General features: G+C 38.7%; 10 protein-coding genes, 1 long non-coding RNA gene and 1 pseudogene across 30 annotated transcripts; 7 read left to right on the top strand and 5 right to left on the bottom strand.

The window, feature by feature from the left end:
* The first annotated feature begins 4,580 nt into the window (after positions 1–4,580).
* On the top strand, positions 4,581–5,335 carry LOC116255937 (inositol polyphosphate multikinase beta-like; annotated as a pseudogene).
* A 19,105-nt stretch (positions 5,336–24,440) lies between these two features.
* On the top strand, positions 24,441–33,160 carry LOC116255420 (homeobox-leucine zipper protein GLABRA 2). 2 transcript variants are annotated; one of them, XM_031631224.2, is made up of 11 exons: positions 24,441–24,650; positions 24,756–24,973; positions 26,945–27,062; positions 29,554–29,748; positions 29,890–30,267; positions 30,621–30,725; positions 31,013–31,213; positions 31,381–31,555; positions 31,853–32,124; positions 32,413–32,578; positions 32,715–32,857. In XM_031631224.2, exons 1-11 carry the CDS (start codon positions 24,585–24,587, stop codon positions 32,720–32,722), a joined length of 1,902 nt encoding a protein of 633 aa, XP_031487084.1. In that variant the 5' UTR covers positions 24,441–24,584; the 3' UTR covers positions 32,723–32,857. The 2 variants fall into 2 exon arrangements, with proteins under 2 accessions (XP_031487084.1, XP_031487083.1); XM_031631223.2 differs by having other exon boundaries at positions 24,442–24,650; positions 32,413–32,499; positions 32,715–33,160.
* A 2,134-nt stretch (positions 33,161–35,294) lies between these two features.
* Positions 35,295–36,367, bottom strand: LOC116255936 (GDP-fucose transporter 1-like). The gene has a single exon (XM_031632028.1). It carries the CDS (start codon positions 36,357–36,359, stop codon positions 35,295–35,297), a length of 1,065 nt encoding a protein of 354 aa, XP_031487888.1. The 5' UTR covers positions 36,360–36,367.
* A 9,101-nt stretch (positions 36,368–45,468) lies between these two features.
* LOC116256931 (tetraspanin-19-like) lies at positions 45,469–50,371 on the top strand. 3 transcript variants are annotated; one of them, XR_007573760.1, is made up of 6 exons: positions 45,469–45,874; positions 48,064–48,163; positions 48,659–48,736; positions 48,822–48,926; positions 49,211–49,480; positions 49,548–50,371. XR_007573760.1 is itself a non-coding variant. In XM_031633511.2 (5 exons), exons 1-5 carry the CDS (start codon positions 45,708–45,710, stop codon positions 49,415–49,417), a joined length of 657 nt encoding a protein of 218 aa, XP_031489371.1. In that variant the 5' UTR covers positions 45,469–45,707; the 3' UTR covers positions 49,418–50,371. The 3 variants fall into 3 exon arrangements, 1 of the variants encoding a protein (XP_031489371.1); XR_007573759.1 differs by having other exon boundaries at positions 45,470–45,874; positions 49,561–50,371; XM_031633511.2 differs by having other exon boundaries at positions 49,211–50,371.
* Positions 50,372–56,774: 6,403 nt separating this feature from the next.
* Positions 56,775–64,544, top strand: LOC116255635 (aspartate aminotransferase, cytoplasmic-like). The gene is made up of 12 exons (XM_031631509.2): positions 56,775–57,142; positions 59,302–59,373; positions 59,564–59,625; positions 59,713–59,796; positions 59,911–60,010; positions 60,086–60,206; positions 60,759–60,922; positions 61,328–61,465; positions 61,998–62,119; positions 62,194–62,288; positions 63,377–63,497; positions 64,127–64,544. The coding sequence occupies exons 1-12, from the start codon at positions 56,912–56,914 to the stop codon at positions 64,212–64,214; spliced, it is 1,398 nt and encodes a 465-aa protein (XP_031487369.1). The 5' UTR covers positions 56,775–56,911; the 3' UTR covers positions 64,215–64,544.
* Positions 64,545–65,876: 1,332 nt separating this feature from the next.
* On the top strand, positions 65,877–67,553 carry LOC116255636 (photosystem I reaction center subunit VI, chloroplastic-like). The gene is made up of 3 exons (XM_031631510.2): positions 65,877–66,069; positions 66,473–66,605; positions 67,220–67,553. Exons 1-3 carry the CDS (start codon positions 65,942–65,944, stop codon positions 67,397–67,399), a joined length of 441 nt encoding a protein of 146 aa, XP_031487370.1. The 5' UTR covers positions 65,877–65,941; the 3' UTR covers positions 67,400–67,553.
* Positions 67,554–70,818: 3,265 nt separating this feature from the next.
* On the top strand, positions 70,819–76,656 carry LOC116256730 (uncharacterized). Of its 17 annotated transcripts, none has more exons than XR_007573632.1 (5): positions 70,819–70,976; positions 71,686–73,521; positions 73,607–75,153; positions 76,078–76,190; positions 76,259–76,656. It is a non-coding gene; the product is annotated as an uncharacterized LOC116256730 (long non-coding RNA). The 17 variants fall into 17 exon arrangements; XR_007573640.1 differs by lacking the exons at positions 76,078–76,190; positions 76,259–76,656 and having other exon boundaries at positions 73,607–73,753; positions 73,846–73,896; positions 75,001–75,184; XR_007573642.1 differs by lacking the exons at positions 76,078–76,190; positions 76,259–76,656 and having other exon boundaries at positions 73,607–73,753; positions 73,846–73,896; positions 74,967–75,184.
* A 1,132-nt stretch (positions 76,657–77,788) lies between these two features.
* Positions 77,789–82,282, bottom strand: LOC116256262 (rho guanine nucleotide exchange factor 8-like). Its single transcript, XM_031632572.2, has 7 exons — positions 81,696–82,282; positions 81,383–81,499; positions 81,112–81,266; positions 79,904–79,978; positions 79,528–79,800; positions 79,060–79,380; positions 77,789–78,677 (listed from the first exon to the last, which is right to left on the bottom strand). The coding sequence occupies exons 1-7, from the start codon at positions 81,922–81,924 to the stop codon at positions 78,267–78,269; spliced, it is 1,581 nt and encodes a 526-aa protein (XP_031488432.1). The 5' UTR covers positions 81,925–82,282; the 3' UTR covers positions 77,789–78,266.
* An 8,605-nt stretch (positions 82,283–90,887) lies between these two features.
* On the top strand, positions 90,888–96,073 carry LOC116255633 (uncharacterized). Its single transcript, XM_031631507.2, has 3 exons — positions 90,888–93,383; positions 93,851–93,989; positions 95,208–96,073. Exons 1-3 carry the CDS (start codon positions 92,175–92,177, stop codon positions 95,858–95,860), a joined length of 2,001 nt encoding a protein of 666 aa, XP_031487367.1. The 5' UTR covers positions 90,888–92,174; the 3' UTR covers positions 95,861–96,073.
* Positions 96,074–100,576: 4,503 nt separating this feature from the next.
* On the bottom strand, positions 100,577–101,797 carry LOC116256365 (dynein light chain 1, cytoplasmic-like). The gene is made up of 2 exons (XM_031632718.2): positions 101,071–101,797; positions 100,577–100,950 (listed from the first exon to the last, which is right to left on the bottom strand). The coding sequence occupies exons 1-2, from the start codon at positions 101,206–101,208 to the stop codon at positions 100,807–100,809; spliced, it is 282 nt and encodes a 93-aa protein (XP_031488578.1). The 5' UTR covers positions 101,209–101,797; the 3' UTR covers positions 100,577–100,806.
* A 3,639-nt stretch (positions 101,798–105,436) lies between these two features.
* On the bottom strand, positions 105,437–113,721 carry LOC116256358 (V-type proton ATPase subunit B 2). The gene is made up of 15 exons (XM_031632709.2): positions 113,564–113,721; positions 112,727–112,799; positions 112,155–112,210; positions 111,927–112,025; positions 111,018–111,077; positions 110,304–110,415; positions 109,985–110,193; positions 109,513–109,641; positions 109,229–109,366; positions 107,539–107,689; positions 107,368–107,450; positions 107,125–107,172; positions 106,322–106,375; positions 106,161–106,244; positions 105,437–105,894 (listed from the first exon to the last, which is right to left on the bottom strand). The coding sequence occupies exons 2-15, from the start codon at positions 112,782–112,784 to the stop codon at positions 105,709–105,711; spliced, it is 1,467 nt and encodes a 488-aa protein (XP_031488569.1). The 5' UTR covers positions 112,785–112,799; positions 113,564–113,721; the 3' UTR covers positions 105,437–105,708.
* A 4,657-nt stretch (positions 113,722–118,378) lies between these two features.
* LOC116256700 (sulfite exporter TauE/SafE family protein 3-like) lies at positions 118,379–123,827 on the bottom strand. Its single transcript, XM_031633117.2, has 12 exons — positions 122,985–123,827; positions 122,350–122,509; positions 121,597–121,797; positions 121,409–121,473; positions 121,242–121,266; positions 120,881–120,954; positions 120,708–120,794; positions 120,561–120,611; positions 120,269–120,490; positions 119,800–119,893; positions 119,569–119,709; positions 118,379–118,734 (listed from the first exon to the last, which is right to left on the bottom strand). Exons 1-12 carry the CDS (start codon positions 123,201–123,203, stop codon positions 118,655–118,657), a joined length of 1,419 nt encoding a protein of 472 aa, XP_031488977.1. The 5' UTR covers positions 123,204–123,827; the 3' UTR covers positions 118,379–118,654.
* Between the last annotated feature and the right edge of the window lie 18,179 nt (positions 123,828–142,006).

Raw genomic sequence — 142,006 nt, 5'->3', positions numbered from 1 at the left:
GAAGTTCTAATAAGAAGAGCGAATACTTGTTCATCCTTTGACTGGAGAACTTTTATCTTATGCTTGGTAGACTGGAAAAAAAATTGACTATGGATTCTCAAAATGCTGAAATTGTGGCTGACATGCTTCTAGCACTTGAAAAACTTGCTTCGAAGTCATCAGTTCTCCTTTCTGACCAGGTGAGCAACCAGTTGAGCTGCATTATTTTTTACACTAGTATGTGAAACTAGGCTATGGTTGACTAATTATTTCTTTTGCTTGTATCGTTATGTTGTCCTTTTAGACAAGTAGTTGCTTCTATTTATGCTGGCTATTGTGGTTATCAATATTGACAGGTGGATACTTTTGGTTTTTCTTAAAGTGCTTCTTATAGTGCTATTGCTGGCTTTTACCAGACACTTTTTTTGGTCATTAGAGCATTCATATGCCACTAGTATTCTACTGCTTGAGTTTGGTGGATTTTCTTTTAGGTGCTTTGTTGTTGTCATAAAAAAAATTCCTTTTTTCTGGCATTAATTTGTGCTCTTCTTTACCTTGGCCTCAGATGGATTTGCTCCTTTCATTTCTGAGGATTGATCTGCCATCCGATTCACATATAACAGCATTGAAATGTTTTTGGCTTCTTTCACCAAAAGCAATTTCATGTATTCCTGTTCATGAGAATGCATTGAGAGCTCTTCTTGGACTTTTAGAGAAGTCTGATAGTCCTGTGAATTTGCGATGTGAGGCCATGAGAGTTTTGCGCAAGGTTACTCTCTCCCCTCCTCCTGAGCTCCATCTGTCTGTGTGTATGCATGTTCAGCTCACTCACTCTCATACCTTCCTTACATACACATTAGGAGAAAAAAATAATAATTATCCTTTCGCTATATACTGAAAATTTCATTGTTACTTGACAGATTTTCCGCTTTTCTCTACCATCTCTGGATCAGTCTATTGTGGTTGATTTGATAAAGGTTGTAGAAATTGCTGCTCGTTCTCATAATCTGGCAGTCAAACATGTTGCTTTTGGCCTACTTAGCTTTCTGCGTTAGGAAGATTACCCCAGAAACTTGGCGTGATAAATTTGATGAATGCTTGATCATGTCCAAGTGCTATCAAACTAATCCACAAAGCACAAGCCCCTTGTCTGGTGAAAATGATCTACAAATTCTCCCATGTAGTCTGACACTGTTGAGAATGGATGAAATTACTTTGCTTTGTGAGAAGGGGGCTGCTGAGATCAAGTCAGAAGTAGCCATATGTGGATCAAAGGATGAATTGTATGGGGAGCTAGAGCAAGAATTGCAACATTTACTTGGACTTGTTAGGGTTCTCATGAAGGAGTATACTATGGTATCTCACCTAGCACTTTGCAGGGTCAAAGGCTTGGTAGAAACCTTGGTTGGTGCTCAGGGAAAATTAAATGGTGATTCTGTTGTCATTTCCAAAGAAATGAGAAAAGGCTACGATAATGAAGAAAATTCTCACTCATCTAGTGGTCAAGTCCCTACAATTCAAGGAAGGATGCTGGATTCATCAATTGCAAGTCTGTTGTTTTCTTTATGCAGATTTTCTTGCACGTCTTGATTTTCTTGATGCAGCCGATACTATTGATGCTAATATTAGCGATACCGTTAGTTTGCTTATGGAATGTGTCTGGAAAGATAACTTCAGTCATAATTCTGGGATGTATATGATCGTTTCATTCTTTCTGCATTTTCATGTAAAGCTCAATTTATTGAAAAAACCAAATCAGAGTTCGATCTTCAGCAGGCATGAATGTCTGAAACAAAATTCTCAGAATAGTGCCTCTTATTCGGTGGGGGCAATTTATGAATATGACCAAGTTGATGGTCGATAACAAGTTCGAAGTTCAAGAGGGACATCTCTTGGCACGAGGTTGAAGGTGGGTGTACTCTCCGGTAGGCAGGAGGGACCTGAAGGTTTTAATTAACCAGTGAGCTGCCAATGTCTGGTCCGTGATGGTGGAAAAAGGACTGGTGGCCTGACAGAAACTAATCATGAAAATGATTGCCTGAAAAACTAGCATGATTCTTTCTGAGTTAAACATGAAAGCTTCACTTTGGATTTTGCAAAAAAAATGACGGAATAATTTTGGATAGTCTACAAGATTAGTAAATATGCTGCTATTCAAGGTGCTTGGTTTGCAACTTCATTCATATTCAGCCAGTTGCTTTGTCTTGGAGGAGTGCAATCAGATTCTTGTTATTGTTGGTTGCGATCAGTTTCAGGTTTTGCCTGTGCTGAAAATGAACTCCACAGCCTCTTTTTTGATGAAAAAACCATCCAATTTCTTGACTGGGTAAAGATAAATGACGACAGGAAATTTAGCAGGATTTTTGCAATGGAAGCCACTGACTTTTGCTCCAAAATACCCTACATGCAAGAATGTGGAATTAAAGTTGCAGAAGTGCACAGAAAAATTTGTCTTGCAGAGGTAATGTTATCTACTGCTACTACATTAGAACCTACTTTTTATTTTCAGAGATGGTTTTTGAAGCTAAGAGCAAAGACCCTTGAATATTTGTCGGACATGTTAGGCATGTTGGAACTTTTCACTTGTGATAAAAGGAGCGTCAGAAATGAAGAACCTGCTGAAAAGAATGTCAGGATGAGCTTTCCCAAACAATGCGCAAATTTTGGATGCACTGACATATCAGCTCACGTGTCATTTCAGTTCAGAAGTTTAGCCAAAGAGTTTGATCTTCTAGCCATGTCATTCATGGACATCGAAATGGAAAGCTTTAGATATATCTCGATTCTTGCACTTAATTGTTCCTTATTAGCCTTCTCTGCTGCCTTTGTTGTCTTTTTTCCTGAACTGCCAGATAATGAATTTGATGTGTTGAGCTCTTGGAGTTCAAGAAAGCAGCTTCATGCAAAGCTGGTACAAGATCTAGCTGAGTGATTGTGGCATGCAGATACGGAGATCAGTGAAGAACTGTTTTGTTCTCAAGAACTTTTGGGAACGTATTCTTCTTGCCATCTGGAACACAGTTTTTTAGCTATGACTATGTCTTGGAGGGATCACTCGAAATTTGCAGGTTTGCTATACCACGGGTGCTTAGGTTGCAAAAGTGTGCAGTTGGGGAAAACAGTAACATTGACCGAGTCGATCTAGTGATGACTGGGGTGGTTCATCTGTCAGAAGTATTGGGAAGATGGATTCACCTGCCTTTCTGTATCCCAGGCTTTTTTTTCCGAACAAGGTACCTTCTCACATACAATAAATGCTTTTGAACCTTACCTGTATTGGATATTGATGTCGCATCATGGTATAGAAGCAACAACTTCTTCATGTAATTTGAATGCTGCTGAGCATAAGTGCTGCTCATCGTGCTCTGTTTTAGGTTGGTATAAAGGATGCCGTAGCACTTGAAAACTTCGTCCACTTCATGAGCTCCAGGACCCTTGAGTTAAATCTTCTCCTACAATAGTTTCTTCCTTTTTCTGTATTTTTGAGAAATAATTTCCAACCTCTTGTGGCATTCTTCTGCATTACTTGCAAAAAGGTGCTACAAGAGAGTCATATGGGTATGCGTTTTACATCATAGTTTTACATCACGTACTACGAGAACTTCATTTCCATGTAGGATAAGCTAGCTGTTTATTTCGATCTTATGTGTTAAACTGCTGTCGCCAATCCTTTTGTTGTATAAATGAGATTGCCATTGCTTTTGAGGTATTTGTCAATCTTTACTAATCAAACTTGTTCTTGGTTGTGTTGTCGGCGTTGTATTGGTGCAGAGATCTTTTCAAATTCGGGAAGCAAGGATTGTGTACAGTCGACTGCTCAAGGCTGTTGGTTTCATCTTAATCTCTGCGTTCAAATGAAAAATCTACCACCTAAGCTGCATACTGGCATTATGAAGATGTACTGCATTGTTGCAGCTAGACCATCTGATTGTCTGGTAGATGCTGAGGATGTGAAACAAGTGAGTGTAGGTTTTCGAGCTTGGGAGACTGAAGAAATGATGAACTTAAATGAAAAATTACTGCAGTATATCAAGGGTGAGGCTTCTGGCAGGACAGCTGAAACGGTTGAAGGGCTTGAAAAGTCAGGTTTCGTGAAGTCATTTGCAAGTTCACGGCCTAACCAGAACATGCAGGGTTTCTCAACATGCATGCTTGATGTTTCCGCGTTCCCCGTGGGCACTTATCAGTGCGGTTGGCACTCATGTTGTGTTGACAGTAATGGTCGTTGTTGGAGCCTCTTGCCTCTAAATTCCGGACCCATTTTTACAGTAAGAAAGACGTAGCATTATGTTTCACGTTGCTTTCCTTATGCAAATGGGCCAACTTCGCCCTCACTACTAGCACTTAGCCGCTGCCACCTTCCCATTACCAACAGCTACCATACTGCTGCTGCCTCTGCCATTCCCATCGCTTAATTCATTATCCTACCAAGTACCAGGTCAAATTATCATTATTGGTACTGCTTGACAATCACCAAAAAACTCCACCATTGAAGTTGTGGTTACTGCAGTCTTGTCACCACTATTCTACTGTGTAGCTATTGCTATCGGCTGCCCCAGTTGCTGCTGACTAAAGAATTATCGCAATCTCCAAAAGTTGTAATGACTGCCATCATTAAATTGAGTTACATGAAGTCATGTAGAACAGAAATTTTGAGAACGTGAAGTCATGTAGAAATTTTGAGAACGTGAAGTCATGTCTGGGATTAAGAACAAAATGTAGGTTCGGGTCTCTGGGAGCACCTTCTCATCAACGACGTCGTCTCATCCCTTTATCGTCCCTCTGTAATTGACATCAAAATCGGTCCTTCGGGCCTGGAAGCGTCGGATGAGTACGTGGACAAATGAGTGGAAAAGGATAGAACTTCCACCAGTTTGAAACTGGGGTTTAGGATTTCTGGGTTGCGGGTGTACCAGACTGAAGAACTGGGTTTATGGAAGCCTGGGAGGCGTTGGGTGAAGGCCATTCTCAGTGCTGATAAAGTTAGATCGGTCCTGAGGGCGTTTGTTTCATCAAACACTTCTTCAAGCTCGCCGGATTGCGCGCATGCACCCACCATCTTTGGCGGTCCGACCGGAGTTCTGGCGCAGTTGCTGGAATTGAAGCAGTGGTTCGAGAAGCAGACGTTCTACCACTTCTACTTGACTTCGGTGCTGTTGATGTATGGCCGGGACCGGTGGCGGCTTCTGTGAAGCTTGTGGATTTCGCGCATGTTGTGGATGGAGAAAGAGTGATTGATCAAAACTTCTTGGGAGGATTGTGTTAGTTGATAAAGTTTGTGGAGGATATACTTGAGAGTGTTGATGGTAGTGTGGCTTGGACTAGCAAACTTGGGTATATACTCAAACGCAGTTAGAATCTGCATTTTAGTGTGATGACAGACTCTTGCTTTAAGTGGTTACATGCTGTCTTTTGAATATTAATATGTAGGAAGCAATTCGGGAAGGGTGGTTATTATAATCTTCGTGATCTTCAAGTTTTCTATTCACTAGTTGCAACAATGAGAGAGAAAAAAGTGGCATTTGTCAGATGCGCAGTCATAGTTTTCCTCTCATTGGTGTGTCCATTACTCCTTGCACCATCTGAAACTGTTTGGTGTACTTCCAATGAAAATTGAAGGGAGGAAGTAAGCCCCTTACTTTTATGCCAACAAAAGCTATTTACAAGAAGAACTAGGATGCTCAAATCCGGTAAAAAAACACAAACTACTTGGACATAGTCGCTCACAACAATAAGGCTTACTCTCGAACACAGCTACAGAATCAATCAACAGACCGCTAGCCAATCTGACAAAGTCCCGTCCGTGTCTCTGCATAATAGCATCAGCTTTCCATCTCTAACTGGGTCCCTCCCATTCTTTAGTTCCAATACGTTGCTCCTCTGCGCTATCAGCTGTTTTTTAGATGGTCATTTTTCCAAGTTGTACCATTTATTCTCCTTATCCATCCTCGGTTGTTCGAGTTGATAACTAAAGCTTATTCTCCCTCAACAAGCTTGAACGCATTTCGACCTCATCTTCTCCCTCTACAAGCGTAGACCAGCGACGCATTAGATGTCATCAATCTCACATGCCACAGATGTCACGCTGCAGTAGCATTATCTTTAAGACCATCACTTTCACATGAATGAAGATTTGTCGAGAAGCAACACAGTGTTGCATGGCAGAGCTACCCCTGTTAAACTGCACGCCATAAAAGCAACACCACAACCTTGAAAGCTGAAGGACATGTAGAAAATAAGAGAGCAGAACCTGTTTTGAAGCACTGGGATACAGAACAATGTTCAATACTTCCAACCATCACAAAATGCATATTCTGATGCAAGTACATAGCAAGCTTAGCAATTGGTTATGTTCCAAGTACCAAGTTGAAACTTAAACCTCAATTTGACAAAAAGCATATTCTCATGCAATGACTTGACAACCATTGTATGTCCAAGCACATAAGGTGAAGCTTAAAACCTCATGCTGCTTGTGTGTTAAATAATGAAATTACTTCTATTTTGGCTTTGTCAATTGCCATATCAATACCGTGATTTTTACACAAACGTAAGCTCATTTTTACTTTTGTTAAAGTAGCATAACGGCTACTTATAGCTGCCAAGCAAATCAGAGTCATCTATATCACGTTAAAGAAAATATCAAACATGTAATCCCTGTAAAACCTGAAAATAGAAATTAATAGCAGAAGATTGTTGAATCCAGTAAAAAGTGAAATATCAAGAGGGCAAGATCAGAATCTCGCACGTGTGGCAGAATTTTTGCACATTCTGCCATTGTGGACAATTCTTGCCTCTGCAATGCAGCGTCACATCTTACAAGCAATCTATTCACAAGTTCTTCAACGAAAAGTGCAATCATATCTTAAATGCACAAACAAGAAGGATTAAGAACGTCAGTTACTTCATCCTACACCATTGCAGTAATCCTGAAGATTTGCAAGCATTTGCAGCACCAAGAGATGTTGCAGCCATAGCATGTCGCCCAATATCTTCTTCAGCAAATGCACTTATATGATGACATGAATACTTATGGATGGCTAATTAAATAACCGAAAAATGCAAGGTAAACAAGACAAAGATGGTTGCTTTCAGACTAAGAATAGAAGACGCCAGAAGGTGATGAACTCAACATGTCAAAATTCTACACCAATTTGAGGTACCAAATCTGCAAGAGAGGGCTCTTCTTCTCTTCATTACCCACAGATTCAAACCCTCTTTGTTGGACATTCATATTTATACTCATAAGAAATACCCACATGCATGCCTCATTCAAAACCCATGCTTCAGTTGCTACTTTCATCCAAATAGTTTTGAGCAGGTAACTATTAAGAAAATTTAATTTTTCTCTTTCTTAACGAAAATCCATGTCATGGCCCTTTCCCTCACATCACTTTCTTTAGAAAATCAACCTTTGGCCTCTATTCAGGCAGCTTGACAAGTAGTTACCAAGATAAAGAAATGAATTCAGGAACCGTAAGCGGGGAAGCAGACGTCAAATTTTTCCAGGGAGCAGGTAGCAAGATTGTTCAGTATATATAGAACAATTATATAAGCAAAAAGAGTATATATGATATAACAATACTTTAAATCAATAAAACACACGAAAGTAAGTAGTCAGTTCAAGAAAAATTAATTCTGTATTTACTGCAACATAATATCGTATACATTAATGTAAAAAGTACAAAGTAAACTAAAAAAGAAAAAGGATAAGACAATGAACAAAATGCAAGTGATGCAGTGGGGAAGAGGATTTCTACTCTAACTCACAATCAACTGATAAATGTTAGGTCGACTAATGAAGAAGCAATGAAAGTAATGAAATAATCGAGAACAAAGAACAATAGTTTTCTCCAAAATCATCAACTAGCCCCAAGAAAGGAACGTATGGTCCCTTTATACCACGCCAACACATACTAAATGGATATATGGATCTAGTAAATGGGTCCAATCTAAATGAAATAAAAAAAAGTCGAAATATATCCAATATAAATAAAACTATAGGACTATCCGAAATCCAACCGAGTCCTTTACGACTATGAATGAGGCTGTACAACAGGCCGGCCCAACTCGAGTGCAACTCGAATTTGCTAGTTTAAACTCGATTAGTCTGTAAATGAGTTGAGCTCCAATTCAAATAAAAACTTGAGCTTACAAACCAGTCAAGTTCGAGTTGCATAAACTCGACTTGATTAAACTTGAGTAAACTCGTTTAATTTAGGTAATCATTGTTGTTTATAATTTTCAAACTAAAAATTAACCAAGTCAAATGAAGAGTTGCTAAACGAGCTTAAATGAGTCAAGCTTGAGCTAGGACTTGCTCTATTGAGTCGAGCTCAAGCTGATCTTGTACAGTTCAAGTAAAGCTCAACCTGAAAAATATGAGTCTAGTTGAGCTGACCGGCTTGAATTCGACTCGACTCGTGTACAACCCCAAGAACTGAACCAGCAACTCATCTGCACTTTCGTCCCACGTGAGGACCATCTCACCTGTACTTCAACCTGTCCTCAGTCATGATGCACACATGGATCCAACGGCACTCCTATGGGGAAGTGAGTTCCTGGATATATCTGGCAGATCCAGATTTACAGGGTTCTTTCGGTCCCGCTCTGCATCATAAAATAAAAGAATAGACAATGAAGTGAAAATAAATTATTTGAGATGTGCTTCCTGCAAGTGAGAACCAAGCTTCTCCAAGTTTTCGCCTCTCCAAGGAATTGTCAAGTTCCCGGATTCCGAAACAAGCTTCTTGAGAGGTGAGATTCCCTCGTAGATAGAAGTGTGCAGTAACTATGGCTGCCACAGAGTGGAGCTAGCAGAAAATCAGCAGATGGCTTTGCCACCATCCCACGGTTTTAGGCAACATGCAATCTGAAAATGCCTAAAACATTGCCTAGATAGCCTAAGGTTTTCTCATTGACAACATGAGTTTTTGCCTTTGTCTTTCAATTTTATATTTTCTTCTTCTGAGACAGATTTTCTTTCTTGTTCCATTTTTTGTGCAGTTTTATTTTTACTTTGTTTTTTGTAGTATGTGATTTTGCATTAAAAGTAAGTGTGTGCATGTGAATCGCACTTATAGTTACAACTACAATTGATAGACTATTAAAAATTTTTGTATCATTTTAAGTTTTTTACTCGCATTGTATGTGTATCATCTTCGTAATAATTTTTCTTGTTTACTAGAATTATGATGAAGGAAAATTTTGTGGCAACGAGCAAGCATGGTCATGTCTATATATATATAACACACACACACACATGCATATACACTAACACTAATGGAAACCCAAACGTATAATGAATTTTTGGAGCATGACAACAACTAGGAGATTTGAACGTCGGATCACTGAGTGTGAGCAGCCTTGCCACCCAATTGCACTATGCCCCTTGAAATGATCTTATAATGAAATGAAATTGGTTTAACTCATTCCTTGTACATCTATATTCAAAGAGCATGTTGTTTTGATCACTATAAGTTAAAATCTAATGAATGAAAAGTCCCCTTTTAGATTTTTAAGTAATCTAAATTTATTACATGTAAAACTTCTTGAGAAACACCATATTTAGAGAAAAATGGAGCCGACATATTTTTCTGTGTTCAGTGGTGGGTTTGAAATTGCAGTAATGTACACACTGCTGGCTTTGTTCTGAATTGTTCAATCAAGCAGGAGGTGGGGAAGGTTGGTCCAACGGGATGCGTAGGAGCTGGCAGGCGACCAGCCTCCGCTTTGATTTCTAGAGAGCCAACTCTTGGGTATGCAATCAAGGGGCCACCGACATACAAGTTGAAGCGTAGCAGGAGCATCATGAGCCATCGATGCAGCTATATATCTTGGGAGATGAGGAGTTGGGTGGATGCTTCGGCTTTCTTTCAAAAAGTAGCTCGAACTCTGCTCACCCGAAACCAGGAGGTGCCGAGGAGGCTTGAGTATTTCAGCTTGACGTCCAAGAGTGGAGCTGCTCTCTTGAGGGTAGAAAGGGAAATGGTTCAAAATCTTTTGGAAGAGGATCCAGCTTTAATTTAACTGGATGTTGTCAGGGGCGGAGGCAGTGTAGGCAATTGCCCACACAGACCCACAAAAATTGTTTACTTTCACATTGACACATCAAAGTAATTTTTCTGACTCACATATTGCAAGCCTTTAAAAATTTAAAATTTTATTACTAATGCCTCTTAGGCTTAGCCAAAAAAATTTCTACCTTCAACCTGCTGGAGTTGTTCTTCACATATTCACATATTGCATCAAGGGACATATAAATGAATCCGATAAATACAACTACGGATCCAATTTTCAATGGCCGTAGTCGGACCTGATAAATTCCATCACTGATCAGATTCAGTATACAGTTTCTAAACCAAATTAGAATCTGAATCTGACTTCTACTTTTATCTTCATAAAGATCTGATACAGTTCCACATAAACGTCAGGTCTTACGACAGCCGGAGCTGAATTTGTTTCTGAAAAGGACCAGCATCCGAATTTTGTTATATAGAATCTGAATAAGTTAAAATATGGTAGAGATTGGATTGAACCTGAATCCGAACTGTTTAAGTCCCTACTAAAATAATTTATTGTGGTTTTGAGAGGTTGCTTGAGGTGCTTTCTGGACAACAAGGAAGGCACCTCTAGTTAGTACCATTTACTATGGATTTATTTAGTTCAGCTGTTTGTTTGAATGTGGGGATGTAAACAATTCAAATTTAGTTATATCTAAGCTTTACCCAATTTGACCTAGTCCGTTCTGGGTAAATAGAAAGAGTATTTCATCCTATCTCATACAAGAGGCCCGAAGTTTTTACCAATCTCTTGTTTCTGTAGGATATAAGGTTGTCTTTTGGTGCCTCAGCAATTTGAACGTCAGTGGCTTCCTTTTGCAGCACAAGGGAGTTGATGTCCTAGGATTCAAAATAGTAATTGGCTGCTTACCAGCCCCCTCCATGACTGTTGCACTAACCCCTCGGCGATTTTATGTAGTCAGACTCAAATTTGGATCTGTTATTTACAATTGATTTTAGATCTTGCTAACATAAGATTTAACATTTATGTGTAAAGAGCCCACTAACTTGGATTTTGACTTCAATTATGAATCTTCACATTGAATTTGAATCTGATTAGGAATTAGATCAAGTTTTTGCATATCATTGTTTTTGAGATTTTTTTCTTGCTTATGCACCATAGAGTGGACAATTAAGGGTCATCATACCATGCCTATGACAATGCAAAGAAAGAGGAGGAGGGTATTTGACAAGGCCCTTTCCTTTAAAAAAAGAAAAGAAAAGAAAGGAAAAGAAAAGAAAAATTTTTTATGCAGGAATGACGCTTAGACCCGATCACTGGGTTTTAGTGGTCGACCCCTCAAAAAAGGCCACATGATTTGCGAGGGACATTTTCCACCTTTTTTTTAATGTTTATTTAAGGGAAACATAGCGTCAAATTGTCAAAGTCATACTCTTGTACCTCTAAGGTTTTGACTTGCTTCAGAGAGCCTGGTGAATATATGGTATATTTTTAACTTGGGTGTCATGCTTATCATTATTTGCAGTCAAGAAAAGTAACACACTAAAACGTGACAGTGACCACATGATTTAAACATCAAACACCTTAAATGTAACCTGTTTTTGTCTGTCGAATTGCACTGCACTCCTTGAGACATATTTTTCTACCTTTTAGTTTCTTGTTTTCACTATTTTTTAAGGGCATTTTTATCATTTTATCACTTGGAAACCCATCCGAGTACTCAAAGTCGGTATTTAATTCGATGCCAATTTATGGTTGCACCTTTGTACGTATGTGACTCGTTTCGGTACTAGTAATCGTAAACCTAGTAAGAATTGGCAGACAAGAATTCTAATTCTAATGTATAAAGTATCTAATGAATTATGACTTCAGTATTTCTTGCTCGAGGCTAATAGTTTTTTCGGTCTACTATAATAATGGGAAAGAGTGTCATGTATCAGTTTTTAGCTGTTTTTCTAAAAACAATTTAATTTAATTTTACTTTTACTTAATTTTTCCTCACTTGAAAAAATGATTTAGAAAATTATATTTTTAGCTAATTCACAAAAGTCGATTAGAGTCAGCTGTATACATCCCCGAATCGGTCGGTGTTTGGTGCAAACGGATATTTAAGACACACAGACTTAGTGCTTAAAAAAAGGAGGATGGGATGAGGAAGAAGACCGATGAATCCAGATTTCGAAGAAAGAGAAAAGGAAAAAGTAAATGCGAGAGAATAATGGGTTGTCGACATCTACATCATTACTGGTTGGAAGAAAGTGGCTGCTATCTGCCCTTCTTCTTCAACTGCCATTCTTTCTCTTCTACTACACAATTAAGCGTCGCAAGCTCCTCTCACGTGATGAAGCGTGATCCTCGGGCAAAAATACAGTTGTTTTTGTTTTTGGGACAAAAATTAGACCCATTAAAATTAAGTACTAAAGTTTTTTTTTTTTTTTGCGATCTACAAAATTCTTATAGATATACATGATCTTAAGAATAATTTGGGGAGGAACATATATTAAATTAGATTTAAAAAAAAAATTAATGATGCGCTTTTAAGGAAAAAAAATAAATGTCTTTTATAACATCAAAATTTTGTTGGTAGATGCATTAATTTTTTCACAAAAGAAACTTGGAATTAAAACATGATTTATATTAAATTAATGTTTATAGACGTATTAAGAATTCACATTTTGTTTAAAACACGTTTTAACACAAATTTAAGAGATCTCATATATATATAAGAAAAAATGGATACCTAAAAAGGATCTGACAAAATATAATTGATCATGTTTTAACACAAATTTAAGAGATCCCATATATATATATATATATATATATATATATATATATATATATATATATATATATATATATATATATATATATATATATATATATATATAAAAAAGAAAAAATGGATATGAAAATGCAGCTCCTAAAAAGGATCTGACAAAATATAATTGATCATGTCAAAATCATAGCTGTCAAGCTCGTAATTAAAATAAATGCGAACAATGGGGAGGATTAAAAAATTGTGAAAAATAAAAGCAATTAAAAAAGTGGTATAATGTGGGGAGTAGGATGTGTTGAAGGCTGCAGGAAGGGAAAGCCTAGAACAAAAGAGAGAGAGTTTTTATATAAAAAACAAATTTTGAGTTTAGAGAAAGCAGGCAATAGCAATAGAAGCACAATTAAAAGGCAAAATAAATTGATAAGAAAATGAAATTAATTTTGCAGCGAGATTGCTGCTGCAAATAAATTCACAAATGGATTTTCATGCAACGTTGCATGCCAACAAAATCTGGAAGGATATCGATGGTGCCAAAACAAAAGGATATGGATCATTGTAACATATGTAAAAGCTCATTTATAAGGAATTTTTAGAAACAGTTGTAAAAGCCATTGTATTGAGCACTATAGACTCTAAAGTCGATGAATGCCATGTATTGCCTTTCTTCTTATTTCTGCTTCATGTTTAATTTTCAACAGAAATGCAGTTCACTGCTTCATGTTTAATTTTCAACAGAAATGCAGTTCAGAATATGACAGTAAGAAGCCTCTGAGAAGACGACGCAGAAAAGCCAGTTGGAAAATTAAAAAGCATGGATTGACCTGACAAAAATATGGAACTCTAGCTATCTATCAGCAGCAGTAGCTGCTTCTGTCGCTAACACTGCTTGCTGTCAATTTAACTGGATGTTGCCATGTTTCTTCCTTTTTTGATGAAGCAGACCCTACCATCTGCCATCTGAATTATGTGACGGAAGCGTTAAGAAGCGAATGTTAATCCAATGCCTTAAAAAGCAAACGCCCATAATGCAGAAGAGTTTATGTGACACATATGAACCATATACTGACCTAATTAATTCCATAAACAGTTCATTAGCATGTGACATATAGTTACTAAGAAAATAGTGGTTCATCTTGCTTGGAATAATAGATATCTTCATGATTGCTACATAAAGCAGCCATGTCAGTAGCTATGTCACACCAGCATGGCCCTATCTGCTACAGATTGAACTTCAAATAATAATAATAATGATAGATGAATATTGATAAAGTTTGCTCTCGAGAGTTCATTGATAAAGAAACATTATGTGTGCAAAGAGAAAATTTGAATTTTAGTGTTTGGAGAGTTCATTGGAGAAAGACCCATTTGGAGCAAGGAAAACTAACCATGCATCTGAAGTGTACAAGTTCCCTGCTTGATCACACTGTGAATATTTGATCTTCTTGTAATGACATAAATGAAGATAAATACTTTAATTATATGCGAGGACAACATTTTCCAGACAACCAATCCGATAATATCTACAACTTGCTAAAGTGATGACCCCAAGAACACGCACTACCTGTTCATGGGACCGAACTTGCTTGGAGTTTCACAGGGCAAATAAACGACCATAAAACGTCCTTTTAATTATATACATAAATGGACACAGGCAATCATCAGTTCAAATGACAGTTCGTTACCAATTTATTAGTGGCAGCTTCTCTAGTGACGATCATGTAGGGCCGTCGGAAGGTTATTAGTGACACTGAAAGCATATTAGTGAACATAATCCAAATTTAAATATCTCAAACAAATCCTAACCTTTCAATTGCATCATAACAAGCCAATGGGTCTGTGTGGGCGATGTAAATCGACCACTGGTTAAAGGGTGGGCGGATGCAAACTGGGTCGAAGCAGTCCTTCTCAACAAAGGCCAAGCAACATGTGGTCTTAGTGCGGCCGGGACAGAGCTAAAAATTTTTCATTAAAAAACTGAATTATTATTCTTATTATTTTTTGATTTTTTTTTTGTAACAGGTGAAAGATACCTTTCAAATTCTTCACACGACCTAAACTAAAAAATATAAGATCTATGTATTTATTTTTCTTCAAAATCTCAAGGGGAGCCATGGCCTTTACCTGCCCTTGGCTCCGCCCTAGCTTGTGGGGGCAGTTCTTTATATAGACCCAAATAATTTGATTTTATCACATAATGGTTCCCCTCAAAATTGGACTATTATGTTTTAACAACCTTCAGTAGAAAAGAATCTGGTTATGAATTTTTATTTATTTTATGTCATACAAAAACCATTACAAAAGTTGCATTAGCCACAGTTTTTGTTTGGCCATGGGTTTTCAACACATTTACTAACAAGTTTAAGTGTTTTTAACACTGAAAAATAAAAAATCAATCTGAAAGTAGAGCTCCCCATTATATATATATATATATATATATATATATATATATATATATATATATATATATAGAGAGAGAGAGAGAGAGAGAGAGAGAGAGAGAGGACAGAACAAAAATTCATGAACAAAATTGAGTGATGACTGGTCACAAATAACATCAAAAGGTTAGCAAAAACGAAGAGAGAGGAAGAGAATAAAAAGGTAATCAGTAGCAGAACACAATCTCTGACCTAAAACCTACTATTAATGAGAATCAAACTGATGATAGGTAGGAGTGAAAATAAGAATTTTTTATCGTGAGGCTGGGACTATAGTTTCAAAATCTTAGTAGGAGCTGAAAACATAATTTTTTAAATTTTTTTTGTAGGCTAAAATTATAGAATTAGATGTATCTTTCTTAAAAAAAAAAAAATTGATAGGAAGCCATGGCCCATGCCCCGATGGTTCTGCTCCGATGACAAAGTAAGCGACCCCATCAATCCGAGTGTCCGACCAGCTACACTAAAGCCCTTGAAAGAGAGAAAGAGATTGATCGATTGATTGATTGATTCGTGATAACACGTGGTATCTGGTTTAGAAATGTCGGACTTTCTCATGAGAATATGACCACATATCTACCATTCTACAACTACCAACAACTTTTTGAGAAGAAGATCAACCGGAGAGGAGATGAGAAGCAAAGTGAGGCGCAACTAATTTTACTGGTAATGAGAGCCTAGAGTGAATGAATGCACAGAAATTTATAAGGCCGTCCGGACTGCATTGAATTTAATAGCGGGTGTTGGCCATTATTAAGTAATGAGGCCGCTTGAGCTATTGCTCATTATTGATGGCCTCCCATGACTCGGATTTGTCACTCTTTAATAAATTTAACTCCAACAACTGTCTCGCGCCTATCGGAGACACTGTAGTTAAGTAAGAAGCAGTAATCACGAGTGAGCAGAATTTATGAGGCGGCGCTCGATGAGCATATTTTGCTGACGAAATGAATGCGAGCCACGAATCTATTTTGCCAGTTTAGAGTTACAATTGATGACAGTGACTATACGGTGTCATCAACATATAATCATTTGAGTTTCATCAACTTATATATATATATATATATATATGGGTAGATACCAGACTACTTGCGCAAGAAATTAAAACCAAGATTCTTAACTTCTTGTTTACAACATATTTTAAACAAAATATGAACCTTCTAATGTGTTTGTAGATACTAATTTAATATAAAACATGTTTTAGTTTAAGTCATTTTTGTAAAAGCGAAAATTGATCTTCTACAGCAATTTGGTCTCTGATTTGGAGACAAATATTTATGTACTCAGCTGTCCTGAATATGCACGTACTTAGTAATTGAGATCAGGTCATTGTGCATGAGAAAGAATGCGCCGACCAACCCTCTCAAACATGGAGGCCTTGACTGTGTATACTGACATGCCGACCAATTGATTGAATGTTGAAAACAAGACCAAATTCAGATCCAAATCACGTTTGGGTGTGGATTTTTTTTTTCCATATTTGAGTCTCATTCAGATATATATGAACCAAATGTGCACCCAATCTGGAAGCCTAATATTCAAATCTGTATGATTAAAGTTGATATTGATATTGCTAAGTTCCGATCTAATTAAATCTCTCTACACATTAGATCAATTGTAGACATGCTGATTCTGAAAATGAATCTTGCCAAATTAGTAACATCATGAGGGAGAACCATTAGAGTGAAAAGAATAAGATTGAGGTACTTGGCATCAGAGGCGGAACCAGAAATTGTTCATAAGGCGTGTCAAATTAAAGTTTTTAAATTTTGACTGGGACCCAAATATCATTTTTCAAAATTTTTATACAGAACAATTGTTTTTTTAAAAAAAACTTACATGTTAATTTTTGTTTTTTAAATTTTGAGGTGGGGACAGGATCCAAACGAGCCCTACTTTGGCTCTACCCCTGGTTGGTATAGTGTTACAGGGAAAAAAGGAGAAATATGTTTCCAAGGACCATTTTGTTTATTCATATCAAATACAAAAGAGGGAAATGTTTTTAATTAAAGAAAATGATTCAAAGTTACCTTTAATTAGAAAAATGCATTTTTTTTTCTAAAAGGGGACTTAAAGCAGCTCCATGGGTGGGGAAGGCAATGCTCCCTTTCTACTTCTTTTCTAAAGTAATATGATTCCTCCCTTTTCCTTGGTAAGCAAGGAAGGGGAATATACCCTTATAGTTACCTCATTTAATACTTCTTAAGTTTAATAGAGATCAATATCTTTGCGTATGACTTGAGTTCTTGAGTTGTTGAAGAAGTTCAGTACCTCATATATGATGAATCTTAGCATAAATGGGTAGGCCTCTGCCTAACTCAAGCTTGTGTAATAAAATGAAACACATATCCTTTGTGGGCTGATTACCTTGAGAATTAGACTGCCCCTACTGTTAGGACTTAGTTGTCTTGGACATTTAAAGGTGAAAGGTTTGAAATCATTGGCTTTGCCACTTCCCCTCCAGCATAATTAGCAAGGAATAGGGAAAAATGAAAAATGGAAAAGGATACGCCCAACATTGCACAAACTTTTTGACAGACAAAGAACTATTTAAAGCTTTGAAAATTTGAATATATGAGAGAGAGAGAGCCGTAAAATGAGAATGCATACTAAAATTTGGATACAGTAAGTCCCCTAGATACAAAAACAAACCGCAAAAACAAAATAGAGTAATAAAATATACAAGACAACAAAGAGGGCCTAACACAACTAAAGAAGGCCTTGGCTGGTGAGGTTGAGTTCCGTGCACGCCTTTGTGCATGCAACCAATACACACTGTAAAAGGGAAGAAAGGAGGTGGAAGCATTTTAGAATTTTTTTACAAAGGTATGTACATTTTAGTATGTTAATATTTTTATAATTCCCTTTTATCCTTTTAAAAGTTTCTCGTTTTTAATTTAATAGAGTATTTTAGTCATTACACACTCCTATTTATGCACAACGGTGTGCACGCAACCAACTTCGTTGGCTGGTAGGCCGGAGAATAAGTTGTGTCTGCCATTCGGTGCACGCACACACGTACACCAAAAAAGAAAACAAAAGGTAGGGAGTGAGGGTATTTTGAAAATTATTTAAAAAGAGTGTCCTTGTTAGTCTTTTAACTTTCTTCATTTTTTTTTGTCCTTACAAAAATTTTACTTTGCTTTATTAACTAGGGCATTTTTGTCATTAACCATATTCCGTGCACAAATTTTACTTTGCTTTATTAACTAGGGTATTTTTGTCATTAACCATACTCGCGTACAAAGTATTTAAGGTCAGGCTCCTTCCCTCCCTCTCATCCCCAACTAGTCCTACCTTAAACCCATGGTTTTTAACATGTAACATCAATTTAAAATCGATGTTACCAAGATCTTCATCTTTGGGAAGCGCAAGAATCAGATGAACATCAATTTAAAATCGATGTTACCAAGATCTTCATCTTTGGGAAGCGCAAGAATCAGATGAAGCGCAAGAATCTTGCCATGCAGCTTTGGATCCAAGATCAAAGCTATCAAACACAATTAAAACACAACGTTAATGTCAACCAGAATAAGGCTCGGAATTTGCCGGCCATCTTGCCAAATAATTCCAGGGCAAAAGTGATCTGAAGATCTTCTCCCATATGCAATCCCAACAGCATATCCTTCCATTTCAGGTTTCTACCAGATAGGACTAAAGATGCATGTGCATAAGCAGAGGCGAATTGCCTTGAGAGCATGATCAGTCCATTTCAATTACAGAATATTCTCAACGCAAGCATTCCACGTCTCCCTCAAGGTATAACAGAACTTAAATGGGAAAAGTTATTCAGAAAGAAGCATGTAGAATTTCATGTCAAGGTCATTCTCGAGCTGTTCCTCTTCTGCCTAATGCAGAAAAAAGTGTCATGATCAGGTGTCCATCAGCTGGGCAGGGAAGATAGGTCGAGAGCTGTCTCCTCTACAGGTGAGGTCCATGACGATACTCCTGGCATCCCAAATGACCCACCAGAAGGTAAACAGTCATGGAACTTCCATTTCTTGCTGTCTCTCAGTTGGAAAAGACCACCGAATAAGATCAAGAAACATCGATTCAGGCCTGAAGCGGACTGATCTGGACGTGCCCGAGTAAGACCAGTTGCTGTGTCACACGACAGGTGGTGGGTCGATTCTTCTGCTGAGTGACAAATAGTAAATCTTTGCTTGAGGTCAAAACCAAGAGATCACCACGACTGTAAGGAACTTGAATGGTAGGTGGATGGCTCTCTTTGAAGTTTGAACTCTATTTACACCTTTCCATCTCCACAGTAACCTTTCCTCTCTGTCACTCACCTCGATGAGGCTCACGACATGCTCAATCCAGGGAGATGCCACCATCCTCTGCAGCCACCCAGCATAGTGGGCTTCTTTCTTTCTCCTTTTTAACTTTAGATTGCATACCATGGACAGAGAGCAGGAAAAATCTGATGGTACAAGTTAAACCAGCACTACCAAGTCTGTCGGAATGCTTCATTAAAGACAACTTAAGTTTCTTTCCTGTTAAACTAAGTATTCCTTGTCGCTAGGGCCAGACAGAATTCTCCATGGCAGCCATGACGTTAAGAGGAGCATCTTACTTATTATGAACAGTGAACAATGGTGGATCAGCATGTGGGCATGTGTTGGGAAGTTCCATAATGAATCCACGTGCTTTCGTGTGTTACTTGTTGGTGCCCTTCAAAATATATATATATATATATATATATATATAGTGCCTATGACAAAGAAATTCCTGGCTGCCTAGAGATTGTGAATGTTACTATTCCCAAAAGGGTTACTAAAGGGAGGGCAGGGGGTTGATAGACGGTTAGTTTTTATTTTAAATTTTGATAGTGTCAATTTTATGTGTTGCAAAAGAAAGGACATCAATATGTAAATTGAAACATAACGAGAGCATCAACTCGAACTCGAGACACTGAAAGCAACCCTAAAATGAAATGTGAGGGGAAGAGAGAAAGGGGTAATCCTTTAATCGAGCAGTGAGATTAGTCTTCCATTCAATCGATGTCTTATCATGTTCTTAACCATGATCACCGAAGGCCAAGTTCTTGGGATTGCAAATATTGCATAGTTTTCATGAATTCACACATGCCATATTTGAGCCAAAAAACTATTCAAAAGATTGGACTCATAGCTAGAGTTCATTCTCTCTCTCTCTCACTCATGCGTGTGGAGATTTACATACCTAAAATGTGCAATTTATATGGGTTTGTATGGGCAATTGCCCATACAAGTCCACATGTACCTCTGCCACTGAAAATGGAAATTTGTTTTTATTAGCATTACTTAATAGTTCTATGTTCAATAATTTGATAGTTTTATATACGCTAGCAAACAAGAGGTTAACAATAAAAAAATCCCGATTGTGGGCCGGCCTAAGACCATGCATGAGGCATACCTATTGGCACAATCTAATGGGAACCCGTGCACGTCCCATGGGAGCTAGTAGAGAACAAGAAAACGCATGCATGCATTGGAAACATATTGCTTGTCCAGGACGGGGGCCATGAACCAGCATAGGCACCAGATATTGTGGAATGTGCACGTTTCACACCGTCCAAATTCCATCAGTTGTTGTACATGAATGAACGGGACGAACGGGACAAACAGTCTTTGGTAGACCCAAACACATAAACCTGATTATTGGGCTTGTGATGTGCAGGCAAGGGCAGAGTTAGGACAGTTTGGCTGCTATAGTTTTAAAATCATACCAAAAAGTTGAAATACAATTTTTTTATATAAATTAAATTAATTTTTTTAAAATTTACATATAAAATTTTGAATTTTTAAAAATATAAGAAGTGGGACCAACTGCCGGACAAGGCACCGGGCATTGACTAGGCCAGCCCATTATCCGACCTGTAAAGGGCCGACAAGCTCACGAGAGCCCAAACAGAGTTCGTGATTGACCTGATAACAAGCTGCCTGGGGCAAGGCCCTCCTACCTCTCGTCATTTCAATTCAAATATTAATATTGGATATGATCAAAATTAACTCACCAAAAAATGTGTTTATATATAAATAACTTTATTTATACAAAAAATGCATTTATGCATTGAGCTAGTTTTGTTTTGTAATTTGTATGTGTAGACACTAACGTGTCACGTGACTTTTTTTTGTACACATAACTAAAGAGTTTTAGGAGCAAAAAAAACATTTAGCACATCGACTTTAAAATCTTATTTGAACATTTCAATGTATTATTTTTCTAAAACTATAATTTCTAAACGTAAAAATGACATTCATAAAGTAGATACTAGTTATTGATCTGATTAAAAATAAAGATATTGATCTGAATATATATATATATATATATATATATATATATATATATATATATATATATATATATATATATATATATATAGGGAAATGCAGGTGTTTGTAGGAAAATCAAGTACATGCCGCCGTGACGTCCTCCTTGGTGACATTTACCTATCAGTCTGCCCTTATCTTCTACATACGACCGGTCCTTCGTTTTTGGACGTAGGACAAACAATTATCTTTTATTTTATTTTAGCGTGACGTGAACAAGCATGATTGTATATGGAGATGTGTTGAATGTTATTTACTGCTTGACGATCAGCAATGAGGTGGGTCGTTTTGGGGGATTTTTTTTTACTTTTTAATAACTGCATTCATCCGCTGGGAATTAATGGAGATTGGAACTACGCTCTAGGCCCACACCAGCCCACAAATCTTATTTTATTTATGTATAATAATTTCCTCTACAACAGGTAGTTTGTTATAGTATTCTACCTGCGACGATAAAATATGCAAAGAACTTAACGATAAGTGGCAAAGTTAATTATCTTTTTCTTCATTTAAAGCTACAGAAATTACTCTCAATTCTCATTGCTTGCATATGTGATAGGAAGTGATTAATATCGGAAAGGTCTGACAATGTATGTCATCAAATTTTCACTTAATGTCGAAAAGTTCTTTAAGAACTCAATGAACTTTCATGACAAGAGAGAATTGACCTTCAAGAACTTAAGGGAGGGCATTCCTCAGTTGCTCTTTCGTTCATTTTCTTAATTTTTAACTAGAAGAGTGGATATCACATAATATGATATTAGAGACAGTCACAGTTATACATGCAAGCCAGTTACCTAAGCCATATTTACTTCAACCCCATAAAAGCTTTTCACCAGACCCTTATATACCAGACTTCATAGGATTGATCAGATTTTAAGGAAATTGAAAGGTTGAGATTAAGTTGAAGAAAGTAGAAGTCATATTGTATGTTCCGGAGACAAACATATTCTTTCAAGGAGGCAAGAAGTCTCCATTCAGGAAACTCATTTGTTTTCCTTTTTTATAAGGTACTTAGATATCTAGAAAATAGAAACTATATTAAAAAATACAACTTAATCTCCACCATGTTCTTTAAAATTGATGGTTCAATGATTCCCATCAGTCTAGCATATGAGGGTCATGTATATATATATATATATGTCAGATAGTCACTCAGTCATCTAATCAAGATCGTCCATGCAGATATATAGTAGATATATAGTTAGAGAACAACAAGAAAAAAAAAATATGTTATCACCTTTTTCTCCTTAATTTTCTTTCATGTTGGATTGAATAATGCAAATTAAATAGCTGGGTGTCGCATAATGTAATATATATGTCCAAGATTGGCCCAACCCAAATATCCAATCTGATTGCTTTCAATTTATCCTTGAATGCTTCATTGTTATACCCACAAACAAAGGTGAAAACAGAATAATCAAACTAAGTATGTAAAATTTTTCAACTCAAGATTATTTTCCTCTGCATGTGCAATGTCGCAATCTAGAGTTTGAGTGTATTGAACGTGACTTGGTAAACGAAGTGAGAAAGAGACAATAACTGGGTTTCATACATAACCTCAAACATGCTCTTCCTTCCGTAGAGGTTTTTCAGGTTAGGACAAGCGCATGCCTGCTCTATTTTGGCTTTTTCCAACCGATCGAGACTCAGAATATTTGGTTCTGATATTACCCAATTCACCGCGCCAAAACTAATCCGTCTCTCATGTTTGACAAACGCCTGATGATAAATGAAAGATATATAGTCAATGGATATGCAGACTAAATGCGTGTCATTACATTACATGCATTCTGTGTCAGCCTCATCTGCATAGAAGTTACAAGTAATAAATCAGTGTCGGTAACACAGCTTTTGTCATTATTCACTTCTTTAATGCTATATACATACATGTGGCGTGTATATATATATATATATATATATGACAACCACTAGATCAACGACGTAAACCCAACTTAAATTGCAAAGATTATGGTGTTTTTTTTTTTCGATCTCGCCTTAAAGATATGATCTCAAGAATAAGTTGATGGGAAACCTACATTAAATACACCATTTTTTGAATTTAATCATATTTTTACAACAAATAAAACTGAACTGTTCATATAACATAAAAAAAAAATATTATAGAGAAATCCCCATATTTCATGAAAACAACTTAAAGTGAAGTATAATTTGATCAAGTTAGTTTTTGTAAACATATAGAAAAAAGTGTGGATTAATAATGTATGATAAATTGAACTATCCTAATTACTCATCACATTTTTACTTTTTATTTAACTGTTTTCCATGATAAATTGAACTATCCTAATTAGATAGGTGGATGATTATAAAATGCTAGTCATCATTGCTCAAGCCAAGACATACATTTGGCGTTGGGTGACTTGAGTGAGTTGAGTTTACTCATCTTTTATATATATATCAGTCATCTAATCTACATCATTTGATATAACAAGATGGATACTTAAAAAAAATAATGAAAAAAAGTGATAAACATTTTCATTTTTTTAATTATATATATATATATATATATATATTATTTTTCTATCAATCGGTGAATTTAAATGATCGATCGATATATTGGTCCTCATGTGTCATTTTGGTCTCGAGAGAGGGCATTTATGTCTTCTAATAGCATAAAAACCCCATGAAGGTTTCTAAACTTCATCGCCATTCTCATCCATGGCGTGCACGGTGGTGGCTCCTGCGTGGCGAGGGCGTTTTGGACATTTCCTCCTCGTCGATTCGGTTTCTGACCATGAATCCTCTCGTCAGTCTCCCTTCGCTGCGCCTGAAAGTACCAGTTTTTTCCCATTTTGCCCCTGTCTGTTCCATCTACCATTCTACACCTACTAGCCAAGCTTCTGCACGTTCTCCCTCTCTCTCTCTACTTCTCTCTCGCATCATTCTCCTACCAGCATAACGCTTCAATCTCTTTGTTTTATTCCCTTAATTTTACGAGACCCCACTCTCATTCATCCTCCTCCAAACCTTCTCTCTCTCTCTCTCTCTCCCTCTCTCTCTCTTTGGGGGTCGAGTTTTCCGGCGCACATTCGACGACGGATGGCGGATTCAGAGATGGCGCGGACCAAGGATTTCTTCGCGGCGCCGGCGCTATCGCTCTCCTTGGTAGGATTTGTATTTTATTGAAGAAGCGCGCGGCGGAACGGAGACACGAGTCCTCCGGCCGCGCGTTTTACGTGGTGATGACTAATTTCGAGTTTGGTGCTGCAGGCCGGGGTCTTCCGGAACGGCGTGGCGGAGGCGCCCACGGAGGACAGCGTGGAAGAGAACAGCGGCGGCCTCGGCGGCGACGAGGCGGAGATGAGCAGCGAGAACGCCGGCGCCGACCGCTCCAACGACGACGAAGATGCCGACGGCGAAGGCGGCGCGAAGAAGAAGAGAAAGAAGTATCATAGGCACACGGCCGAGCAGATTAGAGAGATGGAAGCGTAAGTACTCTCTCTCTCTCTCTCTCTCTCCTGTCCGTAACTGAAAGGTCCTGGGCTCGAATCTGACGGGATTGTCTGTCGTAGGGGAAAATAATCTGAAAAGAAGAGAGGAATGATCGTGAATTTTTTTCAGCACTTTAACTAGTTTTTTTGCCAGTCATTTGTCTGCAAGAAAAGTTTTGTACCACCAAAAATTTATGATGGTAGTTGTGTTCTCCTTTCAGTTTCACATCAAGCAATTCATACACACAGATACGAATATATATAGATGCATATACATATGTATATATGTATATACATACACAAATTATGAAAAAGATGAGCCTAAAATTAGATATATCTGCATGAGTTTCAACCTTAGGTCTTTAGGAAATTACATTCACGAAGCTGCTTAAAGGGCTATCATGCGACTACGAGCTTAAGATTTCCGGTAAACAAAAGAGATGTTTGACTGCATAACTTTTGGTGTAACTTGGTTCCTGATATATATGAATCATTTTATCATCGTTCTAGGGATAAGAAATCGATGGTCTAAGATCTTTTCCTAAAGCCAAACAAGTACAACTCAAGTTTTTTTAGTTGAAGGTGTGCTCCAACTACCACGTCTTAGGCCAAAACAAGACCAAAGAAAACCTACTCAAACGACAAAATGGAAGAATTAGGACCTCATTTAGGGTCATCTACTTGGCACTCTCTACGTTATCTCCTTATCTCTAGCTCCCCAAGTACGGCTCAAATGTGTTAGTCAAATTTGGCAGTGCTTGCTAGAATGTGAAGAAAAGGATATGGTTTTTACTAGTTTGTATCGTACAGTCGATAGATGATTGATACTCTTCTGCAACATCTCAGCCGTCCTAGCCAACTTCTCAGTCAGTTTGGCCTTCTTGGTGATCTTTGCTTGTAGGTAGAACATGTGTCCTTTTGTCTTTCTATAGAATAAAAGTTGCATTACCGATCAGTAAAAGGTCCGATTCAGTTCGCACTTTGGAAAAAAAAGGGGGATGCTTAACTTTTGTCAAATGGTGAAGCAAGAAAATAGAAAAGGGAGGGAGAAATTAGCTTTAGAATTTCACTTTTTCTGTGAAAACACTGTGAATCAACACTTTTATGCCATGTTCTTCTTTGTTTCTTTCTTTTTTCTTCATCTTCTTTTGATTCATCTCTGGTAAATCCAGACTTTCTAGCTTCTTGTTAATAAGTCTCACTATTATCATTATTATTTTATTTTTCCTTATTTTTATGTCCTTTCACTGTAGAATTTTGACAAGATTCCTACGTAACAAGTTTTGAAACTGATCTTTAAGGGTTGTTTGGCAATGAAAACAGTTTGTAACTGTTCCATAAATATGTATTAAACATTAAAACGGATTCATGGAACACTTTTTAAATGTTTTATGAATCTATCTCAATCTCCATGGCATGGCAGATTTAACTATTTTCTTTGCCAAACAACCCTAAAAGCTCTTTTGACAACAGTAACACATTTGTTACTGTCCAATGAATTTGCTCCAATAAATGAGGTGAGGTAGATTCATGCAGCTTGTGTTTTAGTGTGTCATACAGAGATTCATAAGATAGTAACACGTCGAAACGGCCCTTAATGGACTACAGTTTATGTTGATTTATTTAGTACGAGAAAGATACTTATCTAAAAGTATATTAGTATAGGTAGGTGAGAACGTGCCTGCAGAGGTTAGATGAGACTACTCCGCTACGTTGGCATTTAGATGACAGATGGGCAGGTTCTCATGGAGGATCTAACTACTTGGTCCATTTCCTTTTCATTTATTTCATTTTTTTAAGAATTTAATTAAATATTTATTTACTTTAATCTGATTTGATTCAATGCTACCTTTATCTTATGTATGATCGTATCTTTTTCTTTTCTCTTTTGGATGGACATGGTGTCATCGTCCCTTTATCACCGCTCTGATATTCTCTCATGCAAGTACTGCCGGCTTTGGTTTTCAGGCTTTTCAAGGAATCTCCCCACCCGGATGAGAAGCAGAGGCAGCAGCTCAGCAAGCAGCTTGGACTCTCGGCTCGCCAAGTCAAGTTCTGGTTTCAAAATCGGCGTACACAAATTAAGGTACCTCGACTAACTTTTCCAATTCATTGCCATACACCGTCTGGGAGTTGTAGACAGAAGCCACATGTGGGCTTGTGTGGGCAGTTGCCCACATGATTCCATGAAATTTCTTTATTTATATTGGTGCTCTCAAATATTTGCTCATCTTTACACATTGGTGCATGCTCCTAAGCGTTTAAACTTTCCTGCATTAGTGCCCCTCAGTCTAAGATATTTGGCTCCGCCACGGCTTTTAGAGAGCTTTTGATAAGTAAATCATATATATGCTTTTAGAATACATGATCTTAAAAGACAGAAAGTTTTGTTTCATGAAGCATAGTATGGTTATGGATATTGTTTATAGATCTAATAATTAGAAGAAGAACACTAATAGGGTAAATTTCGTGAAACAAGAAACATAGTGTTTTAGAAACTTGTAGTTTTCATAAGACTATATTTTTCATAACAAATGCCCTCTTAATTTCTGTTTGTCCATCATGGGTGGAGCCAGAAAATTCAGTAGAATGTTTTAAAAATAGAAAATTCCGGTAGAAAGTTTTAAATTTCTAACGGAAACCAATATATAAATGAGAAAAATTGCTCAAATATATCGACATAAAACTAAGAAGTTTTTTAGGGTTTGTGTGGTAAACGCCCCACAGATAGCCCCACACACGTAGCTCACACCTACCTCTGCCCGTGCTGCCCATGAAATTAGACTAGGTAGCTTGATTATACATAAGAAAGGATCATATGTAGGATTTGTATGATAATAAAAGATAAATCCAAATCGAAATCAAATGGGTTCACAAACACAGGCTTAGAAAGTTTTTCTCAGGGAGCTGGAAAGATGATTCTCTCGTTGCAAGGCTAAAACCAGTTTAGGCCAGGGGCCAAAGCCAAGCACCGGATTCAAGTGGATCCAAACGAAAACTATTTAGATCTGACCTGGACCCGACCCGCCTAGCTGCTCTAATGAAGGTGGAGGCAGCATGGAGAGGGCAGGGTTTTCTGGTTGTCATATGAGAACAGAGGTGTCATCCGTATGACAGAGAAAAGATGATTACGCCTGGTTGTCAAATTGTACCTCCCCTTTTTTTATTGTGGGGCCCGCTCAAAGCGGTCTGGGGCGCCCTCCCTCTGGCCCCACCTTATCCGCGGACCAGAAAATGAAGCTCAATCTTTTTCTTGCCGTTAGGTGGTGCACCCCCGGAATGACAGTTATCACCGGCATTCTTGGTTGTAAAAAAAAAAAAGATTTATAACTTCACCCTCTTCTTTCATATATATATATATATATATATATATATCAAAGAAGAAAATCCTCCAACCATCTAAATCTCCGTCTTAATCACGGTCACCGGATACATGAAGCAGACAGTGTGCTTTAAAAGGTTGCAGAACTCTTTCATCCAGACTTGAACACAGGATTTCTTCTTTGGAAGCAATGTTTTAAGATGTCGACCTTCTCAAATACTCCGTTTGAGAAGCTGCATAGTGCATCCGGTCAAACCCTCTTCCTCTCAAATGTGCAGGAATTTGCCTTTGTTTCTTGTTTTGCAAATTTTGTAAAGTTTCTATGAAAAAGTTTTACTGTGGTAGGTGTGTTGTAAAGTAACCCTCAATATGGTAAAATTGGTTGTAAAGGGCCCTTAGTTGTGTTTGGTGTTGGCCGACTAAAGGAAGTCAGTTCCATAGGAAGTTAATCACATAGAAAGAAAACACAAGGCAATAAATATCCATTGATTTTTTCACTTTTCGAAGATCCTTGGAAGCTTTCACCTGGTGAAGTTGGTTATATGCACAGGCTTATTTACCTTTGCATTGTGCATAGGACCACACTACAGGTCCATGTACATGACAGTACCTTTAGAGCTTTCACGCTAATAAACCATAAGAATGTTGCAGTGTGGCTTTGCTTTTTGTCGCCGAATGAAATGGACCACTTAGTTGGTGTTGTCGTGGTAGAGTACACTAAAAACTAGATGAAGAGTTCCTATGGTTAACTTAGTAGGATGATCTTTACTTGGACCAGGTCTCACACCTTAAGTGGCTTCTCTACTGATCAAAAGGGAAAAAAAAGAAAAAGAAAAGGAAAAGTAGGCAAGAAGCAAGACGGCTTTGATCAGAGGAAGATAATATTCGTATTCTTAGAATGTAAATTTTTAAAATGTATGTCTTGTTTTAGAAAATACAATACGATTATGACAAGCATTTTGATTTTTATATTTAAAAGCAAGTTACATAATCACATTATGTTGTCTAAAACAAGAACATGAAGAATATATGTTTCTAAGAGACAATACTTTTATCGTGAAATGTTCTCTAAAAAGCTAAACAGGTAAAGTAACATCTACCCGATACATCAAGCATGACATGGATTGCGCTTTTTCTTGGTGTTTGATAGCCAAATGAAAGCAATTGGAAGATGGAACCCAAACACCAGCCGCTCATGCATGAACACACAGTGGTTGACAATCAATAATGCCATAATTTTCTATTTGCTTCGCAGGCGATTCAGGAGCGCCATGAGAACTCGGTGTTGAAGACAGAGATGGAGAAGCTCAGAGAGGAGAACCAGTCGATGAGGGAGGGCATGAAGAAGGCTGCGTGCCCTAACTGCGGATACGCGGCCGGGTTGAGAGATGCTCCCATCAACACTGAAGAACAGCAGCTGCGTATTGAGAATGCAAGGCTCAAGGCCGAGGTATACGTTGTGCCACAGTGGAGCTATAGCCAGCCATATATGAGTTATAGTCTCTCAGTTTTCTTGATTCATAGATAGAGACTTCGAGCTTTGTTCGATGTCTGTTCTGCTCTTCAGCTTTGTACTATGATCTATATGCAGATCGAGAAACTTCGAGCAGCAGGTGGAAACCTTCCCGGCCGCGCTGCCTCCCCGACGTCGTCATGCTCCGGCGGCGCTGATCAGGACAACAGAGGAGCCATAGATTATTGCACCGGCTTCTTTGGCCTGGAGAAGGCGAAGGTGGTGGAGTTGGTGCATGTGGCAATGGAAGAGCTTGTGAAGATGGCGACTGCTGGTGAGCCGCTGTGGGTCCGAAGTGTCGAGACTGGGAGGGACATACTAAACTACGATGAGTATGTCCGGCAGTTCTCACCGGAAACGGCAAATGACGGTCCCCGGCGGTCAGTGGAAGCATCTAGAGAGTCTGGCGTCGTTTTCATGGACGCACCCAAGCTAGTTCAGGCCTTCATGGATGTGGTACGCACATTTATATGCTCGTCATATTCTTATACACGAACCCTTTATGCTATGAAGATGCCATTTGGGCAGGTGTCCTAATGGTGTCATTTTTAATAGTTTTAAGCGTTTTTTAAAGTGTTCAATTGATTGCAATTTAATTTCATAAATTTATATACTTATAAACATCGGTTTCATTAAAAATTATATGAACCCTTCCCCTTTACTTCTTAAAGGTTTTGAATTGCTTAGCGAAACCTGGACGTCAAACCGGCATCAACTGTAGATCTTATATCGTTGCGTGCATGATGAGAGTGAAGGAGATCATTCCCATCTGACAACTCGAACTAACGCTACTTCCTCTTCTTTCATAGAATCAATGGAAGGAGTTATTCCCATGCATGGTTGCCAAAGCAGCCACAGTTGAGGTCATCGCCGACGGAGACGATGGTGGTACAAAGAATGGCGCCGTACAATTGGTAAGGTCATATTCACACACACTATATATATATATATATATATATATATATATATATATATATATATATATATATATATATATATATATATATAGAGAGAGAGAGAGAGAGAGAGAGAGAGAGAGAGAGATTAAAAATATTGTTATGTATTGCGTGCATTAAGTGTAGTTTTATTTATAGTGAGCGTGAAAGTCAAGGTACAACGGATTCAGTATATAAGAGTTGAAAGGATGACTTACTTTTTCTTTGTGAAGGCTTGAGCTGATCAATTAATGGGTTAAGTACAGATGTTTGCAGAGCTACAAATGCTTACACCAATGGTGCCAACTCGGGAAGTATACTTTGTGCGTTGCTGTAAGCAGCAGGCAGCGGATAGCTGGGCCATTGTTGATGTGTCCATAGATCGAGCCAATGACAATGCCGATGTCAAATGCCGAAAACGGCCTTCAGGCTGCCTCATTCAGGACAAGGCTAACGGCCATTCCAAGGTCAGTTTAATGCACCAAAATTATATTTTATATATATATATATATATATATATATATATATATATATATATATATATATATATATATATATATATATATATATATATATATATGTTCTTTTTTAATTGGTGGTTGCATTTGTTTTATGTTCGTTATGTTTTTCATAGATAACATGGGTTGAACATCTGGAGGTGAAGAAGATGGCAGTTCATAGCATGTACAGGACCATCATTAACAGTGGGCTGGCCTTCGGTGCAAAGCATTGGATGGCAACCTTACAACTTCAATGTGAGAGGCTTGTTTTCTTCATGGCAACTAACGTTCCAACCAAGGACTCCAACGGTGAGTTGCTTCGTCAAGATTGATCTTCTCTTTGCCCTGCATCTAAATCAAAATGCACATCAAACTGAACAAATGTTGGCCGTAACACTGCTTTTCGAAGCTTACAGTTGACATTAAGATATGAAATTAGGAGATTGATCTTTATAAATCCGGAAACAAATAGTTTGGAAATGGTTTTGAGATTTTGATCTTTTGGTTGCATGGAATTCTAGAGAATGCAAGTTTTGGGCACAGATGGAAAGAGAGAGTGTTTCCTTTAACTGGAGTGATGAATATTATTTCGTCCAACTATTGTAGGGGTGGCGACACTAGCAGGAAGGAAGAGCACACTGAGGCTGGCGCAGAGGATGAGCAACAGCTTCTACAAGGCGGTGGGAGCTTCCACCTACCACACTTGGACCAAAGTCACGACCAAGACGGGCGAGGACGTCAGAGTGAGCTCCAGGAAGAACATCAGCGACCCGGCCGAGCCCGTCGGCGTTATCGTCTGCGCCGTCTCCTCCGTCTGGCTCCCCGTCTCCCCACTCGCGTTGCTCGAGTTCTTAAGGGACGACACACGAAGAAACGAGGTAATTAATCCATCCATTTCTTCCCAAACTTCACCAACTACCAGTTTCACGATCTCTCTCTCTCATCCATTACCTCCCGAGCTTCACCATCTACCAAGGCCATCTACCAGTTTCTTGATCTCTCTCTCTCTCTCTCTCTCTCTCTCTCTCTCTCTCTCTCTCTCTCACACACACACACACACACACACACACACACACACACACACACACACACATAATCGTTTGAGATCAGTATGAGATCTTTCACATTTAATGGAAGGTGATCATTGAGTGTTTTCCATGGCGCAGTGGGATATAATCTCGAACGGAGGGTCAGTGCAGACCATAGCCAACATAGCGAAGGGGCAAGATCGCGGGAACTCGGTGACACTTCATGTACGCTCTTGCATCAATCAAAACATGACCAAGTTCATGAAATTTCATCCGTATTTCTATTATGTGCATCACATCAGAGGTGAACAATTTCATGATCTTGGTCGCATGAATCATGCATCATATGTCTTAGGTTGATAACCAGCAGGAACTTACAGTAATCTAGATTCTGCTCATTTGGGTTCTAATATTTGTTCTGATTCTCTGCGTGCTCGCAGGCAACTAAATCTAACGATACCACCATGTGGATACTCCAAGACACTTGCACCAATGCTTATGAATCGATGATCGTCTATGCTCCTGTGGACATCACGGGCATGCAATCGGTGATGAACGGCTGCGATTCGAGCAGCTTGGCCATAATGCCATCTGGGTTCTCCATCTTACCCGATGGGCTCGAGAGCAGGGCCCTGGTGATCACGTCTAAGCGTAACGAGAAGGCAAGCGAAGGAGGGTCGCTGCTGACCATGGCCTTCCAGATACTTGCTAACACTTCGCCTACCGCCAAGCTCACCATGGAGTCCATGGAAACTGTAAATACCCTAATTTCTTGCACTATTCAAAAGATAAGGACGAGCCTTCATTGTGAGGATGCATGACATAAAAATTCGAAAGTATGTAGTCATTAATTGTTTTTATTAGTGATGCAAGTTATTTATCATCATTTGCCTCGTAGGAGAAATGTTTATAAAGGTTGGCATATTGTGCTCTAGGGGTTCTTTTATTCAAGACAAAATCTTTTGTCATAAGAAAAACTTTGGAATGTGGAAATTTTTTCTAGTCAAAATATATGTCTAGCAAAAGTTTTGCAAGGTTTGGTTGAATAGGAAAAGAATATATATATATATATATCATGTTTGGCTGAATGAGCAAGTCTTACAAGATAAGGTGGTGATCCAGTTTAGAAAGGGTCTTTTCGTCTTCACGAGGGGAAAAAGTTTGACTGAGTTAAAAGGGTGGGTAAATGGCAAAATTTTGCTGGACAGAAGTTTGCCTTGTTAGATAAAAGTAAGGGAAGTAGACGAGAAGCCGCCATTTTTGGCAAAAGTTCTGCAGGAAACAAAAGCTTTACAAAGTTATAGATGTGCCTGGAATCATGGACGGTATGGATGAGCAAAGCAGCAGTCGCAGTTGGTTCAACTTTCATATGAATCATTCCCCGTTCTATAGGTTTGGTGATTCGATGACAGGTGAAGATTACCTTGCCTTCTTCCTCCTGTTCTCGGGGTTCTTCAAAACTTATGTGGGAAGTCATACACCAATCAACTGTAATATAAGATATCCACCATTTGCAGTACAGAAAAATAACGCCCACAACAATCAAACTGACAATCTAGCTCCCACGGACCACCACCTCAACTAAATATGCTACACCCCTTGGTGCCGTTCTTTAGGATTTGAAAGCTACAACGGATGTCATAGAACAAGCCACATCTCATGGTCATTTAGCTGCTTCCAAAGAAGGGTCAATTAAGAGAGAGAGAGAGGGAGAGGGAGAGAGAGAGAAATCAAACAAGTCTCGAGCACTGCAATTTATAAAATCAATGTGGGTGAGCCTGGGCTCAACTACTTGATGGGACTCATCTGCACATTGTTCTACTACCATATATGGAAGAGGGACCTTAATGGTCAGTTCGATTACTGTAATCACGCTCTCTCGATGGCTGTCCCTTTTAGAACTTTAATTTGGTTTCCCAGTTTCGTCTTATTAATTGTTGAAGAAAACAGGAAATTCATACCTGCTGGTTTTGTTTCATACACAAGATAGATATGGCTAGGATGGCCGCCACACAACACGTTCTTTCATTAGATGAAGAAAGGAAAAGGAACAACTAGCAGTCCCCCAAGGCACATCACTTACCTCCTTGTCTCGTCATATATAGCGAACCATGCGCACAATGAAGAGCCACTAGGCCCACTACCCAACATGGCATTAACCCCTCACCGCTACACCATCTACATACACCATGCCTTTGGATGTCCACATGCGTCATATTTTTTCTGTCATTATATCTGTTCAATTAGAGTCTGCCAACGTCTGCCGTCATTATATGATCTTGTTCTATATGCTTGATCTAATGAACACAACTGCTCGGAGGGTAAGCTGAACACTAGAAAAATCGGAGAGTGAGCAGGCATTCTTCAGAATCTCAGAGTGCCTGATAAGAATTCGAATATTTGTTTTAGGCTAAGACTTCTCTTTCTTTCTTTTTTTTCTTTTCATAATGTGGAGTATTTGCTTTAATTGTCTATGAAAAGATGTCCTTTTGATGTGGTCTCCGCGGTGTGGTACTTAAGTTCAATTGAGCCACGTTACGTGAATAATTAGGATAAAAGGAAACTCAATTGTGCGGTTACTAATTTTTCATAGCTGTTTCTAAACTTCATTTGTCAGTGATCTATACGATACTGACTCCCCAGTTCGGTTCTTTTGAAGTCATTTCTCTGTTACTAACAATAATCTTTGTAGCTATATGTCAATTTAACCATTTACTTCTATGAACATATCTGTCAACTGATTAAGGAAAACAGAGCGTTGAAAGTATTATTCCACTAACAAGCAGAACAGAGTTAATGGCGAGTAGTTCCGGGAAAAAAAAAACATGAAAACGAACCGTTACAAACAGGTCATTTCACTCCCTGAATTTTTGAACTTGCTACTGTGTTAACCATAGATATAAATTGCTGTTGGTGCTTACAAATTCTTGAGAAGTGAGAACAAGCTGTACCACTTTCCTGATATCAAACAAAGAGAAAGATATCCTGGTGAGAGATCGTAGCATCTGCAGAACAATGTCCTATTTCACAAAATTTTTCGTAGATTCTTCTTTGAAGTCTTGATGGCCATCCATCAGCCCTTCTATTTCCTCTCTGTGATCTTCTGTTGCTTTTTCTACGTCACTTTTATGTTCTGGCTTTGGTAATGGCTTCCTCACCGACTGCTGATACATCGCTCCTCCCCCAATTGTCACCAGCAAAAAACCCAGCCCAGAAGGGGTGGCATGTTTGTCCCAAACTGCCACATTGATCAACACGGTGAGCAACTTGTTCACCACTCCAGTTACAGTAAATGCTGTAGCAGAAATAGCCTTCCTTGCTGCGAACCCGAAGAAGCTTATTGAGAGCCCAAAGACACATGATGCAGCGACTGCTATTGCTGTGATCATGGTGTTCGAATCTGAATCTCCTTCAGCAAGCTTTTTGGGATTCAAGAGGGCCAAAATTTCCTGGAATTCTCCGGTCATTAACCAGAAAACCGGCGCAATCATCAAAGAAATCAGATTGTTGTAGTAAACAAAACCCCAGGTACTCAATCCGAGATTCATAACCAGATGCTTTATGTAGACCATCTCTGTGGTTATGACCACCAGATACGCGAAAGCCCATGAATAAGCAGTTAGTGTGAACGTTGAATCACAAGAGACATACCCAACTGCACCAGCAAGAATCACTACCAAGGATGCAAATGTAGCTCTTGATGGCCAAGGTTGCTTTCTGAAAACTGTATCAGAAACAGCGACCAGAAGAGGTGTTAGGGATCTGAAAACAATGAATGTGTCTACGTTTGCGTTCTTAAGGAGGTTGGTGTTGGTGAAAACGGCGAGGTAGAAGATGGTAGCTGCAGGGAGAAATTTGCGGGCCATGTCATATGTGAAGGGATCGTGTTGAAGGAGGCCAAGCATAGAAAATGACCGAACGCCGACGACGGAAGTCAGGTACTGCAGTGCGGTGAGGATGGCTGGAAAAGAGAACATGGTGACTGCGAATTTGTTGATAATGGCAAGTAAGGCTGAGGACAGAGCATATCCGGCTACAATGGCTGGTACGTAGTACCTGTTAGAAGCGTCCATGCCTTTCATCATCTCTACAATTCTTGGGATTTCCTGGAGCTTCTTTCTCTCTATATCTCTATCTGAAAAAGATGAGTTAACAATCTATTTGAAGTAAACTCCATGTACACCTTTGATTACCAATGAAGCATCTGCTCAAGCTGCGTAAAAAATGATCATGGCGGTTGACATTAGGCTTATTCCATAAGATGATAAAATGGTATCTGTATTTTATTTCGAACATCTGTTTCAAACCGTCGGATCTAAGCTTTTGGCAAGAATCATCATGGGTAATTCCACGCTTGCCTGTTTCTTCAAGCAACTCAAGACTGAGAATCTGAGATCCAGAAAATCCTCAATTACTTACGCGGTTGCTTTCGAATCAACGCTGGTTTACGGCTTGTTAATCTTAATACCATAATAAAGTTTAAAGTTAAACAAATGGCTTTCTGACGCAGGAGCTAGTCTATCTAGTTTAGATCTTAGGATGGATCCATATTTATCTGTTTCATTTAAATTCTTTCATCTACTTCATTGAAGTATCGTGTTTGGCCCTCTCCTTTCATTTTAGGTTTGGATGCAAAGAGCCAACATGCATAAGAAGTCCTATCTAAGGGTTTTGTTCTTTTGACAGTTAATGAAGATTTATTGTTTGAGTTTGCCTTAATCTCCTTTGTTGATTCTTGTTTTATTTCTGTTTCATTTTTATTTACTTTTCTTGTAATTCTACTTTTTCTTCCCTACCATTAGAGTGGGCTGCATCACTTTCTTAATTATTAGGCTGGTTTACTCCTACTTTACCAGTTGGCTTTACTGAAATTTCCTATAATTTTTTGTTTGTCAAGAAGATAAATGGGTTCGATCATGTGTCTTAATTTGTCTCAACAATGCCTTTAGGAGACGTTTGTTTACATTGACTATGAGATCTGAGGTGATCTAAGAACATTAGAGGATCTCTGTTCTAAGGATATAATTGTTGGACCCCTTTCCACCGGACATGAAATCTCAGGTCTTTGCAGTATATTGAGGACAGAGGTGGAGCCATCATTTTTCATCAGTGGGGTACTTGTGTAGGTGACATAACTTTGATGTGGGCATTATATATAAATTTAAAGTCATAACAGTGTAAAGTTAACACATTATATGAAATTTTCGATAGGCTGGCATGGGCACCAGCCAACGAATAGCTTCACTACTGATTGAGGATTTCAAATCTTCTTTCTTTACATAGCAGTAACATCCAATTTACTTACTTTGTGAGTCCCACATAAAAGAGATTTCAGGTCAACTTCAGATTTAAGATGTGAAGCTATCAAACACAACCTTATCAAACACAACCTTAGTGTGTTAACGCACAAAGAAGGCTGCTCATGTGGTTTTTTGAAGCTGGTTACATGCACAGGGTGGCGATGACCAAAATACTTCAATTAAAAAAAAAAAAAACTTTTTAAAAGGGGTAGAAAAACACTGTGAAAAATGAGAAGAGTTTAAAATATTCATTTCCTTTATAAAAACACTTCAAAAATGCCTCCTCCCCCTTTGGTGCATGCTTGTTGCATGCACACCCTTGTACACGCAACCCAATCTGGTGGTTTTTAGTTATTTAATTTGGCGTAACATTCCATAAAGAGATTTTGACCAAGTGAGCCTATAGAAAACGTTTGCTTTTCAACAAACAAAAGCTTTTGTACAATGTTCAAAGCTGTGCATCTGTTCACAGACGTAAACAAAGACCAGTGAGTCAACTTCTCTCTCTCTCTGGAAAATGAAGTATCCTCATTCCTTAACTCTAACACATCATGGATATGTCACCATACTTGGAGAATGATAATAGAAGGGGAGTTTCAATGTTGGTGTTGAGCTAAACATTAGCGGCCGAGCTGGGCATGTGCGGGCAGTTGCCCACACGGTCTTGCAATTTTCTTTTATTTATATATGGGCAATCAATCTCCAACCATTTACTTATTCATATATTGGGTCCCCTCCTTAATTTGCTCAATACCCTTCTCAATCATTTTATGTTATATACTTGAAGGCTCTATGCATTTTTGAATAGGTTGACCATGCACATGCACTGCCCACATGAATCTGGATTCAATTGGATGGGTCTGGTAAGAACAGGATCCGGTCACCTTGGCTTAGTACGTGGCCTGGGGTGACTGGAATTTGTAATTGAACCAGAGATTCAACTCCCATTTATTCGACTTAAGGTAAAGTCTATTTAATTAAATTGTGTGCTGCTGGGATGACTTCAATTGTAATAAGAAAAGTTTGACCCAATTCCTATATTGCTATTGGGCACATGGAGCTGTGTTAAATCAACCTAAATTGGCCAGCCGATTTAATTTTGGATCAAGATTCTCAATGGTCAACTTTAACTATATTTTAAAATAGTTTAAGGAATAATTTGTTTGTGTTTGTATATTTCTATTTACTCTTTTTCCAAAATGAGTTTTGAGTACTTTGGCTGATTCATAACTGCAGATTTTGTTCGTTGATAGCATCGATCTTTGCAACACTGATATAGAGATAAGTGGATTAGCTCCGCCCAGACTATTCAACTGATAGTTTTAAGTAGATTCGCTGTTTTATTCACACAATGTCAAAGATAGATATCTTATAGTCGCAAATAACGACTCGGAGTTTTAAACGGCGAGGTTTTTTTCGAATAAAATATGGTGAGCTTAAAAAAACAGAAAAAATACGATAACTTTTAAAAAAAAATCAAAAGCTAAAAATCGAGGAAAAATAAAATAAGTGAAAAATAAATAACTCAAACATCGAATAGATTTGCAGCAAATAAAAAATGAAAATGAAAAAAAATACTGCTTGGTATTAAAAAAAACTGAAAAAAATGAAAACAGTGAAAAAACGAGAAAAAAACATGTTAAAAATGCTTTAAAAACACGTTTTTTCGTTTTAATTTTTTTTTTAAATGTGTTTTTTTGAAAAGGTTACAAACGTAATTTACATCCAGAGCCCTATTTTTCTCATCTTGTAAAAAACATTGTGCGGCTGGTGGGACTCTTGGATAGTTTCTCTTCTGTTCTTGCTACCTTTCTCCTCTAAATAAATTCTGTGGGCGCGAGTCAAGTGGTTCATCTTTCTCCATCAAACACTAAACTGCTCCTCTGGATACAGCTTCTCCACAATTTCTGTATAAAAATATGGTGATTTTTTTCAATTTTTCTTGAACAGACACTAAACTGCTTGTCTGGATGCAACTTCACCTGTTTCTGTGTAAAAGTATGGTGATTTTGTTCCTTTTTCTTGAACGGTAGAGAATTTCCTTCGCCCTGCATCGATCACCAAAAGAGCACCACTCTTTCATCTGAACCTTCTTCAAAATAAAGTCCTTCACCATTTCATCTTTACCGACCAGTTGAGTTGAGACTTAATTATTTCATCTTAACATCCTTAAAAGATACTACACACACACACATATATATATATATTTCAATGAAAATCATCTAAGTCGTTAACTTCATGCAGTGATGAATCTGGGGTTTTTTAGCTGAAGAGCACTTGAGTCATCAGTCTGGTGTGCACACAACATATAATTTTTGAATTATCATAGTGTAATTTCAAGTTCTTCTATATAAATTTTTGATGAGCTGGTGTTAGTGCCCCATAGCAGCTTCGATATATCTCCACCTATGATTCTAAGAAGATTAGATAATAGAGATTAACTTACAAATATAAAAGTTAAGTTGTTGTTTTTTTTTTCAGACCTTGAAATACCCCAATAAGGAAACAAAAGCTCCCATGTAAGGAAACTCATTTAGTTTTCTCTTATCATCTCCTCCTCTAAAAGGTACTTCGGACTCTTGAAAAGATAGCTTAACCTCCATATTTGCAATTTAATCTCTATCTTTAATTTTCTTGGAATTGATGGTCCAGATGATTTTTGAAATATACAATCTGCTAACTACATGCTTACATATATATGTGTATGTGTGTGTGTGTGCATGTGTGTGAGAGAGAGGAGAGGAAGGAACATGAGCTGGTCTACTTGGCTTCATAATGGCACTCTATAAAAATCTAACTCCACCCAACTAACTGGTTGTTGCGCTACTCATCACTTGGAAAAAGAGAGAAAGAGAGACTCAATGAGCAATGGGCGTGAGGCAGTACATGCCTCCCTTAATTTTATATCTATAAGAAAGGAATCATCACATGGTTACATAGAGCACGGCCTCGTCCTCTCTATATATTCATTACTGCTTGTCTTGTTGTCTTTTTCAGAAGAACCCGTAGATCATGCCATGAAAAATCTTTTAGAGCAGACAACTTTAACAATGAGCCCCACATAAGGGAAAAAGGAAAAGCAATCATCTGCATTATGGACTGAGGTGAGGTGAGGTGAGGTAGGTGATCATGTGATGAGAAACGAGAATACGGGCTCCATCTAACGCTTCAGTTGACAAATCTTTTTATTGCTCTACACTGCCAGTTTTGAAACATAAAATGGTCCCATGCGCCATGCTTACAAGAATTAAAAAAAATATATATATTCGGGTTGCCTTTGATAATCCTAAGATTCGATACTCCATTAAAAGTTGTGATTTTGCCATGGTCACAAATTAGTCTATGAGTTTTAAATGGTGAGGTTTTTCTCGAATATAATACAACGAGCTTGAAAAAAATGAGAAAATACGATATTTAAAATTTTTAAAAAACTAAAATTAAGAAAAAATAAGATAAGTGAGAAACTATTAACACAAACATCACAAGATAAGTAGATTTGCAACAAATAAAAAATAGAAAATAAAAAAAAAAACTGAAAAGGGTGAGAAAACACATTTTTTCGTTTTTTACATTTAAAAGAACACGTCCTTTTTAAGTTTTAAATGGTCATTTAACTTATTGCTTTTTTTTTTATTTTTTCAAAAAAAAATGTGTTGAGATTTTAGGGATTCTAAGTCAGATTTTGGGGAGTTCGACCTTAAATCCGCAGATCTGTGGATGAAACAAACACAATTTGAAGATTTGAAGTCAAACATTTTTAAACATGATTCAGAGTGATTATCTTGGGGACATAGTAGTAATAGAAACAGTTTGTGACTGAAATTTACTTCAAAAATTGAGATAGATTAACAAAACATCCGTTTCATAAATCTAAACCCCAATCATGGAACGGTAACAAACAGTGGCAAAGCCAGATATTGGCCGATAAGCAGTGGTCCACACTAGCTCGAAACAATTTTATTATCTGCGTATAGGCGTTTTTAAATATTTGTTTATTTATATACACTAGTTTCCCCTAAAAATATAGATTCTTGAAATAATGTTCAACTAACAAAAATTTCTGGCTCCACCACTAAGTACAAACTGTCGCAACACCCATCGTTTGGAGACATTTTTTAAGCAAATCTACTTGGCATGAAACATCAGGAAGCGGATCCACATATTTAGATCTACCTTGTGAGACTGGAAGATTTTCATTCATAAATGCCCACGTGCCCAATTGCATTAAAGTGACGTTATTTTGTTAATTATATATTATTTTTTAATGTGTTTATTACAAAGTGGAATAAAAATATGCATTGTTATTAATATGGCAATAATGTCCCTTAAGTAGTTGTTGCCACGCTGTTTGTTATTAAGGTTGGAAGAGTAGTAAGTCAAACCAGGGTGGCCGATTGTGCTACCTTTACGATTTTTTAAATGATAGATTAGTTTTACTTATTTTAATAATACAAAAAAAACAATTCAGGCCATAGTGATTGAGATTCATATTATTGGCTTAACATTAATGTAAAGAGAATACCAGAGACGGTTTTCATATATGCCACCAATTTAGTTAGCAAGATTAAGCTTTAATAAATCATTTTTATTGTTAAAATATGTGGCTTGTAATGAACATTCAATTTTATATGACTGGAAAGTTAGCAATATTAAATATTAGAGTTTACAATAAGGAAAATAATGTGATAATCAACGTTTGCAAGTCCAATCAGGCCTAGTGAAGATGAACATTACTTCATTTACATGCACAAGTGCTTAAGTTTTTTTAAGCAGGGACAGTCTCCTATAAAGGAAAAGAATGTAAAAGAGAATATTTAAATAGGGGTTGATAGGCGGCTAATTCTCATTTTGAATTCTTATAGCAGTAATTCTTTATGTTGAAAAATGAAGCACTGATATGTAAGTTGAAGTAAAGTAAAATGTCACCCCGAAGCACCAAAAGCAATCATAACCTTAAAAAGACACGGGAAAAGAGAGCCTTGAGCCTTCACTTGGACAATGGCATTTCTTCCTTGTCAACTAGAAAAGAAAAAAAAAGTTTCTCTTTGATAAATTAATGAGAATATTTATTTGATTTTTCGAGGCAGATTCATGAGACAGTAACAACGTATTACATATATCAAACATCCCCTTACAAACATTTTTCTGATAAAAATTTAACCTTATTCAATTTTTAGTTAAAAAACTTTCATCTTCATCTTCATAAGTTGACTAAAATTTTACTTATGACAAAAATAATTATGTGAACAACGCCAGCATGTTATGTAGGTCGAGAGTTGTGTCCAAGCTTGAGAGTGGTGCCTTCCATTCAATGTCATGTCTCACCTTATAAGACCCAAGAGAAAAGCGTCCATGAAAAATAGAACTATCAACCTACAGTTTTCAAGCCCGCTAGCTAGACCAGCTATGCCCCTTCGGACAAAAAGGCATAGATGAGGATATTGACTTCATGCCATGCTGCTTTGCTTGTTTAAAGTTTAAAGCATGTAAATAATGCACCCCAACAGTAAAAAAATGTCAGACAATTAAGAAGAATCCCACTTGTGGAAATCATAAAATTAAAAAAATTAAAATTTAATAAAAACTTACTATTGAAAAGCATGAATAAAAAATCCTAGCTGTTCAAATATGGGGGTTCCGGTCTCCGGTTCGCTGCTGCCCGGCTCAACGCACCTGAGATTCTGGCCGGCTTTCTCCATTCATCATTAGTAAGGGCGAGGGAGACTAAATCTCTTAGAGTTTAACTCCTTTCTCATCCCAGAGCCCGAAACTCCTTTCTCAACTCATGACTAATATGAGCCCCAACCTTCCTTCATAACTCTCAAAACGCCCACATTTTTTTTTAATTCACGTTTTAGATCTAAGTCCACCCGTTATTTAATGTGCATTAAATTCAATGACAATTTTGCCCTTTTTGATATAGGCATTCTCTGGAAGGAGAACAACATGATATCTCCCTTATTATTAGAAAACGACATGTTGGATAGGCCTTTTACCTTCATTAATCACACAAAAAGCAATATAAAAAATTTTAAAAAATCAGTGAACAAAATTTCCAATCAGCCTTCAGATGTGGAAGCAATAAAACTCTAAGGCAACATCCACAGATAGCCAAACATGACAAACAACAATCAAGGGGATACAACGCTGTAAAGCACAGAACTGGGCCTCCTTATGACAGTTTGATTTTTGTGGGTGTTATTCTTTTGGGATCGTAAAGGGTGGAATTGCTGCGCTCCTTAAAGGATGCCAATGGTTATATCGTGTTCTACGTAAGGCCCAAACGCAGCATAGGATTCTCTCTCGTAAGGGGAATGGGAAGTCTTCTACACTCTATATTTGTATTGTTAGCATCCTGCTCACACAAGGATGATTTAACTGCCAAGGAGTCACGTGAGTCTGTCCACCATCAAATCTAACGCCAAACGCCGGAATCCTTTTGTCGCTATGACATCTATAAATGATTTGGATGAAAAGCTCCCTTTGACAGGCCATCTTCCAGAGATAAAAACCAAGTTCGGCTTTCAAGCAGATCTTCTGGTTTATCCTTGAGCAGAAACAGGAAACATTCCACACATCCTCCCCAAATTCCCTTGATCTCTTCGGCCAGATTCTTCATACAACCTTAATCTCGCTCAAGTCTCTGGATTCAAGGCTTCCAATATCTTTACCATCAAGCAAAAGAATCACTAACCGCTCAGGCCAAGGACGCGTATACCAAGTCTCACCAGTAAATTTTTAAACTCTGGCTCCAAAATCAAGTCATTGGGACATCTGCTACCTAGAAAGATAGCTCTTACTCAAAGACAGCAAATTCTCTCACTGACAGAACTGAATGGAGGCAACAGGAATCCCATCGATCACGCAAATTTAACCTGACCTGCACCTATTTTCCAAGACACCGGAACATTTCTTGCCAGATTTGAAAGTCTACAAACTAAAAAACCTGAAGTACTTTCTGTTTACAAGCCTTGTCCATGAAGATTGATGCAGATCAGAACAGCCATGTTAGTTAAATGCGCCACAGCGCCAGGCTCATATCCCTATTTCTGAGACCAATCCCACGCTCATAAATCGATCTGCACATGTGCTTCCAAGCAATGGGAGGCACAAATTTGTTGGAAGAATGACCGCTCCATATAAAACAGGATGTTGCTGAGTTTAATTTCTTGACAATGTCAGCTACCCACCAAAACACATAACACCAAAAAGGAAAAAACAAAATCACCTGAAAGTATAACATGGTTAACTAAAAGAATTAGCTGCCACAGCTCTTATGGTCGATTGCTTGGTTTTCAGAAGATCTTGATTGCTTGTCCTGTTGCTGGGGAGGCCTGGCAATGTCCTGTAGCTGGAAGTATATTTTACTTTGACGGTATGGATTCCAATAGTTGATGCTGTTGCTGATAGATTGTCTGTGTCATGTGTACATAGACAGTAAATATTTGGTACTATCTTAATGATGTGTTGTGTCGATAAAGTGTTGTATTATGTTACTTGGTAGGATGATTCTTTTCCCGAATGATTGTGCACTATTTGTGTTATCTTTCTGATAGATGTGATTGGGATTTGTTTCCCTTGTAATTGTAAAAAAAAAAATTAAATAAAAAGCATACTTTTTTCGTAAAAACTGTCTGAAAATGTTTGATCTTTAAATTATATTTATTAGCCTCAAGAGGTATAGTGCAATCAGGTGGTAAGACTGCACAAGCTGACAAGGGTATAACCTTGATGGTTTTACAATGAAGATGAATTCTCCTAACTGAACTGTAAATAAAAACTTAAAACAATAAAAGAAAAGCAAAGCATTAAAAATGTAATTGAATGATAGAAGGTCGTAAAATATTAGCAATAAACAATGTTCTCTTAAAAGTGACATTCATGCGAAAGGCGCAATCCAAGAATCTCGTTTTTTCCCTTTATCGTAGGCAAGTGGTAGCCGGAAAGCAAAAAATTTCACACGGACTTTCGAGCCGGCAGGTCTATTGCTCGGGGAGGCCTAGTAAGGTTGGGAAACTTGGAAGGGGCCTTCAAGATCAAAGCGAGTGCTAGAGGAGCACTATTCTCGTGGATATAAGCAGCTCTATCGAGGTCGAAGGAGGCCTAAGAACCGAAACATCTGCAGTTGCTCCCATGGTGAACCGCTCTAGACGCTGCGTTCATTATGCTCTCAGGATTGTGAACATGACCATCAATTTTATTGGGGTTCTGATGATCATCTATTCTCTGTGGGCGCTGAAGAAGTGGAAGGCCATTGAGGTCAACGAAGGCAGCTCTGAATATGGTTTGCTTTATCCGTGGTAAATCTCATGTACCCATTTGTCTACTTCTTCAACAAACATAAATGGGAACTTGTGATTCCTTTTCCGTCCTCTTGTTCGATTGTTTTTAGTTTTTGCTGAGACGCGTTATACATCGGAGTCAAATTGCGCCTATAGGCTGTTCTAGAGAAGGTGCTGCTCTTGGTTTTTGCAATGTGTAGTCAGCTCCACGGTGTAAATTTCGTGTACCCACTTTCGTTTTCTTCTCCATGCGGCTGTGGACAGATGCGCTCGCCTTTGGTTCTTGCTCTTTCATGAGTCTTTACTTGTTTCTTCCTTTTTAGAGAGGCCGTTTTTGTTCTACACGTTGAAGTATTCGTAGCCTTGTAGTTCTATGTTGTTTCTGGAGATTGTGGTGGGTTGGTTATTCCTGTTTATGATCGATCCTGCGGTGTTCTTGGTTTAAAGGTGCTCTTATCGATGTCCTTGGTTTGAAAGGGCGAGTGAACTCAATATTGCTGGCGAAGAAGCGTTACTCTCAATTTTTGAACTGTCCAGTAGATTCCTCTGTTTTGGGCTTATGCTTTTTTCAGTATTTTGACAAAATATTGCGAATTTGATAGAGCAAACTTGCATGTTCATTCTTGGACTAAAGAGAAGATACCCACCTAGCAAGGAAGGATACTTCGTTTGGTGTTGATTTCTTCATTTAAACGTCTAAATGAAACTACTGGCTGATTAGGAAGAAAGAGAAGTTAGCGTAACGCTATTTTTTGTTGATTCTGAACTTTATACTAGCTGAAAAAGTATATGATCATTTGGATGAATCGATACATGTTTGACCTGGCGTCTGCCTGCATGCCGTTTTTGAGCTGCATCCACCCATTTATTCTCATTTGGTAGCCCTGCGATAGTCTGCTCGTCAAAAAATGATCGAAGACAAAAACCAGGAGCGAAAACATCATTTCCAAGTCTTAGCCTTAAAAGAAGATCACCATATAAAGTTCAGATGTTGCAAGGCTCTAATAAATATTAGAACACGTTTTCACAGAGTGCAGCCATGCCTTTGAATGTTATGGCACCACACAGTGTAGCTGCCCTGCATCTCTTCCCTTTTCTGTTTCGTGTTACTAAAATATGAAAATTCTTAATATGTTTGCAACTAAGTGAACGTCATCATTGTGTAGTGTTTTGGAAAAGGTTGCAGCATATTTATGATAGATTTGTGTTTCTTTTCTGCCTTTATTTTCTTCCATTCTTCAGCATTTTGACAGTGTTTTTTTATGTGAGTGGAATATATTACAGTCCTTTGACTTGCACTTTCCCGTAAAAGGAGTGCTTGAAGATCTATGTACAGATTTGCACTAAAGCTTCGTATGTTATTTAAAACTAATTTTGTTGAATGCCATTTGCAGCTTAAACCACTATAACGTGACAACCTAAGCAACTCGTTTACTGCTTATAGCACATTAGTTTAATTTCTTAATAAGTAGTCTAATTTATCTCTGGTCCTTTTTAACTTTCTTCAATGAAGTTATTGTGATAGTTTTGTCATATATGTAGATGGTACTTCAATAAGCTCTCTTTGCTCAACTGCCTCATTGTTTCAATGTGCCAGCCGCCCAATAGATCATGTTCCCATGGTTGTGAAGGTAGTTGCTAAGCAGCATGGTTGAGTTGTAGTTAACTGTCACAAGTCTCAGTGAAGTACTAATCAAATGCAGCTTCCACACTTCCTTATGGTCTATGGCTTCTGGCTTCCTTTTTCGGTACTCATGGTTTTCTGATTGGGCATTTCTCTGTCTGTCGAAATGTTGGTTGGAATGACTTGGAACTCCAGCCTGTTTTTAATCCTGCCGTCCTATGTATCTTTTCTCTTGAATGTTTTTCCCTTGCAACTGATCCTTAGACCTTTCTTCCATATCAATCTCAAAGTTTCCATTTAATGGTGTCCAATTTATTGAGCCTTGGCCATTGTAGATTCTTTGGATTAGGTGCTTCAGTGTCGATATTTATAAAGCTGCTCCAAGATGTCATAATGACCATTTCATTGATGTGATAGTTATGCAATATGTTGTGTGTTTTCCTGCGTGAATCCCGTCTGACTATGCTGTATAATATTTTCTTTATACGCCTTATTGGATGTTTTCATGAGTAATTTTTGCATTTCTAAGCATCTTTTCTTAGTCTTTTTTGTTCTAAATGAAGATCTATTGAACTTTTTGCAGGTTCATTTTTACATTTCTTGCTATTGGGATCGTTGTATGCTTCTGCACGCTCTGTGGGCATGTAGTAGCCAACAGCATCAACGTGTTTCTTCTTACTTTCGTATCCTTTATTGCTGATATAGAAAAGTTGGCAAAATTCTGTGCTTTTTTCTCTGTTCCCGCTTAGAGCAGATCAAGCATCATAGGGAGTATCTGCATATAACATCTATTACAGTTGGCATGTGTTTCTCAAAGGCACTTATTTGGAAGCATCTCGTGGTTTCACTTGATTGTTGCTCGTAATAGCTACCAAGGAGATTCCCCAAGTGTATTTCCCTTCTAGATGCTATTCATTATACAACACTCTGGTTACAGGGATGCATTTGAAAGGAGCCATATGTGCACAGGTGGGATCTGAAACTGTATTGGTCTTCGGGTTTGTTTCTACAACTATTTGAACAAAATATGTCAATGACAAATTGTTGATTTGTTGCCTTTTAGGACTCTAACCTGTATATCATGGATAATGATAAAAAGTTCGCTTCTAATGTTGTTTTTAGTTTACATTTGTGTGCGAAACTCATAAAGATATGAGGTTATCCTCAACCTCCTTAAGTACATAGTATTCATCTGCAGCATTCTTTTTCTTCAAGTGGGAGTGGTCATATTCGTCTTTTTCAAGGATTGGGTAGCAGTAAGTCTATGATAAATTGTTCATATTTGTTTCATGAGATGCATATCAAATTATCTAACGTCATATGTGATATTTGGTACCACAGGAAATTAATGAAGACTACACTGGACAGTACACTGAATTTGAGGAATTTGTTACATTTCATTTAACACTGTGCCGGTCTATTGTAATTGTGATAGTATTACTCCAGGTGCATGCTCTCTCTCTCTTTTTGTGTCTCTCTCCAGTTTAAAGAAATCCCATGGGAACTATCCCTTGGGTTGTGCATCACCAAAAAATGAGGAAACAAGTTTTGCAGTTGGATTTTTGTGTTTTGGCTTTAAAATGGTTGCATATTTATATTCTTTCATTTCAAATTTGAATTTTCCATTGCCTTTATTGTATGAGTATTCCTTAAAGAAGGCAGTTTACGTCACATGCAACTGAATCTGCATCCCTGATGTTCTGATATAGCTAGGACTATTTTTTTTCCAGGCTGTTGGTTTTTTGCTTGCTGTCATGCTTTGGGCCTGGCGGCCTGAACCAAGTACCTGGCTTGATGACTCCTGTGATGGTGAAACATCTAGATCTAGTCTAAAGCAGTCATTTCTGATATGTAATGACACTCAGCAATCACTTCCTTCACCATTGACAAGCAATGCTAATAACGAAAGGAGAACTCTAGTGGAGGAGATTGGCTGACATGCCGTGGCTTCCCTGACTTTCATTGACATTATGAGGCTATCTGAAATTAAGGATGGCCAGGTAATACCATTTTGGTTTTGCGTGTTATTAGCTTGTGACCACTAACTTGATCAATTTTTTTAATCAGCATAATGTTACAGGTTCATTTGCAATTTGCAATAGTGAGTTCAGCAGAAACAATAATAACACTTTGCTTTGCCAGTGCTTTGATCTCGAGCAACTTTACAAAGTATTCCCAAGTACCCCCCTGGCCTATGATAGGCAAGAATATCCTATGAGATTTGAGGATCTTTCTCCAGATTTTGAGTATTAAGGTCCTCTCCATCCAGATTGGATTTGAAAGACAGTGTGAATCGAGGCTTAGAGGGCCCAGTGGGGCATTGGATAACAGTGGCTTTCGAGATAGAGAACTAGGAAGAACAGGGAGAGGCCCCATTCGTTTTCCATTAAGAAATAGATATAGACTTAAAGTGACACTCGAGAGAAAACTCCTATCATGTGGTTTAGTTCTAAAAAGGAGTAATACCACAGGTTACGGTTAGAATGATCTCTTGGAAAAGGGCATTTCCTTAAGATTCACACTGACATCATGAATGTCTGGCATATGGATGATCATCCAGTGTTAATGCCTTCTCGGAATTCAAGCTAAATTTATTTGTCACTTGCGTGTACACAAGCCTTGGGTCTCTTATCTCAGTGCATCTTGTGGACACTGGCCCATAGTGAGCGTGTAATTCAGTTCTAATGGCCTTGTTTATGCAGTTCGTGGTATGCTCAACAGCTATATTATCAGACAATTTGTTCATTAGTTGTAATGTTATACTTGTCTTTCGGTTCTTTCTTTTGTTTTCTTCTTTTATGGTTTCTGTTAGGGGGCGTTTGATACGCCATAAATATACTGTAGCAACGGAAAAAAAATTCAAATCTTAAAAATTTTTCTGGTTTATCAAACGCGGAAAAATAAAATCGACCGTTACGGTCGATTTCGGATATTTTTTTCTGGAAAAAATTTTCTACCCGGAGGGGTGGAAATTTATTTCCAGAAAAATTTTTTTGCCCGTTAGGGCACTCTCGTTTCCTCTCGCCCGCGTCGCCCGTGTCTTTCTCTCGCCCGCTCCCCGCAGCCTCCTCTTCCTCTCGCTCTCTCTCGCTCTCCCCTTCTTCAAGTTTCGGCGGCGGCGCCTGGTGATGTCGGCCCCCGACGGCCGGCCTTCAAGCTCCACGAGAGGCGGCAGGGCTTAAGGAACCTCGATATCAAGCTCAGCATCGCGGTGCTCCGGCCGCCCCACCCTTCCCCTCTATCTCAGCAGCTCCTTCTCTCCCCCACCACCGCCTTCTCCAACCTCTCCCTCTCTGGCAGCGAGTCATCGTCGCCGCCAGGGCCCAACACAGAGGTAACGGAACGGAAGAGGAGAAGGCCATCGTGGAAAGAGGAAGAAAGAAGGGGAAAGAGAAGAAAGGGGAAAGAGGAAGAAGGGAAGAAAGGGGAAAGAGGAAGAAAGAAGGGGAAAGGGAAGAAAAGGGAAAGAGGAAGAAAGAAGGAAAAGGGAAGAAAGGGGAAAGAGGAAGAAAGAAGGGGAAAGGGAAGAAAGGGAAAAGAGGAAGAAAGAAGGAAAGGGCATCGTCCTCACCGAGCACCTCTCCTCAGGCACATAGTCGTCATCTTCCTCTCCTCAGGCACACAGTCGTCCTTTGCCTCTCCTCAGGCACAGAACCGTCCTCGTCTTCCTCTTCCTTCTTTTCCAATTTTTTTTCATCAAACAAAGAAAATTTTTTTCAGAAAAATAATTCCTGTGTAACAAACAGAAGGTGGTTTTGGACATTGAAATTTTATTTCCTATTCATCATTTCCAGAATTTTTTTTCTGGAAATTTTTTTCCATTTCTAAATTTCCTGCCATCAAACGGCCCCTTAGGAAAAGCAACATCCTCGACCTACATTGATCTAGGGATCACAAACAAAAAACGATAAAGATAAAGAACAAAGAGATTTGCATGGTTTGGAGAAAATCTTTTTAAATCCATAGCCACATGAGATTCTCTTTCATCTTATTTTTGTGAAACAAACTACCACAACCACATTTTGTATTTTGGGAAATTTATGTTTCATTTTTTTTTCTATTAAAAGGAATTGGTACGCCACTTCTTTAATAATTATTTATGAACTCAAGCTATCCTGCTTTGTCAACATAGTAACATGTTTTTCAAATTGGGCCTTTTTAAGCGGTAGGGGCCTTCCATCCAACAATGTTTGAATAAAATGATATCTCATCTGAACATGCTTTGTCCTTCTATAAAAGGCTTTGCTTTTTCAACATAGTAGCATGATTTTGAATTCGATATGTGTTTTTATGAGATAGTGCCCCCTTATCCAACAATGTTTGATTGAAGTGGTACATCAACTGATTATGGTTTGCCCTCCAGTAAAAGACTGGATATTTGCCAAGAAATTGCACTTTGATTATTACAAAAAGGAATACTAGTTTCTTGTTTTTTTTTGCCCAACATGTTAACTCTTCAACCAAATTAACTCCTTTATTATTTGCTTTTGTAGTAGCAAGGCATTCGTCCTCTTGCATAGAAAGCATTACAATCTTTTCCAATTAGCATACTAGACTCATGGTAGTACCTGCTAATTTGAAAACATACTTCACAGTGCTTTTCATATTGTTTGCATATTCGCCCAAATATGCTTCTACAAATCCCTGCAGAGATAAATTGCCTCCAATACATCAAATGCGAATATTCAGTATCATACTGACTTCTTCGGCAGTGGTGACAGTAAAAACAGGGCATGAACTTTATCTTCAAGCTTAATTTACGCCAAACTCAATTAACTCGTGATGATAAGCTTATTAATGTGTTGCACCATCTGCAAGTAAAAAAATATACATCAGATACACTTTATTGGAGGTGGATGTCTTTTCATATGTATTTGATGATGCGTTCTATCTAGGCGTTGTCGTCTTGTTCAAGGCATTGAAAGTTATGTTTCTAGATAATCTTCTTCTTTTAATATAGATAATCTTCCATGTGCATTTTCTAGAGACCAAAGTAGTCTCCATCGAACTTTTCTATCTTGATCTTTCTTTCATTTCTCGTCGTTGCTTTCACTTTCTGTTTTCAAATTTAACTCTCATACCAGGTCAATAAATGACCCTGATCTACACTGATTAGGGAGCACAAGCAACAAACAATAGAAACGAAGAACAAAGTCAGAAAAAATCATTTGGTTTGATTTAGACCCTCCGCCATACACGGCCGTACCAGATTCTCTTTTGTTTTTGCGGAGCTAGTTAGAGAACAGCTTCATGTTTTGATGAACATGGAAAACTTGAATTCGACTTCACACTTCAACAGCTTTCTGTCTTGCTTGGACCAAACTCAAGAATGACTTAATGGGTACTTACGGCTGTTGTTGTTTTTTCCTTCTACTGTGGGGAAGAAGTGAAAACTTGTTTTATTATGTAAGAGTCATTTTGATCATGATTGAACTTGCACATACATATGCTCTAAATTATGAAAATCATCTTTGAGTTTGTTTCTCACCTTGGCATCCTAAACTGAACCCCAAACCTGATCAGTGTGATGTTCCCCGTTCTGCCCAAAAATTAAAGGGCCTTTCTAAACTTAACCAACCTTCTTTCTGATAAGATTTGAAATGCATATTTAGAAAATAAACTTTCACTAGAAACAAGCCTAAGTTTTGATGTATCCGTGAGCAACGCCGTTCTTTAGAAAACAACAGTTTGGCATCTAATGAGAAAGCTAAATTTCAAAAGAGATGCCAACCTTATCTCAAACGCTTACTTTGATTAGAGTTTAGAAACGTAAAACTGCCATACTATATATAGGAGTTCCCTTACAATTAGTGCTAGAATTTAATGTTTTGGAAATCTTACAAAAAGTTAGGCTTCTCCTTTTGTTTTTCAGTTACACTCCCCCAAGGCCTATGCCTGCATCTGTTTGTACAAATGGTTAATGCTCAAGAGCATGAGAGTAATGACTAGCTTCATACCATTTGCTGTCCCAACCAACCATGCCAAGCTCATTGGGCCTAGACTTGTCTTCTAAATGCTTTTGATAACATTTGAGAAAACTTGAGCATATGTTGAAATCCTTTTAATAACAATTTTGAATGCAAAGCTTTGTTCGTAGCTTATTTTAGGTACGCTTGTTTGGATCTACACATATGTGCAACATGCAATATTATTAGCTTTTTCCTTTTTATTTTCTAGTAAATCATGACTAAGTTTGGGCACCGGGCTAGGCCAATTCTCATATGAACCCAACAGTTTTGGTTAGATAATTGTTAGGCCCGTTGCGGGGTCGATCTAGGGTTCATTGGGTACCGAGCCAAATCTACTCTCAGTACTGGCCTTACTTTAAGTTATTGTTACTATTATTTTTTACCCTGCTTTACATGTAAGTGGGCACAGGGTGAAAATTTTTGCTACGCTTGAAACATTTTTTCATAAACGGATTCCTCTCCTCAAACTGTTATATGGGACTAAATGAGTTTGTACTTTTTTTACAATTTTTTTTTATCACTCTTCTCAAAATTCCACGACTTAGCACTTTAAGCGATGCACATTAACTTTACTTTGTGTTGAGGATAGTTATAAAAAAGGGTTCGGGTTCTGGAAGTGGGGTCAATTTTTTTTTTTTTTTTTGGCTTGGGTCTTGTCGTGGCTCTACGTGACGCCAGGCCAAAACATTATCTTTTCGGGTTAAGTGAGGCTCAACTCTTTTGGCACATTCGACCCCAAAATGGTTAATCATGGTAGTTTTTTTCTTTTTCTTTCTGTTTTGTCAGCGAACCTGTCAGCAGAGCTACTATGCCCACTTTAATTTCTGAAATCTTATATTGTGATTAAACTGAACTTAAGTTCAATTAGGTCCAGCCACGAGTGGTTTCCATACCAGACTTGAGTCAGTGCCTTACAATCATTCATTCTCTTAAGCAAGAGATGGGTTAGTGCCCCTCCATCAAAATTAAAATTAGATAATTTGAGGGTGTTCTAAATTTTCAAAGGGCTTGAGTGTCATCCCAATCCCATGTATAGAGGATTGTCAAATCTAATTCTGCAAACGTTATCGCTTGCCATCTCCATCCCACATCTCTCTCTCTCTCTCTCTCTCTCTCTCTATATATATATATATATATATATATATATATATATATATATATATATATATATATAGAGAGAGAGAGAGAGGGGTTGCCCTTCCATTGCAAGGACGATGGGCCGAGCTGACGATTCACCCATTCAACTGAATTGCTTGTGAATTGGAAAAACATATTTAAAAACAAGCTGCAAGGGTTGCTGAGGGCTAGAAATGGCTTCAAAAGTCTGCCGATGAAAAGTTCTTTAGAGCACAACGATTTTTCAAGAACTTCAAAGATAAGAAAGATGTGAGAATGAGTTTAGACAATGAAATAAGATCTATAAGTTCTGATGCTGAGAAGTATTCAACAAACTATTTTGAAAAACGTTGGTTAGCTGGGATGCATCCTATGGTTTGGAGCATGTTCGGAGGAGTGTTAATGGAGATCATACGTTTCAAAATAGTATCTAAAGTCAGAAGCAAAAGGCCATGGATGTGCAGCTTGCTGAGACAGACAAAGTGACTAAGACCCTATGTGCAAAAGGGTCATCTAAGAGGGCAAGGGCCTTGGTGTTATAATGGCTCAAGAAGCAAATATGTCGTGATACTCAAAAGTCATTACTGGTTGATACCATATCTTAGAAATTTGATGGTTAGTTTTCATCTGATATGTTCTAGTTAAATGTCGGCACAATAAAAAAACAATCAATGATATCGTGTAGAATCTTTACGTAGAGACTGCCATAAGTCAGCCAGTGGACAAGGCAAACCCACGATGATTCATGCGAACCAACAGGAAGCAATGAAGACGATGGTCACATATTTTCTCTAAGCAACTAGTCGATGAGGATGTTGACGATTTAGCTGTGGAAGAATGTTGTGGACTGATTATGTTTGGACCAGCCAAATGAGCAGGACGAGATGGTCGTATGGCCAACTTTGGCATTGCTCGGAAAGCAAGTTGGATTCAATTGGATGTTGCCTTAAGGAGAGAACATTGCATGTTGGATGTGCAGTGGAGGATGAAACATATCAGTATAGCACGGTCGACAGTCCTTTGAAAGATGTTGTCTTGTTAGTAAGTTCATATGCATAGAGTTAGGTTGTGCACGAGGTTGCATGTGGACTAATGCTAATTCTCTGGTAGACTCCAGGATTCCTCCACAACCGTGTATGTCAATGAGGGGTCGCACAAGTGAATGTTTGGCATTGAATAAGGTGATGGTTAGCTATTTTGCTTAATGACATATAGTCGACAACTGATTTTAACTGAAACTTTCTCTCAAAGAGTTTCTCACCTAAATTTTGTATGGATTAGATATGCACTTGGAGGAATGATAATGTGTTAATAGGGTTTCATATCTACGGCTTGTTGATGACCTACTATATGACAAATCTTGAGTGATGGTTTTGTCGAATGTCTAGCATTCATCATCTAGTCTACGACCCGAAAAAATAAAGAATGCTTCCATTACTTTAAAGGTTAAGTCAGGCTAGTTGAGAGCTTATGACAACCCCCGGCATCAGGCGAGCTAGAGATGTTTCCAAAAGTCGTCTATGATAGATGTAGACCAAATTAAAATTTTTGATTTTGATTTATCATGTCCCATCAATTAAGATGCGTAACGTTTGCGCCCACAGAAATCAAACTATATATACTTCCCTCCTTACGCACCCTTAGCCGGACAAGCCACACTATATATATATATCCATTGAGCTGAGCAAGATTTTCCAACCATTCAATCTATTTTCTTGTTGGGAAGCACGCCTTTAAATGTGACGTGGTAGGATTGAGGTGTGAGTTGGTGCTCCCATCTTCCCATCTCCATTTCAACTCAACTATTGAACTCACCACTACCTGCCAACCCCTAAGCATTGTAGCCAATTACGACACGGCAGCCCATCTGGATCTCCCCATGACCCGATAATACCAAGCTCTATATCTAAACCCAAACCACATCTGATATCCATATCTGGATTTACTTGTAAATGATCTCATCCCGAGCAAGGTCGACCCAAATGGATAACTATCAAAACCAGATCCCAACCCGACCCGTTCATGCCAGTGGGACCCAGAGTTTCCCAGATGCGTCACGGCGCGGACGACTAACCGCATCTCTGGCTTCTTTTTCTTCGTCTGGGGCCCACCGCTGTCTACTCCGTCGGCCGCCACGTCATCAACGGGGGGCCCCACGTTGGGAGAACCACCTGGTACATAAAGGCAGGTGACACCCAGCACTAACTCTTCACTCCTCTCTCCGCTGCTTCCATCGTGCAGTGCACCTACCTGCTCCTTTCTTCCGTGTTAAAAAAAAGGAATTTAATTATTTGGCGAAAAAGAAAATCCGGCGATTCCTTGAAGAAGGGGTCGGGGAGAGAACAAATGGGCGAGGCGCCCACGGTTTCGACATTTGACTCGCCTCTCGTCGCTCCCGCGCACCGTCGTCTGGGCGCGATCGCAGGCCATCTGAGAGATTCCCCTCCTCCGCCTCGTCTTCCCGCCGATCGCCGTCGTCGTTCCACCTCCTCCGTCGAAATGGCTGCTGCTTCCGGTTTCGATGGCCTTTCCTCCTTCGAGAGCATCGCCATGGCTCCTGAAGATCCGATCCTCGGGGTGAGGCCTTCTTTTTATTGGTCTTAGATCGGTTTCTGTGTTGATCCCGCGGTTTTTTGCGCTCGTTTCTTGATTGTTTGATGTTGTTCTTGGTTGACTGTTCGTAGATCGTCGGTTCCGGTGTCTTGTTTCACTTTCGTTTCCGTGTGTTTGAGGATCACTTGATCTGCTTTTGTTTTATGCTGTAACTTGGATGATCCCGGGTTCTATGAACGTTGAGTGAGAGCTCTCACAGGAATTTGTTGTCATGTATGTTAAAGATGTCTTACGAATTATTTTGTTCGGCGGTTTTTTTTTTTTTCTCTCTTTCCTGGGAAGGGATGGTATTGAATTCCTAGCCTCGTTGTTTTCCATGTATCTTCTCTCGCTAGTTCGTTGCGTCGTCCATAGTGTCTACGAGCGACTCAGAGTCTTAAGTCCTCTCTCATTCTCATTTGTTTAGTTATTTTTGCGTTTAGGAATACTGACTTGTTGAGTTTTCTCTCCTCTATTACTTTCATTCTTTTGTTTGTTTATGACAGTGTTGAGTAGACGTGTGGATTTCGTCTACTATTCTGTTTTTTCACTTTTATCTTTTAAAGTTTTTGTTTGCCTCTGACGGGGTTTGCGGGTTAAGTGAAAAGATGTTTTTCATTTTGTCATAAATTTTTTTGTCATCGATAACCGTGGATATTTTTCTCGTCCATCTGCCGTTAGTTTGGCTTGGAGATTTCTGACTGATGTCCACATTCGCGAGCAATGTCTCTTATCTGATTTAAAAAGTCTTTTTTTTTGTTTAATCTGGACGTCCCAAGTGAGACAACGATTATGACATATTTTTTATTTTTCTCCACTATAACATTGTGAAATAGAATCTATCCAATTGGATATTTTTCATTTCCAGCTTGTGACGCTTCCGACGCTGACTTCCGTTTTCCTTGAGTAATCTAAGATGGCCACCGACATATACCTTCGAACTTTGTAGCTCTACCTCTTGAAGCATTTTTTTTTTCATGTTGAATTGCGCAAGAAATATGCCATGTCTTCTCAGTTCAGTTAATTACTCAGGAGTTTCGGGAAAGCAGAGTCCCAGTTTTGGCTTCTGGTTACTACTGGTTGCTAGTTCTGGAGCTTGTGTTTCATCTTAATGGTGACTAGTCGCTTCATTCCATGGAAGTTACTAGATGGGAAGACTCATTTATGACTTGACTGAGATGGCTTGCCGTTTCTTAACCTGTGTGATTTTATCACAATAATAGATCTGTCAGCGCAGACATTTTGAACAAAGGATTGAGAGATCCTATAGCTTAGATTGTTTTGCTGTTATTTTTCTGTTGGCTGCAAAATAGTCTGTGATTGATTGCAAGGATAAAAGGAAATGACCTCACGTTGCTCTAAAAAACTTAAAAACAAAAATTTGTCCAGGGTAAGTCACGAGGGGGCACACTTTTAAGTCTTTCGTATTTTAAGATTTTATATATTTTACTCCCATCCACGGCCAACAGTTCTTGGCTTTAGTAGGGCCAGCTGTTATAATGCCTCTTATATCACATCTTGATTTGTAAAGTTCATATGGGATTATTTAGATCCAATTACTCGTAAGTAATTATGAGAGGAGAACTTAGACGAGATATCTCTGTACCAGTAGTTATTTCAATTGTAAACCCAGGTAGATTCCAAATCTGCCAAATAATAGTTGTCACAGTGATACAAGTTCCTCAGAACCAGTATTAGCATGGTATGGATCGGGCGGGAGCTAGAAATTTTTCCTTGGGAGGGCCAAACAGTATTTTCAAAATTTATGTCGGGGCCAAACAATATTTTTTAACATTTTTACCAGGTTTATTTTTTTTATATTTTTTATTTTAAGAGGAATGTTTGTTTTTCTCAAACTCTAAGGAAGCTCTGCCGTTGGTACGGATAAACTCCTAATGCTTCGTTAATATGCAGCACAAGATGCTGAAGTGATTTGCTGCATTTGGTAGAACTTGAAGCGTCTCTTTAAAATGAAATATAATGCAGTAAAGATTATCTTGATCTTCTCTTCTCATCATGTGCATGTGCATCTTTCAATAGTCTGACGATGGATTATGAAGCATTTATGCTTGTGCATACCTCTGTTTTCCTTTTCATCCTGTCCTCTCTCCAACTGAAATTGTTTTACCTCTGAATTTGTCCAGGTTACTGTTGCTTACAATAAGGACACCAGTCCCCTGAAACTAAATTTAGGGGTTGGTGCTTACCGAACAGAGGTATGGAATTTATCTTAGCTTTTGAGATTGATGGTTCTCTTGCTTCTCTTTCTGGGTAGGATAGAATTCGTACAGTCTGATGCTTCTTTTTCTGTTTTGGACTCAAAGCAATTGATATGGAAAGTTTGTTTTAATGTGCTTTTATATTCATGTACTTCATTTATAATGCCAATTTTTCATCTAAAACTAGGAAGGAAAGCCGCTTGTTCTAAATGTTGTGAGGCAAGCGGAGCAACTTTTGGTGAATGATAGGTGAGGAACTTTATTACTTGAAAGCTTGTGTTTTATGCATTGGTTATTTGCTGCTTTGCTTGCTAACATCAGGTTTTATGGTGTCAGTTCTCGCGTTAAAGAGTATCTTCCAATTACTGGTTTGGCAGCATTCAATAAATTAAGTGCTAAGCTCATTCTTGGCTCTGATAGGTGAATGCCTTTCCAGTTAAAAGAAAGAGTTGTTCCTCTGATTGTATAATTGAATTGTTGTTCCTCTTGTTATTGATGAGAAAACATTTTAAACTTTTTCTCTCCCAAAAACAGCCCAGCAATTCAGGAGGGGAGGGTAGCAACTGTGCAATGTCTATCTGGCACTGGTTCATTGCGAGTTGGTGGTGAATTTCTTGCAAAACATTATCACCAGGTATTTATTTGTAGAAAAAACTTTTATGAAGCAAGTAAATAGAAAATTTGACAGTTAAATATGTGCTTTCTGCAGCGCACCATTTACATTCCACTACCAACATGGGGAAATCATCCAAAAGTCTTCAATATGGCAGGTTTATCAGTAAAAACTTACCGGTATTATGATGCTTCTACTCGTGGGCTAGACTTTCAAGGTAAAATGCTATTTTTCCTCTTTAGGCTCTGATCCTGTCTCACTTTTTTGTTAGATTTCTGGGGCATGGATAATTGACCATTGATGATTTTCTCCTCACCTTGTAATCAACAGTTTTTAGCCTTTAGGTACTAGTTGGCTGGACAAATAGTCCCAAGTCACCTTTAATATGTACTCCTCCCTGAATTATACTATTTTGGTCCCTAATTAAGTGCATTAAACTGGGTGACAGTCACCTGAATCTTATTTTTGTAGGCTTTTACGTTTTCACTTTTCAGCATGTGCAGTTTTCTACTATCTCATCCAACTAGAAGTGTTCTAGTGTTCGAAAAGGGATTGCAAAAATTTTTATTTTTGTGCTTGAGCCATATTTTACAATATTTCTTGGTAAATAACTAAATATACTGTTCCTGCCCTTGTGTAATCAATCTTTCTTTCAGAGAGGATGTCTTCTTAATTGCTTTTGTGTTAATCTTCTCTTGCAAGATTTTTACTCTTCTAATGATCTGACAATCATCATATGTTCATTGTGGTTTCTGTGAATGTCAATTAGGCCTTCTTGAGGATCTTAATGCTGCACCAGCAGGATCTATTGTTCTTCTGCATGCATGCGCTCATAATCCAACTGGAGTTGATCCACTTCCTGCTCAATGGGAAGAGATCAGAAAATTGATTAGAGCAAAGGGACTGCTACCTTTCTTTGATAGTGCCTATCAGGCAAGTACCTGGGGTCTAAATGCTTACATCATCTATGCTACCAAGCAGGATATGAGGTTGACTATCTTGTTTTAATGATAAAATGTACACTTACTAAAGATTTGGAATAGTTTTATTTGTTCATGCTAGTGCTTTCTGGCTCTCCAGAACATAGTTCCATGAGTACTTAATATTGGTATTATTAAAGTATGAGGTTTATAGTTATCTATCTTAAATAAGGTTTAAGAAGTTTTTGGCATGTTTTTTGCTTTGGATTCATGTCGATTCAAAGTTTCTTAAAGGACCTGATGAGTCTAAAATTGTGGTTATTACACCTCTCATTTTTCTACCATTTTCTTTAGCTGGTTCTACTTTCCCACAGCACAGATCCTGCTTGATATACTGACAAAACATTATTGTCTCCAGGGGTTTGCTAGTGGAAGCTTAGATGAAGATGCACGGTCTGTTCGAATGTTTGTTGCAGATGGCGGTGAGTGTCTTATTGCTCAGAGTTATGCAAAGAACATGGGGCTTTATGGAGAGCGTGTTGGAGCACTCAGCATTGTAAGGATCTTGAACCTGGAACTTTTGGTTAATTAGCACATTGTCCTTGTATACGTCTGGTCATTTCCCTGTTGACATAAAACATAGTTTAAGAATAAACTAATGAAATATCTTTAGAAGTTGGTATGCTTTTTCCATGACCATACCATTTAACATAAAAAGTACTTATGATAAAAAAATACATGCTCTGTATGCTAATTGTGGTCTTAAGAATCGTTGTGTATGGTTCTCTCAGTATGTTCAGAGACTAATACTTGTGGAGTCCAGCCATGTGACAATTCAGCCTTCTGAAACAAACAGATTTCACTGTTTTTTGTTTTGCGTTACTTGGAGAATGCAAAGTTATATATAGTTATATGTCATATGAGCATGCTCATTTACTGCATTATCATAATCTCAGTGAAGAGCTGGTGTCAGTGACCTAGTTTTACTGCTTTTGTGTTCAGTGGTTTGAGTATGAATTGCAGATCATCGTACTATTGATCTGCATGAATCAACAATTATAGCTAATTGTTGGTTTTCTTCTGTCCAGGTTGTGAAGTCAAATGCTGTTGCTGTCAGGGTGGAGAGTCAGCTGAAACTCGTTATCAGGCCCATGTATTCCAATCCACCAATTCATGGAGCCTCCATAGTAGCAACTGTTCTAGGCAACAGGTTTTAAAATCTCTCCTGATAAATGATTTCTTATTCCTATTGGTTATAAATCTTATTTTTGCAAACAATGGCAGTGAAATGTATAATCAGTGGACAGTTGAGTTAAAAGCAATGGCAGATCGGATCATTAGCATGCGTCAGAAGCTTTTCGACGCTTTACGTGAAAGGGGTATGCTTTGGCCATTCTCATATCATTCCAAACAAATATCTAATGCACTGAGCTTGTTTATCTGATGGATTTGAGCTAAACCCACTCATGATAATGTCAGGAAATCGAACTGCTACATAAAGCTTGCCAACTTTTCATTCCCTTTCTTGGCAAGGTGCATTGCATGAATTTTTGTAGTGACACTATTCTCCTGGCACATGACTTTTGCAGTTAGTGCATCTTTTTCTTACTTGTGTGTTTTTGTTCTATAGACACATCTTGTTACAAATCATTCCTTCGCAGTGTTAATCATTCTGATAGGTGATGGGACCCTAGACTGCAGGTTGGATCTTTCAACCAAGCCCACAATGACTTTATAAATAGTGTAGAATGGGGGATTTGGGGTTTTTACACATTCTTATTGTGGTGTTGCCCCCTGGGAGGAATTAGCCCTATTCTGGGATTAGGGCTGTGTGGGTGTGTTTTTCTTGGGTTCCTCTTGTAACAGCTGAACTGGGGTAGCTGGTGGTTATCACATTCAGAATACACTTAGGCTATGGCTGGTTATTCTGAATTTTGTTTTTAAAATGGAATGTTATTCCTGTCTTTTGAAAAGATGCATCCTTCAAGACTATTTGCATAAATTGCGCTCTCAATTTTGTTTGTACCATTCAATCGAATCCAATTCAATTGCTGACACCCCTGTCCACTGGGGTCCAGGGTAGTAAAGCAATGGGTTTTGGTCCTGTTACTCGGAGGTTCTTATCCTTCCGTCCCACCAACCAATAGTACTTAAATGTTAGCATTTGTGGACGCAGACTAATGGAAATGGGTGCACTCATGTGCAGCTATTGGTGTGCCTTAACAAGTTTCTGTGGGCTTTTTATTAGTAGGAGTACAAATTTTATAGGTAGATCCATAATTATAGAGTTTTCATTCTCGGGGGTTTATGGTGACTGTGCTGAATGTGTGCATTGGGTCTATTCTGACCCTCTATGAGTTCCTAAAAGTAACCAGACATCCAGATGATATTTTCCATAGTTTAACGTGGTGTTTTGAATAAAAAGCAGTGACATCTGATTGCATCAATGTACGCCTCTCTGTGGTAGGTACTCCTGGCGATTGGAGTCACATTATCAAGCAGATCGGGATGTTCACCTTCACAGGATTGAACTCAGAGCAGGTGGTGTTCATGACTAGGGAGTACCACATTTACATGACATCAGATGGGTAAGAATCTATTAATGTGTGGTGGCTTCTCTCTTGTACGTGTGCATGTGCCTAGGCTGAGTTCAAACCCGATTAGGGCAGCTGAACTCAGCTGGATGCCTAAAACCCTTCATTGGATCTTGCCTGAAAACTTGAGTTGATGTCAAGTTTTGAGCCTCAAGCTCCATTGAGCCTGAGCCAAGCTATTGCATGGAGTTGTTGTTTTTCTTCCCTGAAGATGAAAAATTGAACTCGTACCATTATTTAAGAAAGCACACATTACTTTGTGATGTGGAGAAACAATCATGTATAGCCCTTTACAAGTCCAGTCGAGCTTTTGAGCGAGCATGAGGCAACTCATGCTAGGCTTGTTTAATACTTGAGTTCAAAGCATGATTTCAAATTCGACTTGTTGATTATATGAGTGAAGCTCGAGCCCAACTTCTGTATGCTAGTCCATTGTCATCCTCTTTTTAGAGAGTGATCGGTTTTCGTGTGAAATTAAATGATCTAAAATGCTACTGCCCTCCGTCAGTCTGCATGTGTACCAGCTCTTAATAATTTTTCAGAGTAATTGTTTGGTTATGTGGAAATATTCTCTACATAAACCGTCATTTTGTAGTGGCTAAATTTTGGCATGCATTTTGCAGGCGTATCAGCATGGCAGGATTGAGCTCGAGGACTGTTCCTCATCTTGCTGATGCTATACATGCTGCAGTCACCAAAAGTGCCTTATGATCGCAAGTGAAGCTACTCAGATTAATAAGGCAGAGTATTTTGACTCCATCGCCAGGGTTCCCTACATGTTTAGGATTATTAATAGGAAGAGAACTTGGACCGGTTTCTTACGGACCTCCTAAGATACGCAGCATCTGAATTTTTGCCGGAAGCATTTTGTTTTTGCTTCTCATATGTGGCATGCACTTCTATTTACAATTTGTTGCCTCTGGGAAACCTTCTGTATCGGGACATAGGATGTCGTGGGGGTTGACGCAACGAACGCTGTTTGTTAAAAACATCTGATGCATGAGTTTTAGTGAAGATGTTTTTGCCTTTGTTTGTGAGGCACATAGTTTTTGCACCACTGTTTGATTTACCAAGGTAGTGGAGTTGTGGTTGCTTGTCTGATGATCTCAGGGATCAATCGCCCGGAATCGTTTGCGCACTTGATTTAGAGTTTCCACTTGAGCTGGTGCAAGCACTAGCGTTTGGGACTGGTGCATTGTGTAACCCTATGCGTTTTGAAGTGTGGTTGTTGTGAATTCGTGGATATAGTAGCTATCATATCTATGAGGTGGTAGTCACCAAATCCAACTTCAGTTGTGATTCAACGTGGGATGGCGTTTACCTTTTCTATTACCTAAGCCTCATTTCCTCTTAACACCACGGTTGTCTGTCTGGTCATGTTTTTAACTGCAGTTTTTATAGTTTAATCCCACTTTTCTTTTATTTTTCTTGTCGAATAATGAACCCATGAAGTGGGTAAATAGCATTGCCATAGCCGTCTCTCGATTATATAGAACCCTTGAGTATCCTTGTTTTTGGCGATACGCTCTAAACACCGCGAGTGGTTCTAGCCATCGTTCGGCGTAGAACCCTTGTAGCTGTATATATCCTTGTTCTGTAACAGGTGCTTTACATTTTTTTCAAATAGCACGTTAGTAATTATACGTTTTGGAGTCGGAATTTGAAAATGAGATATGTAGGTTTATGAGCTTGTTCTTTTGTCTCAAATAAATGTTTCGAGCAATTCCATTCACGTCTGAATTTGAACCGAATTGTTTCGCAGGAAATGAAGAGAATCGGCCTGTATGGGCTGTTTCTAATCATGCTGAATTGATATTTTTAAACTGTTTTATTTCCTTTGGAACAGAAAAAAAATGCTATTATTTTGTTATAAGTTCTTTTGCTATGAGTTGAGTTGGCCGATGACTCTGGCGATGTAAGGGAAAGTAGGCTGATGCCCATGCATCGTTTCTGTGCCCACATTATCTACCTACCGACCTCAGAGCTCTCGAAAAGATGGTCGATGCTGCAAGTTTTGAAATCAAACCTTTCATGGCCAAGGACAACCTTACATCGTTGCATTTCAAGCTATTTTGTGCTTTTCGCAATTGGCAGAGCTAGTCGATCCATATTCAAGTAAATGATCGTAAAACAGTAAAAGAGATGCTGTGAACTTCAATTTTCCGATCAACACCAAATCCTTTCCAACCTTTTTGGTGAACGGTTTGGTGCCAAGTAAGGCACGGGCGAGCCCACCTCATCCACAGAGACCTCCCCCCTTCGGCTCCGCAGATAAGGTCGTCGCCACGTGTAAGCCTCACATTGGCAGCACTGCAATCCACTCCCCGTTATCAAATCTTCCACATGGCAAGAAGCCATGCACAAAAGGGCTCTATGAGATACTGAAACGAGGCTTATCATCACGAAGAGTGAAAGGCAGAAGGGGAGGGAGAGCAACAATGGCCGCTCTAGCCACCACCGCTGTTACTGCACAGCCTGCTGCAGTCAAGGGTCTCGGCAACACCTCCCTTTATGGAGTCAGAGTTCCGGCCGCACGCGTGAACCTTCCCAAGACCAGGCAGCAGAGGTAAGATCACAGGTTCAACTTGGTTTGGCCATGAATTCTGCATGTAGTTTAGAGTTGTGGTCTTAACATGGTCATGATTTGGCGAACAACAGTTCGTTTGATTCTACTTAAGGCTTCAAGTTAAAGGAAGTCGAGAATTCCTTTACCCTTAATGTATCTCTTCACTATTTGGTCTGCCTAACACCAGCTTGGTAGTCCAACACAAAAAGAAGAGTTCATAATTTGGCTTTTGAACCAGAGAAATGGCAAGAATTAGCGATGTCCTGAGGCTGAGAATGACATTGGTTGAGCCTGATTGTGTGCTTTTGCAAGATTTCTTTCATTTAAGACTCTTGGGTCTGTTACTTTTTGTATCCAACTGCAGGCACTTTATAACATAGCTTCTGCGCGTGCAATTTTGCAGATCTGGTAGCTTGAGGACGGTGGCGAAGTACGGGGAGAAAAGTGTTTACTTTGATCTCGACGACTTGGGCAACACCACTGGTGCATGGGACTTGTACGGCTCAGATGCACCATCTCCTTACAACTCCTTGCAGGCAAGTATCTGTATGGCCCATTTTGGCTCTTAGTTTGTCTATGATTTAGCATGAAAGGCATGTTGCTTAGCAATTAAAATCAACCAGTTATGATTCAATACAATCTTATATATGGTGGTCTGGGAAGCTCAATGATTTAGGTTGTTCTCATCAATTTTCACCACAAAACTTGGAGTTTTTTGGCCAAATCTACTTTATGCTGGTTTGAACCACTGACATTGAGAAGATCTGATTGCTTTAGATGCACATGGGTAGCTTAATGGAACTCTGCAGTTCACGCTTAGGAGAAGGCTTGTTCTTGGCCCATTAACAAGTGGCCCGGCTTCCAATTGGCAGCCTTGGGGTGATTTGAAGTGACCAAGCTGATAAAACTGCAGACTTCTCTATCGTTAGATGATTGGTATTAACCTTATGGTTACTATGTTGAACCAAGAGATGAAAGACAAATACATAAAGAATTTGCCTTGTTCATTCTTTTTGTACAGTATAGAAATCAGACAGCAACACATGAAGCTGTTTCATGAAATCTGTATTTTAGAGCACGGTCGCATGTTGCTCTTAAAATAGAAAATTGCTTTGGTGTAGGACTGATATACTCGTTTGGACATATGCAGAGCAAATTCTTTGAGACATTTGCTGCTCCATTTACGAAGAGAGGTCTGTTGCTCAAGTTCTTGATATTGGGTGGAGGATTTTCTTTGGCTTACCTCAGCTCCACAGCCACTGGTGACATTCTCCCGATCAAGAAGGGCCCTCAATTGCCTCCTAAGCTCGGTCCCCGTGGAAAGATCTAAGTGAGCCCACCATGGTGCAACTGTGCTTGCTTCCTTTTCATGGTTATTCTGTATTTCTGTTGAATTACATGTAACCATACCCTAGCCTTGGGCTTCATGTACCTTTGTAACTTCTTTGATCTTCGGACATGAAAATTAATATTGTTCGATCAAATTTGTTCATTCCATATGCATATTTGCACGCCTTTTGAAGTGGATGCTTCAAAAGAATTGCTGATTTCTGTTTTTTGATTTCCATTCCGTGTCAGCCTTTTAAGCCAAGCAGAGAAAGGAAAACTATATGAGTATGCTCCCCTTTTTGTGGTTCTTGGCACCTCACAATCTCAATGAATGCTTCCCATCTTAACATAGATATGTCGAAGTGGATGTCCATTAAATGTTGGGGACCTGGTTTTCATAAAGAAATTTTAGCTGGGTATCTTTGTTCCTTTCTGCAGAACTACATGAGCAGATAAAAATGTCGTCACTTTTGCTTGAATTTCCGTAGCTAATTCTTTTGATAGACAAGCTGAAGCTGAATCTGAATCTGACCCTTCGCAGTTGATGACAATAAATGCATTCTCTGTTAATTCAATCACCTGGCCAAGTGGCTGGAGCTTTCTGTTGGCAGAGAATGTTGATTTAGGTGTAACAAAGAAATTGGCCATTTCTTACCTCTTTTCTTAAGACCTTTTCTTTCAATTTGTTTATTTGAAAATTTCTCAACCAATGAACTAAATTAGTTTCTACCCACTCTTAGCTCTGCCCATCCAGCTAAGGGATCATCTTAAGATCCCTGGCAGAGCCAAAATGAAGTTTCACAAATTTTGGGAGGTCCCTGTTTATTCACAAATTTGAAGACATTTTCAAAAAAATTATTATAAATTTTAAGGTTTTTGTAAATCCAGGAGGGTGGTCAACATGTTTAAACAGAAAGGTGATCAAGATCTTCCTCTATAAAAGTTGGCAAAGCCCGCCTAAGATCTTTAAACTGAAAGATGATTAAGAATCGTCTCTTTATAAGCTGGCCTGGCAGAGACCGCGTGACTCTTGCTAAAGAAGAAAAGAAAAGGACAAAAAAGTTAAGCAGATTCAGATTTTCCTAGAAGACTGGTTGGGAACATGATCAAATTCTCCAGAAGCCAAAATTTTATCTCACCCTACCAAGTTTGAAATCAAGTACTTTCTTTCTGATGATGGCTTCAGAAACCAGAGTGACAGTCCCATATTTGATCCAAGGTCTTCAACCTGACACCCTCGATGTTCCTCTCTTACCATCTACTCAGAAGCCGAACACATATTTCCTTTCCTTCTTTATGAGCCCATAGACTTGGCAGGGATTGACTAAGTTACCTTTAGGGTCTGCTTGGCAAAGGAAATTGTACATAACTATTCTATGAATATGATTCAAAGATTGAAGTTGTTTCATATGCCAAACGGGTCCTTAAGGGCCAATGATAGATGGGCATGCACCACATAAAATACTTTAAAATATGGTCTATGAATATACTTCAAATTATCAAGGCAGATTAAGCAATTACAAATTATTCCATATGCCAAACGGGTCCTTAAGGACCAATGATAGATGGGCATGCACCACATAAAATACTTTAAAATATGGTCTATGAATCTACTTCTAATTATCAAGGTAGATTCATGAAGCAATTACAAATTGTTCCATATGCCAAACGGGTCCTTAAGGACCAATGATAGATGGGCATGGGCCACATGAAACACTTTAAAAAATGGTCTACGAATTTACTTCAATTATCAAGGTAAATTCATAAAACAATTACAAATTGTTTCATATGCCAAACGGGTCCTTAAGGACCAATGATAGATGTTCATGTGCCATGCAAATCACGTTCTTATCAAGCTGGCCTGTTGAATCTTGTACCTTACTGGTTTCCAAGTATTAAAAGCAGTCAGTGGAAGCTGTGAAAGATGCTAAACAGAATAATTTTTTTTTTTTTTAAGTTTGAACTTGTGATTCTTGCTCGAGCTATGGTTGCAGTTGGTAGCCTTGAATCTTATATCCGAGGTTGCATTAAAAGGTGTGTTTTGAGAAATCCTTATTTTAAACAAAATGAAGATCTTATTAAATCCATGCTACCTGTTAAAAACCACGGATTTAGGGTAAAATAAGGGGAATGTCCACTCTTAAATCCACAGATTTGAGATTCTAGGAGTCTCAGCAGATCTAAAAGAAACACAACCTAAAGGTTTGCCTTCAAAAGCCTAGAGAAGCCCACTAGTTGTCAGCGCTTTTGAAAAGTTCTTTCTCCTTTTCGCGAAGGTGCTGCAAACCTTGCCCCCCTTCCTTAGTCACCACAATTAAGATTCTAAAAGTGATTTGGTAGATCTTATGATAATAAGAAATACGCTAACATTGTGGGACGTAGCATAACTGGTTGGCATGAGGGACATCCATACAACTAAGTTTGTTTTTCATGGATATTATTTTTTTGCATTGCAAATAGTGGCGTGTGTGACACTCAAGTTAAAAGGTGTATTGCAAATAGTGGGGTGCGCGACACTCAAGTTGAAAGGTATATCATATGACTATTCATGACTTAAAACAACCCCGGACTTTAGGGGTGAGAGAAAAAAATGAAAACGAGAGGCTACCAACTAAAGAAATGCCTAAGGAGTACGACATAGCTCGTCGGGCTGGTGAGCACCTTATCAGCTCATCAGTTTGATCAACTAAATTGTAAGCTATGGCAAGCACGATGCTCTAGTTGCAGCCCTGGATCTTATGAGTGAGAGGAAGGGGAAGGGGGAGAGCTTGGACCTTCTTCCGGCAGCTTCCTAATACAAACTACCTCATAGGTATGAAAATAGGTCGGATTTTCGTGACAGTTTTAGCAACGGTCCGGGTACGAGTCTCATTTTGAGACCCGTTCAAAGCAGGTCCGATAATCCCGGGTCAAATCCGATCCCAACCGACCCGCTATCCCCTGGATTTGGACATCCAAACTGTATATGGATCCCGGCTGATTTCCACGGATCCAAAGATCCAGACTGTAGAGCCTTCCAGACCGCCCTCCCCGAGATATTTCTTTTACGTGGACGAAAATCTCGTGACCCAGTTGGATTTTTTGGTCTTTTCGACAAAGCGGATTTCTAGAGGAGACTTTTTCAACTTACAGGCCAATTTAAAACCGGTCAAATGTATTTTTTCTCGATAAAATCGGCTGCAAGAATATCGCGATATTTTGCGAGGCAGGTTTCCTTGGCGCCCCCGTCATTGACTTGCAGATGAGCACGTCTCTTCACGCCAGCAGAGTGCCACGCGATCTTCGACACGTGTATGGTCGTCGTTGGTTTATCTCCGTCAGAAAAATAAAGAGGGCCTGCGGACCGTCCGATCTAGGGCGACAATTTTGGCGTCAACCGTTGATCTGACGCCACCGCCACCCGAGTATTTTATAAATGTCGGCCTTCTGCTGATCGTTTCCTACATCCTGCCGCCGTGCTTCCTCGTCTTTGCGTCGAAGACACGTCTCTTCTTCCTCCGGTTCCTCTTTCTCCTCCTCCTCCTCTCTCTTCGCTTTGGGAGATGTCTTCCATGGCGATCTGCTCGGTGGTTCTTTCTGTAAGTTTTTGGGTTTTGTTGGTGTTGTTATTGTCGTTGTCGAGATGAGATTGTGTGATCTGTTTTTGTTGATCCTGTGTATGTGTTCTGTATGGTCTGGGAAAAGTTTTGGCTTCCAGATCTGATGAGAAACTATGTTTTTGTGCCTTGGAAGGCCAAAAGTGGTTTTTTTATCTCTTAGTGGGTGATTGTAGGGCTCATGTTGTGGAATTTAACACCAAAAGTATCGTCTTTAGCAGATCTGTGGTTACCTCCAAGATCCGGCTTTTTTTGTTGCTTCATGAGTGCTGTCTGCCCTTTTTTTCTGGGTTTCGGTTGGATTGATGGCTGATTTTTGCGCTTCTCGCTTGGTTTATGTTGGGATCTGCTTCTGCAAATATGTTCCATGGGTTTTTCTGCCCTGGATTTTGGTTTAATAATTTTCTTCTCTCTTGTCCCTGAAAAAAGCCTGTTTCTTTTATGAACTCCATCATGCTTTGTTTCTTACTGTTCTTGCTTACCATGTTTTGTTCGTTATGGAATTCTTCAGTATAATTTTTGTTAATTTCTTGGTATTTAAATTGAAGATCCTGTGATGAATCGCTTTTTTTTAGGTTTTCGGGTTGTTTCCTGTTTTTGTCCTCACAATTTTTTGATCATTCATATTTTCGTGTAGATTTTTTTCAAACTCGTTTTTGTTTGATTTTGTCTGATTGTCTGGTTTGTGCAGGACATCGTAGCTACGATCGTGGCACAAGCAGCGGTACGGAACGATTGTCGTGCGTCTCGACGGGGTGGAGGATGAATAATTCCTTGGGAGGGTTGTTGGTGAAATTCTCGTACGGGAGCTTTTCCGCTTCTCTGGATTGCGTCCGTGTCTTTCTTCGTGAAAGATGACCAGTCGATCATTGGGGTTCACGAGGAGTCCTGCGTGTGACTGTACCGTGCACTTGAGAGGGTGAGATCTTCCTATAGTTGAAATTTCTGTGGATAGAAAAAAGTATGGTGGATGTTTTCTATTGGCATGGGATGATGAGCTTGGAAGGCCATTGAAGAGGCTGTAGTTGGTTTGTAAGGAGAAGGTGGCCCTTTGCGAGGGCGAAGATTGGTTGTGCTGAAAGAGGCTGTGCCTTAGCGGGTGCGCTTGCGGGCCGGCCAAAGTACTTAATAAAAGCTATCCTTTTTTGGGTTGTGGGGAGGGTTTCGCAGAGCGGTTTTGCTCGGGTCCCTCCCCTGTGTCGGTGTGTCCTTGTTCCTTTTTTCTTTCTCTTTCTTTCCTCCACTTCCACCCGTCTTTTCTCTTTCTCGTGGATCGTCAACCGACATGCACACTTAGCGACGATGGCGGACTCAATTATCCATGCAACCCTCCTCAACGTGGCACATCAGGTATGAGTAGTTAAGTGGTTTTATTACGCCGTTTTCATATGACCAATTTTAATCCCTGAAAATCGATATGCAAGGTAGTGAGCAGTTGGTTCGTTTCTTTCCTGTTTACAACATAACATGGAAATCTCAAGTTCCGGTGCATCCAAAGTTGCATAAGCAGTAGGCTCGTCATTTTGGACTTTGTTCTTGATATTGCCATATAATACTGCGCTTAAAGAAGCTGCAGCTCATCCAATTTTAATAGTTTTTCCTTACCATGTTATATGAATCTTAAACAAGTTTAGGTTTGCAAATTCCTCTAGTTGTTGCACCTTTATTCTTGAAGGCGACATTCAGACACTGCAAATTGATTAGCCAACATAAACATTCAGACCTTGCAAATTGATTAGCCAACATAATTTCTCCCCCCATACTGCAATACATGGTACGTTCTTTTGTTGAAATTTGCTAACAGATTGCCGATTGATTAATACTCCTTTTGGGAAGATGTAGTTTGGAGATCTCTGTTAAAATTGAGAACGTCTTTACATTTCGATGCAAGATTTGTTCAATTCAATTTTAGCATGCTACGTCAATCTGGGTGGCCTGTTGCCGTTCTGTCTTATCATTAAGTTGTTGGAAGAGAGTAGTTGAAGGCTAGTTCCCATTTTCATAAGAATGTATTGTCAAAGCTTCAGTGTATCGTCGGAGTGGATAGTCTGGAATGGTGTCGAGTCTTCTGTATCCTTGTATTAATAGATGTATGAGTCTGAAGATGTGGGCGGCTGCATTCTGGATGATATCTGGAGCGGTTCTTCTCCAAAGATTTCAATTGGTGGACTTTGCTGCTGTCTTTGAACGGACTTTTTCGTGGAACAAGTTTCCTATTGGAATTTGTGGAGGTTGAAAAGATGCTGCGGCGGACACTCGAGCTGAACCCGCGTTGGTGATTGAAGAGAAGATGCTGCTCGTGCTGGTGATTGTTTGGGCTGAGAATTGGTTTTTGGCTTTGTAAGTCCTTTAAGCTGAAGTCATACCCCTATGATCTTTTCCATTTCATGGGCGACTGCACCGCATCAAGTGGCGTTCCTGTGAGAAATCGGATGCTTTCGCTGGGAGAGTTCTTCTATCGATCGCACGTCGACTCTTTTGTGCAAGAGTCTTGCTTCAGATTTTTTAGAATCTCATATTGCTGCTCGTACGTTCTAATGAATTTTTGGTGGATTGTCTTTTTACACGGTCGTTCTTATTGTCTTCTGTGCTTATTGTTTGTATTTTTCTAGGATTGTTGTTGCTTCGCTCGCCTAAGTCGTGGTGGATTCGTCTGTACTCAGATTCCTTTTTGCTAGAGTACGCTTTGTTGAAAGGAACTGCCTTTTTGTATACGTGTTTTATGTGTGTGACCATTTTATTGATACAGCTTTGTGAAGGTTCGTTTATTTCAGGATTATTTGAATATTATTTTGTTCTGTTTAGAGATCAACTGTAATCTTGATCTCTAGTTTCCGGAGCTGTTTTGCAGAGGTGAGCAGGGCGCCATATTTCTTGCCTTGGCCGTTGAATGCACGGAAAGGTGGTAATAAATCATGCTTGAACATTGCCCCTTGTTTTTTGGAATTTACACTTGGATCTTTAGCTCAAATTTGGTAGAGCGCTCGAGTCTGTCATTCATGGGTTCGTCTCCTTGCCACAATTCGTCGCTTTAAAAAAGATTCATGCGTCTTAAGTTTGTCTTTTCGATTGCTAAGAAATGATCCATCCACAACCTAGGCTGTCATCGAATGTTGATTCAGGTCCGTCTTTTTTGTGACGGGTGAACGACCGTTGGAGAACTATAGATTTGGTTAAACGGTGTACCGTGAGGCTCTCTACTACGGTTTTTAGCCGAGCGTCAGTTCGGAAAGGTCCTGAAAACTTGTCCGAGTCTCCTCTTGGAAAAGTTGGTTGTATAAAAAGTTGCAAGGACAACTTTATCAACTGGAACAAGCAGTCGTTTTCTTCCAAATACATTTAAGAAAAACTGGATTTGTGTGACCAATTTTTGACCCATTTTCTATTTAAAAAACACGTAAAGCATCTTTTTGGTAGTTTTCTCTGAAATTTGAAGGCTGATTTACAACTTTATGGGGGAGAATGAACATACCAACAAATCCCGGTTTGATGGTGAAATGCTATTTTGTGTCAAAATGGTTGTAACTTTTAGATTAATGTTGTAAAATGACCGTTTAATTTATGGTGAACTTTTTGAGTGTGAAATTGGTTTGCGGAAAAAAAAAGGGTTTCATTTAGGGTGGGAAAAACCTGAATTGAAATTTGGATCTTGTCTAACGGGGGTTCGGTTGGTGTAAAAATTTTCTCAACTGGGCACGAGTCTTCCTATGCTATGTTTTCAATTTGTTTTTGGTTGTTGTGGCCGGGGCTATCACATGCATACGGAACCTGAGAGGACGGTGGTTCGAGTCCGCCAAGATCCTTTTTAGTTTTTACTGTTTTTCTTTCGCTCTGGCATTAATGAACCGTGCTGGATCTCCACTCGGTGGATGTTGATGGTTTTATTATTGCCTATGCACTTGGGTTTTGACTCCTATAGATGCAGTGGCATGAAACTTTTGGATCCTCGTCGACGCCCTTTTTCTCTTCCAGGTTCTTGCTAAGCGAGACATGCCTGTATATGCAGTACCTGAAACGATGGGATGCTCTTGGACGCGCTTGCTCTCTTCAGCTTCCTGCCATGCGATAGATACGTGAAGGGAACGTGAAAGGTTCTGTTGGCCGACCTCTGATTTGAGTTTTGATATGATTTGTATGTGAAAGAATTTGGCAGATCGAGGTATATAAATAAGACGGGTGTTTGCTTTTCATATGCTTGTCCTTCTAATGTTGATAGCTTCACATTGTAACGTAACTTTGCTCATGGTCCTGTCGACTTTTGATTTCGTAACAATTATCCTGTTTATTATCAGCTTTTCTTTTTCCCATCGTACTGTTGACAGTATGTTAAATGCCCTTTCGTTAGCTTTTACGTTTTAAATTCGAAGGAGTGGTGATGGTGGGGCAGGTGGTTTCGTTTAATGGAAAGGTCTAAGAACTTTTTTAAAATTTAAAATAAGCGCAATTCCCACTCTTTTGGCAATGATATTTATGAAAGCGTGTTGGGTTCAATTTTTAACTCACTTTACGTTATGCAAACCACCTGTTATTCTTATACCGTGGGTGAGATGTTCTTCTCCTTCTATTAAAACAACGGGATGCTCTTTTTTATGTGTAAACCACTTGCACTTTGGTGCCGTGGGCGATGCTTCCTTGGTTTCTAAGGAAACTGTGGTCTGCAATTTGATTTTGTTTTTTCAGAACCACTGTTTTCTTTTTTATTGGCCGACAGACCAATTCCCACCAAAGGAATTGTGGTCTTGGCTTACTCGATGACGAACTTCTATGCCACGTTTTTCCTTTTTGTTGTAAAAGAAACTCTGTCGAATCGCATTATTTTTTCTTAAAGTGGCTTGTTTTCTTTTTCAATTGATGGGTTGCTCCATGTCTTCAGTTTGCCGAATAGATTGCAAAGCCAGTTCTTTGTTTGAAACTTTTAGGTTCAACACTTGTGTGTGGTTGGACAATTGTTCGACCTAATTCAAGTGCAAATTCGTATTGAATTTGAAATCCAACTATCAGTCGATTTCATGTTTAGTTACCAAATTTGAGTAAATAGGTTCAAAATCAAGTAAATATATCTAACTATTTTCAAATAAATAAGGTTCGACTTGGAGGGCTGAAGTGGATGGCCCAGCCAATGGGCAGACATGGATGAATGGAGTGCCTTATTCCTGATAAAGGAGGATGTTATAGCGGCGAAGCTGATGCTGAAAGGTAGGGCAACTGATCACAGACCAGATTCAATGCTGATTTCTCTGAACTCTGAGTCCCATAATGGTAAGGTATTGCCCAACCAATGGACGGAAACGGATGAAATGAAGTGCCTTCTTGCAAATAAAGGAGGATGATGTAGAGGCAAAGCAGGTGCTGAACTATAGAGCCCACTGATCACAGATATGAGAACAGACTCAATGCTGATTTCTCTCAGGCTTGTAATGGAAAGGCGGCAAAGATTTTTCTATAGAGGAGGGGCAACAGCGTGTTTGCTATGGGGCGTTACCCTTGTTCTATTCATGTCTTTTCTCTTTTTGTTGACATTCTTGTTGTACATGCTATTGTTCGGTAAGAAAGGCAGGGAGCTATCTACGAGCGCCCTTTTATTGGAAGTCCGTCTGTATCTCTGCTCGCATGGATCGATGCTTGAATTTAAAACTTTGCAACAGAGTTCATCTTGTTCTGATCTCCTTCCCTTCCTTTCCTTCAATGGGTATATGGGGTATATGATCACTTTCTATTGTTTCATTCTGCCGTCCATTCTGCAGATTGGTGAGATACTCGTGGGATCCAAACACTCCTGCAATTTGGGATATAAGAACTTTTCTGGTTCCACTGTCCCGGACGAACTTTCCACCTTCATAGGATTTGCTCGCATCTTAATTGAAGTCCCTTTGTGTTATCCCCCTCTGCAGAGGTAGAGATGGAAGTGGGGGTTACTTCACAAGCTATAGAGCAGAAAGTGAACATCAAGCACTGCGCGCACATTTTAAATTCTAAAGATTGATGACCATCACGGCTAAATAAAATATTGCTCCACGTTAAATTCTTTTATCTCTATACTTTTATTTTTTCAACATCGTCGTGGCAGAGGCATATTTTGTTTGTCAATTACAGTTAGTGTTGGTTCTGCTTCTTCTGGATACTGCATGTAGTTGGAGGTAACTCTGATCTTTTTGAACTTCCTGCAGGAGGGCTGGCAGGGGTCAATGCCCCCTTCAGATTTTCAGAAAATCAAATTTTATTTTTAAATTTTAAAAATTTTAGTTTAATATATATACATTTTTTAACAATCATAGTTTGGCGATTGTTAAAATTTTGAAACTATAGATCAAACCCTTGTAATGAAAACTTCTGGCTTCGCTCCCCACGCAGGTTTTCAACCAACATTGAACTTCAAGAGTAAGGGAAAGAGGGTTTGGTATTCCCTCTTTGGAGATCTATCTTTCCCGCAGATATCCTATATTTTTTTTAATTGTTTTATTAAAATTTCATGTTGGAGGGGATGCGGCTAATGCACACTTGTTTTACTAACATTTGTTTTGTGCTCTTTAGATTATTTGAAGGTCATTTTGATTGAAAGTTTTAAATCGGATTTTTCTTTCTTATCTTCACATTTCAGATTCAAGGTGTAGAATACGATGAAAATAAAAGTCTATACCATATCTGAATCAAATTTACGATTTGAATTTGGTTTCAATTCGATTTTAAAATTCACATCCAAATCTGAATTCGGCGCATAGCACCTGTGGGAATGCATCCATTCATGTACCACCAGCCTGACCAACTGCTTAGAATAAGTAGAAATAGCAAACGGGAACCATCACTTCTTGGTAGTTTTCGTTTGCCTTCTGAGACACTGTAATATCCATTGCCTGTCATTTATAGCCCGCCATAGTCAGTACAGAGCTTGACAGAACTCTGAAATCAGCTGCTTACACTTTTCTTAGTGGTACAGTTCCTTAGTTGTAAGGATACATTTCATTTGGTTACCTAGATTCCCGGCAACCAGTGTTCACTCGATACATGAAAAATAAAGAAAGATACATCAGAAGACTCTTCCCCCAATTTGTACAACAGAAAAAAATATTGGTCTGTTGCAAAATTGCTCACCGAACCTCTTATTTCTACAAGGTTTATCTGCCTGTTCGGCTACGGGCACCTCGTAACTACAGCTTGTTCGTGGCCGGTTCTTCAGCTGCAAGCTGCAGAAATGGCAGGTGGTCGTGAATCTTCTGTGACTATGACAAGCTCCACTTTGTGCTGTTTTCTATACGTTTTCTCTATGTGAAGATTTCAGTGTCGTGATGATGGACTTCTGAGGCCACCAAAGTTCTCAAGTTTCTCGATGAACCTCATGTTCGTTATAAGGTTGACAGGCTTTGAGAATAGTTTGCCGTCATCTACGCACTTGGCACCTTCGGTTTGCCCTGTTTTATCATTTACATCTGTTTCTTGATCCAAATTCCAGCCCATGAAGTCGGACAGTGTCATAGAATTTGGGCCACTTTCCATGAAGTTCTTTTCTGCTTCTTCCCCTGTAGTTAATTTTATAGGTTCAGCACCAGAAGAAGCTTTACGGTGGTGTTTTGAAGGGCTCTGTGTGAGGGAATCTGCATAGAGAACGTCATCGATTCGGGACATGACTGTGAATGCCAAGCTCTCCAGTACTCGGGAGTAGCTTTCTATTACAGATTGACCAACGTCCTGCAAATCAAGAAGCAGAACAATGGATTTAGATACCAGCAACAAGCAGTTCTCAATTCAGATTCTTAACCAAGAAGAAAACTAGTCTTTCTGCTGAACCTAAACACTGCAGCAGAGGAAACATCAGATTGGCGTTATCTTCCTGAAAATTGTGAGGTTCTACGGAAAAGTTTACGGAAGAGCAAGTGTCAGTATGCGTAGCTGAGATGCAAATGCACTAACTATACCCGACATGCAGGTACGTGGAAATATGATCTTTTCTGCAACACGGTGAGGACTGAGGGTGTTTAAATAAGTAAACTTCGTTGCAAAAAGAATGGCTGAAGTGGTTTAAACTAAGGTGAACAAGAAAGAGTATGAGTTCAACAGATCTTGTACTGACCCTGTTGTATTGTATCTTGCTGATATCTAGAGCGGATTGAGGAATCCCAGGAAATCTCTGCTTAATAAGAAGCAAGATGGTCTCCGCTCTGTCCTCAAATTGCTCCCTCTTTTCTAGGCTCACAGCAGAACCCCATGTTGACTTGACATCCTTGTTATGCATCTTTCTTTGCCAAATCACAACCGACGCTTCAATCCTGTTCTTTAAGTCCAAAATCTTGTGCTCTGTTGAAAGATCGATCGTAGAAAGAAACTCTTCGGGGTCGAAGCAATCCAGCGTGATGCTTCTGTAGATTGAATCTCCCAAGCTTGCTCGTCCATTCTTTGCACCAAAAGCAAAATGTCACTAGTCAGTGAAACAGGAAGCATTACAAAATTTCTTCTTTGTTTACAGCTGTGGCACTTGGCATCAGATGAATAATGGAATCCAAGCGACATTTATGAGATTCATGTTAAAGAAGTCTATTACCTTTGGAAGGGCTTCAATGTAGGCTTCAGGTATCTCCATCTCTGACAGAACTTGCGCGTTGATTGCCATTGCTGCCTTCAACACTTGTTGAACAGATTCCTTCTGATATTGAAGCCATTTTCTGGACATATCAGAGAGTCCCTCTGGAGGGACCTTTGGTCTGGGAAGCCACCATTTGTCCCCGTGTCTCTGTTCTCCATCCCCTTTGTCATCATCTTCATCCCTTTTAACATACCAGAACTCATTCTGATCTTTAAAATTGTCGAGGTATTCCTGCTCAGACCAAACATAGATGGATGGTAGTTAGCTTTGCACGGTTGTACTGTCATGCAGATCATGGAGTTGACAAAGAAGCAGAAGAGCTTTTCATACATACGATTAGCATGGCATCGAGCTTCCGAAGAGCTGGAATGTTTACGTGCAGATCCTTCCGCTGGCGTGTTATCATTATCTGTACAGAATGTTTGGAAGAGCTTATATGTAAGAGAATGCAACCGGAACGGAACTAGCTTCATGCATGAATTTAGGTCAGGCCACTTCAGTGTTTTATGCAACATTCATCCGTCACTTGGATATGCCTCTCAGAGGCTTGTCGGTGTACTGATGGTGGTTCAATAAATAAATAAATAAATACGTGGTCCTTCATGGTGTTTGATATTCACAAGCTACAACAACAGGTGACCTGCTCGGCACTTGGCTCGTCTTCTATAGATCTAAGAGATTTGATGAGATGCAGCTACCAGCCACAATATTGCCAAGAATTTGAAAATATCCGGATAATATATATTAACATTTTGGAGCCACATGGTGTAGCATGTAAAAGCATCATGAGAAGATGTGAAAAAAATTAAAATGGCATACTGCCTTTATCATATTCCTAGGGGCCATTTGACAACAGTTACTGTGTGTGTTGTGTCAAGGGTTGAAGCAAATTCATGAAATATTGTAACATGGTATCCTATGAATCTGCCAGAGTGATTGTTCTCATTTCCAAAGGGCCCCTTTAGTGTCTTACCTATTACTGTTTTTTATTTTAACTATAACAGCATGGGCTGCCAGACTTTGTAAAATACAATTTCTTGAAAGCTTTTATGAGGAAAGCACATTTAGAAAAATATAAGAACCTTGCTCTAGAAAGCGCAGAACATGGCATTGATGACTAGAACTGGGTAATATAGCGTGATATGCTACTGAATGTTGAAGCCCTGATAATAGCTCTGGCCTTCTAACTTTACATTCAGTTTATGGGTCATTTGGCGGCCATATGGAGCCAGGGGTGGAGCCAGAAAATTCTGGCCAAAGGGCACGAGGTATAAAGTTTCAAGCTTTTAAGAGGCACCAATATGTAAATGAGAAAAATTGCTCACAAATGTCAATATAAAAATAGGAAGTTTTTTGGGGTTTGTGTGGGCAATTGCCCACACCAGCCTGGCCCCTTTCTGGAGTCAATTGCTCCTTGTCTTAGGCAGAGTGATGCCTGTGGTGCAATTATTGGAGTTCAGGATCATGCAAAGGGGATAGCAATTCTTTCTGTAAGGCCTATCTGCGCGCAGCTTCCGTTTCTTATTGGAAATTAATGTTTACCTCCATGCAGGATCCATCTTTCGCTTTCTGCTGTGAAGGAACAAATTCCACAACGTGATCAGTCACAGACAAAAGCCAATCGACTTCTTTTCTCCACCTTGCTTTTCTCTCCGCTGACATGGGCTCCAACCGCCATTGTTCACCAAATACAGAAGCTGTTCCATAATGCCATCTTACATGATTGAGTTGCATAAGCTTAAGACACGTAACATAAACAAGTTTCTAGCTGTTCTAGATTGTGATAACGATGGTGATGTGATAACAAGCAAACCTGCCAAATTAGTGATTGCATTGGACAGGGCTAATGCAGAGGAAACCCCCTTCCCACCACCAGACATGTCTTCTCCCAAGAGCAATTTAGCAAACCTTTCCTTAATCTGATCCAGGTCTGCAAGAATGGCACAGGATGAAACAGAAACTCATTTTCTGCATTGGTTGTAAACCATTTGGATTTTTCTACGTAAAAGTATCTTCAAAATTTTCAACGCAGGCATGCTCAATCTTGAAACTCTAAAAGAGTAGAAATCAATGGCTACTAATTGGTTGTCCTCTTTTTACGGCATATAGCTCAAACATTTACTTGCCTGAAGGTGGTTTGTCCTTTCCACCTGCATCTTTGTTGGGTTTTGATTTTGTGCCGTTCTCAGCAGATAGTCCAAGCGGCCATCCTACCGGATTCTCCGCACCTCGCTCTTTGAATGTTCTGGAGCTAATGCTCTTGCACAACTGCTTCTCTTCTGGTGAAGTACTGCTGGTGGGTTCCAACACCACGCTGTGTGTTTGCCTGCCTTCGAACATCCCTTTCATAAACATTTGAAAATCTCAAGTGCCCTCCTCCTCCTCCTCTATCACCGCCCACAAGCCTTCTTGACAGTTCCCAAAAGAATTAACAGCAAAGAGGCACCAACTCCCTCTTTTTGCAATGTCATAAGTTGCCTGTGTTTTGCACCAATACCAACCTCTTCAGCTTTTCCCTCCCTTCAATTCATTTCATGAGAGAGAGAGGGAGAGAGAGAGAGAGGGAGAGAGAGAGAGAGAGAGAGAGAGGGGCCCTTTGGAAGAAGACAAAGGAGCCCGTTTCTGGTGTTACTTTTTCTTGGTTTTCTGTGTTTTTTTCTTCTTCTTTTCGTCCTCTCATCTGTTTTTGGAAGTCGAGGCTGGCAGGAAGGAGAATGTGAGAGCTACTAAGCCATCTGGTCGGCCGTTGGCAGGGCTGGCAGGAGAGATTTTAGCGGTTGACTTCTCCTTTTTTTAGCCATCTCTTCTCCTCACAACTCAAACATTTTCGAGTCAGTTGGCCTCCTCCTCCTGGCTTAGAATGGAGGGCGACCAAGCATGGAGATGAGGCCACTTGACGTGCTCCCCACCACTGGTTCTTTGGGAGGTGTCTGTTCTCCTGTGGGAGGCTGGGGGATCATCCCTTGCTTTGGACGTTACCATTACACAGCTTCAAGTGAACAACGATCAAAGAGTCCTTGTTAGACGCAATTGTTTTGGAAAAAATCGACAAGAGAAACCACTCTTGGAAAGGGAGACTATCTTTAATTCTAGGCTTTTACCTTACAAAGAACTAGAATGAAACTTGTATTCATGCATGTCTACAGCTCTAATCACTAACTGTCAGGGTCTTCAACCGTTTGCATTAGACCCCTGGATTCTACGAGAAAGCACATCTTGAAGAGCCTTGGATATAGTCTAATAAGAACGATAGAACATCAAGAGATTGATTAGCTCGTGTTGTATGGCCTTTATTTAATCAGATGATGAATTGTGAAAGATAAAAGAGAGAAAAAATTCACAAGACGAGGCTAATTGTAAGTTCTCTCTTGTTGTGGCAAGAGAGGAAATTGGTTATTGAACTCTGAGACCTTCAAACTTGAAAGCATTCTGCAGCATCCTAACCAGGAAATTTAGATGTCACTAGCTTATGTACAAGCTGCTTACATTAGTTGTTGACGATAAGATCATTAAGTACCGGTCCAATTCTGCTTAATTCAAATTAAATCTCCTATATTATCCAACCCAAATTTTTATCCAGTAACACATTTTCTTATTTGTCACACTTTTAATCCATCAAAAAATGGAAATTTAAAATTTTCTCTTCTAAAAAATTTGTTTCTTGAAATTACCAAAATGATCTATTATAAACTATTGTAGTTTATGTAAGTAACAAAAGATAAGAAATTTACAATAAAAAACTGTTTTGTGTTTTATGTCTCTGAATTTGTCATACTTGGCGCAGATGTGGCGTATTTTATTAGACCTAGATATGCTTGCATCAAACTTGGTTTTGCATGAATAAATTATAATAATGTCTTTACTTATTTGCAATTTATAAATTATAATAATGTCCTTACTTATTTGCAATTTATAAATTATAATAATGTCTTCATTTATTTGCAATTTTGTGATTATTGCTAATGCTGAACCATGCTTTATAGTTGCTTCAAATAAAAAGGATCTAATTTGATTAATAGGCATATTAATGCTTGCAATACAATTTCTTTTTACGTTATTTTCCAGCTTCCTGCAGCTAAAGGTGGATGTGTTGCTGAAGTGTGAACCTGCCCTTTTAGGAGATATAATCGATTAAGATTGTTGCGAGACTCGAGCTTAGTGACTGATCAAACTGCATATTTACCAGAAACTTTTTCTTCAAGGAGAATATTCTCATTTTCTTAAAAGCACGTCCAAGAAACTAGAAACTAATGGGCTCGTTTCTCATTGGAAGCTATTTTTTTTTGTTCGATTTGAAATTAGCCTTTATCATAATTCTCAATTATTCTCATCTTATTTATTTATTCAAATTAATTTTCTGTAAAAGCTATAGATCAAAACCCATTATATTAATCAAAATGAGTAAGTAAGTCTTCTTGTGCTTGAGCCAAGTGAAAAAAGAAAAAGTGTGCCACCCCACTGACGGGTCAATCAAGACCCTCTGATAAATTCCTTCAGATTACATGATAACCTTACTTTGATGCAACTTTAACATATTTTTCTGCTTCATTTCTTTGTTTGTCGTTTTAAAGAAAACACTTCTTCCGGTGAGTGGAGGCCTCCTTCCTAAAGAAGTGCCAAAACCCTCCCCCTTTCGCGCCACGGTCCAAACTTGCTTCAACATCTGGATCGATCCATTAAAAACACACACTACCATTATTGAAAGCACTTCTTCCGGTGAGCGGAGGCCTCCTCAAAAAGTGCCAAAGCCCTGCCCCTCTGTCCCTACTCTTGGAGTCCAGACTTGTATCAAGATCTTGATCGATCCATTAAAAACACCCATAAACTAGAGTGTCACACTACTATTATTGAAAGCACTTCTTCCAGTAAGCGGAGGCCTTCTAAAGAAGTGTCAAAGCCCTCCCTCATTTTCCCTTACTCTTGGAGTTCAGACCTGCTTCAAGATCTGGATCAATCTATAAAAAATACCCATCAACTAGAGTGTCGCACTACCATTATTAAAAGCACTTCTTCCAATAAGCGGAGGCCTCCTGAAGAAGTGCCAAGGCCCTCTCCCTTTCCTCCCACTATTGGGGTCTATACTTGCTTCAAGATCTGAATCGATCCATAAAAACACCTATTAACTAGAGTGTCACACTACCATTATTTGCAGTCCAAATGAATAGTACCCACCCATGTAAATTAAACTGATCATTATCATTGAATTCTTACTCAATTCACTAGCCAACCGGTGGCACCTATTCCCCTCAGCTCTAAGGAATCACTTTCATTTTGCAAATCACAAAGTTGTTTTTTAATCGTTTTTGAATCTATCCTCCAAATGCGGTAGACCAATATTACTAATTTTTCCGATAGCAAAGGCCCAAGGTTTCCCTTTTCAGTTTACGCACACTGAACTTGGGGAGGACCCCAATTTCCACGGCTTATTCATGTCTTAAGAGGACAACAGCAGCATGGAACAACTCAGGACGTACGCGGTGCATCAATCTTGGAACTCGATCCACTACTATGGCAATAGTTTTAAAAATTAATGATCTCTTCAGTTTTGTTAAATTCCACGATAAAAACTATTAAATGTATCTTTCTGTTAAAAAAGGAACCCTGACTATTAAAAGGTGAAAGTTATTCACGGATGGTGCACAGAAGAGGGTCTCAAGTTCAAATATTCATGCATTTCCCGTCCACGTATCAAGATATTAATTTCTTTGACAAATGCAGCCGGTCCTAGTCGGTGATCGATCGAGAGTTTCCACCTACAAATAATTGATCTTTTACAATGTCGGTGCTCATTTTATTTACATGTATAGATGGTATGTTGTTACTATGGTACGTGATAAGTTCAGCTTGTACGCATTTTCACAATGCACATGCATGAATGGGACTTTGCTAGCGACGTACGCTTGTAAATCTTTGTTTCCTCCTCATGTAATCTTTTCTGGCCACTCTTGTTGATGCTGGCACCATGGCTGTCTTGCTGCAAACGTCCTTCCTGTAGGCCACATTTGTTTACCGCAGAGCTGAGATCTACTCGTAATGTCGGTTTCATGATCCAGCCCTCTTCAAACTAGGAATGTTCAAAGATGTTGCTCGACTCATATGTTGCTCGACTCGAGCTCGAGCCGAACTTTATGAGGCAAGCTGAAGCTCAACTCCGTTAACCAAGTGTGAGCTTGAGATCGACTCGTTTAAACTTGTCGGTAAATGATGATTATTCATCTTCTTCAGGCTCCGGAGGATAAAACTATAATATTATTCCATTGTTCTCTAAATCATAAGTTATTCACCAGAAAACAGTGTGTGAAGAGTATCAACCTAAATTTCATTGCTTACATTTAAAAAACAATTATACATTGATTCATAAAACCTTGCGATTTGCAATTGTAGCCCGATAGAAAGAGGAGGTGGGAGGTTGAAGAAGAAGAAGAATAAGAATAAGAAAAGGAAGTAGAATGTGAGCGAGAGAGATATAGAAAAATAAAGGGGGAGGGAGGGAGAAATAAAAAATAAAAAGAGGGATAGTCTCAAAAGACGGCAGGAAAACTGAAAAAAAAAAGGAGACGAGTCGAGTTTAAAAGAGTCGAGCTCATATAACTCGAACTTGACTCATTTATTACTCGAATTTTAACTCTAGCTCAAACTCAACTTGTTTAATAAATGAGTCGAGCTTGAGCAGACTTACACGGGTAAGTTCAAGCCTCTGGCTGGATTCTTGCACGTTTCTACCTCAAACCCAAGATTAATGTTCAACAAACAGATCCATGGTACGTGGACGAGCTGAAACCCACTTATTGTTTGAATTGTGGATTTCATCTGTCGTGGATTTGAGATCCAAAACAGACATATCATAGATCAGACTCAAATTTTAGATCTGAAACTATCAAACACACCCTTAAGGTAAGGATTCGATTTAAGCATATGTAACCCTTCTTAGACCTCAAAGTCGCCCACTTAGTAGACCATATTCAACTTAATTAGCTCCATTTTAGGCTTTTCAAATCTGCAAGGTTCCGTCCTGACTGCAGCATTTGCAAACAGTTCTCATCAGGGGCATGTCTGATTGCTCTGACAATAAGTCCGGAAATTAAGTTTGGGTTACCAAAATGACCTGCATACATCAGATTTAGCACTATTTTTCTTGGACTTTATTCCATTTCTTTTCCAGTCAAACTTGAAGGGTGCGACAAAAAATCCAAAATTTTTGCACCTCAGTTCCCATGCTCAAAAGAAATGCAAGCAATCAAACACAGCCTAAAAGGTGGAACGGATGGAACAGAACACTTGCTTTATCAAACAAATTAAACAATCTCTTAAGTTTCTGTTTCCCTCGGACAAGGGGTTGGTTGGGGGATTCGGCTCTCATGCTCACCCAAAATACAACCTCTTGAGTTTCTTTAACCTCGAACATCCAAGTGTAACTTTCTTGTCAGGTGAATGGAACTCTTGTTCATTCATGTGAATCTCTAATATTTTACTAACTATGGTCTTGTATTTGCCCTTATCAAGGGATTAATTCACTTTGCAAAGAGAGAGAAGGTGACTTTTCTTTTTACCTTGCCTGCCCGTTATTATAAGGCTTCGGAATTCCCTAGTTGAGCTACTAAAGGAACTGGATTCCCATTATGTCCGGCTCCATGGCTCGTAAAATTTTAGGTGTTGCAACCTTCAACAGATCCAGTTAGCAGATAAATCAAATCTGAACTACTATATTAATAAAATCTGCAAAAAAGTCTAAAGAGAGATGTTTGAACTTGTCTAGAAAACACCAATTTCCACATATATAAAACCGGTCATAATAAGATTGTTCCTAGACAAACAATACCAAGTTTTACTTTTCAGTAAATCAGATTTTGCAGGAAGAACTTTGTTATGATAAGTAATTTGTGACAGTTTTTCCACAGTACCTTCAATTATTTGGTTTGAAATGACCCGGAAAACCACACTCTGAACATCTATCAGCATTTTCCGGATTATCCTTCTGTTTTGGTCTCTAATGATGGCAATGGGTGTATAAGGCTATCCAACATAAAAGTTCATCGACTTCATATGAAGATATGGTTGTCTCTTTCACCAAGGTCGGTTTTGGATAAAAAAAAAGGAAGATGTTATCGCCACATAGCAAGAGAAAGCTCTTATCTGAACTGGCATTCGGGTAAAAATGCAGAAAATCCGGCAGAAACATGAACAAACAGTACAAAAGAAAGAGTGACCTAAGGAAGAGATAAAAAAACAAAACTAGTAGCAAACAGTACTTTCTTTTAATGTCCGTTAATTTCCTTTCCACTGGTTAGATCAGAATTACCAGCAAATAGTTCCTGGAGGAGAATCTTGAAGTCGGCCCCCATTAGATTTTCAACATCATATGTGCTGTTTTTGAAGGAAAGGAAATGGTGCTCGCCATTAAAGAAAGAATTTCACAGAACTGATCTTGGGGCCAGGTGAATGCGAATTGGACCACTAGTTACCTCAAGTCTTGAGCGTGTATATATATATATATATATTGGTAAACGCTTACATGTATGCATCAGGAAATGCTGCCCCAGGCTACGAGCTCATGACGCACAGATAGTTTCTAAAGAAGCGATTTGCAAATCTTTGATGCCATATGGGTGATGCTGTGAAAGACATCACCTTTTTGTTACTGGCAATAGAATCGAACTTGAGGGAATTTAAATCTACTAAGACGATGTAGTTGGATGGCTAAAAATAAACTTGTTGTTAGAGCATACACGACTGTTTATAACTCTGCAATAGTTCAAGCATGCATGCACTTTTAGCAATAATTTATGATTATTTGAATAATGGTATCTTAGTTTTTAACTATTTGGCAACATCCGATATTCGGTAGATTAATTTTAATTCTCCTACGAATTATCTAAACATGAAACCTGGTTTACATGAACGATTTGTATATTCCATTAAGAGTTAATCTTTTGGATAAAATCCTAAACACTGGTTTCACATATCCCTTTTTTTTCTTATTGGTACTTCACTACCAAAAAATGACCTCACGTTATAATACATGAAAATTTATATGTACATTCCACATTGAATACATTCCTAAAGGTGAAAAGGCTCTACTTTCTACTTGTGCTTCCCTAATGCACCAACTTCAACAGTGACCTGCTCGTTCACCATCAACATATTAAACTCCCCATACTCAACCTCTTTGCAGCCCCACATGTAAGGCATTGCATCAAAGCATATTCTTTCCCGTCTGCTTGCGATCGGTGACCACCCACATGGAAAGATGAAAACTAGAAATCATCAAATACTTATTCGATCAAGACTCTTCAAGAATTTAAAATATATTTTTATTGGTTACGGCGACATATAGAATTGCCGTATGCTGCAAACAAGAGCTCTATCCGCCAGGCTAGAAAATTAAACTGGAGACCAGAGAAGTCTAATTGGAGTTGAGACCTTCAAGTTGAAGGAGCTCAGAAAAATAAAAAGACTGCTGCGGCTTCCGAAGACTAAGTAGATGAATATAGAATCGCATGAACCAAATGGGTCTTCATAGAATATATCCATATGATGCTAAGAGACAAATTAGGGGCAGATTCTACGGATAAGCCACCGGAAAGGCTGTTAGAGCACCACACTGGTAGAAGTTGGCGGGTGAAGAACAAATAGAGGGGTAAGGCCAAAGGGTGGGAAGACGGGAACAAATTTGCTGTTCCACAAAGGAAGGAGGTTAGTACCTTTGTTTTCACTCACCGGAAGGCTGTTAGAGGAAAGCACTCCGGTAGAAGTTGGCGAGTAAAAAACAAATAGTGGGTTAAGGCAAAAGGGTGAAAAGATTGGGACAAATTTGCCGTTCAACAAAGGGAAGAGATTAGTACCTTTGTTTTTACTCAATATACATTACTTAAGCCACGCTGGTAGGCCCTTCCTTAGACACCTAAGTAGGTTAGGAGGGAGGAAGGAGGTGGGATACTCGATAAACCAAAGCCTTCCCTTTTATTCGAGGTTTAGGGTTGTTTCGAGACTTGAATGACAACATTGTCATTGTTTGTAGTCCAAGAGAGTAGCACTCACATGAATCAAACTAACGACCTACTGGCTCAATCAGTTATGCCACACTCCTTGGGGTGCCTACGTAGCTTACAACTCATCACTTTAGTATAAGAGTTGGACCAAACTTAAGCTTTAGTTACAGTTACAGTTTAATCGCAGTAAAAACGATAAATTCTATAAAAATCAAAGAGAAAATGATACTCACGTTGAAATGCACTTGAAAGGAGAAAGTGAGACAGATTCCATTCTTGGACAATAAGAAGTGTTGGAGCTGACTTGGTTGGTAGGCAAGGAATTGCTTTGCCACACAAGGTAAAGCACATTGCTCTTGGCTGTAGGGTGTCAGACTTATTCTAGGTGGAGCAACTTTCTCTTCATTTTTTAGCTCAAAGCCTTGAGCTGTTCCTTCTTTTTCTTTTTCCAATATGGGCAATGCTGGGTTTGGTAAACCTTTAATGTCAATAAGCATTTGAGTATTAAATGCTAGCTTAAACCTCTTCAATTTAAATGAGTTAATCCAACCTCTTAACAAGGAGCCCCTGTTGGCATTTTAAACTCATGTTTGATACTCAATATGGCATTTTTTTTCTATATTCAAGTGTAATTTGAACTGGTAAGCAATGTTAAGGTCGGTTGTTGAAATGGAATCAGTTTCGAATAGATTGAAGGAATCATCCGAGTCCAATTGGAATAGAAGACGCTCTTGAATCGGCCCAGAAAAAAATTATATTGTTTTTTCCAAATGAAAAATACGAGGCAAAAATATAAGAAAAATTGATCATGTGAAAAGTGATTAAAAAATGAGATATAGCCGTATTGGGCACACAGAATTGAATTTGTAACGATTGGAATGATCGAATTCGAACCGGGCCACTTGGGTCTATTCCTCCCTATTTTAAGTCTTATAAATCAGTTCTCAGAAGTCAACTTTTCTTCACTTTGTATTACCTTTCTTGGAATGATTGGATCTCTTCAGTTTCAACAAAAGAAAGATTGCAGTAAAATAGATTAATGCCTGAGGGAGATTTGTGGGCCTACGGCTGCCACTTCACAAGGGCCTGAGGTTTGTCCCGTCTTGAATTCCCATAAAAGGTTAAGAAATTAAAGACTAGTGGAAGATGGTCATGGAAAATATTAGGCAAGCGTTTTCAATAATTTAATGGCTGTCTGCATTGACTGAGGATGTTCAGTGGACTTCCTCTGTCCCTAATTCTTAATCCCCACCTCCCCACATTGACATGTTCACTGTTAAAAGATCGAACTCAATTGTTTCAACATTTTCTGACCCTGCTGGCATGAAAAGATGCGCATCAACTTGAATCGAATATCTATGTTGGTGTATCCGCTTCCTTCCTTTTGTATTGTTGCAGTATACTGCGTTCTCCAGCCAATCTATAGCAGTATAGCGCGAAACATATATCAAATGTCACAGATTACAGAGGTTAAAATATCTTAGTGTTCTTGGTTTCTGATCGATCACAGTAATGGCGGAGGAGCCGGTGTTCTTCGGCCCCACTAAAGATGAAATTCTGGCTACGCCCCTATATGGCCTTTGGTGTAAAGCACGGATTACTTGAGGTAAATGAGAAATGAAGTTGGTAATGGAATCATCGGTTCTGACTGCAATCTCTACTGTTATGGTCCACACCACAGTAATCTTGAACAGAAACCAATCTGGGGTGTTCACATGCAGAAAGACAGATCGATGAAGAAGAATAACACGCAATTTGCACTACCAACTTCTATGTTGCTTGGCTCCAAAGACTTGTAAATCTGAAAGAAAGGAGAAAGAGGGGACAAACAAAGTAGCTGTCTACCTTTTCCTTAATCACGCAGTACCAAGTCGGTGATACTGCATCAACTCCCCAACCGTGGACGGAGCGACCGACAACTGGTTTTGACCCGGTGAGCAACGGCGAGGGTGGGGGAGAAGGTGGACAAGTTGGTCATTGATGCAAAGTAAAGTAGCGCGTCTGCTACCTTTGAAAAAATACTAGCGGCGACTTATTAAATTCTGGTAGTTCTGTCTTTCCACAATTGTCTCTACTGCACGTACGTTCGATACCTGAGCAAGCAAGGAGCTGTAGATCTCCTTAAATAATGCTCAATCACATGCCCGCTGGGCACCCTTTCTATGGCCTCCTCCCTCCGAATTCTTGAGTAAACCATTCAAACAAGAGAAACCCCATCTCGTGAAAGCGTCCTGGTGTGCTGTTTTTCTGAGCTCAAATATGCTGCAGAATCTTTATCAGACGTGAAGTTCTTGTGAGGAACCGCTGGTTCCATGGATACAAGCATGCGACACTGTGGAGTTTGAATCCTTTGGATTTTTCTGATCAAACCGATGCACATTTTTCTTTTATAATAGTTTATGTCCTTTAGAATCTGATCCTGATTTGAAAGGTTGCAGAGAGCAGGGATTGTGATATTTGTCTGTGAATGTGTGGCCATGTCAAGAAAATGAAGCTCCGTGCTCCGAGATGTGCCAAATGACAAAAGTTGACTCAAGTTTCACCGGGAAAGAAGACCAGAGAGCGCAAGTGGAATTTTGAACCGCTGACAGATCTTCTAGATAGAAGACAAAGAGAATGGCCAAAAAGAAGAGCGATTCTGGATTTGGTGATCGGACTGAAGGAGCTCACAATTGTCAGAGGGAATGCGTGCAGCCGAGTTTTTCATCTGGTGGCTCGTCGAGAAATTGCTATGAAGAGCTCAGAGATATTATCAGGAAGAGCCTTGTAAGGCAAAACCTGCTGCCTCTTCCCTCTGAGACAGGCAGAGCGTCGCCAGATTGCCTGTCTCTAAGTACCAGTGATTCTGTTCCTGCGAAGAAGAAGGTAAGGATGCCTAACGTGATTGCCAGACTCATGGGTCTGGAAGAACTTCCATTAGAGGATCAAGGAACGGAGAATAAAGGCAAAGAGGACAAGGATTCAGGAAAATGTGAGATGGAAAAACCAATGAAACCTCGTCGTAAACACGAGCAAAAAAAGACAGAGATGCCACCGAAATTGGGCCGTAAGATTCCTGTAGCATCGGTGAGAATTGATGGAAGGAGAGGTTCTAATGGACCAAAGCCATCCTGCGACATGGACATGCCAATGCGGAGGCTTTCCCATCATCTGCTTGAGGAAATGGTGCCCAGGAGGAGGAGACTGAAGGAGATCATTGAAAGTATGCAGTTAACTGGTTTACTAAACAGGGGTGGTAACCATGGTGAAAGTTTTAGGAGACCCCGGTTTGCTACCTTCGACCAGAAACAAAATGAGAAAATGAAGGTGGGTGGTGGGAAATTTGTAGGAGAAGTTCCACCTATAGTGATAATAAAGCCGATGGTGGTGACGAAAGTGAACAGAGAGAGGGAGAAGATAATTCAGGAACAGCAGCCCATCCTAGAGAAGAAGCCGAAGGCGGAGTCGAGAAAGGCACGAACCTCAGACAGACAGGGTGTCAATGTCAAAACCTCGGTTAAACCAGAGATGAAGCAGTTGCACGATCTAGCTACTAGGGATGAGAAAGACAAGACAGTGCCCAAGAAGCCATTGTCGGTAGTGAACCATGATCGGAAACCTGTGCCAGATTCAAGGCCGGCCGATGCAGTGAAGGCTGCAATGCCAAGGAAGCCGTTGGACAAGCTGCATCCGGAGAAGGAACAACTTCGGCGTTGCCACAGCTCGCGGAGAAATCACATCTCCAACGGCTTACCTGGACGTGAACCGATGAAATCCTGTGATCAGAAGAATGAAAGAACAGAGAAAGCAAAACCAGCAGTACAACTACAACATGTGAACAAGATGGTAAATTTCTTTTCATGAGCTCACTTTTATGTGCTTTCTTTTCAATTAATAGAAATTAGACGAACCTGCACCAGCGTCTTCTCTCATATATGAAATACCATCCTCAAATAATTTATTAGGAACCTTAGTTTTCTTTTTCGCGGGTCAATTCTCTTACTCGGTTGCTCTTACTTGAAACCTTATGAAGCTGCAATTTCTTCCTAAATGGTGTGGAAAATCTACAGGTACTTCGCTCTAATGCTTCCAACGGATCAGCTTAGCTCAAAGTTAGCATCTATTCATGGTTTATGTGTTTCATTTTGTTCTTTTTCTGATAAATGGTAGTGACGGATTTTCTTCAACGATTAGACGCTTCTTGCTTTTGTTAGTACAGTTACAGTATCAGTTTCACTTGGAGAAGAATTCCCTCTGTTTCTTTTATGTCCTGCAACAATATCTATTTGGTTCTGATTACTTATAAACTGTAGGCTGGTTCAAAGTGCAAAAAAGATGAGACGATCGTGAACTTAAGAGTAGAAAAGCGTTGCGTATCTACTACTGCAAGCTCTCCCCACCAACTTGGTGCACAGGAAGCAAAAGATTGCTCGAGGAAAAGAAACCCACGAGGTAACTGATTTCTGTTTTTATGATTTCTTCTTTTCTTTACATTTCAGCTCCACCATATTTAACCGCCTTTCAGCATCGAATTCTTGGTCATCTCTTTTCTTATTGACCACTCCTTGTGGTCTGTTAATTCATAGATGCCCATTACTGCTTCATTTCTGGTATAAAACTTTTGGGGGACAGAAGTGGCAGTCCTTTTAAAACGAGTTTCTAATATCAAAGATAAACCATTCATCCTTCTGTTATATTCATATTAGCGAATCTCGAATCAGGGTTTATATCCGTTCATTCATTTTGAGATGGCAGAATTCGTTTCTTTTCATCTGGTTTTAAAAGCACTCGTGGTGAATGTTTCTGGCCTTCTCACATGATACTGATCATGAGCTGAAATTCCCATAAATAATATCTGCAGACATGGATTCAAAATTGAACAAGGAAAGCAGGATTAATGCATTGCTCTCACCTTCAACCATCTTAGCTTACATAACTATCTGATATTGCACTTTCCACCTGCTGAAGCATACTGAAGGAGGCAAGCCTTGTCTAGAATAGCAGTTCACGTCATGAAAGGTCCTCAATAGTTTTTTCTCCTTGCCAACAAATAGTTAGCTGTCATCAGAACAAGTGCATAAGAATGGCTGTGAATCTTATTGATGGAAGAGTTGTGCATTTATGGAGTGTTCGTAAGGGCTACTCCCATGACATAATAAATTCTTGAAGACTTTTAGAATTACGTGACTTGTGGATTGGAAAGATTATAGTCAAGATACGCTCGCATTTATGTCATATATGCACGGATTCTCCATTCCCACTCTTCTTCACGATCCCTAATTTTTTCAGTTACGTTGCGAACCTTGAAAAAATATAAAAATCCTCGAATCCACTGCCATATCCATGTTAAGAAGGTAATTAACAGTGAATACCTAGTATTCAAATTTGACACAAGGATCGAAAATGCTCTCACTTCCAGAGTCCTAAATGAATATTTGAATCCTGAAGTTACGCAACATACATATCTTATCGATGACGCAGGAAGTACAATATGAATTCTGTCATAAACATCATGAATTATTTGCATTAAAGTTCAAAGTATAGCAGTAATGCCATTGGTTAATATGGACTACCAAAAGAGAGTACCATTTAGACGCAGTGGCTCCTTCTTGACTTCAATTTTATAACTTGTAGCTAACTGGTTGATGTACTCTGTTTTCTCTCCCGCAGGTATTGACGAAAGCAAGCCTGTTGCTTTATCAGAGCAAACATCGAAAAGGAATCATCGTGGTAGAAGATATAGAGCTACCAAAGAAACTTCTCAACAGAGTGGTCATGAAATTTTATGCCCCGAAGTCACTGTTGCTGGTAGCATAAACAAACTAAAGCAGTTTCTTCTGAACAGCACATCATTCCTAAGTGCTGCTCAGGAGTATTTTGACATTGAAGTTACCATGTTTTCTTCACCTGCAAATTATAAGGAATTTGTTGGAAGCAACGACAAGCTTCTGATGGATTGTGTATTCGAACTAATGAAGTATAAAAGCCAAAAACATATGCCACGTTATACAATCACAAAGCTTCATCTGCAGAAGCAGAGGGCAAGGTTCTTGTCAGATGTATTAGTGGAAGAGCTCTGCAAAGAATTGGAGACCTTATTCAGTTTGCAAGTTATCAATAATGTTTGCGCGATGGATGATCTTTACTTAATTTTAGAGAGAGATCTTCTCTGCAGACGGCTCAATACAAGCTGTGTCTGGGACTTTGGTTGGGAGTGTGGGGCATTAACAGAGGAAGAGTCGGATGTAGTCTTTTGTCAGTTGGAGATGCTTGTTCTTGGCGAGCTGATTGAAGAAACTGTTGCAGATTTATGTGCTAGCTGACACGTGATCATATTCTTCTATGTCTGTCCTGATTTTTCTTCTAACGGATGTGCTTGTTTTTAAAGGTTTGAACTGCAGAAATGTTTTAAAAAACGTCAGGTTGCATGTCATTGGGGAAACTGGGAAGGAAGAAACCCAGCAGAATGTATCAAATTTATGTAATTAGTTCATATCAATCATGACAATAAGATTTTTCCCATTTTCCTCCTTAAACACGCTGACCCGACGTATACTAAGCAGCTGCAAAGTTGATTCTCTTTCCTGGTTGATCAGTTTGAATTAGCTAATGCACTGATATTTGATCATCTGCGACTATTTTATACTTCTCTTATTATTTATTAGCTGTCATTCTTTGAAATTGATTGTACGACAGAAATCCGTATTTCACATAAAATTTTTTTACTCCATCTCTTGATTGTCGTGATCTTTATCTTTTTTAACATGCTTCGCAGCATTTTGAAAATTTTGAACTTTTATTTCTTGAGTTTCGAAAACTATGTCGGTTTCATAAAGCCAACTGTTCAAAACATCATTTGTAGGCAGGAATTTGAACTTGATTTTCTAAGCTCATGTGTGTGAACCGTTCAACCCGATGTTTGAGGCGGAAGAGTGTGAAGAGGAATAGAATCACATGCTACGGTGGGGTTTGAGCAAGAGGAGACAAGCCTGCAGTTTCGTTTATCCCAACAGAGCTGAAGAATATGACAGAAAGGAATACCTGCAAGATAAGACATGAGTAGGAAACGTGTTAAAGAGTGGCGTGGTACATGGCATTGAAAGTGGAGACTTTTTAATATTTGTTCTTTCCTTTGCTCAGCGTGTATAATACTCGTGCGTTGTACTGGTTGTGGGGTTTTCCTGACTTAACAGCAGTTTTTGATTTTTACTATTCGATTTTAATAATATGATCGGAGGCCTATCCACCATCTGGGTTTGATTTGATTGGAACACAGAAGTTCGTTTCTTTTTCCTTGTTTTCTTCTTGTTTTCGGAGGGTTTAGGATTATTTTGAGACCTATGTGAGAGTTGGTCACTTGCTAACTAAAGTGTCATGCATGTACTGTTCATAGTTAAGATGAATAGCACCCATAAAAAACAAACCGGCGACTTAATTTTCACCAATTTGCCAGATCTGCACCTTTACGGGGTTCGAGCGCTAAATTTAATTACCATGGAAAATTTTTTCCACATAGAACAGTATACAGGCGTTTGCCTAATTCTCTATTTCTTGTGTGATGATATTTTGCAAAGGACATAAACTCAATCTGTAGACTGCAATACATATGGTTCGCAAAGCCATGAATTGGAACGAATCAGCTTACTACATCTAGGTCATGAGTCAGTTCTTCGACTTGTTTGGGTCAGGCCATCAGGTTTTGCAATGTATTTTTTACTACCCAATAGAAGTTAAACATATCTATTAAATGTGTAACAATTAATAACCAAGTAAACAATAACACAATTACAAACTAAAATAGCACATCAGTAAACAATTACAGTTTTATCTTTTGTGATACTGATGTGCTGAATAATACAGTCGACAATGGCAAACCCTAAACCAATTCAATTGATTCAGCCAATTCAACAGATCCAAAACCGAGTCCTGTATTTGGGTCGGTGCTTGACTTGTGACTCGGTTTCTAAGTAATCCGAGTCGACTGACCAGGTTTGCCAACTACAGCACTTCAATGATAAGTTGGCAGATCCAATTACTACCAGTCCATCGCAGGAGCCATCTTGGATGTCAAACTCTTCATTCAGTTATGGCCAAGTTGACAGAGCATTGCTTATAATTGCACTAGATTTCCAGATTGGATCTAAAAATTTCAAAAGACATAAAATAATTCAATAAAGTACAGGTAAACTTAACTAAACTTGGCGGCAAGAACATAAATGATAATGAAACTTGTGCACCATACGAAGCAAAAGGTACCCAAGTACCAAGTTGGGTGCTGCTTTGGGTTTTGGATTGAAATCTTTGAGTTAAAGAGAGTAAAAGAATTAATACCTGAGGAACAATTCTTAGCATAAATTGGTAGGGATATGCCCAGCCTCAGCTTAGCTAACTACTGACATCCTACCCTATGGATAATATCAGCAAGAAGTGCCCCGTTTACCATCTCAGCTGGGCTCAGACCAACCAACGTTTAATTCGATCAAGTTTAATGTCACATAATGTGGTTTGGATATCTGAACTGACGTCGTATATACCTCTAGCTCATTTGTTGAAAGTTGAAACCATATGATCTACTGTTCAACGACTCGAGCTCGCTCGATAAACTTGGCTCGAACGCGACTCGTTTATTAAACGAGTTGAGTTCGAGTTAAGAAATGAACTCTACAACCTAAACGAGTCGAGCTCGAGCAAAGTGGGCTCGCTTGGTCAAACTCGATTAAGCTGGATAAAGAAAATATATAAAATACGTCTCATAAATTTGTTTTTTTTTTTAAAGTAGATTGCTCAAATGAATATACACGTGACTGGTTCAATGTTCAAGTGTATATGCTGCCTCTTCTTTTAAAAAATAATTTTTTTAATAAAATGTTCGGTTCAGCTCAAGCCAATTTTCGGCTCGAGCCGAGTTGGAGCTGACTCAACTTGGCTCGAACTTGCTCATGAACAACCCTCGACTTATTGATGCTACGTCCTCCAATTACCAAACATTATAGGTTTGGCCGTCGAGTTCACCCTTTTCTTAAGTAACTTGTCCCATGTTTGTACCTTTTTTAATTTATTACACAAAAGAATTATATATATATATATATATATATATATATATATATATATATATATATATATATATATATATATATATATATATATATATATATGGTGGGTTTAGCAGCGATTTATAATCATTTTTGCATAGACTTTTAAAATTTAGCTGTTAAGCAACTACCTGGCATCGGATGTCATATGTTACAGGATGACTGTTTGAAATTAAAAATTTCATCATTAATGGGACCATAAATCACAGCCGCTACAAACTGTCCCACATAATAAACCATTATTAATGTTAATGTAGTGACTGTTTTTATTGATAAATTTTATAATTTTAACATTCCAACAACATCCTATAAAATTCACACACACATATATATATATATATATATAAACACATTTCTGACCGTTTCTATGGCCCACTTCCCGCTAATGTCATTCCAAAATCTCTCTCTCTCTCTCCCTCTCTCTTTCGCTCTCTTCCTCTGGAAATATTTAGTTTTCTCGTATCAAACTCCAACAGATCCAAGCGACAATGATATTATGCTCAACTTTGTTAGAATTGATTAATGAAAGGGACGAACTAATCATGGCATCCGCCAGGCTCCTGAGCCTTAACCAATGGATTTAAGGCTTTAAAGAAGGAGATAGAAATAATCCACCGTTGCAGAGGCGGCCGCCCTGCTTGACCCCCAAAACAAACAAGAGGATGAGCTTGCACTTTCACTTCTGACAACTCGGAAACAAGAAGCAGAGGAGTAGTGCAGTGATTTGGCAACCAAATTTCCCGCTACCAAACTGGTTAAGTTACAAGGATCTAAAGCACAGAAAGCCTCAAACTCCCACCTACAATGATCAGCAGATCTCCAGGAGACGCTGCAGAAATAGTTGTTGTTGTTACCACTTAAAATTGTTCATATTATTTTATTTTGAAGTTATTTTCTTTTGTATTCGTTTAGCTGAAACGTACTTTGACGTTGTATTATTCGTCTAGGAAATTACTTTACTTGCGTTAAATCCACACTAATGTTCTAATACTTGTGGATTTCTAGTTGTTTCCATATTTATTGTGACAGGATACTTGCAAAAGTTGGTTATCCAGTTTTCTAGAATTTAAAACTGTATCCTGTCTAATTATCTTATTTTTTTTAAAAGAAAATCTCGAACAAACTATAAGGAACCAGTTAACTTTTAGGCAAATAACAAATAAACACCCAACTTCTGGTTGTCAAAAAATTATATGTGCGCCCCTTTTTGAATTTCTGCCAATCTTAATGTTTGACAACTAGGACTGTCTATACTGTTAAATGTTACTCTTTAATTAAGAAAAAAATAAATTAAGTTATTCTTTAATTAGTGAGAGCCCAATGACGCTAAGTATCGCTAAATTAAATAAACTAAATGTTATTCTTTAATCTGAGTTTCACCTTTTAGTTAAGAAGCACAGAAGAAAATCAAATGGCAAAGAAGAAATCATAAAGAACATTGAAAACGAAGCCTGAATAAAAGAGTTCAAAGTGAATACGCTAAACCAAAGTGTCACCTCTGCATCCTCATGTTACTATCTTCTGTCCTCTACATGGAGAGGTTGCTATATATATATATATATATATATATAGAGAGAGAGAGAGAGAGAGAGAGAGAGAGAGATTTGTCAAGTAGAGCCGCTTATGGACCAAATTGCAAGTGGAATGGGTCATCAATGAATCGGAATGCGTATGTGTATGCGGGATATATTCAGTCGCCCGACGGCCAAAGTTCTACACGTTGATAGTGAAGATGTTTGGCCTTATACGAAAACGTGGCCAAGGCTACGCCACAGCAGAGCCGAGAATCCCCAAAAGAATTCTACTCCTTAGGAAATGAAAACACAGTGATTCAATTTTTTGTGGTGGGCCTCATTCAGAGTTGTTGGCAGTCGGAGTATCTGATTCGCGCCGGAATCCGGCGAGTTCATCAGCAATAAGCACATTCCGGCCGCAGCACAAGGTGGCTTAGAGAAACACGGATCAAATATACATTGACAGTTCCAGGAAAAAGAGAGAAACCAGGATGAAACGTGTACAATGTGCCATATTGGCAAGTGTGTCGAAGAACAGGGATGAACATCCAGGCCCATCCTCTTAACGCGAGAGAGAAAGAGAGAGGGAGAAAGCGAAAGTATACAGCAACTCAAAATTGATACCAAGATATCGGACACCAGAAAGCAAAATGGCGAAGAAGATCACTTGCCGGCCCCTTTGAATATCAAGAACCGGAGGGTCTCCAGGCAGAAGTAAATGAAGGTGCCCTCAGAATGAGTGAAGAAGCAACCGAAATTAGAACCCACAACACACTGCCATCCAGAGCCATATATCGCATCAAACTCCTGCAACACGACAGAAGAAGCAGAAACCCAATTCATTGAAGGAAAGAAAACGGAGAAACCCGCACGAGAAAATCCCACTGTAATGACAACAAAAAGGTTAAACAGAGAAGAAAACCTCACCTTTTTTATGTGGGCAGCAATGCTTTTGCAGTCTAAGACGTCGTAGAGATCAAGAGCGTGAGATGCAGAAGTCATAGCATGGATCTGCATCTTTGTCGGCATGTCAGTGTCTTGAATCAAAGCCCTCCCTTCCAACATACTTGGATCTTCGCAGTCTTTCTCCGGAGAAACAGAGAGGAAGAAGAAGAAGGTAGATGAATGATTACCTCTCGTCCTAAAATGCCCACCAGTTCTGTTCCCCTGTTCACCTACAGAGGAAGACGAGCACTTATGGTGGGTCGCAGGCGCAGCTTCCTCCTCCCTCCAAAAGAAAACCAGCTACCCTTTTGCCCCTCTGGAAAAAGAAACAGAATTTAATTCTCTGCACGGGCTCTGAGTCGCTCTGCAACTTTCCCTTCTCTCTCTCTCTCGGCCAGACCCTGGAATGATCCCGAAATCCCAGTAATTTCGAAGATAAAGGCGGTGAGGCGGGGAATGCAGAGGCGACTGTGGCTATTTCTTGAAAAGAAGGCACTTTTCTCTCCTTGGTACGTGGAATTGGCCCTCAGATAGACAACTGGAATAAGGAATCGCGTGAATTCCTTCACTGTCCAATCCCACGGCTTGATTGAAGGGACACCGCTCTGGGACAAGCCAAGGACTGAGTCGACTGAGCTTTATAGCCATTTTCTCCTCCTGCTTAAGGAAGTTCAAAACGGTCGGCCAGGCCATAGAAATTGCGGTCTCGTTGTTTCCGGGACTCAGAAAACTGTGAGACTATTCCCGCGTGGTATTTGACTTTCATGACGGTGAACGGGAGATCCATCGTTGAATATCCAACGGCAATGGCGGATGCGTCGCTGCTGCCTCGACGACAACTTTGAACAGCAAATTTAACACTGACATGAGCTTATTTTATCGAGATCTCATGCGTCAGCTTTGAGCTTGCCATAAATGACAAGGCAAACCATCGCCGCTAGATGTGACCTTTATTCATACCTTGTTCCAGCTTTAGTTTTGGGTGGACAACCAAAGAACTCCCTTCATTCTCTCCTGAGTTTTGGGTTGTATCACTGCTGCGATGTCAGTTTAGCTATTGCATTCTTGGCCGAGTTAAAAAAGAAAAAATTTGAAGTATAAAAATGGCAGAAAATTGAGAAGCTAACGTGGGCAATTGCCCGCACCAACATATATGCGGCTCTGCCACTATACTCGAGCATTTTGAGACACAAAAACATAGCGTTCATCTAAATCAAACTAAAGACATGTTTTTTTCGTATACCATTAACTGGATCAACTGTACTATATCCTTTAACCATTCAAGTTTTAATTCAAAGACCCAATTGTCATCAACTTCTGACTTTGTTGATGTCAACAAGTATTTGAGCAGGGAAATTACTTTCAAATATATCTTTTGCTTAAAAAAATTTATTTCTGTAGTTTTTTTTGGTTAAATGAAGTACACTTTTGATGAAAAGTATCAAATGGTTGACATCCTCATGTAAATTTTTTTGTCAAGACATTGGCTGCATCTTTTTCTTTTCATCATTACCATCTATCATTGAAGCCTCCCTTGTCAAGTTGAAGGAATTTCTTTTGAAGTTACCGAAATAAGTAGATTTCTAAGAATGCTTTTTAGCGATTGATTTTTCAATTTTCAATCATTGGAGCTATGGAAAAAAGCATCGCTGAGAGCATGGAAAACTGTGAGCCCTTGCTTTTGAAACCATATTAACGTCTATTCCAATGTCGTTAATGGAAGACCCGACAGTGTCCAAATAATATAACACAAAAGTGGTTGCAGGATTTGTTGTCAAGCGGATTTGAGTTGAGATTAGAAACACGTAAAATAAGAGAAAAAAGAAAAAGAAAAAGAATCTCTGCCGCCTCAGCGACAGCACGAAAACTGGATATTCCTGGGGGCCGATCCTGCGAGACTGGCAAGAACAACCGATGGTTTTTGACTCCAATTTTTTTTTTTATTTATTCTGTTTACTTTTTTTTTTTTTTTTTTTTTTGAAACGTGCACACAACCACCTAAAACTAAAAGTCGTCGTCTCTGTCCCTTGGAAAAGGTGAGCCGTGATAAGCGGCGGTGTGAAACTGGGAGCGCTTATGGTTTGGTCCTCTAGTTCCAGTTTGCTTAGAACTCATGGGTTGAGAGATTTTTTTTCTTTTTTATGAGGAAATTGAATTATAATTTTAAAATTTTGATGGAAATTCAAATATTATTTTTCAAATTTTTTCTATATATTAGATTAAATTTTTTAAAATTTATTTGTAAATTAAAAAAAAATGAAGGAAAAGGTTAAAGCTCTGCTTGCCCCCATGGCTCCTAGCTCGTAAGTCTTGTTGGGTTCTTTCGTTAACCTTTCCCAAAACCGATGTGCAACTGAGCAACATGGGGCTCATATCTACCATGCGAATTTTGAGGCATTTCAATAATTTTTGAAAATAAAATACATATTTTAAAATTATAAGAGAAATTTGAATGATGCTTCAAAACTAGATTCTTATAGTGTTTGGGTGCTACCAAAACTAAATTCGAGTTAAACCCAGTTTTGACAAAACTTAGTTTTATAAAATGAGTGAAAAACTGACATCCCCCAGATTATTTACAAAAACTAAGTCGTTGATGTGTTACCCAAATAAAAAAACCATCATGAAACAGAGTTTTCCCAAATTAAACTAGATTTGATGAGGGGTATCGAGTCGAGTATCTCATCGACCCCAATTGTGCATTAAAAAGCATCTTAAAATGATAACTGTATAGGACAGCTACGAGCCAATCACGGATCAAGACTACTCTCCGAGATTTTGACAACTCTTTGGTTTTTTCACTTTTCATCTTTTTGTTTGTGTATGGATTTTCCCTTTGTCAGATTAACGAAGAACTAGCAGCCACCGAAAATGGTTGATGAGGGTAGTACTAGCATATAACCAGCTTCATTAAAACTGATATAGTAACAAATAATTAATTAAAGTGTTAAGTACTTTTTCAAGGCCAATTACCACTCTGCATGGTACCAAAAATAAAAGTGAGGGGAGCTAAACGAGCTTAAGAATCTCAACAATCAAAATACTGAAACTCAAAGTGAAGGTTAATTTGCTCAAAATCGTCTCGGTCCTGTTCATTCTCTTTTAACATTTTCATGGCGTTCTTCTCGCAACTGGACTCCTTGAGCGCTCACACTTTGTCATGTTCATTGTTAGAAGTTTCAAGGGTTTTTGTGCTTGAAAAAAAAACACAAGAAAGAAAAGGAAGAAAGAGACCAGAAAAACATTCGCAAATAAACCTGGTGCATAGCTTACACCACTTGGGTCAAACCAGAATCCTTAGGAAAGCGTCAAAGTAATTTTTTATTTAATCTAACATTCTAAATATTATCTTTATGAGTAAAAGTAAGGAAATATATTAAGTCAAATATTATTTTTTGAGATCAAATGTATTTTCTTAACCATAAAAAATTGAACGGCTCCTATCAGATGAAAACTCTAATAACACAAAATCAATATTTTATTTTTTTATTCACAAACATGCTAAACGTATTCATATTTTATCTAAAACTTCTTTTAGCGAAGATTCAAGAGGTATAGTTTTATCCCTGACCTATGATATTGCGTTTTTGCTCCGTATTAGACTCATCAGGTGCTGTGCATCGAAGGCAGATTTAGAAACGGTGGCCATCTCCAGTACACATCTGTTCACATATGACTTCTGGTATCATTTTTTATTGACGATAACTCTGGATCGGACCACAGCTGCTAGCTGTAGCCCTTTGAAAAAACAAGGCCAGTGGTTGCACCATGATCGGCATACAGAATCAACTGCAGAGCCAGGATTCGTAGTTCAGTCTTCTCCACCACACGTTCGATGCGCGACGGGTCCGAATGAGGCTGAAAAATCTGTTATATCTGCCGCATATAATCCGCATGAAGATGAAAAAATGAGATGAATGTCGAGTATATGACTTGACTTGTTCTTTGTTCTTTGTTCAAAATTACTCTTGCCGTCTTGTAGCATAGAAAAAACATAAATAGTAACCTGACCATAGGAACTCCCCAGCTCTCAAGATCCACCGATCTTACTGTTGATGAATAGTTGTAACGCGAGAAAAGAGAAAAGGATAAGAAGGTCAGAGAATATGTGTGTGCGTATGTTTCCATCGAGTTGCCCCAGTTCCATCTACATCTAGTTAACAGCAACTACCCTTCTCATGAATAATCGCTTTTTCAACCCCTCAAACATTATAGATGCGAAACAGATTTCTTGGTAGAAGCTAGCTTTTAGACTTAAGCAATTGTGAGATAGAGATGACTAGGGAGGTCACGAGAGAGAGAGAGAGAGAGAGAGAGAGAGAGAGAGAGAGAAAGAGAGAGATCCACATACATTACCAGCATAATATTAGGAAGGAGGTACATAATACAAGCATAAATTTTACACTGCAACCAAAAAATTATACCACTAGGCTAATCTCCTTATGCAGAAATAAAAGAATAATTGATATAGGAGTTAGCTGAACAAGGTTCATTCCCGCTTTATTCGTCTTCTTTTAACGTTTAAGAAGGCGCCTCGGGACGGAAGCCGCAAAGTGCACATAGCCAGGTCGGAGGCCAAACCCACGTACAAAATCCAACTAAGGTTGCTAACAAAAATGATCAGTGAGAAGCATCTCGACTGTAGAACTGATCCAAGGTCTTTGCTGGAATACGGTGCAGAAGCTCGCGAGGGAAGATGCGAAGAAGAGTCCATGCTAGATCCAGCGACTGGAAAATATCACGAGTGTCATATGCACCTTGGGTGACAAACTTCCTTTCAAACTTGTCCAGGAACTCGAGATATAACTGCATCACAAGAAAATTGGAACGGATCATGAATGTAAGTAAAGAGCCTTGTAACCAGAGAGAAGTCATGCCTGTCCAAGGAAATTAAAAAATGAGGAATCCAGCATAAAATTCATTGAACGTTGTCGCTTGTCAGAAGTTCCATTTCAGGAAAAATCAAGTCAAATCTGATACCCAAACTGAACAGCATCTCATGTAACTTCAAATACGAGTTCACATGAAGTCAGGGGGAAAAGAGAGAGAGAGAAGGAGAGAGAGAGAGAGACCAAGTCCTCAGATGAGAGTGCTTCCTCCCCCACCACAGCCTTCATTGCTTGAACATCCTTGCCAATGGCATAGTTGGCATACAGCTGCATCAGAGAAGTTTTTCGATTAGCCTGTTGGAAGAGTATTCAAGATTTAAAGTTGAGAAAGTAGACCATCTTACTTGGTTTGATACATCAGCATGATCTCGTCGTGTCATACCCTCACCAATAGCACTCTGCAACGGACCATCATAAAATCATACCCTTGTCTCAAAAAAGTGTAAGGATTCACCATCTAGACTGAATTTTTCACATTAGTTAGAAGTATAAATCAAGCCAAGCAGCTGGTTTGTATAAGCTTGGCAACCCGCTTGGCAAAGATGAGCTGAGAAGGCAGCTACCGTGTGCTGAATTCACGTAACACATGTTTCAAAGTAATGATTTAGTTTACAAAGATTATGCAATAAAGCATTTGCAGTAACAAGAGCCCATGCATGACAAATATAATAGCTTCATAATCTCCTGGATGAGAAGCTGCTTGGTTTTCAATTTTTTCTGGAAGAATGGAAACTCCATCAATTAATCAGATGATGACTACTCATCCTGGTCACAGCAAGGAAGGCATAGCATGCTTTACGAAAAAGGACGCTGAACTTGTGAATCACAGATTCAAAATAACTAGCGGATAGTGGACATCTGCATGTTTGGTTTTGAAAATGGAGCTACCATTCAACACTTCAACAGGCAGAAGAAAATTTTTTTTCCCTTCTCTGTGAACCCTCATGGACCTAGGCTAGAAAAGCTTTTGACACATCTTCTCTACAATGAAGCACAGGTGTATAAAAAAATTGGATACGATAGGTACATGCTGCTCAAAATTGATAAGAGCAACAAAAGAGAGGATGAGTTTAAGGGCAAATAATTGATTTTATAAAAACTCAATGGCCAATCTAGCCAGGAAAATAACATAAATACAATCTTTTACCTTCATAAGCCGTGAAAGTGAAGGAAGGACATTGATTGGAGGATATATCTGCAGAAGCCACATTCAGAAAGAATCAGGACACTTGACCATCACCAGAACTCTAGGCTTAGAAGAGGGTAGAAAGTGGAAGAAGGGGATGAAAGTTCCTCAAACTAAGAGCCTAGCTTCTCTATTTGTCTAGCCAAACAACAAAAACCTTCTAAGGTTCCACCCAAGAATAATTTCCTGCCAGTATAATGTTACCTGTCGATTGTGAAGTTGCCTGTCAATGTAAATTTGGCCTTCCGTGATATAGCCAGTGAGATCAGGAGTTGGATGAGTAATATCTAATTCATAAGGAACAGAAATTCTCAGCATGACCAGTTGCATCATGCAAGTTCTGTGAACAGAAAATGTGCTAGTTCCAGCTTTTACCATCATTAGGCATGGTCAAAATGGGGATCTGCGTTATGGATCCTTTACGTCCTTCAATACGACCAGCACGTTCATAAATTGTTGCCAGATCGGTGTACATGTATCCAGGATAACCACGGCGACCTGGCACCTCCTCCCGAGCAGCAGATACCTGAAAAAGAACCAAACAGTATGCCAATTAGGGATACACACCAAAAATGTGGACGTGCACACAAAAACAATCACATGCATTGCATCCACACATACACACACGTGTATACATGTGTATGTCTGGAAGGGCATGGGAATGGGCATATGTCTATGTCATACGGGTATGGGTGCGGACTATTTTTAAAAAACTTGGGTGCGGGGGGACAGCCGTACACACAGTATATATCAAAAAATTACAAACAGAATAACATATTCACACAATCAAAAAATTGCAAACAAAATAACATATTCATAAATCATGATCCAAAATTTATAGATACTACCATACTACTAAACAAAGTATGAAAGTAATTAAGAACAAACAGAAGATGTTTTTTTCTATATATGTTTTCAGTGTAATGTACAACTATATATGCAAAGGATTCTTAGGATCCCACAATTTTTTGAAAAGAGATGAGCAATAATGGGCAATGGCCTTCACCACAGCTGGTCCCAGATATGCTAGCGCGACTAAGATATGCCACCTTTTCAACCCATCATCCCACCTTCCCACTTAAATTGAATAAGAGACACATCCAAATGCGTGCTTCTTTTCTGACCAGCTACCTACGCTAACCACCATTTGGCAAAATTTTTTCCTCTTCTGACCAGAAACACCGTTTGGTAAAACCCTCATTTGAATAAGAGACCTCCCTGGCCGTGGGTTTCATGATTGGCAAGGGTGAGAAACAAAGAGGGATCGAGCATGAGGTTAAATCGGCAAACCCTCGGCTGATGAGAGAAAGAAAAGGAACACAGAGGAGAAAGAAAAGGAGACGCAGAGAGGTTGCAGGCAACGATTTACATGGAAGGAGCGGTTGAGGCTGAGTCTCCTACCACCCGGTGGCTTTCTTTAGTCACCACCTACTGTCGCCGCTCGCCGTTCCTCAATGTCTTTTGGTGAAGGTTGAAGACGAAGAACGATGGTTGAAGATCGAAGACGGTCATCGTTTAAGGGTTTGTCAAAAATTTTAACGTTAAAATTGTTTAAAACGTTGAAATGTAAAAATTGTTAAAGTCAGACAATTTTGGACTCGATCAACTTTGACTGAGTCCAAAAAAGGTCAAAAATGACCTCGGTGCGTTGACCGTACCGGTACGGTCAACGCAGCACCCGAGGCCGTACCAATACCGTGCGAGTACTCCACCGAGTCCGAAAAAGGTCAAAAATGACCTCGGGTGCATTGACGGTACTCGGTATGGTCAACGCAGCACCCGAGGCCGTACCCGTACCGGTACCAGTGTCGTACCGGTACCGTGCGGGTACTCCTCCTTAAGAGGAGCACCCGTGTTACATAGGTATATGTGTGTTATGACTTCAAGAAGCACGTTAAACCCAGAGAGGAAGGGGTCCTAGAAAAGTTCACATGGACTATACACATCCATAAACAGAGGCATTGATACACACACAAAGCCAGTACTACGATGAGGTGGAAGAAAACAGTACGCCAACATTGAGATATCAATTAGCCAACAGGACAAAGTTTGATGGAATTGTTACCTCACGAAGTGCATCTGCATATGAACTCATATCAGTTAATATGACCAAGACATGCTTCCCACATTCGTAGGCTAGATATTCTGCTGTTGTTAGGGCAATTCGTGGAGTTATAATTCGCTCAATGGTTGGATCATTGGCCTGTATTACAATAAATAAAGGAAATATAAATGTCAAAAGGTTTCCCAAGGCGCAGTTCTTAATAGGAATTTGCTGACAAGGATGTACTTACAAAACAAAAAGCCAACTCACAACATGGAAGCTAATGGTATTAAGCAAAGCAGTACCAGATTCAGAAATAGAGTGACTCTCTCCATTGAACCATTCTCTTCAAAATCCCGTTTGAAAAATTGTGCAGTTTCCATGTTCACCCCCATTGCCGCAAAAACTATGGCAAAATTATCTTCTTCTACATCCTGGCAAATTGTCATAGAAGCACATTAACTCTGGGCATGTGAACTTGAACTAAACAATTCATATCTGTGACACTTGCCCACTCATTAGACAATACATGACTGATTCCAGACATTGAATAAAAGATCTCAAGCAATTGCCAATCTACTTTGGTCTTCTTCATGAAGGAATATGGGAAACGTTTGTGCTTCAATTCGCTGACAAAAATTCACATATTCACATATTCTCATATACATATGCACATTATATATGACTATATATATATATATATATATATATATATATATATAATTTGACACCGATTTTGCTTGCAGAGAAGCTGTAGGATATTGCAGAATATAGTACCTGTAAAAGGTTCCCAGTCTTTTCCAGCCGCTTAACAAGCCCAGCTTGGCGACAGATTTGAGCAGCAATTTCATTATGAGGAAGTCCAGCAGCAGAGAATAGTGGGATTTTCTGTCCTCTCGCAATAGAATTCATCACATCAATTGTTGATATTCCTGTCTGAATCATCTCTTCTGGATATGTTCTCTCACTAGGGTTGATGGAACTCCCTGAACTCAGCAATAAGGAGAAGGAAACCAAGAAATGAGGGAAGAAGGAAAAGAAAACAAAAGCTTATGCATTGGAAACCCAAGAGCCTTGTTCATTTGAATATTCCAACCTGAAATGTCTCGATATGCCTCAGGCAGGATTGGAGGACCATTATCTATGGGTTTTCCTGATCCATTAAAAATTCGCCCCAGCATATCTAGAGATACTGGGGTTTTCAAAACCTGAAATAGAAAGGATGAGAATGCTATAAAATAAATTTAAAGAAAGAACAAGGACACCAATAGAAAGAGCAGTGTTTAATGTTATTAAACAACTAAAAGGAAAAGAAAAATATGATGAATTCTCTAGAATCAAAAGTGAAAAAATGTAATAATCCTGAAACAAAGAAATTGAGCACTTCATCAGATGTGAGCTAACAAAAGTAAAAGCCAGAAAACAAGAAGTACTATTACAGTTATTCAAAGTTCGAACAACTAATGCTGTAAAACTAAAATGAGAGAATAAGATGGTGCATGCCTTGCCGGTATTTCAAATGAAATAAAAATGCAACTGCTCAAACTTCATTCATGTTCAACCAGAAGAACTTTATAAACTCGAGAGGTGTGCAATAATGCAAAACAAATGTTAACACTCAGGAACATCAGGAACAGTTTACTTCATAAGTTCATCCGTGGAGCATGATAACTATCCTCATTTTCTAATCATCCCTCTTTAGTTTCATATTGCTTTGCTTTCATATAATATATGCATTTCATAAAGGAAGGAAGAGTTGCAAACCAAGGGTCCAAGATGAACGAAACTGAAAAAGCAGCAAATTGCTAACCTCTCCTGTGAACTGAACAGTTGTATACTTATTGTCAATTCCAGCTGTTCCTTCAAAAACCTGGAGAAAGGAAAAGACAAGATTGTAAATTTTCCAGACAAAGAAATCTCAAAAATCCATTGAAAGGAGAAACAGCTAGATGAAGTTTTATTAAATTTGAAAGGAAAAATGCAGTCAACGGCTCAATGCCGGCTAGGATCATTTTTGAACTGTCCAGCAAGCAAAGCAGCATTGGCCCCTCAAAGACTAAAACAAAATCAAGACTTCTCCAACGGAACGGCCTCAGTTTAAGAGCTTTTCATATTTCACTATAACCAGTTCTTGGCAGAGCCTAGACTTTGTCATTTTATAGCTGGAGCTTGCTGAAGAACATAAGTTCAATTCGTCATAATCCTAGATGGCCATGAATTATCCAAATTTAACATGCAAATTTTTTGATATTTCATGACCAAATTAACTTGGAAATGTTGCGTGCTGAAGCCTCTATATTCTTCATATTTTTCTCTGATTTTGACAATATAGTGTGATTTTCTTGATATTGCCTTAAGAAGTCAAATTGACAATGTTGATGTGTTTTCCACACCAAGCGGGATAAAGCTCCACAAATATACAAAACGCTATATGCTCACCATCCTAGTTAGTAGACTACAAAAAAGTCTAACCACAAACCAAATTATTATAGACCCTCTAGCATTCCGATTTGCACGACCATTTGCAGGTGAATTGTTTTCGGTGCTGGAAAAGTAATCAAAAGCAACTTTGGGCACCACATCAATAAAAAGTGTCACAGTTCTTCCTAAAAAATTCTAAAAGAGAAAGTTATTTACTATGCACCAATAACTGATCTTATTAAAAATATCAAATTTAACACCACTATTTATGTAGGTGTGCTGAAACAGCAAAGCCCACCTGCACAACAGCTTTCTCGCCATCAACTTCTAGAACCTGTCCACGCCTTGTTGTGCCATCTCCAAGTCTTATATTAACAATTTCTTGATATTTTGGACCCTGATATATGTCAAAGAAGACTTTAGAGAACATAGCATGGCTTCTGACAATCTGACTAACACCACAAAGAGAACGAGGTACAAGGAAACTATGCATGACCTCTGCTAGCAAGAGAACCAGAAATATTACCTTGACCTTTTCCAGAATGACTAGAGGACCAGCAACACCAGAAACAGTCCTATATTCTGCAATAAGCACAAAGAAAACATGTATTAAAATAAGTGCACATCATTGGAGGCATGAAACCTATACTAGAAAACAGTTTTGGCATGCATATAATGCATATGCATGCTTGTACATGTGTATAGCCTATCAGAGATAGTGGAGAAAGTAATTAGCTTAGTCGTGCAGTAAGCCGATAAAGCACAAGATAGATGGAGCAGAAAGACAACCCCATACACTCTAGAATATGTGGCATGCTGAATGTCAATTCCAACAAGATCATGATAAACCAAATTGCGGATTTAACTTCTTGGTTAAATAATCCGATAACACATGCCAGGATCAGAAAGCCAGAAACAATCTTAATGAAATTTCCAGCAAGTTAGAAAATGCTTCAATGAGGCATGCTTCCTAGAAGTTAGTGTACCACCATGAGGTGCATGACTGAATTAATGAAGGTAAGAGAACCAGAAGTCTCCAAACCAGGACAAATTCTAGAGAATATAACCAAAGTCACTACAAGAAGCATCTCAGCTTACCCATGCCAATCTCCAACGTCCCCTCATCTGAGTCGCTAGTTTTTGATGCGATACCCATCTTTAATCTAGCAACCTGAAGAAAGCATAGCACCATAATTTGACAAATAGGAAAGAAAAAAGCCATCTCCATATACCTTAAGCTGGCATGGTAACCTTCAGGTTGCCCTATCAAAATTCCGAATAGTAACGAGTATATAATAACTCGACATCCGAAGTAAGCCCCCAAATGGTGCACGTATTAGTCAACAAAAACTTTTAATAATGTCAGAACAAATAAACGCGCATATGTTCCCTTTTAGAACACGAAACAAATCAAAGAATGGACAACAAACCCCGAAAACCTTAATTTGTACAACCCAGAAGCCGATCACCAGAAGTTCATCTCAACTCCCCCACACCCCACCCCCCAAAAAAAATAAATAAAAAGAAAGCTGATGATGACCAAACCAAGCGGATCAAATTCCCGGGCAAACAGAAAAAGGAACGAACCAATAGTCGCGCCGATAGGTTCCTCGTTCATCTATTACGAAGAATAACAAACTCTAAAAGGAGACTTCGTCGACAAAAAGGAAAGAACTTTTAACGAGGGAGAACGGTCAGAAATCCAACAACAGAATTTTTCACATTTGAGAAGTGAGAACACAACCACCATTCCCTTTCGAATGGATCCGCGGTAAAAACCAGGTCTTTAATTGAACCGCTAGAAAACACCATGAAGCAACCGCAATGCGGAAATCGGAAAAGAGAAACAAGGAATCTAACAACCAAAAGTCCAAGCCAGGAAAATCAACACCAACAACTAGAAAAAGGAGAAGGAGAAGTAGAGAAGATTCATACCGTTAGATCGGAGACGCTAACAGGGTGGAAATCTGGAAGAAGACGAGAGAAAGAGGATCCAAGTCTCCTACCAGAGAGAGGGAGATCGAGAGCGAGCTCCTTTCCCCAACACAATAAAAGACCGCGTTCGAAAAATAGTTACAATTGTTTGTCCCTATACTAAATAACAAACAAATCTCTGGTTTTGACTATAAACAATGATCCGAGAGAGAGAAAAAAAAAAAACGAAGTTTCGGATCGTATCGGTAAATACTGATCGTTTCAGTTCCTCATTCAACTCTCCACGACTCCACCCCTCATATTTAAAAAAAAATCAAAAATTACATGTAAATTAAAATTTTAATTTAACGCATATAAAAATTTAAAAATTATGTAATAAAATTTAAAACTATAGTTTGATTATTACTTTGAATTAGCCTACTCATCCCATTTCATGTTTCTGGCTGTTCAGGCGTGGATTAGTCCCTGAACTGGGTTTGACCCATTTATGTTCAAATTGATTGAGTTTATCAAAAATGAAAAAAAATTTAAAAAAAAATCAGCAATCTTTGAGTACATGAAAATATGGTCAGTGGCAAAGTGACATGTTGGCTGATGTGGGCAGTTGCCCACAATGGCTCCAAAAATTTTCTTTATTTGCACATAGGTGTATTTAAATCTTTGTTTATTTGCATATATTAATGCCCTTTGAAAAATAAAAATTTTTGAATCTTTGTTTATTTGCATATACTAATGCCCTTTGAAAAATAAAATTTTTTGAAATAGTGCTCCTCAATTAAAAAAAAAAATTGTCTCTCTGTTGTCTCAAATGGATTTCAATGTGAGTCCAAATGCAAATCTAAACGAAGAAGACAGCATAATCAAATCAAATTTCACACAAGTTACACTATAAGAAATCTGATTTGGTGCAGTCCTAGAAGGGCACTCGATCTACCGTTATATATATATATATATATATTAAAACAAGCAAGAATTCCATCCAGCTGGTAGGGGAGTTGGACTTAAGATTTTTAAATCAAAATTGATAGGAAAATGGATGGTGAAAGTGAACATTTTGGAATAAACTAATAAAGTCAGCCTACCCCAGTTTGCTAAAAGAATTGGAAGCATTTTCATTCATGGTCCTCTCTTTTGGCTATAACCCTAGATTTAAGACTCATTTTTCTAACTTTGTTCACACAAGGCTCTACTTTGCTGGCCAAGTTTTTGAGAAAAAAAGGTCACAACTTTAATGGCGACATACAAAAACGAGAGGGAGTTTGTAGTTTCTATATATATATATATATATATATATATATATATATATATATATATATATATATATATATATATATATATATATATATATATATATATATATTAGAAGAGTGGTTTTCGGGGTTTTGCATTACTCGACAAAAAACGAAAGCTTTCACCCGATTCTTATCGTTTAAAGTACAAGGTTTGCTTTCGATGTTTTAGAGTGTTACTTTTATTGTACTGCCGGTGGTTCTTTGTTTGCAGTACAAAAGGTTGATGTTATAAAGAATTAAAACATGGATCAGCTGCTTACTAACTTTTGCACCGACCATTGCACCAATCTCTTTGGAGATTTAGGATAGTGTTTCATTCAACCACCTCAAAAACATGTTGTGTCCATTTCTTTAAGGTTCATAAAGTTCACTTAAAAACTTTTTATGTTCTAACTAGCGACCACACACTAGAATGTGGCAATGACCACAAAATTTGCATTTCAAACTCTTGAGATATTGGAACTGAAACTCTAGGCTTTCCACAATCTCTTCGTATTTGGAAGTCTCCTTCATTTTTATTAAATAATGAACCCCATTATCACTGCTTTTAGATGAACTCATAGTTTGATTGATCGTTAGAGGAATTGTGAAGACGAAACTGAAGCGTGAAGCCCGGAGGTTGATGTGGACAATAGGTGTGACTGTTAAGTACAAAGGACTCAAGAAATTAATTGGGTAAAGAAAATTCTTTTTGAAGGATATGAATTATAAAGTTTGATGAAACTTTTAGGAGAGCATTAGATAAGAAGGACAATGTGCTATATTTCTTAGAATGTGTATTCTAAAAATACTATGATCTTATTTGAAGAAAAATAATATAATTATTACTATTGTTCTTAAATTTTATAGTGTAATGCTGGACAAAATTATGTCGTATTGTAAGAAATAAAAATATGGTCTTCTTCAAATATGCATTATAATGATTTTTAATCAAAAGCGCACTAAAAATTATTTTATTAACATTCTTAGGCTTAGAAAGGCAGGCATCCGCAAAATGTAAATAAGAGTATAGTGAGCCTCACTCAAATTCAAGTAAAAAAACACTTTTTTTAATTGTCGTGTGGTGCATTTTTCTAAGAACCTTCTAGAAGCCTGTGCTTTTAAGTTGGCATTTCAGAATTCGTAATAAATGAATTAAAGTTGAACTGATGCAAAATAATTTAATTTGTCTAAAGTGTAAAATGTCATAAGTTATATCTTTGTAAGATGCAGAATGGAAAGAAAAACAAAAAGAAGAATGAAGATTTGGTATTTGATTTCATATAACATTAATTATCTTTTTGTCCTTGATTTTTTCTCGACTATGTATATTCAAAAGAAATCAATAACCAAGATCATTTCACATAGTTCATGTACCAAAGGGTCTCATACCTCACCATCTTATTATACAAAAGATCATAAAATAAAGTAAAAATCAAGTTACAAATGTAAAACAAATTTTTTCCCAGAAAGTGCAAAATACCTTTAAAAAAGAGAATATAAAGCACAAAAGAGAAACAAATGAGTTATTTCTAAGCGAAACTAATTTTGAGGTATTTCAAACTCTTAAAAACCAACTTAGTTTCCATACTTAAAATTTAATTTTTCAAATTTCCTAAAAATCGACTGTTTAAGTAATCTTCATCAAAGCCTGGTATTTCTGTGTCGCTATCACAAAACAAAATTGGGTTTTTGTCTGATATCTCATTTGGCCCAATCCCCGAAAAGAACACACAGAAATCAGAAAAAAAGCAAAAACCAAATGGCCCTTCGAAGGTTAAAAGGCCAAAACAACTGCCATCTTACAGCGGCGGATCAGTCACCTTTCAGCAGAAGGCCCTCGTCTTTCGAACCAGACTGAAGCTCGAGAACTCCAAAGCGTTGAACAGACGGTTCACATGCTACACCGAATGGCATACTTTATCAGTTTCTGTTTTCATATTATTTTCTGGTTTGTAATTCGCAAAGATGCATTCATTTTTTACCGTGAGTATTGCTGCATTGTTCGCACATCGTTCACCAGAATAATGCATGCACTTTTTATACAACTTTATGCTTTTGTAGTGCGTCTGTCATTTCACTAAAGGTGGAAACAGTTTACATTCTGACTGACACATTCGACTATTGCGGTGGCGGTAGCGACGAAGTTCGAAAACGAAGTTAACAGTAAGGCATGCATAAATTTAACGGCGTTCTCAAAAGATTGCTTACTGACAGAGAACATTATTGTGAAAACAAGAATATATTTTGTTGATCAAGGAAGAACAGTGATTTTTACAAGAAATATTATGTTATTTTATGTCAAAAGTTAGTTTATTTTTGTTATTATGTGGTTCTTGGAGACCTTCTCCTGAAAGCTATATATGCCTACCTGCTAACTGTTAAAAGTTGGTGATTTTTATAGAATCTTTTCATGGTTTTTTAATCAAAACTTGAGGAATATTGCATATACATTAATATGTATATAAATAAGAAATGAGTGAAGGACTCGGAAATCAATATTGAGATGGGAAGAAGGAAGATCAGCAAAAGCATAGTTAGCACTTGGATTCAGCAAAGATGTTACCTGTTTAGATTTTGCTTAAATTGAAGTCCATAGTTTGATTTTTCTCAGGTATAATAAGACAAACTTGAAAAAAAAGAAAAAAAAGAGAGAAAAGTATGATAAATTTTTAAAAATTTTAGAAAGCTAAAAATAAAAGAAAAATAAAATATATGAGAAACTAATAACATGAACATCACAAGATAAGTAGATTTGCAACAAATAAAAAATAAAAAAAACTGTTTGACATTAAAAAAAACTGAAAAAAATGAAAAAAGAAAGTGAAAAAAGTGAAATTTTCTTCGTTTTTAACGTTTTTTTAATGCATTTTTTAAAATTTTAAACAGCATTTAATTTATCGCCTTTTTCATGTTTTTTTCAAAAAAAAAAAAACATTTTTTGTGAATATGGATTGAGCTAGTACAAGATCAAAAAATTATTTGTAGTTGGTCGGATCTAATTGAATTCCTGTTCAATAAGAGACTCACATTCAAATTCAGTTATGAAACTGCATACCCAATCTGAATTTGATTTATGATCAAATGCATAACTCTACACAGCTCGTTCTTGCAGGTGTACACACCTGTCCATTTTTTTTGTCAGTCTATCATACGTACCGGTAATAGTTATGTGAGAACTCGAATCCAATTTCACAATTTTAAAGAATTTAATCTAAAAAACGATTAAGAACTTGGATTCGAATGGTCGCAGATTTACATCTTTCTTCAATGATTTATCTCTTTGAGCATTAACGCAGTTGCATCTTACTGGATTGGAAATCTTGTAAGGTCAAAATAATGAATTGCTCCAACTTCTTCGAAGATAAATGCAGTCTTAGTCTCTATTTATAGGTAGTTGAGTTCGAGTTGCAACCCTTGTCCAAATGTAGAAGCGTGATGAACAAACTGAAAATCGATGAAGTTATGAAGAATCCTAATTTTGTTGCTTTTTTAAGATACCAAGTATGGACAGATGCATGTTGCCAAACGGACACCCACCATCAGTAACCAATACTCCCCTTCAAGAGATACTTTGCTTATGAAGAAATACAATGTAAAGAGCCAAAAGAAAAAAAACGAAAGGCTACATTATGGTATCATTTCTCCACATCCGTAGAGATTCGGAGCTTATACATGAGCATTCATGTATTTTCAAAAATTTTCAAATCTAGTAAGTCACGGCAGATCGACGCCCAGATCGCGGATAATGAGAAGAGATTGCCAAGCTTGGTGAAGATCATGAGGTTTCCAATCTGTCTGTTTCCTTCCGATCTGCCTTCTAGTATGAGCATAAGTTTTCAAATCCCATGTACGTATGTGTTTCTATTTTATGAACCATGTGCGATAGACCAACCCCACCTGTACATAGAAATTCAATGAAAAACTGAGATCATCCGCAGTTTCATGATTCAGAACACGCTTGCCTCAAGATTTAAATCCAATCATTGGCCTATGCTTGCAAAGTAAGCATTTTTAGAAGTTGAGAAGTTGGCACATCTGATCTGAAGGTAGCTAAAACAAGGTCCCAATTTTATCATAGCTGCCAAAGGAAGTTTGGAAAAGTTGGTAGAGCTTTAGCTGTCATAAAAAGACACAGAGTTCGAAACTCATGAAAGCAAGTCACCGGACCAGCCACCGGTAGGAGGCCAGTTTTTGGTTCGATTCTCATGGGCCTTTGTAGGCCAGTTTCATTCCTTACTTGAATAGGTCATTCATCTTGGGATCAGGTCAAGTGGGTTCACTGTGGTGGCCGAGCCAAAAAAAATTGGTTGGAAAAAAACTCATTTAGAAATACTGGGGACAATATATATATATATATATATATATATATATATATATATATATATATATATATATATATATATATATGATGCCAGATTAAAAATAAAAAATTTTAACAAGCTGGTATGGGCAACTATACTGTCCGACATGACATGGCTCTGCCGCTGGTTCACTGCCACTAAAGCAAACCTTTAGAAGAAAAGCGGATTTGTGTTAATACACACGTTTAGCCAATTTGGCGGTTAAAAAGTTTCAGAAAAAGTTAGCCAAAGTACTAAAACTACCAACAGGAATGCAATCAAGAATTCTTCCTTGTGACAGAGGACGATGAAAAATGAGAATTCTTCCTTGTGACAGAGGACGAAGAAAAGTGTAACTGCACTGTTTACGTTGGAGTCCATGAATTCTTACCCAGTGAAATTGCACTGACGAAGATCGTTGAAGCCAGAATGAAGATGATGAGAGATGCTCTCCCCAAGAAATTTATCACTTTTCTTGCAACGTGTTGGCCGGCGAGCGCGGCTACTGTGGCGACAGCAAAGAAGTAGAGTGCTGCCAACACCATCAACAAAGAAATCTCTTCAATCGAAACAAGAGTTTCTCAATCTAATAGCAATGTACAGAGTTCTTGAGGTTTCGTACCATAGGGAACAGGGAACCGTTTAAGAAGGTAATACTCTACGACGGACATGGATGAGGAGAAACTCATGGCAAAGGTTGCTGTAGCACTTGCGACCTGCGTGTGACAGAATCAGGAAAAAGAAAGAGCCTTGATCAATAGGGAGGTCCCATTTGCAGAGCAGGGAGGGCCCATCGCAGAAGGAAGAAAATTTGGAAACATATTGGAAAAAGAGAGTCTGCACTACAATTTCCACGCAGGAGACGAACTTGCAGACAAAAAAACTAAGCAAAACACTCACACGCACGGACACGCAGTCACATGCACCCAAAGTTTAATGGCAGAAACACTATTAATGCTTGACTTGAGAGGGTGTGAACAAACTAATGTTTTGGAAGATGTGCTAGCTGACACAACATGTGAAGTCAATGACTATGCAGAAGATGATATTAATAGATAAAGGAGAAAAAGCAATATTGATTATTGGATAACCTGGGGAGGTATGCCGAGTTCCAAGAACAGAGGACCTAAGATAAAGCCTCCCCCAAGTCCAAGCAGACCACCTACTACGCCAGCAATCATGCCAACAAAACAGTGCAGGACCAGCTTTTGAATCTTCCAGTTTGTTGGTTCTCCACCTTTGGATGCAATAGTTCTCCTCCCTTTGTATAAGGACACGGCCTCATAGAGGGACACTCCAATAGCCACAGGAAACTGAGGAAATACACCAATTACTATGAATACTGCCACCAAATCATGGAAGCAATTAGTGCAGAAGCCTAACCTGAAGAAGGTTGAATACCCAATATAAAGGGGAGCATGTTCTTGTGTAGTTCTGCACAGAGAAATTGCCCCACAAAGTAAGAGGGGATGTGGGTAGAGAATTCATTTAGAAGAAGGATATGGCAGGGTTAGGTGTCTTAAACTGTACCTTTGCAATCTGGAAGGCAAGAAATACAACCCACAGAACAATGAGAATGGTAAGTTCCTTCCAGTAGATATTATCCAGGACAGAAACCTGGCATGTCAAAATTCATGGCGGTCATAAGGCGATGCTAAGATCTGCAAGAGGGAAGAAGTCACTAAAGAATCAATAGTACTCACGGCCTTGTCTCCAAAAGCTTTGCTATCTGTTTTCATGCTGTTACACGGGGCACCGGACTCCACTTCCTCGCTTCCTGATCATACCAATGCAAAAGGAAGGACAATGAAGAATATTGGTAGATGAAAAACATGAACAGAGAGCAGAATCAGGTCATCTTGCATATGACAAATTTCTCTGTGATATTCAATCTCCACCACTAATCTCACTTGATGAAAACGTACATGGCGGCCATTCTTGGTCCGGAGATTGAAGATAAACCATTCATTGGTCATATACAAAATGAGCCTCCAACTCTCAGTTCTCCAGCCAACCCATCAAAACCGAGAAAAGAGAGAAGGAAACCGGCTTTTGAAAACTTACCATTTTCTTTAGCAGCTTTGACAGTCTGAAAATCAAACAAAAGGCAAACAACATGAGCTCATTATTTTCCATTTTTTCCTCTTCTTCTCAACTAGTGAAAGAAGAAAACTACCAAAACAGAAGTTGGTTGCCAACAAAATTTTTCTTAGTGCGCAACTAGAACTGACCTTTTTCGTTTTGCTTTCTTTCTTCCACGTCTCAACACCTCTCAGGAAGGCCTTCGTGGACGTAACTGAACGAACAGTTTTTACCACATTAAGTATCAATTCATAACCATGCACAGAACTCGAAGGAAAGCAAGACAGTATGAGCTAAAACTAATTCATGTGGGGAGGAGCCAGAGAGGATTGATTACTCATGAAGATGACGATGAGCAACACGGTGACCATCCAGTCTGCAAAGACCACGTTGAAGGCGACACCAATGCTGATGCCAAGCATGAGCATCGGCTGGAAGAGTAGGGCCAAGTCGTAGTCGATGATGGGCAGCGGCAGCGTCGGGTGCCTCAGCCTCAGGTTGTAGTAAACGGTCGATCCCGCCGCACCCACTATCATGCCTGCTCCACCAGGCAAATACAGAAAGAAGAACACACGCTTCATCAAGAGAGAATTCTTTGATAAGTGAGATGATCTCAGTCATTTAATGAACAGTTGATCTTTCAATGAATAATAATGAACTTGCTTATAATTTTGCTACGAAAATTTCACATGAACACGGCCAAAAAATTCGTCAAAATAACAGGAAGATAACTTTTCGACTGAAAAACGAGATTTTCAAAATTCGACATCTCGTAATCTGGTTGATCTTTGGGACAGGAACGTGATGAAAATAAAAGAAAATTAAGTCGCCAAAAGGGAGAAATTGTAATTTGTATGCCGAGAAATTGACGTCTGAGAGTTTTTCCACCATCCCCATACCACAAGTTCTACCAACCACAGCCTGGGATTTGGATATGAGCCGTCCAAAACCGATAAAAGCAACTCATATGGATCATATTCGGGTCCGGGTCTCGTCCAAACACGAACCCAACACGTGAATCGTTACCCTTCTCATTCTAGAGAGAGAAAAAGAGAGAGAGAGACTGTGAGAATGAGATCCATGATCTCACATTTGGAAATGGCGGTGGAAGATTTGGCGTCGAAGCCAATGATGAGAGTGAGCATGGGGACGAAGATGCCTCCCCCTCCAACTCCTCCCACACTCCCAAAAGCCGCTCCCAAGAAGCCAATGATGGAGCCCAAGATGATCCTCCATCCGAAGCTCATGTCCTGAACAAACAGAAAGAGAAAAAAGAGAATGAGACCATTTATTCAGTGATTTCAGATCCTCCCCAGATCTTCTTTGGCATAATTCAGGGGAGGTGAGGAATAAGAACAAGATCGAGATGACGATAAACGTGTAGTGACAGAGAAGTACGACGATGGAGGTCACTGCACATGCAGTAACTCTTTAGTCTCTTCTTAGATCTTTGCAATTCAACTTTTGAGGTCTTCTTCTTTCTTTTAGCAAAAAAAAAGTTGGATTATCAGCGTCCAAAACTAAGGCCAATTCGAAGTGAGAAAATTGAAACAACGAACCGGAGAAAAAGAATTTCATGAATGATTCTAAAAATGGCTGAAATTCTGAGCGACAAAAATGGCAAAACGAAAGGTCCTCTAATTTTTAATTCTGAACGAAGCAGTGACGGAAAATCATGAGAAAGAAGTCGAATTTCAAATGAAGAAGAAGAAGAAGGGAGCTCACCGGCCAGACGTGTACGTAAGCGGTCACCTTGGGTTGCCACAGGAACTTTATGAGCCTCTCTAGAGCGCTCTCCTTCCGGTGCTTACTCGGCGCACCGGCCTCCTGTTCGTGCTGCATCAGCCTCCGGTCGGCGGACACGAGCGCGGACGCCAATATGCACGCCAGTCCGATCACCACTGCTGCCCTCATATGCCTCCGCCCTCCTCCAATTTGCGCCATCTCCGGTTTACTCTATGAAATTAGCTCGCCAAAGAACTAGTCCTTGTTTCTCGCCTGCTACTCTCACAATTCCCTTTGCTTAAAGAGACGATTGCCTCTCCGATCTAGGATTGTGCCCAATTACGCAAGCATCAACCACCAAGTGGAGAAAAATCAAAGAAACCGACGTTGTATGGCTTTCAGTTCAACAATAAAGGAATAGAATGAAAATCGCGCGTAACGTCTCTCCGCCGGAGGTTGTCCAGAACTCCGCCGGAAAATCCTTTCAAAAGCACAGAAACTCTCCACCCTCTTATCTTGTCTCAGGGCAGGGACGTTCCTCGGGTGCCTTACACTCAATATCACGAATACCACTAAGGGAACGAGGGCGAGAAGAGCATGTGCACCCTCATCTCCTCTTCCGGCGAAGCCTCTGTCCTTTAAAGGATTCTCCCCCCAAAACCAATTCCAACAAGAAGGGGACAGAGCTCACCAACCGGGAATCCGGTACGGACGCCGTTTTCCGGCGAGTAAGAGAAGGAGGAACCAGAAAATGGCGGAAGGGAATCAAGGGAGTACTGCGGCTGCCGTTCTACAGTGTTTAGTGCCAGCGTCCAAGGGGGGAGCTCCGCATTTATGGCGACCAAGGTTCGCCCTGGGAGCACCAATAAGTAAATAAATAACACTAAAATATTAAATAATTAATAAAAAAATTAAAAATTGAGAAATGCCATTTAAAGTCTCGGACCATCATTGATCAAATGATCACATAATGGATTATAAACTTGGAATTTTAATTCTACGTCTAAAAACTTAAATTTAAAGGGGAAATTAAAATAGGAAAAAAGACGTTAGAAAGTAAAACAAAAGGGAATGTTGTTTGAAAGATGAAGCAAAACTGTGGGGCTTTCAACTGAAAGGGAGCAACCACCCCAAAAAAAGGAAAAATCTAAATTTAAATTAAAAATATAAATATTTGGGCAGAATCACGGCCTTCTGCTCATACGTAAGCATTCGTTGGAGAGTGCGTGGCACCGTCCTGAGGAGTGGGCCCCACCACCTTTGCCGCGCCACTAGCCATGCTCTGGGATGATTGCATATCGTCATTTGTATTTCCATCTGCGACACGTGGCTCAATCTTTTCAAAATTCCAATAAGTGACGCGACCTGCACTTTCTCACATCCTTCCTAGGGGTTTGGTTGTTTTCCGACGCTATTTTATGCCATGCCGCAAACAATGGTGCCACATTAAATATGAGTAACCACCACATTCTATCACATTTAGTATCTTCCCTCAACGCTGTCAGCATTAATCAGCCGGTACGAGGGCGCCATATGTTAACATTTACTTTTTATTTTTAACTAATATATATTTTAAGTTACATTTTTTAATAAATGATTTTTAAGAGGTCAAAGCCATTTGGTTTAGAACCCATTTTTTAAATAATGTTCGCATTCTATGATTATATTTTGTATAGGCATGTTGAAGTTTTTCATGACAATATTTATTTTTAAGAGGTGGCGCAGTTGGAGCTGTGATTGGTAGTAGTCAATCTCTATTTTAAACTCATGTACCTCATACTTTTTATGTTGTCAAAGAGGATACCGATATACAAATTGAAACAAAGGTATCACCACAAAGCACCAAAAATAAAGAAATAAAAGAAAGTGTGAAGGCTTCAATCTTCATACCAGCGGTAGGTATTGCATTCCACTTACCTAACAATATCTATTCTTAATTCAAACCTAAATTCACTTTCTATTGCATTAATTTTCTATTTATTATTTTAACACATAGATCTTCACATCAGCTGCAATAAAATACACATGTTTTTTTTTTCTTTTTTATGTGCGCGTAGAAAAAGCCACATGTACACTGAGCGAATGTTGTTGGTAGCAGGCGACGTCATTGAGCCGAGGGTTCCAAGTTGGTGTACCTCAAGCATGAAAAACAAAACCAAAGAGCATCCTCCTTGCAAAATTTAGGAGTTTTGGGCTGTAGATTACCTCCTGAACATCAGATTGAACCCAACTGGCCCAAAGCTCCATAAACTCAAGCTCGGGTTGACCCCAATTCATTGACCGCAGCCCAAGCCAGCATTATCAGCCAGCTTAGTTATCAGGCTGGGCCCAACTGCCAACTTTATGCTTGTTTGGAGCTTCATTCCATGTCCACCTACAACTGCCAACTTTATGCTTGTTTGGAGCTTCATTCCATGTCCACCTATATTTAAAATCCTTAACATTTTTATATTTCAATATTTTTACAACGTGCCAAGAGTTTTTAAACGAGCCATTAAGGATACATGAAGAGTTTTTAAGGGAGTCATTAACAACACACCAAAAGTTTTTAAGTTATCTGACTTTTGGCATCATGCCAATAATAATATATATATATATATATATATCTCGAGCCGAGGGACCTTTAATGCCCAAATCGGGCTGGTCCGGATAAGTTTTTTTTTTTTTTATCGAGCCGGTCCCATTGTCAAATAACGAGTGTAAGCACGACCCATCACAGGTTAGATACCCAACTATCCATTGGATACCCAATCTATTTTCCACCCATTCTTCCAACGGCATTGGTTCAATGAAGTGGTTTCCATGAAAAAGAGTAGTTTCCGTTGCAAAATTTCAGAAGTTATAAATGGCCGACACAAACCTCTGGTATCTTGGTTAAGCGTCAATATAAACTAAATTTAGAAACCCCACAATACTTATTTTCTAAATTTAGATGTGCAATATTGTGAGCAATTGAATTGCAACCAACCCTTTCTCACCATTTAATGTGACTAAGCTCACGTAAGTGAAAATTAACATGAGTGAATAAGATATATATATATATGGGCCTTCTAAATTCGACGGAAAAAATGCCCTTAGATTCGCGGGGCATCACTATACGCTGCAAGGGGCAGTTACATGCACCAGCAAAGTTTAATTGGACTTGATCCAAATGTGTTCAACTCGCTTTGCAAATAATTTTTTTATTTAGAATTGTGTGCTATTGAGGGGCAGGCATTGGACCCCTCTTTCTAAAAGAATGTTACATTTCCAGCACTTTGCCGTCTCCATCTCAACTATTCACAAAGACCCAAGTAAGGATTCTACTTAGAGGTTGTTTCACATTTGGATCACTTTGTGGATGTTTTATGAATGTAAATTGAAGTCGATTTACGAAAGATTAAAACTCCTGATCACGAATGTGCCCGTACACTGCCCGTACACTAGTACTAGGCCTGGGCATTGGGCCGAGCTGGGCCGTGCCGGCCCGTCGGGCTGCTCAGCTCGGCCCGGGTCGCCCTCCTGGCCCCTTTCCCCGCCCTCCTGTCGCACTCCGATGGAGACGGAGGAGGAGGGGGAGGGAGACGGAGAGGGGTTGAAGAGAGGGAGAGGGGGAGTGGAGAGGGAGAGTGGAAGTCAGGCCTGGCCGGGCCGGGCCGGCCCGGCGGCGCCCCGGTCATTGCCCAGGCTTAACTAGAACAAGTACCCATGAATGTAATTCGAGCACATTCATAAAACATTCACAAGATGTTTCATTTGTTAAATGGCAGCAAGAACACTCAATGTTGTCGAATAAATTTGAACCAAATAATGTCTTGTGAGTCTGATCGAATATTTGAAGCAGATTCATTGGACACCCATTTTGAGTATTTTTTGCTACCAAACGAACCAACTGGTTTTACAATTCAAAAGTTTAATACCCCCAATTAAGCTCAGCTTCACCTCAACTAGCACAATAAACAACTCAAGTTTGAACTAACAACTCGAGCTCAAATTAAATAAAATTTAGAAGACTTATGAATTATGATGTCACATCGGCTATTTGATGCCAAATTTGTTGGCTATTGTTTACTCCTTCCAAAAGTTGGGTTTGTTATTCCAAAAGGTCAATAATTTAAAGTATGCTACTTACATTCTTAGTCAAATTTAATTTAAACAACATTTAAATACTAAGAGATCTATAATTTATGCTCCCTGCCAATACGAAGGATACTTTAAATTGAAGACTCTAAATCTGAGTTTTAATATGAGGTGGTAAGTAGACTTATCCATCATTATCAGATCAAGATAATTATAACAATAACTACTTTATCTTGCCATAAATGAGTTAAAAAGGTTGTTGACTAATGTTCAGTGCCAGAGGTTGGGTGAGGTTGGGCTTGAGTAGGGCTGGGCAGTGGGCCGGCCAGGTCCGATTACCACAAGAAAATGGGAGTGGCAGAAGAGCCACATGTAGGCAGGTGTAAGCAATTGGCCACGCTAGCCCGACAAAAAGAGTTTTTATTTTCATAACCGTGTTTTCAACCAAGTTCAATGCCTCTCAATATATGAAGGTTTCTAAAATAGCGCTCTTAGCCCAAAATTTCTAGCTCTGCCACTAGCGATAAGGAAGGGCTACCCAGTTACATTTGGGAAGTGGTAGACGTAGATGTGGACTTGTGTGGGCTGCTGCCCACAAGAACCTACATAATCTATCTTATTTATGCCTAGGTTCTTCCATACAATTTAATCTATTACATATTGATGCCCCTCAAATTTGTGATATCTTATATTAGCTCTCCTCAACCATAGATTTGTAATTATGCCGCTATGTCTAGAAGGAGGGTTGAAGCAAAACATCAGCATTTCATGATTTCTTCCCTCCCACAAAGCAGGTTGTATGTTGTGGAGATTAACGAGGTTAAAAATAACCAAAATGCAGGAAATTAAATCGAAGGCCCCTTCCTCCATAAGGATAAAAGCAAGCAGAATTTGGAAAACTTTTATCCATATAAAATTACCAAAACGGCCTTTCAATAAAAAAGTGGGAACATGGCTCCCATGTTAAGGACATAACATGAAAAGTGCCTTCCCTCCCCCATGGCTTCTCGTGTACTTCGTTCTGTTCCTTTTCTCTCTGTTTGTTCACATAAAACGAAGATGGAGTGGGAGCGAGGAACCGATAAAGGAAGAAGGGGAATGTGATGCGATACGGATCGCAAGTACTGAAAGGACAGGGACCGCGTCCGCCATGAACTGCAGATCTGCAACTCAGAGAGAGATAGAGAAGATATTGACAAGGCGCCTAACTCAGAGGCGTCGAGCGGCTGAAAGAGAGGAGTTGCCTTACGGCAAGTACAAGGCTCTAAAGCAACGCCTGGCCAATGGCCGCCCTCCCTCTCTTTCCTTCTCTCCTTCGCTCACTCTGGCCATCAATCCAACCCAAATCTACGTCCATATGTCCTTGTTCTACCAAAAAAATCTCTCTTTCAAACACGTTTTTTTTTTCTTTTTCTGAAAGGTTAATCCTTATAAAAATTGTTCAAATTTTATGAGCACCAACAAGCCTTGATTATTAGCTTCTGATTTCCTTAACACTGAACTCACGTATATACCAATGTATTTTTCTTGTATTAGAAAGGAAAAGAGTCATGCTCAAGGAATTTCATGAAGTATATATTCTTCTAAGGTTGGCACGAAATGTTGATTAAAATAAACAGATGTAAGAACTAAGTAACCTTGTTATAACTTTTTTGGTTGGCTCGTGTAACTTGTATAATTTTTCTTTTTTAGCTTGATCCCGACGAGATCAGAGGTTTCATTGTTATATGCTAAATCTGGTGCTGCCTTGTTTATGTATGTCTGTTCATTTATTTGTCTGTGACTGGAAGGATCCAAACTGGAGTAGTTTCATAGAACACTATTGATGAGATATTATAACACAGTATTTTTGTGAATATGTCTCAATGTTTGGAGTATATATATGAAACACTCACAATGTTACTATTTTCATTGTCATATGACCCTTAGAAGTTGTTTGCAATAGCAACTGATAGTTACTTTCCAATGAATCTGTCAAAAAAATTGGAACAAATTAATTGAATGCTTTGTTATATTGTTTATGTTCTAATTTTTAAGGCAGATTCATTGGATAATAACAATTTATTAATTTTACCAAACAGCCTCTGATGGTGGCGACAGATGAATTTGAAGGGTAGTATTTGAAGAACCAACCATTTTTTTGCTACAAATATAAGAAAGTGAGAAGCAACCTTGGATTTGGGAAGGAGACTTAATCTCTCTGTTCATTTATCTAACAAGAAAAAGAAATCAAGGAATTTGAACCTACCTTGGCTTATAGGGTTCAAAGGACATCCAATAGAAGACAAATTAAAAAAAATGACAAGAGAAAAGGAGAGAGCACCAAATATAGAAAGGGAATAAAAAAAAATTGTCCATGTTCTTCCACCTTTATCTTTCTTGGCTAGATTGCTAGATAGAGTAATAGCACTTTGAAGTGGGGATTCATACGCATGCAGTTTTCTTGCTATAAAAGAAAAAATGGGATATACTATAAATAGTCAATTTGGTTTGATCTTCTATCGATTCATTTAATATTTCTCAAATGGACCTGCATCATAGTTGACAAACTCATCGGGCTGACTCGGAGATCGTTTAAGTCAGCTCGGATCACTTACAAATCCGGCAAACTGATCGGGCTGACTCGGAGATCGTTTAAGTCAGCTCGGATCACTTACAAATCCGGCCATGAGTCAAAGGTTTGGGTGAAGTAGAACCTGAGTTGCCTCTGACTCGGCTCGACTTGCCCTTGACTCACATGAAACTGCCCCGGCTCGCCCGAAATAGCTGGATTCGTCAACTTGCTACCCAGTCACATGGTCATCTATCGATCCGAGTCTGAATTACGAGTTTGCCAACTATGACCTGCATATTAAAACTATATCCTTATTGCCAAGGCAGTAGTATTAGTAATAACAACAACAACAACAATAATAATATTTAAAATTTATTTTGTTGGTATTTGATGTTGTCATTTAGGAGGCTTTTCTAAAGGGCTACGGTATGCATGGCTGTATACAAGAAATTATGTCTTTTCATAAATCATAAAGAAGGAAGATATAATTATTTCATGAAAAAAGTAATATGAGTAAATTGGGATTTAATAATGGTGGCTTGATTTCGCAGGTTCACAGCAACGATTTTTGGTATGAAACTTTGCGTGTTGTTAAAAGCAAAACTTCAATCTGTACGTGGAAATTGTTACAAAACTCCATTTGCAAACGTCCAAAGAAGGTAATAGCTCATTTTCAAGAGGGACATTATAAACATGCTAAATTAAAAGTCATGAAAGGAACAAAATAACACATCCATTGGTAAAGGTTTGAGATAAGATCGACGCATATGTTTCATTTAATCAAAGTTTGTCTTGCACCAGAAGCGTTCAATGAACAACACCATGGGATATCAATTTGTCGTGGAGAAAGAATGCAATCATTTGGTCATAAGATCAATAAAATCGTCTGTTCAAATCCGAATCTTTTGCTGGACATAACTATGATCATCTACATAGAGCGTTTAAGAAACCAATTGAAAAAGACATATTAGATGTTCACGCATTAGATGTGCATTTTACCAAATATTTGACTTATCAGATGTTCACATATTCGGATTCAAATGTAAATGAGAAAAATCTACGGTGCATCACAATCCAGCTTTTAAATTCGAATCTGAATCCATCTTTTAAATTCTCAATTTGTGCACTTCGGAGCACAGTCATTTGTTAGATCCTCTATGGATGAATCCAGCTTCAACTTTTAACCGAATTCATACTATGTTATGATATGTCAAAAACCAAGTATCAAAATGCATAGATATTGAACACAGAAACTAGAGGTATCAATATATCTGATTTAGATATGATATTCGATCGAATGGCTTCGAAAAAATCAGATATGAAAAACATTTTAATATCCTATTTAAGAGATTAGATCAAATTTGCATTTAAGAAATAACATTCAATCGGACTCAGATGCAATTTCAGGTTGGATTTAGCTGTAAATAAATTTTCTCTATCTAATGCTCTTACATTTTGAAAATCAGTCAGGTTTGGCTCACAATTTGAATCCAATCTGAATTTAAATTGTGAAATCATATTTTCCTTGTATGAATTCAAATTCAATCCAAAATGTGAATATCTAAAAAAGCAGATATGATTAAGGGTATACTTGATTCTAATCCAATTAGTCAACATCTCTAATAAAAAGATTCAATTGACCGTAATGATGCTTATTCTCCAATTGAGGGTTGTTGGAGGTTAACTGTTTTTTTTTATTTCCTTTTTAATTCAACTTTCTTGAAGCAGTTCGGTTTGACATCCAATCCGAATCTGATCAAATTGAATAAGGTATGTTTGAGTCTTTACTGCAGGTTCCTTGAGATATTGAATTGAGATCAGGTAACTCCTTGTATAGTTGTATGTATATATATATATATATATATATACCCAACAATAAGGACTATACAAATGCCCTCATCATGTCGTCATGTGTACTGATGGTTCACGTTTCTAAGTGAAATCAAGAGTTCCACTCACTTAATTTGCTGTTTGTAGGTATTTTGAGCTCTCTTTCATTCTGGTTTTCTCACTCAAAAAAAAAAAGAACACTAACGCCATCTGCTTAAACAATTAGAGGCCGTTTTGGCACTAGTAACAAATTGTTACTGTCTAGTGAAACTATCCAAAAAAAAATTCTATGACTCCAACTTTCGAGAGCAGAATCACTAGACAATAATAATCTATTACAAGTGCCAAACGGCCCCTTAGAGATTTCATAATCACCATTTGTTTAGATTGCAAAAAAAAACCCAAATAAGAAACTCGATTCCAACATGGAGATTATGGTTATAGCTTGTTCAAACTAAATGGTTTTGGATCATCCTCATTCCAACCACTCCTTGGCACAAAACTTTTAGATCTACCAACTCGATATGTTCCGCTTGAATGTCTCAATCGTGATTGAGATGGGGAATGTATGGTTTTTTTAAACTTGCTGCAAGATTCAAACTTTTTTTTTTGGGAGCAATGGAGGCAAATTCGGAAGAGAGATCTCCACCAGTACATTACAAGCAAAAGCAAAAAAAAAAAGGAAAATTGTTTCACGTGCCTGCCGACAGAAGTACGTATGCGTTTTCATGAAACTACAGCACATCAACTTCTAGAAATAGTACAGAGTCAATACCCGCACAACCAGTTTCGTGTTATTTGGCTTAAAGCCCATTTATGAAACTAATGTGGACAAAAAGCATTCATACTTCACCTGGATGTTTCATAAATGAAAGGAGTAAATACTCTCTCTCTCTCTCTCTCTCTTGAATCCAATATATATGTGACTGATGTTTATATCAGATTTTATGAGACAGGTTTGTTTAATGATATTCCTATATTCAGCGGCTCAAAAAATTCAATTTATGCATCAAACTTTTCTTAAAGCCTACACTATGGGACAATTTGTGCTCAATTCATACTGTTGAATTTATTAAAAAACAGCCTATGAAAATCAAAAGACGAGGCCCTGTCATACTTTTTGGCAGTCATAATCGAAGGACGCAGAGACACAAACATGTGCCTGAAAGTTAGCTACAGTGGTTTTCTCTCAGATACTGCATTCTTTCTCAACAATTGAGAAACCATTAACTTTCACTGTACGCATGATTCTGAAATTTAAGAGATATCTAGTTGCTGCATGATTCCTGATTTTTTATGGTGTCGTTATACATATATAAGAAGAGAAAGAGATTGGTAGGTAAGAGAGATCGTAGCTTAGGTGTATGACTCATAAAGAATCATTTTGGCCATTGATCTTTTCAAAATTAAACGTTGGTAAGAACATCAAGGGAAAAAAAGTTGCTAATTAATACTAGATAACTAAATAATTCTATCGTATCTTTCTCGTTAAGTTTATGTCAGAATTCCATTTTGAAAAGATCAACGAATAAGATGATTCCTCATAGGTCATGCACAGAAGGGAGGGTCATATGTACCCCATTGTCTCAGCAAAAGATGTGAACCACAGCACTGAGCCCTTAGTTCACATGGACAAGGTAAGATGTACTGAACTAAGCGCACCCTATTATTCAGACCACTGGAATCTGTCAATTGTGGCCTTTACCCCCAGCCCCTCCTCCTCATTTGTGGACCCTTTCTTCCCCTTTTGCAATACAAACAAAGCCTGCTATCTTCTGTCTCACTCTTGATGTCCACCTTTCATCCCTGTCCCTTCTCTCTCTCTCTCCCTCTCTCTCTCTCTTACACACACACACACACACACACACACATATGGCATATCTTTTGTATATTATGTAAAAAAAATATTCAAGATTTTTTTTTTCACATTTTGAACACAATCAAAGACAAGAATGATTTCCACAAAACCAAGTTACTTCCACATGGGGGATGTAGAAGGAGGTGGGTGGGTGGACTTACCCCAGACCTAAGGACCTTCCACTAGCTGCCCCCCCTACACTACTTGTGACAAACAATGCCCACATGGAAGAGGGAGTTTTAAAGGTGTTTGGGTTTGGTGGAGATTTAGCTTCATCCACAAAACAACACCCATTTAACCCCACACACTCAGTCCTTTTTCACACACACCGGACCCAGTGAGTCTTATCAATTATGTCACAGCAATGAGATGTGGACAAGGCCACAATGGTCGCTTTGCTATAATATGTTGTACCAAATTTGGAGCCTCAAAACTGCATAGGACATGACCCTTGTTCATCCCACTTTGGGTACAAATGTACAATGCAAACACCTAAAATGGATCCATCTCAAATGAGGATCAACTCTTTATAGTTGTACTGGAATTATAGCCACAAAAATGACAAGTACCAAGAAACTTTTTCCACTAGTTTTCAAGTTCTCATGGCCCTTACAAAACCAATGACCTTTAATTTTTTGGTCATCATTAGCGCTCATCAAGTGTCGCCAAAGCATCACTCAATATTCTTGTAGTGACTTGAACCAGTGTGTTCAAAGTTCAAACCTCATTGTGGCTTCTGCAAGGAAGTTCTTGGGGTTTGAGGAGTCTGCACCTCACACTTTAGAGCAAATGAAAAAAAAAAAAAAATTAACCAAGTATGACATGTTAAACTAATTATATGACATTGAGTCGTGCAAGGAAGAACAAGCGGGTGTGTTTGTAGACGGGGACACATTGGACGTGAGATTTTGATTACGTTTAATCGGACCTAACCAAATCTGATCCAAATTAGGGTCTGAACTCAGGTTTTGTTGGCTGAGACTGAATTTATTGGAACTCATTTAACATCTGAAATAGTTACTTAATTAACTTGTTAAGTGCTCTTTTGTTATGGGCATACTATCCACATATTTCTTCCTATCCAATAGTTAAGAGCTGGTTGACTATGCCAAAAAAAAAAAAAACAACTAAACCAATGTAGAATAAATATGTAGAAAGAATTCATTTTCTCCTCCAATATAAAGGAATAAACAAGCAAGGAAGGCTGAGAAGAGCTTCATCCCTTGTCATGTGCTTGGAGTAGAGGGAGGGGTCTGTCCAGTTAGATAGTTTGTCCAACTGTGGATTTGAATTCGTAAGATTGGTAGTTGTCCAAAGGAGTTTTTCTTTCCACAATATACTAAAGAAGATGTTATAACAGCATTTGTTCTTTAATATAAGAAGAAAAGTGTTGAGAGGCTTTGTGTATTTCTTTTATCATCAATCCTACCTAATATTGAAATATTTCTCATGTTTGACTTTTTTTTTTCTTTTTCTTGCATAGATTTATATCAGGGAAATATTATTCCTGCTTACTTTCATGTCGGTTAAACAGGATGTGATCCAACTTCCAAGACATGATTCTTATAAAAAACACACCATGTCGAGTTCTAATAAATGCCATTAATAACATAAATAAAATATTCGGATGTTCCAAAAGCTATCCGTCGATCCTGATGTCTCACACATGCAACCCCATGCAATGTCAATTGTTAATTGTCAATTGCATCGGATTGCAGTCATCCGGATGGCCGGAGGAATCATAGCCAGTTTCAGAAGACCAAAAAAATTTCTTAATAAGGCCTCGAAAACAAAAACAAAAAAATGTAATGGCAAAAACTGGGGAAATTTTTTTGCTTTTCTTTCATTTTTTACAATAATGAGCAACTTTCTGGTAAATCCAACAGGCTGATGTGATGTGTTACCGAGATAGGTCAAACAAAAATCTGCATACGGGTCTTCCAATACACAATACAGTCCTCTCACAAATTTCCCAATTAAAATCATTTACAGCTTCTGGTGAAGTTAGAAAAAAGGCATACATATTACTCTATAGCAGTAAGATACGGCAAATTTACATGACCAATCTTTTTTCTGCTGTCCAAATCAAGAATAGTTGCTTCTCAGGCAGATTAGACTCGTTCTGTCCATTGTCCACCAAATATGACAAGTTTGGCAAATCTTTGTTGTTAACAGCTAAAAAGGGCATTAATATGTAAATGTTCAAGTGAGAAAGAAGAATATTGGCCTCCGCAGATAGCTTCCAGCACAGGCAAGAAGTGATCTCAGGAGATTAGAGATGAATGGCATCGTCCTCTCTAGAGGAAAACCTCATGTTAGGACTGACATCCATTGAAAAGATACTTGATATCATATCCCCATCTCAATAACTACTACTTAGTAATGACCTATATATAAGTTCCTGGTTGCAACAATGTGCAGGTTACCGTGGATATCCAAAGACAGAAGTCTGTCAGGCCCCTTGGCTAGAGATTGGACTGTAAACCTTCAGGTCAAAAAAGTTCAGACGTTCAAAATCCGACGCCCAGTCTTTGACAGTCTAGCAGGGGTCTTCCAAACTGCAGTTTCTAATCAGAAAATGAACAGAAAGATGCCAATATGAACACTTTTCAGGTGTTGGGTTGATGCTCTAATGGACTTTTGCAAATAGAGTTTAATCAAAGAACAATCTGAGTGAGGTGATTCCATAAGCTGGGTTTGCAGAGGGCATGGAAGCGAAAAACAGAGAAGTGACTACTTGGGCCGATGCTCCTTTCTGTTTAAATCCCTTAAAAACGTGGAATATTTGGAGTCTATCATGGATGTAGGGAAGAAATGAGGTTTTAGGGGTTTAAACGCTTCACTACTTGTGCATGCACCTCCTGATTTGATGTGCAACAGAGAAGGAACCAGAAAAATGACCTTGGGAACGTGTGCGGGTAAATAGACTACACTAACACAACCGCACAAAGCAAGTACATGAAAACAATCTTAGTAGCCTTTTTTACATCGATATTTTGTCAAGTTTCAAGATACAATCTCTTAGCATTTCCACCACGATTAAGCGTGTCTAGCTGATTTTGTATATTAGAAGGCCTTCCTATTATGTTACATGTATTGTTGGTTTACACTGTTATTCACCCGAATCTGAGACATAAATAAATATTCTTACCATCTAGAACGGTCTTATTAGAGTTTTAAATTTTTGTGCAGTGAAAGGTATTGGGATAATGCTTCTACTGGTCCACTACACATGAAGACTCCTCCTTGGCTATGTTACAGGATACACATGTACAAGTTATTGATGGACAACACTAAAATTAATAAAACATGTTGGTTTACACTGTTATTCATCTCCCTCTCTCTCTGGCTGAAGATATAGCTTCACATGGCTGTGGACCTGACCTGCATGACAGGTATGTTTCATTCTATGGCCGGTGTCTTCATCTCTTCATCTATTGCCTTCAGGAAATTGGACAAAACTGGGGTCCCCAGGTTCTTCTCGGTTCTGTCTAGTGTTTTGTTAAGATCACCATTATTTTCCCGACTAATCCATCTTCTTCACATGCACAGGTACAGGACGTACCCTAGGTCCCCAGCCCGCTACGAAACAGCTTTTCATCAGATGAAATTACTCGATCTCAGTCATGGACCACCACACAATGGCTAACGACAAATTTCTCATTCCAGGGAGGTGGTGAAACAGATTGATGTAAAGCAGAAGCATCATTTTTCCTCTTCCTGCACCAGAAATTCAAGTGCGTGCAGCTTTCTGCTTCTTTTTTAACTGTTCTTCTTTTTCTTCTGCACTTAGAAACTTAGTTAATTTGTCCATGCGTGTGGAATTATGGCGAACGGCTCCACCCTTTCTGTTTTTGTTTCGATCTCTCTTTCTTCAAAGATCAGGAGATCGTTTGCGGGGAAATAAGTACAAAAGCGTACAGATTTGAAGATTCTGCAGTATGCGGCTACCCATATGCAGTGTTCCTTGTCATGACTGAAGGTTCATCATCCATGAGGTCATTCTGCACCTTGAATCATGACCGGTAGCTGTCTAAGCGAGACTTCTTGGCATGGGTTTGTGGCCGTAGGCAGCCGCGCAGATAGCAGTCCGGCCTATCGTCACTACCGTCCATGGACAATATACGTACAAGAACAGTCCCTATTTGTCATGGACTTCAATCCGATTCCCCCGTTCCTTAATTTCTTTTTCTTTTCATTTCTTGGGTAGCTTTTGTTAGGCCTTGGAGAATTCTGAACTTTTTCATGAAATTTTCTTTGATTTTCCATGGTGCTAGGGGACTAGACGTTACATTCCGTAATTTGATGGCCTACTCAAGAACACACACATAGAGGTCACACATCCAGCTATTCATGCATGTACCTGCAATTTTATACATCCCAATTAAATGTAAGCATGATTCTAATGTTTTTTTTTATGCTAGTATTGGCCTATCCAGCCTCATATAGCCGGATTTCTAAAGTGGGTACACTGGGGGCTAGCCGCTGATATGGCCATTCCTTGAAGAGGGAAATACCAGCTCCCACAACACTTTTGGGATACTCAATGTTTGACGTTACACCAGAATTGGTGCTTACCAAATAGACCGTCGTAATGAGTGAATTTAACAATTTATCAAACTGTTCTACCGAGCTGCCTAATTGTTGCTCTCAGCCATTATACCGATCAGGTTTTGAAGACTTTTGATCCAAATCTAAGGACACAGAATTTATCTAAATATCTAATTGAACTTTTATAATGGTGCTCAAATCTGATAGATATACCTTGGCTGAAGCTCCTCCTCCTCCTCGTGCCTACCTCTTCTTGTGTTGCAGAGGGGCTGGGAAAGAAGAAGTAGGACACTCGTCTTTCACTCATCTACTATACTATTTACAGGAAAACCGGACTTTTACCCATTCATCAATTCAACCAACTATGCTATGCACCTCTTGCTTCAGCCACTAAATACAGTATATGTTCAAACGAACATAACCATAACATATATATGTATTATTTGTATACAAGGAATCCCATTATTGAATCATTCATAGTTCATATCCCTTACAAATAAAAGTTTAAAAAAATCCAAAGAAAAAGAAATCCCAGGACTTGTAATGTTTCTTTAGTACGTTTAAATGAATTGACACAGGCCTATCTTCTGATGGTTATTTGAAAAAATGATGCCCATGTGTTCGTTTCAGACTAAATGACTGGTATTTGGCCCTACCACCTTCCAAAATCAGGAGAAAAGATAATTTCCTGAACTCTTCTATAGCTCCCACTGCTTATAATCACATAAAACTGTGCTCAACTCTATCCCCCAGAATTAATTACGTTATACACCTTGATTTGAGCATGGAGACGGTGAGAGAAGTGAAAGAGACAATCCAAGAACATCTCATAGACCAAAATAATGGAGATGCGGTTAAACGAATTCCAACGCATACAAGAAATTTGGATGATTCTCCGTCGCAATGCAGCTGAGTGTTCACCATCACCGAACCATTTCAGGGTGGGGGAGAAGGGTCGAGAGGCAACCAGAAACAGGACGTGTACCGAACAGGATGGGGATGGCGTCTCTTGCAGCCGACCGCTGACATGACAGGAAATGGTGATTCCGCAGAGGAAGGTTCCCGGAAGTTTCAGCGGACAGTCCATTTTCAGGAAGTTTCCTGGAAGGCCACCATGGAGCAGTGGGAGGGAAGCTGCCTATCAAATCGCAGCTGCCCATCTAATAAACCAATTCGACAAAGATTGGGACACACGCAACTGTGAAAACTACATAGGGATGAGAAGATCTAACGTCCAATGGTTGCCAAAAGTGATTGGGATTTTCATACTGGTTGAAAACCGGACGGGGAAATCATTGAGAGGTGACAGATGCATCAAGGAGACAGGTACAAGTGGTGAGGATATTGTCAACTGTTCATGCAAGAGCAACCACCTGGCTACAATCCTGGCGATCGAACCAGCAGTTCTTTTGGAAAGATTATCTTTGGTACGGTAGCTTTATGTACTAATGTACAAACTAAGTTTTTTGGTCAAAAGAATGTTTAGGTTTCTGGTAGCGATGATACTGGTGTTTTTTTTTTAGGACAAGAAAAGTTGAAGGGCTTGACTGGATGGGACTGCCTCTTGAAACCAGTAATAAATGTTTAAATATTGTTGAAAACAATATGATGCTTCAGTAATTAGCAAGATATTTTGATCAATTTAACCAGAGGTATTGTTAATTTTTAAAGTGGAGCAGAAAAGCTCCAAAATGAAAAAAAAACAGGTTCATCTTCTAAGATTGGTTTTTCACAATTCCCTTCTTACAAGTAATCGAATGCTTTTAATAAGGGCATTATTTGCTAGTCATATTTAATCAAGCTAGTTGCACTTCATTAACAGTGTTATAAGCCTAGATGCCTTTCCAGTCAATATCGTAATTTAAGTGCATTATTAGCAAGGGCTACTTTTAAAGATAATATGCCCTTCCTAAAGTCACTCAAAGCCCCATTTTTCTTAGATCTAATTGAAAGGAAACAATAAATTTATCCCTAGTACCATGAATTCTTTGGTTTGGCAAGAGATAAACTGAAGCTAGGCAAATCTCTCTAGTAGATTATGGGGGGACTCACACACAAATTAAGTATCAAACTCTTTACAACCTTTAGCATAAGGATGCTGCATTGCGCATAACAGCAGATTTAATTAAACAAAGCTAGTCCAAAACACAAGTAGAGTGAACCATGAAAGAAGCACTTGATGTAATTTCTAAGAAAACTTTCACTTTGAGTTCTATCTTTTTTTTTTTTTTCTGAGTACTAAAATGAACAGCAAAATGAGGCCATAACAAGAATTCAAAACCAGAAGCTTACATTTGCAACTTATAAGGCTAAAAAAGCTATCCTTCCAAACAGAAATCTCCCTTCCTTTTGTTCTTTCTAGAAAAAAAAAAAAAGAATTAAACTCTGTCAAAAAACTTTTCTGGGTTGTTCTTTAATTGGGAGAGATCGTCTTTCTCAAGAGTCTCAGTCTTCCTTTTGGTGATGAAGGTGAGACTCGAGAGAAGGACCACAAAACGTGAGACTGCTTTTTTATATGTTCTCTCGCTAAACATCTACCGAATTCTATGACGGAACGCCAAAACGAGGACAAACAAGATGCTTTCAGCAATGAGGAACACATACAACGACATAAGCCCGTCGGTTTCCGGGAAGCTTCCCGACGGAGAGGAAGGGTTTGGCCACGGAGGCCAAGTGGTCACACTCACATGCATCGCAAACGCCAATGGACGGTCGGCCTCCTGAAAAGACAGTCCGGCGCAGCTTCTGCACCTTTCGTCGATCGTACTGTCAATTTACGTTTGGCTTGCTTTAGCTCACAACTCTTTTTAAAGATCAAATAGTTATTCAGAGGCCGATTGTCCGACAGATTCGTCGAAGATGAGAGTGTTTAATTCATCGTTCTCTTATGCTCCAGTGAAATGCTTTTACGTTCAGTTTCTTTTACAAAACAACCATGAAATGAAATGAAAAATTAGTGAAAAAATCAAAGATATGACTTCAATAGGTCGAGAAAGCTCAAACTGCTATTTAAACCTATGCGACACTAAAATGCTTGATTTTTTAATCGTTAGGGTTTCAAATATGGAGATCACATGCATGCAAAATATGTCACGTCCCTATTAACTCTTTGGAAAGGCATATAACGTAAAAAATATTTACTATATATATATATATCGAATTCTTGGGGTAGGAGGATTTCAGCGCCATACTAATCTCAAGTCTTTTTAAGAATTCTTTTATTAGAAAAACAAGAGATTTCATTTATGAGACCACATTTGGCTATAATCTCAAATATTAACCACAGTAACAGACAACCTTGACCATATAACCTTTTTTTTTTTCAATATACAATATGAAAGAGCTTCTTTTTTTTAAGAAAATATCGAAAAGCACAAATTTAAGTGACCAACATGCCATGATTTAATGAACACATCTTCTTTGTCATTCGTTAGTCAGAGTAGGGGATGTAAGAAGTTAGAATTCAGGTTGGATTTAATTTTTGATCGAATTTTGTGTAACCGCAATTGAATTCTGACTTTTTTTTTTTCTTAATTTAGTTATAAAACTGCACATCGGATTTAAATCTAAATTTAGTTAAGACGACGATTTCTTTATCAAATTCGACTGAACAAATTCAAATGCGGATCAATAGTCTGACTTATCCAATACGTTTACATCCCCAAGAAAGATTGCAACTTCGAGTGTTTATCAATTTTATGGTATGGCTGCGAATCCAATTCAAACCAGCTTTTGAGCTACTTAATTAGCTGTGTTCAATGGCACTATATGTGCAACTCATGTAGTTGTTGGGTCAGCATGAACAGTATTTCATCCTACCGCGTAGCCAAACATCCAGAGCCCTTACCCTTCCTCCATTCCCCCGCGTACCAGGTCTGCAACTATAGTTGTTAGCTACAGTAAGAACTAATTAGTGAAATAAGGGAGATGAAGCTTTAATTTGAGGTTAATACAAAAAAAAAAAATACAACTTACAGCATGCTTAATCCATTGAATATACATCTTCAAAAAGGTTGGTAGTGTTTCTTCAAATCTTGCAAATAAGTGGACTCAAAATGAAAACGGTGCTTTCTAATAAGATCATTCCCACGGGACTGCCCTTTAACAGCGGGAAATGATCATCTCACTCAGGACTTAGTTCAACTTATCGCGTCCAAATTCAATCCTACG

The sequence above is a fragment of the Nymphaea colorata genome, chromosome 6, assembly GCF_008831285.2.
Source record: "Nymphaea colorata isolate Beijing-Zhang1983 chromosome 6, ASM883128v2, whole genome shotgun sequence".
NCBI lineage: Eukaryota > Viridiplantae > Streptophyta > Magnoliopsida > Nymphaeales > Nymphaeaceae > Nymphaea > Nymphaea colorata.
The sequence above is the reverse complement of the archived record's forward strand: the minus strand, read 5'-3'. Positions and strand labels throughout refer to the sequence as shown.

Bases quoted from the DNA above. Each gene is read 5' to 3' on its own strand.
- LOC116255936 (XM_031632028.1), bottom strand. From the start codon at position 36,359: ATGATGAAAGGCATGGACGCTTCTAACAGGTACTACGTACCAGCCATT.
- LOC116256262 (XM_031632572.2), bottom strand. From the start codon at position 81,924: ATGTTTATGAAAGGGATGTTCGAAGGCAGGCAAACACACAGCGTGGTG. The intron at 79,979-81,111 runs GTAAACATTAAT...CATTCTGTACAG, and splicing joins AAGATGGATCCTGCATGGAG to ATAATGATAACACGCCAGCG. The intron at 79,801-79,903 runs GTATGTATGAAA...TGGTCTGAGCAG, and splicing joins AGCTCGATGCCATGCTAATC to GAATACCTCGACAATTTTAA.
- LOC116256358 (XM_031632709.2), bottom strand. From the start codon at position 112,784: ATGGGTATCGCATCAAAAACTAGCGACTCAGATGAGGGGACGTTGGAG. The intron at 109,367-109,512 runs GTACTGCTTTGC...ATTGTAATACAG, and splicing joins TCACTCTATTTCTGAATCTG to GCCAATGATCCAACCATTGA. The intron at 105,895-106,160 runs GTCTCTCTCTCT...CTTGTGATGCAG, and splicing joins CACTCTCATCTGAGGACTTG to TTATATCTCGAGTTCCTGGA.
- LOC116256365 (XM_031632718.2), bottom strand. From the start codon at position 101,208: ATGTTGGAAGGGAGGGCTTTGATTCAAGACACTGACATGCCGACAAAG. The intron at 100,951-101,070 runs GTGAGGTTTTCT...GTCGTGTTGCAG, and splicing joins TTGCTGCCCACATAAAAAAG to GAGTTTGATGCGATATATGG.
- LOC116256931 (XM_031633511.2), top strand. From the start codon at position 45,708: ATGGTGAACCGCTCTAGACGCTGCGTTCATTATGCTCTCAGGATTGTG. The intron at 45,875-48,063 runs GTAAATCTCATG...AACTTTTTGCAG, and splicing joins TATGGTTTGCTTTATCCGTG to GTTCATTTTTACATTTCTTG. The intron at 48,737-48,821 runs GTAAGTCTATGA...TTGGTACCACAG, and splicing joins TTTTCAAGGATTGGGTAGCA to GAAATTAATGAAGACTACAC.
- LOC116256700 (XM_031633117.2), bottom strand. From the start codon at position 123,203: ATGGCGCAAATTGGAGGAGGGCGGAGGCATATGAGGGCAGCAGTGGTG. The intron at 120,491-120,560 runs GTTAGGCTTCTG...GTATTTCCTCAG, and splicing joins GGGTATTCAACCTTCTTCAG to TTTCCTGTGGCTATTGGAGT. The intron at 118,735-119,568 runs GTAAGAATTCAT...TTCTATGTACAG, and splicing joins CGTCAGTGCAATTTCACTGG to GTGGGGTTGGTCTATCGCAC.
- LOC116255420 (XM_031631223.2), top strand. From the start codon at position 24,585: ATGGCGGATTCAGAGATGGCGCGGACCAAGGATTTCTTCGCGGCGCCG. The intron at 31,556-31,852 runs GTGAGTTGCTTC...CAACTATTGTAG, and splicing joins TCCAACCAAGGACTCCAACG to GGGTGGCGACACTAGCAGGA. The intron at 32,125-32,412 runs GTAATTAATCCA...TCCATGGCGCAG, and splicing joins ACGACACACGAAGAAACGAG to TGGGATATAATCTCGAACGG.
- LOC116255636 (XM_031631510.2), top strand. From the start codon at position 65,942: ATGGCCGCTCTAGCCACCACCGCTGTTACTGCACAGCCTGCTGCAGTC. The intron at 66,070-66,472 runs GTAAGATCACAG...GCAATTTTGCAG, and splicing joins CCCAAGACCAGGCAGCAGAG to ATCTGGTAGCTTGAGGACGG. The intron at 66,606-67,219 runs GCAAGTATCTGT...GGACATATGCAG, and splicing joins CTCCTTACAACTCCTTGCAG to AGCAAATTCTTTGAGACATT.
- LOC116255635 (XM_031631509.2), top strand. From the start codon at position 56,912: ATGGGCGAGGCGCCCACGGTTTCGACATTTGACTCGCCTCTCGTCGCT. The intron at 59,797-59,910 runs GTGAATGCCTTT...TCCCAAAAACAG, and splicing joins CTCATTCTTGGCTCTGATAG to CCCAGCAATTCAGGAGGGGA. The intron at 63,498-64,126 runs GTAAGAATCTAT...TGCATTTTGCAG, and splicing joins ATTTACATGACATCAGATGG to GCGTATCAGCATGGCAGGAT.
- LOC116255633 (XM_031631507.2), top strand. From the start codon at position 92,175: ATGGCCAAAAAGAAGAGCGATTCTGGATTTGGTGATCGGACTGAAGGA. The intron at 93,384-93,850 runs GTAAATTTCTTT...TATAAACTGTAG, and splicing joins TACAACATGTGAACAAGATG to GCTGGTTCAAAGTGCAAAAA. The intron at 93,990-95,207 runs GTAACTGATTTC...TCTCTCCCGCAG, and splicing joins GAGGAAAAGAAACCCACGAG to GTATTGACGAAAGCAAGCCT.